General features: G+C 45.2%; 2 protein-coding genes across 5 annotated transcripts; one reads left to right on the forward strand and one right to left on the reverse strand.

Moving 5' to 3' along the window:
- Window positions 1–1,076: 1,076 nt before the first annotated feature.
- On the reverse strand, window positions 1,077–90,980 carry Ascc1 (activating signal cointegrator 1 complex subunit 1). 4 transcript variants are annotated; one of them, XM_045137817.1, is made up of 11 exons: window positions 90,917–90,977; window positions 86,931–87,072; window positions 85,235–85,334; window positions 81,529–81,626; window positions 79,433–79,611; window positions 63,994–64,130; window positions 54,478–54,597; window positions 42,592–42,716; window positions 40,821–40,906; window positions 7,386–7,503; window positions 1,077–1,305 (listed from the first exon to the last, which is right to left on the reverse strand). In XM_045137817.1, exons 2-10 carry the CDS (start codon window positions 87,037–87,039, stop codon window positions 7,387–7,389), a joined length of 1,071 nt encoding a protein of 356 aa, XP_044993752.1. In that variant the 5' UTR covers window positions 87,040–87,072; window positions 90,917–90,977; the 3' UTR covers window positions 1,077–1,305; window position 7,386. The 4 variants fall into 4 exon arrangements, with proteins under 4 accessions (XP_044993752.1, XP_044993750.1, XP_004657955.1 ...); XM_045137815.1 differs by lacking the exon at window positions 1,077–1,305 and adding an exon at window positions 6,290–6,586 and having other exon boundaries at window positions 90,877–90,980; XM_004657898.2 differs by lacking the exon at window positions 1,077–1,305 and adding an exon at window positions 6,290–6,586.
- Window positions 90,690–114,372, forward strand: Anapc16 (anaphase promoting complex subunit 16). Its single transcript, XM_004657899.2, has 4 exons — window positions 90,690–90,800; window positions 97,821–97,987; window positions 103,591–103,665; window positions 113,655–114,372. The coding sequence occupies exons 2-4, from the start codon at window positions 97,846–97,848 to the stop codon at window positions 113,768–113,770; spliced, it is 333 nt and encodes a 110-aa protein (XP_004657956.1). The 5' UTR covers window positions 90,690–90,800; window positions 97,821–97,845; the 3' UTR covers window positions 113,771–114,372.
- Window positions 114,373–144,179: the final 29,807 nt, after the last annotated feature.

The following is a 144,179-nucleotide window of genomic DNA, read 5'->3' on the forward strand; positions in this document are numbered from 1 at the left end:
CAGGGCTTTATGCATGCTAAGTAAGCATGCTACCAACTGAGCTACACCTCCAATTCAAATAGTTGTTTTTTAAAAAAAAATTATTTGAGACACAGAGAAAAAGGCAGACAGAGAGAGAATGAGCACAACAGGTCCTCCTGCCAGATGTGAGCGCCACTTCATGCATCTGGCTTCACGTTGGTACTGGGGAATCAAACCCAGGTGGTCTGGTTTTACAAGCAAGTTTAAGAGCCATCTCTCCAATCCCAAAAGTTAAGTTTTTTGTTGTTTGTTTGATTTGTTTTATTTGAGAGAAAGAGAGACAGAGAGAAAAGAGTTGGTGCACCAGGGCTTCAGCCACTGAAATTGAACTCCAGACGCTTGTGCCACCTAGTGGGCATGTGTGGCCTTGTGCTTGCCTCACCTTTGTGTATCTGGCTAACGTGGGATCCAGAGAGTAGAACTTGGGTGCTTAGGCTTTGCAGGCAAGCTCCTTAGCCACTAAGCATTTCTCCAGCCCGGTTTGTTTGATTTTGACATAGGGTCTCTCGCTCTAGCCCAGGCTGACTTGAAATTCACTATGTAATCTCAGGGTGGCCTCAAACTCATGGTGATCCTCCTACCTTTGCCTCCCAAGTGCTGGGATTAAAGACATGTGCCATCACACCTGGCTTGTTTTAGCCTTTTGAGTCAGTGTCTCATGTAGCCGAGGCTAGCCTCAAACTTAATATGTATGAAACTGAACTCCTGATCCTCCTGCCTCCACCTCGCAAGTACTGACATAACATGTATGTGCCACCACATCCAGCTCAACCTTAGTCTTTTTTTAAAAAAATGTTTATTTTTATTTATTTATTTGAGAGTGACAGAGAAAGAGGCAGATAGAGAATGGGTGCGCCAGGGTTTCCAGCCACTGCAAACAAACTCCAGATGTACAAAGGTGCACCTGGCTTATGTGGGTCCTGGAGGATAGAGCCTCACACCCGGGTCCTTAGGCTTCACAGGCAAGCACCTAACTGCTAAACCATCTCTCCAGCTTAGTCTTGTAGTAAAGCTGGCTACATAGCTCCAAAGCCATGGGGTGACAGATAGTAGAGACAGTTCTCTGGTTCGTAGAGACCCATCTCTCTGGTTTGGGTTTCATCTTAAGATGCCCTTGGTCTTCTAGTTGCCAGAGCTACCCTGTAAAGTATGGGAAGGAACTGATGCAGCGTCCCAGGACCGTTGTCTTCAGCCCTCCGGTGGTGAGGATGTTTTCCACACGTGGGCAGCTCTTCCAAGGGGACCTGGCTTCTGCAGTACCTTCAAGCTCGGTCAGTGTCAGCCCTGTGGAGAAAGCAAGACTGCAGCCCAAGACTTAGATACTAGCCCAAAGTGAAGAGATTTAGGATGCCAAGTCCAAATTTCCAGATGATGGGTATGAGAATGATAGAAAATAACCAATAGTTGGTTTTTGGTTTTTCGATAATTTTAATTTAACCTATAAAGAAGAAGAAAAAGGGCTGGAGAGATGGCTTAGCGGTTAAGCGCTTGCCTGTGAAGCCTAAGGACCCCGGTTCGAGGCTCGGTTCCCCAGGTCCCACGTTAGCCAGATGCACAAGGGGGCGCACGCGTCTGGAGTTCGTTTGCAGAGGCTGGAAGCCCTGGCGCGCCCATTCTCTCTCTCTCCCTCTATCTGTCTTTCTCTCTGTGTCTGTCGCTCTCAAATAAATAAATAAACAACAAAAAAAAAAAGAAGAAGAAGAAGAAAAAGTTCTGATTTTTTTTTTGTTTTTTTGAGAGAATTACTGGCCCATCAGGCTGTTCAAACCACTGGCCCCTAACATGAGAAGCTTCTGGCTTCTGGGTGCATTTGTTCAATGGTACATGCACTTTATGATATTTTTTTCTGTTTACTTTTTTTTTTTTTTTTTTTTTTTTTGAGGTAGGGTCTTGCTCTAGCCCAGGCTGACCTGGAATTCACTGTGTAGTCTCAGGGTGACCTTGCACTCACAGTGATCCTTCTACCTCTGCCTCCCATGTGTTCTTTCTTCAAACACAGTGGCATGGGGGTTCTGGGGCTGGGGCTTTGATGTGAAGTTTGGAGGGACACAATTCACCCATAAGAGCAAGGAGAAATGGATATGGCGAGCAAGAGCACGGCAGAAGTACTGAGGGCAAAATGGAGTCTCAAGGTATTTGTACACCAAAGATACCAACTTAGAAAATTCTAAAGCCGGGCGTGGTGGCGCACGCCTTTAATCCCAGCACTTGGGAGGCAGAGGTAAGAGGATCACTGAGAGTTCGAGGCCACCCTGAGACTACATAGTGAATTCCAGGTCAGCCTAAGCCAGAGTGAGACCCTACCTCAAAAAACCAAAAAAAAAAAAAAAAAAAAAAAAAGAAAAGAAAATTCTAGAAAGCACAAAACCACACAAGTACACGTTGCACTATCAGAGTGACATCACCTTCACGTCACAAAGGCTCTGGATAGTACAAAGGGCCACATGTTAGTATTTTGATGGCTCTTCTGGACCTCACAGATGTCCTCCCTAAAGGTTCTCATGGATTCACAGGAGTCCAAAACACTCATTTTGAGACCAAAGATACAAGCTGTATGACCTCAGGCAAATTTCCTAAACTTATTAAGCTTCAATTTGTAAAATGAAAATGATAATAATACTGAGTTAAGTGGACTAAAGACTGAGTTAATGTACAAATACATGCCAAGTGGGTGCTTTCTACTCATATTGGCTATTACTATGTGAAAAGTTAACTGTCATATTTGATCTGGGCTTACATGAAAAAAAGTAGTTGCCTTTAGATGATGAAATTTCTATTTTTAAAATTTTTTTAAAAATATGTTTATTTACTGATTTACAGAGAGAGAATGAGTACATCAGAGATTTTTGCCACTCTGCAAACGAACTCCAGACACATGTGACACTTCATGCATCTAGCTGACTGGGGAAATGAACTTGGGCCAGTAGACTTTGCAAACAAGTGCCTTTAATTGCTGAACCATCTCCCCTGGCCAACTTTTTTGTTGATGTTGTTTTTCGAGACAGAGGTAGGAGCACTGCTGTGAACTCAAAGCCAGTCTGAGACTACCTTGAAGAACCAAAAATAAAAAATGAAGCATAAAAAAATAAACAAATCAAAATTATTCTCTTGTCTATTAACATGGTCCCTTGTATTGTTTTGTGAAATAACTATAGAGAGTGATTTGAATTTTTCCACTGCTTTCCCCAGAGAGACTGAAGACGAAGTCAGTGCTACAAACACTGGCTGACGCCTCTAAGCACAGAAGCAAACCCTCCCATTTCTTCCACTGCGGCTTGGTGAGAGGCGACCCTGAATTCTGTGTGGGTGTGTGCTGAAGATCAAACCCACAACCCTTCGTGTGCTATACATACAATCTACCACTGAGCTATACATTAAGCCCCAGCCAGTACCCTTGATTTTGAAAAAAAAAAAAAAAAGGTATTTCATGGTCATCAGAAAGTGCTTGCTTGGGCTCGGGGTGTATCTCCGTGGTAGAGCCCTTGCCTAGCTTGAGTGAGATACTGGGATCCCCAGCATAACTAAAAACAGAAAGATACTTTCTCCTGTTGCTGTGTTTTCATTAAAGTTCTGCATCAAAAGTACTCCGTTTTCTCTCCCTCTACAACAGTGGTTAAAACTGTGTTTCCCTCAGCACTACACTATTCTCAAAATTTATCTACAGGCTTCAAAAACAAAGTTTTAAAGATGAATTTAGGGATGGTAGAGTGCCTGCCTAGCATGTGCAAAACCCTAGGTTTGATCCCCAGAACCACATAAAACTGGTCATGGTGACACATGACTATAATCCCAGCATGCAGGAGGTGAAGGCAGGAGGATGAGGAGTTCAAGATCATCTTCTACTGTGGACCAAGTTGGGGGCCAACCTAGACTACATGAGACATTTGGGGGGGGGTGAATTATTTTTAGTTCCCAATTTTTCTACCTATATATAAAATGCTAAATACTCTCTCTCTCTCTCTCTCTCTCTCTCTCTCTCTCTCTCTCTCTTCACTAGCTACCATGTAGCCTCTGGAAACCTCCACTGTATGATCATGACAGTGACAGTGAAAAAGGCAAATAACTTAAAAAAAAAACCTACCTAGTTATACATTATATGCCTACAGGCATAGGAAATAGTAACTTGTAGATTTTAAATAATTCCAAGTTCTATTAAAAATTTAGTATTTGAGCTGGGTGTGGTGGCACACCTTTAATCCCAGCACTCAGGAGGCAGAGGTAGGACCACTGTGAGTTTGAGGCCACCCTGAGACTACGTAGTGAATTTCAGGTCAGCCTGGGCTACAGTGAAACCCTACCTGAAAAATCAAAACCAAAACCAAAAATAAAAAATAAAAAATTAGTATCTGAGGGCTGGAGAAATGCCTCAGTGGTTAAGGCGCTTGCCCAGTACCCAAGTAAAGCCAAATCCACAAAGTGGCACATGCATCTGCAGTTTGTTTGCAGTGGCTGGAGGCCCTGCCATGCCCATTCATTATCTTTCTATGTCTCTTCTTGTAAATAAATAAAAATATTTTTAGAGCTGGAGAGATGGCTCAGCAGTTAAGCGCTTGCCTGTGAAGCCTAAGGACCTTGGTTCGAGGCTCAATTCCCTAGGACCCACACTAGCCAGATGCACAAGGGGGCGCACATGTCTGGAGTTCATTTGCAGTGGCTGGAGGTCCTGGCACACTCACTCTTTCTCTCTCTATCTATCTGCCTCTTTTACTCTCTGTCACTCTCAAGTAAATAAATAAAAATAAAACCAAAAAAGTTTTTGAAAATTTAGTATTTGCTGGCTGTGGTGGTGCATGCCTTTAATCCTAGCATGGTGGTGCACGCTTTTAATCCCAGCACTTGGGAGGCAGAGGTAGGAGGATTGCCATGAGTTCAAGGCCACCCTGAGACTCCACAGTGAATTCCAGGTCAGCCTGGGCTAGAGTGAGACCCTACCTTGAAAAAAAAAAAAATTCCTAGGAAGGGATTCAATGGAGTAGGGATTCAGGAGGGAAATGGGAGAAAGTAGTAGGAGGGAATTATGATCATGGTATATCATTTGCATATACAGAGGTTGTCAATAAGGAAGTTTAAAATAAAAAATAAAGGGCTGGAGATATGTTTAACAGTTAAGGTATTTGCCTGTGAAGCCAAAGAACCCAGGTTCGATTCCCCAGGACCTACATAAGTCAGATGCACAAGGTAGCACATGCATCTGGAGTTCATTTGCAATGGCTAAAGGCCCCGGCATACCCATATTATTCTCTCTCTCTCTTTCTTTTCCTCTTTGTATCTCTCTCTCAAATAAATTAAAAAAAAATTAATACAGTTTGCCAGGTGTGGTAGCACACACCTTTAATCTCAGCATTAGGGAGATAGGAGGACCACTGTGAGTTAAAGACCAGCCTGAAACTACATAGTGAATTTCAGGTCAGCCTGGACTAGAGTGAGACCCTACCTCAACCCCCTCCCCCACTAATAAAACCCCAGTGTATTAACTTTAAAGACTCCTGAAAATATAAGTCATAAATTCCTGAACAGATAAGATGTATTAATGCAAGCTGGGCGTGGTGGCGCGTACCTTTAATCCCAGCACTCAGGAGGCAGAGGTAGGAGGATCACTGTGAGTTCGAGGCCAACCTGAGACTACATAGTGAATTCCAGGTCAGCCTGGGTTAGAATGAGACCCTACCTCGAAAACCCCTCCCCCCTCTAAAATATGAATCACACCAGGAGCCGTAGTCCACCTGTTTAGTCCTGCTCTTGAGGGGCTGAGGTAGAATGACTGACATGAGTTGGAGGCCAGCCTGGGACTATAGAGTGAGTTCCAGGTTAGCCTGGGCTACAATGAGAGCCTGCCTTGAAAGAAAGAAAGAAACAAAAAACAAAAAACCACAAAACAAAATGAAACAGTGAATATTACCACTAGAAAGCGGAACCTTCTGGGGAAAACAGATCCTGAGACAGCAACAGGAACATCCTGGGTGAATGACACAGCTGTGCCAGTGAATAGGTGTGTCAGCACTGCACCCCTCACACAAGAGTTTAAACTAGAACCGTGTGACAATACTAATAGAAAACACAATGACTGGGGCTAAGGAGATGGCTCAGCAGGTAAAGTGGCTTGCTTGCAAAGCCTGACAGTTCAGGTTCCAATTCCAAGCACCATGTAAAGCCAAGACAGACATTTGTTTGCAGCAGGGAAGACCTTGGTGCATGTGCACATGCATGCACGCACGCACGCACGCACGCGCGCACAGGTGCGCACAAATAAAAACTTAACAAAAAGCAGTGGCTTGGAGATTCATTTATTTGTGAACGATGAGGCCTGTTCCACTGATAAACAAGTCCCTGAGTATTAGACACCTCCTCACAACGAGGCAGCCTTTACCCACAGGAGCAGACTTAACACAGTAAGAGTCAAGGTCAGGAAAAGGGAGAGAGCAGAGGGTGGAGAAACACCAGGAGAGAAAGAGAGAGAGAGAGAGAGGGAGATGACTGGTGTGCCTCCTCTGTTGGGGGTCCCGCCTTCTGCTGCGGCCAGGGAACAACACCGTCTCCTGAAGCCGTCCTGCTGTCTGCAGTGGTCCTGAGGACAAACAGGAGAACTTCCACAGCTCGACCAAGGCTGGGGAGGAGCGGGGGACAGGTTGGGAAGTGGAACACAAATATTTTTCAGGACCAACTACAGAAGGAAAGTGGACACAGCCAGCACGTAACCCGCAGTCATTTTGCTAAAGATAAACTTCTGGTAGTGAGGAACTGAAAACAAATGTGAAAGAGGCACCAATGTGCACAGCCATGTTTGTGCCAGCTCTAGTCACTACGGCCAGGCCTGGAAGCAACCCAAGTGGGTGCTGTGGATGGACAGGTAGAGACAATGTAGTATATACGTACAATGAAAGGTTATTTATGCTGAAAGAAAGGAAATCCCATCCCATGATATGGCAGGGTGCCCTTTGAGGACATTATGAGAAAAAGTTTCTGCCGCAAAAGACCAACACTATGTGCGTCCATTTGTATGAGATAATTACAGCCATCAAAATTGTAGCCAGACAAGGAGAAGGGTGGTGCAGGGGCTGAAGGCAGCAGTGGAAGGGGAGTTTACTGCTTAAGGGCAGTTTCAGGTTTTACCAAATGAAAAGCTAGATATGGAGATGATGGTAATGGCTGCACAAATGGTTAAGATGATAAGTTTTACGTTATGTGTATCTTAACACACACACAAAGCCAAGGGTGACAGGAATAACTTCTCTCCATGTGCCTTCCATCCCACCTCCAGGAAAATCCACATGGAGATCCCCACAGCTCTCCTTGTTGAACAAAATGAAGCCTCTCTTCCACAGCACCTGTGAGGAGGTTCAACTCCAGAGCTTTCCAAGACCCACCTCAGGAGAAGTCAATATGGCCACAGGAGGCATAGTTTCCAAAGCTATCCACCGTGAACCTCTGCGAGATGTGAATGGAATTGAGCTTCAAGGACCCAAAATAGAAGTTCTCAAACAACTGAAAAGGAAAGATTAAAAACCCAGTTAATTACAGATGAAAATGTTCAGCATTAAAATTTCTTTTCCAAACACCAGTCCAAGGGCCGGGGAGATGGCTGAAGACTTGAGTTGGGACTCCCACCACCCACAGGACCAGTGTGGCAGCCGGCCTGTGCTCCTGGGGAGGGGAGCTGGCTAGCTAGACTGGCTGAGTTGGTAGCTCTGACTCAGAGGGAAACTGCCTCCATAAGCAGGTGGAGGTCGAGGGAGACACCCCACATCAATTTCGGGCTTAAACACACACATAAATACTACATCACCCACACACAATAAAAGATGAAAATTTAAAAATAAAAACATGAGGGACTGGACAGATGACTCAGCAGTTAAAGGAGCTTGCTTATAAAGCCTGCTGGCCTGTGTTCAATTCCCTAGTACCCACGTAAAGCCAGATGCACAAAGTGGCACATGCATTTGGAGTTCACTTGTAGTGGCTACAGTCCCTGGTGTGTCTATTCTCTCTCTCTCTCAAATAAATAAATAAATGGCTTAAAAAAAACTCCATTTGCATTTCTGGATAAATTAAACTAGATCATGAATATTTAAGATGGCTCGGTGGTTAAAGGCACTTGTTTGTAAAGCCTGATGGCCTAGATTCAATTCCCCAGTACCCACGTAAAAACAGATGCTCAAAGTGGTGCACACAACTGGAGTTCATTTGCAGTCACAAGAGGCCCATTTCTCACTCTGCTTGCAAATAATAAATAAAAATGTTTCTCAAAAAAACATAAAACCACAACACTCCCAACAGACCTCCCATGTTCTTTTCAGTGTTTATTCTGAAGAGTGATCAGGGAGGAGGGTTGGGGGTGGAGTGAGAAAAGAACAGCCAGCTCTTCCTTCTATTACTCCCTGACTCCCCTGAGGAAAGATGTCCAGAAAGGGAAAGTACTGAGGAGATACGACCACCGTCAGCCTCACAGGGCATGACAAAGCTGCTTCTGACGTAGCAGTGACACCACCAGGAGCCGACTCTGTTCCGACCACTGAGAAACGCCACGTAACCCCTTCCTCCACCTTCCCAGCGGCGCACACAAGTGACGGTGAGGGGCACAACCCAAACGTGCACAGCCACCAGAGGAACGCTTCTACCGGCCGACAGGTGCGCGGGACGATGCTTACGCAAACCTTTAATTAGGCTGGCTGTGGTGGTAGTGCATGCCTTTAGTTCCAGCACCCGGGAGGCTGAGATAGGAGGATGACTGTGAGTTCAAGGCTAACCTGGGCTACAGAGTGAGTTCCAGGTCAGCTTGGGCTGCAGTGTGACCCTGCTTCCAAAAACAAAACATACGTACAACCAAGACTTTCAAATGGACGGAACTGGCACTGACCTCTTCCACCTTAGGAAAGCTTTCAGGAGGGAGGGACCTCCCCTGTCATGAGCCCATTTAAAAGACAAAATGTGAGGTGACAGGGACTTATCCTAGAAAACTGAAGGAGCACTATTTGGATCAGGAGTGTCAAAGAGGAGAGGACTGTCCTTCTGTGAGGACACCAAGAATGCTGATTATAAAAAAAAAAAAAATGTGGGCTGGAGAGCTGGCTCAGGATTTAAAGCACTTGCCAGTGAAGCCTAAGGACTCAGGTTCAATTCTCCAGATCCCACTTAAGCCAGATGTACATGGTGTCACATACATCTGGAGTTCATATGCAGTGGCTAGAGACCCTGGCATGCCCATTCTCTCTATATATTCTTCCCTTTTTCTCTACTTAAAAAAAAAAAAAAAAAAAAAAAGACACTAAGTGGCAGGCAAATGCCTGCAAAGTCTAAGGCCCCAGGTTCAGTTCCCCAGTACCCACATAAGCCAGACGCACAAGGTGGTTCAGTCTGGAGTTCACTGCAGTGGCTAGAGGCCCTGGCATGCCCATTCTCTCTCTCCCTCTCTTTGCCTTTCTCTCAAATAAATATTTAATAAATAAATAAGTCAGTAGGACCTAAGAAAACCTTCCTTCCTTTTTCTCTTTTTCTCTTTTTGGTGCCAGGTTAGAGCCCAGGGCCTCTCCTGTGTTCCACCTCCAAGCCTCACCCCAGCCCCAAGCAGCCTTTCCATATGAGTGCCCAGCGACGCTTGAGTGCGATTCAACAGTGCAAGAAGGAAGCTTCACACACTGGCAACTAACCGATTGACTGTCTTTTTTTCTTTTTCTTTTTTTTTTAAATTAATTAATTTATTTATTTGAGAGCGACAGACACAGAGAGAAAGACAGATAGAGGGAGAGAGAGAGAATGGGCGCGCCAGGGCCTCCAGCCTCTGCAAACGAACTCCAGACGCGTGCGCCCCCTTGTGCATCTGGCTAACGTGGGACCTGGGGAACCGAGCCTCGAACCAGGGTCCTTAAGCTTCACAGGCAAGCGCTTAACCGCTAAGCCATCTCTCCAGCCCTGACTGTCTTTTTACTTACCTTTTAGAACAATTATTTATTTTATTTGAAAGAGAGAGAAAGAGAATGGGCATGCCAAGGCCTTCAGCCACTGCAAAGGAGTTCCAGATGCATGCACCATTTTGGGCATCTGGCTTATGTAGGTCCTGGAGAATCAAACCTGGGTCCTTTGGCTTTGCAGGCAAGCACCTTACCCGCTAAGCCAGCTTGCCAGCCCTTTTCACTTACTTTTCTGCCAGCTCCCACACCATGAACTTCAGGCACGGCCACCTTCCCTCTTCCTGCATTTAACGGCCCCGAAAAATGCCAGAGGTTCATTAAAAGCTAACTTTATAAAGTCCGGTGAATATTGATTCTCCCACATGACATCAACTTGACCCAAAGATCTACTTGGAGCCGGTGTGCCCTGCCACCCTGTCTTGTCGTCTGCAAGGCGAGCACTTACACAATCCCCTTTGCCTCCTGGCTCAGGCAGCCGGTGCAAACCACACTCCCCTGTCTTGTAAAGAAAGCCAGCTGAAATGGTCATTTGCTGAACATTTACCTGAAGTGACAGACTTAGAGATCTGCAAACCAAGGCCTTCTGAGTGCAGAAAAGACAGAGCCAGGAGGTTGTACAAGGTGGGATAAAGTAAAGCAACAAGGCAGCTCCAGTCGTTTTCTGAGGGGACTTTGTTAGGAGTGCAGCTTGCAGGCTGGAGATGGCTCGGCGTTAAAGGACTGCAGCCATGGGGTGCCCTACTTTCTCTGTGTCCATGATTCTAGGGAACGGAGGCCCCATGGCAAGGAGCCCAAGGTGACCCACCTAAGAAACCACTCTGCCTGCTACAGATCCCCCCACAGCATGTCCTGCCATCGAGTCCCTTGTTACATTTGTGCTGCAAGGAGACAATAAGCATGACGACAATGAAGCTGGCTAGAGGTGAGTTCAAGGCAGCGTTCACAAGTACTGAGAAGCTGGAAGACGGAACATAGACTCTCACACTTCACGAAGGCCAGGGCAGGCTGTGGAAGCACTGCTGAAACTGGATTTACATGGGAGCTGCGTGACAATGGGCAGATGCCACGACTCAATGCACCAACCCCATAAGGGGTGAAAGATCAGGATGGGTGGACATCCAATATGACAAACGAGTAAAAGACCTTTTGAACTGCGAAATGCTACTGAGAATTAGGAATGTGTGGTGTTTTCAAAATCTCTCTGCTCTCCTTAAGCCTGCATTTATTTTACCTTCACAAGTTTCTGTCTTCTTTCATACCTTTTGATAACATCACATTAAAGACATTTCTTACCCTCAAGTCCCAGCACACTGCTAATCTTCATTTCAGCCTCTATCTCTATGTTCCTGTTCTCTCTGAATGCTTCTAATGACTTTGTGACAGATGATTTAGAAACAATTTCTCAGTTATTCAATTGTTTAGTCATTGTTTTATTTTTAGTGCTTAGCCTCGTAGTTAGTTCTGTCAATTATGTTAGTGACTCATCAGAATATAACCCTCATGGAGGGAAGGGCTGGAGCTCACTCTAGCAGTATTTATTTGCTAATCCACGTATGACTAATACGTATTGGTTTGGCAAAGTGACAACTAGAACTAATGCCACAGATGTGTGCATATGTCTACAAGTCCGAAAAGAGGAAACAATGAGGGCTGAGGGCGTAAGTTAATACAGTGCCCGTCTAGCCTGCATGAGGTCTTTGGTTCAATCCTCAGCTCTGTATAAACTGGGTGCGGCGGTGCACACCAGTGATCCTGGCATCAGGAGGTAAAGGCAAGAGGATGAGGAGTTCAAGGTTATCCTTGGCTAATACCGACTTCAAGGCCAGCTTGGGCTACATGAAACCCTGTTCCCTCCTAAAAACAAATAAAAATAAAATAAATAAGGGAGAAGGAATGAGGATATGTACTTGTTTGGACAGGATTTGAAGGTCCAATTTGTAAACTACCATCATGGAATCCCTGAATAGGACTTACCAAAATTATATTTCCTCTAACTAGGCTGGGGGGAGCATAGCTCAATTCTAAGTGATTATCAAGAAAGCATTTAGTCAGTAATGGAAACTTACCTAGCCTATCAAATTTCTAGCTGTTCCTTATCTCTCAGATCCTGGCTACCTTTCTGGGCTCTCTCCTGCTGTGGAGTTATCTGCACACCAGGGATAGGAATTCTCCTGCAGGTATACATGGCATGGCTCTGTCTTATGTCTTTTTTTAATCTTTTTAAAAATCTTTTATTTATTTGAAAGAGAGAGAGAATGGCATGTCTAGCCTCTGCAAATGAATTCCAGACACATGTGCCACCTTGTGTACCTGCCTGCCGGGCTCCTTCCGGGTCAGGGAGTGCCGAGGGAAGGACCAGGCCTGCTGCTTCCTCCCTGGGGGTTGAGAAGGATGATGAATGTCGGATGACTCAGAAACCTCTCCTGGCCACCGGAGAAAAACCACTGAGTTGGGAGTCTTTTCAATGCAGGAACTTGCAGAAACAACTCGCTTTATTACTCTGAGCAGTTGCCTATATCATGTTGGGGACAAAGGCGGGGATTTTAGGATGGGGGAAGAGGTAAGGGCCAATAGTGAACTGTAACTATTGAAATGGTAATTACAATTGCCACGGGAAGGTAGCAGGCCATTAGGCGTCTTGCTGAGTCCTAGCTGGCCAGAGACAGGTCGCCAAACTTTAGCTAGGCTCAGGAAGTTCCACTAGACCTCACGACCGGGCCTTTCAGGGCCCAACACCTGCCAAGTGTTTTTTATTTTATTTTATTTTTTTATTTTTTATTTATTTGTGAGAGAAAAAGAGAGAATGGGCATGCCAGGGTATCCAGCCACTGCAAATGAACTCAAGATGCATGTGCCACCTTGTGCATCTGGCTTACAAGGGTCCTGGGGAATTGAACTTGATTCCTTTGGCTTTATAGGCAAGTGCCTTAAATGCTAAGCCTTCTCTCCAGCCCTGTTTGTTTTTTGAGGCAGGGTCTCACTTTAGTCCAGACTGGCCTGGAATTTACTCTGTAGCCTCAGGCTGCCCTCAAACTCAGAGATCCTCCTATCTCATCTTCCTAAGTGCTGGGGACAGGGCTTTGAAGGTTTCAGCCTACCTCCTGGTTCTGGTTTCTTGGTCTGTGGTACAAGGAATCTCTCCTCAAGCTCCTGCCACCAGGTGACCTTCCCCACTAGAGTGAATGCAGGCCTTTGAAACCGTGAACCAAAAATAAACCTAACGTGTTTCCTGTTTCTGTCAGGAATAAACAAACAAACAAGAAAGGCAAGGAGACCATGGTCATGTCCCTTACATATCAGCTAAAATGGTAGCGGTATAAAGGCAGAAGTGGACACAAAGTGCTGGGAATGAGACACAGAGAAGACCTGGAGATTTCTGGGTAGAAAGAAATGTGGAACTGTGGGGTAAGGGAGTATAACAGAGGCTCACAGAGCATTTCTAAGTGGGAGCTATTTTCTGGGTAAGTAAAATGCAGGCCTGTTTCTACACTGTGGCCATATATGCAGCTGTGTATGCCCCAAGCTCTTCTACGATCTACGGTTTTCCTGATGTGCTAACGATATGCATTAGACATGAAACTGCAGCGCTATTGAACAGGTGGAGATGCACCTTGAAGAGCTTTACAGCTGCTCTTTTTTTATTGCGTTGTTGTTCTTTACATATTAGGGAAATGAACCCTTTGTCTGGGTTACACATTGCAAATATCCCTGTCCCCACCCCCATATGTCATTGACTTGTTTATGACAGTGTTCACCATGCTAATTTAAATTTTTATGAACTCACATTTATTGCTAACAGGGGATTTTCAGAACCCAGTGCCCCAACATCAATACTGTTACATATTAAAAGATCAAGGTGAACTATAAAATATATTAGTACTGACAATAGCACTAACAAAGCTTGCAAGAACCACATTTACTGGGCATGCCTGTACGCCAGACTCCACGCCGAGGCTCTCCATGCTGGCAGCCTGCATCTTCATTGCCCAACAAACACGAATCCCCACTGAATAGCTGAAAACCTCTCATACTGAAGGAAAAGAATATCCCTAGCCAGGTGTGGTGTTTCAGGCCAGACTAGACTACAGAATGAGTCTGAGTCAACCTGGGCTAGAGTGAGACCCTGACTCAAAATCAATCCATCAAACAAAGAAAACTCAACAATACCATTCTTAATTTGTAAAGACACTTGTGAGCTCCCAGCAGGGTGCTGTGGAAGACCGAGCACTCTGAGCTGAAGAAAACTGAGTTCTTAGAAGTTGTTATATAGCCAAAAGGCCTCCAAAGCCATGCTGTATTTCTCCTCACTGGGGCAGGGATGGGTTTGCTGGAAGGTTTGTCCAAAAGAAATGTAACCATCTTAAACCTCTTCCCTAGGAATCTCATTGTCAGAGAAAAGACTAAAAGTCTTCACTGTGCCAAGACATAAGTTGTTTTTTTACGAGGTAGGGTCTCACTCTGTCTCAGGCTGACCTGGATTTAACTGCATAGTCTCAGGGCAGCCTCAAACTCACAGCGATCCTCCTACCTCTGCCTCCCGAGTGCTGGGATTAAAGGCATGCGCCACCACGCCCGGCTTCAAGACATAAGTTTTGTGGGGGTTTTTGTTTGGTTGGTTTTGTTTTTTTTTTTGAGGCAGGATCTCACTCTAGTCCAGGCTGACCTGAAATTCACTGTGTAGTTCCAGGCTGGCCTTGAACTCAGCAATGTTCCTACCTCTGCCTCTCAAGTGCTGGGATTAAAGGTGTGAGCTACCATGCCCAGCAGCCAAAACAGACTTTTAATCTGCCTTTCTGAGGAACTAGAGGATCACCTGAGAGACTTCATCTGCACGTAATATGTTCTCACCAGATCCCTGAGGACTTTGTCCCAGCCACTGCCATTATTCAGCCCTCTGGATACTTAACCTTCAACCATCTGGCCCTTGTTTGAGTTTCATATTATCCATGGCTCTCATGAGAGTAAATTTATGTATTTTTCTCCTATAAATCCATCTATTATTGCAGGAATCTAAACTTCAAAGGGAGAGAGGAGCCCCCAGTTTATTGTCATTAGAGCATATCAAATTTTATTTTTCCACAACTATTCACTCTTCATCAAATTTAAGAATAAAATCATATAACTTTACTTGTCTCTTTGAGTCCTTCCTCTCTCCCTCCCTCCCTCCCTCTCTCCCTTCCTTCCTTTCTTTGTTTTTCAAAGTGGGGCCTCACACTAGCCCAGGCTGACCTGGAATTCACTATGTAGTCTCAACTCATAGTGATCCTCCTACCTCTGCCTCCCAAGTGTTGGGATTAAAGGTGTGAGCCACCACGCCCGGCTTTGGGTCTTCTTTTTTGAAGGCTCCTGTGTTACCTTAAATAAGTACATATGTTTGTCCTCATATTAGTTTGTCTTTTCTTGGAGGGACCCCAACCTTGAACTACCACTCCACTTATTTGACTATTTGACGTTGCTGACTGTTCTGCCTTCATTTTTTCCCCCCAAGGTAGGGTATCAGTCTAGCCCAGTTTGACCTGGAATTCACTACATAGTTTCAGGATGGCCTCGAACTCACAGCGACCCCCCCACCTCTGCCTCCCAAGTGCTGAGATTAAAGGCATGCACCACCACACCCAGCCTGCCATTATTTTATTTATTTGAGAGAGGGGTAGAGAGAGAGGATGGGAATGCCAGTGTAACAGGGAAATTGGGGTTCTGGGGTATTTCCTGGAACCCCAAGCCCTGAGTTCATATGTGCAAACTAACCAAAGAATTGGCAGTTCCAGGTTCAAGGGAATGATTTTTAAAATACAACATTTTATTCAGATTTTACCACGGCATGTGGAAAGGCGAAGGCTGAGGGGTAAGGGGAAACAAAGTGGGGAGAGGAGACGCACACCATGTGGAGCCCAAAAGCCCATGTGGGCCCGTGTAGCTCAGGAGTCCATGTGACCAGATAGGGATCTGGGGAAAAAGTGTAGAAAGCAAAGAGAAAAGAAAGTTCAAGGAGCTCCTGCCATGTGGGGAGCTGGAGGGGATAAAGAGCCCACATGGAGAGTAAGGGCTGGGGGTCTCTCCCAGCTGGGCCTAAACTGTCACCCACAGCTGGAAGGTCCCAAGTGATCAGAGAGTGACAGCCTGCCCTCCCTTGCAAAGGTATTCATAACCTTAGGGTGGTGGGCTGTCTTTGGGCCCAGGTGAACCAGAGGGCCAGCTGGTTGGTTAGGGCTAGGAGCTGTCTCAGGAAGAGATCAGCTTAACTTGACCAACCACAATGTTTAAATCCTATGAAAGACTTCCCTCCCAGGAAGAGTCCTGAATGGAGAAACAGTTCTTTGGAACTAGGCAAGACATAAGAAAAACTTTCCTGACCTATTTACCTTCAGGGGTCCAGTAGCCCTAACTCTACCCTCTTTACCAGGACATCCAACCACACTGCAAGTGAACTCTAGATGCATGATCCCCCTTGTGCATCTGGCTTACATGGGTCATGGGGAATTGAACCTGGGTCCTTTGGCTTTGCAGGCAAGCACCTTAACCACTAAGCCATCCCTCCGGCCCTGCCTTCATCTTGCTGACCTCTGAGAACAAGATGCCTCGTTCAGGTAGGTTGGCCAACAGAACAACTTTTAACTTCATCATAACCCCACCTGCACACTAAATGCCTTTCCATAGCGCACTGATGACTGCAGGTCAAAGCAGCAGCAGGAAAGAGTGAAAAGAAGTGAAGCTCCAGTTCCTGCCAGTGCTGACCCATTCCAGAAGAGACCTGAGTACCTCTCCCCTTCAGTGGCATATCCCCCCTGCGTTTCTCTTACCCATATTCCTAAACTCCTGATAACCCATGCCTGGAGAGGCTCATTGATGAGGCTGTTTCTCAATCTTCCTATTCCTGGCCAAGAAGAAATGTCCTGCATTATTCAACAGGATGTGGTCCTGAGGGGAAGAGCCTGGTAACAGAACCTAGCGACTGGAAAGAGCGCTTTCTTCTCTTACAGAGCAAGGTAGGAAGTTGAGACTCACTTCTGGGAGTCTGACTGTGGAGTTTGGGACCTTTAAGCCCACCTTTGGCTGCTCAGTAGCACCCCTTAAGAAAGCCCCCATGAAGCACTTCGGACAGCTTTCAAAGACAGACAGACACATACACACATGAGCTTCCATGTTCACAGTCATCTCTTTCCCTAGACGTGGTTTACGAGTCAGATGGCTCTAGCTCAGCAGAAAGAATTTCAATTGAGTTCAGGAAAAAGATGAGCACAAATCAGCAAAACTGCTCCATTCAATTAGGTACCTAACTGGCAGATGAGAAAAAGCTTAAACTTCAAGTTTAAAAAAAGAAACAAGAAACTCAGTTGCTCTTTTGAACCTAAGGTAGTTCATGAAGAGTAAAGTGTTCTATTGTTTAGAAAATAATAGATCTAAGGGAAATGTTAAATGATAAAAGAATCCAGTCAAGGTATTTCAGTCATGTTGAGTTCCCTGTCTCTCTCTCTCTCTCTCTCTCTCTCTCTCTCTCTCTCTCTCTCTCTCTCTCTCTCTCTCTCTCGGCTGTTGTTTTGTAAAAATCCCCTTGGGGATTTTGAAACCTAAACCATTTTCTTCCTGAAAACATTTTTCTGACATATGTGCAGAGCTCTGCAGTTAGAGAAGCCAGCATTTTAAAAAAATCTACTGTAAAAGAGCATACTAATGAATCGACACACAAACCTACTGATACTCGTAAGGAAGAAAAACAGAGTAAGACTGCCAGGACTCGCTTCATCTCTGGCCAGTGATAAGCACTGGCTCGGACAATTTAGAAGAAAATTGAATATGTGAGTCGGTGTGACACCTGAAAACTGCAATGCACATGCTGCTATCCTACGCTGGGTATTCATATTGTCATTAGAAAATTACACTTTTTCTATCACCAAGTCAAGACAGAATTGTCCTGATGAAAGGTTTCAGGTCAAACCCAAGGCTTCCCTGACAAAGAATTCTAGATTAGAATTCAATAGCACTGGGGAGGTGGAGGTAGAAGGTAGGGGGAGAGCAAGTTTGAGGGCAGCTTGGGCTACACAGCATCACTCTGTCAATAAATAAAACAGGGCTGAAGAGATGCTTAGCAGTTAAGATGCTTGCCTGTAAAGCTTAAGGGCCCATGTTCGACTCTCCAGCGCCCACATAAGCCAGATGCACAAGGTAAAACAAGATGCAAGGTTGCACGTGCAGGCAAGGAGGTGCACACATCTGTAGTTTGATTGCAGTAGCTGGAGGCCCTGGTGTGCCAATTCTCTGTGTCTCTCTCACTCTCTCTCATTTCAAAAAAAGAGTGCTAGAGAGATGGCTTAGCAGTTAAGCGCTTGCCTGTGAAGCCTGAGGACCCCAGTTCAAAGCTCAATTCCGCAGGATCCACGTAAGCCAGATGCACAAGGGGGCTCACGCATCTGGAGTTCGTTTGCAGTGGCTGGAGGCCCTGGCATGCCCATTCTCTTTCTCTCTCTATCTGCCTCTTTTTCTCTCTGTTGCTCTCAAATAAATAAATAAAAATTTTTAATAAATTACAATATATAAAAAAATAAAATACCTGGAGCCTTGTGTGGTGGCACATGCCTTTAATCCCAGCACTTGGGAGGCAGAGGTATGAGGATCGCTGAGAGTTCAAGGCCACCCTGAACTACAGAGTGAATTCCAGGTCAGCCTTAGCTAGAGTGAGACCCTACCTCAAACAAACAAACAAACAAACACCTGGGCTGGAGGGATGGCTTAGTGGTTAAGGCATCTTCCTGCAAAGCCAAAGGACCCAGGTTCAATTCCCCAGTATCCACATAAGCCAGATGCACAAGAGGGCACATGCATCTGAGTTCATTTGCAGTGGCTGGAGACCCTAGTGCACCCATATTCTCTCTCTCTCTCAAATAAATAAATAATAAAAATGTTTTTTTAAAAAAATACCCAAACAAAGCTGGGCATGGTGGCGCACGCCTTTAATCCCAGCACTCAGAAGGCAGAAGTAGGAGGATTGTCATGAGTTTGAGGCCACCCTGAGACTCCATAGTGAATTCCAGGTCAGCCTGGGCTAGAGTGAGACCCTACCTTGAAAAAAAAAAAAAAAATCTTTGGGCTGGAGAGATGGCTTAGCCATTAAGTGCTTGCCTGTGAAGCCTAAGGACCCTGATTCCAGGCTCAATTCCGCAGGACCCACGTTAGCCAGATGCACAAGGAGACGCATTCATCTGAAGTTCGTTTGCAGTGACTAGAGGCCCTGGTGCGCCCATTTTCTTTCTCTCTCTCTCTCTCTGTCTCTTTCTCTCTGTTGCTCTCAAATACATAAATAAAATAAACAAAAAAACTACCTAAACAAAACCATCCTGGTAACCCACATTCTCATGGCGCATGCAGCTATATCATTTTTAATATGTCCATGCTTGTTTCCCAGGGAGAATGGAGGAAATCATTGATTTCTGGTAATGTCATAGTATACACTGAAAGAAAACAGATGGTGAGATTTAAGGGCTAGCTGTGGTAATTTTTCTTTGCATTCATTTCAGACCTTCAACTCCTTTTTTCCACACCTGGTGACACAACCATCAAACACCAGAAAGAACTCCAAACACAAAGAGCCTGCACAATGAGGCTGGAAATCTGAGAGATGGGGAGGAAGGGGAGGGAAGCCTTCTCATATCTGCAACCTCCAGCAGTAAAATCACGTGGAAGGCCAATCCCAACAACTTAATGGCCAACTTGTTGGGGGACCCTGACCACCTGACTCCCAAATGAGGCTCACACTCCTTCCTGTCAACTGTTGACAAAGCAGTGGCCGCACTCCTCACAGACAGATCCCTCTTTTAAGGAATCTACTTCTCCTGCTGGGTAGACCAAGTGGAGTTGACTTCAGTACGAGAAAATGCAGTTTAAGAGTTCAAAATGATGGGAATATATGATGGGTTAGGGCTGTAGCTCAATGGCAGAATGCTGACTGGCATGTGTAAGGCCCTGGGCTCGATCCCGGGTACAGAGGGAGGTGGGGGCTGGGGAGATGGCCCAGTGCATGAAGCACTGAGCTGTGCACGGGTGAGAACTGGACTCTGGATCCCAGCACCCATGTAAGTGCCAGGTGGACATGTGGCCCACCTGCAGCCCCAGCACTCAATAGGCAGAGACAGGGAAACCACAGGGAAAGCTGGCTAGCTAGACTAGCCAAATGGGTGAGCTCTGGGCCCAAGGGAGAGACCACTCCTCAGTAAACAGAGAGCAACTTAAGATAGCTGGTCCAGCCTTTTAAACACACACACACACACACACACACACACACACACACACACGTACACATATACCTGCACACACGTGCAACCACATGAACACATATACATACTCATACATTCTACACACAAGCAATACAATTATAGATAATATACAAGCAATAAAATTAAAGATAAATAAAAATATAGTCTTATGCCCTTATTAATCATTATTTTTAAATTTTTTAAATTTACTTGGGGGAGTGCAGATAGAGAAAGAGAGAATGGGCACACCAGTGCCTCTAGCCACTGCAAATGAACTCCAGATGCATGTGCCACCTTGTGCATCTAGCTTATGTGGATACTGGGGGAATCAAACCTGGGTCCTTATGCTTTGCAGGCAAGTGCCTTAACCACTAAGCCATCTCTCCAGCCCACTTTATTAGTCATTCTTGGTATCCATGAACTAAACTAACCTTTATAAATTATTTGGCACAACTAAAAGCAATGTAAGTTGTTAGAAAGATGGAGTAGACCCCATTCCCTAAGGAAGGAAACTTCCTGCCATATTCATGGATGCAATTAGACATTTGAATCCCAAAGGCAGGTGACAAAGAACAGTGAATGTATGCCAATTTAAAGTTTCCCCAGCGTTTGGCGTTCATAATCTATTTTACCAACTTCTACTTCACACAGTTACACTGTTTACAGATAAAAGTAACGGTAATAACACTATGTTATACTTAATCACAATGCTTAACTACCTACCTCCCCACCAGGGAAGTAACCGGATGAATGAAGACAGCCTGACAAGCATGTTGAGCTCTTTGGGAAGGCGCTCCCAGTACAAAGCCTGCTGCAGTTAAATAACACCTTTCATCTACGGATCTTAAGTATCTTACAAAGCCCAGCTCATTAACCCTTCAGAACTGTGCTGAAGGGAACCAGAGCTGAGCATTATTATTCCCTCTTAAAAGATAAGAAACAGAGACAGGCTAAGACCACTGCAAGATCAACTGGAGAGCTCCTCGGGCCAGGCCTAGCTCGTAGCCCTTGGATGGCATGACCACGATGAGGTGAGCACGCATGCGCCTCTTGGCTGCAATAACAAACCCGAAGCCAAGAATGCCAAGTGGGGAAGGACTGTGCATATGTAGTCAGAGCAGAGTGTCCACTTGGTTGGGAGGCTGTTAAGAATACGGTAATACGGAATGTCCCTAGAGCCTCGTGGGCTAAATGCTTCATCCGGAGATAATGGTGCCATTTTGGGAGGTTCTGGAAACATTAGGAGGCAGGACCCAAGTGGAAGAAGTTGCATCACCAGTCCCAAGCTCTACTCTGCTTCCTGTCATGAGGGGAACAGCCTCTGCCACACACTTCTGCTGCTGTGATGTTCTGCCTTACAATGGATCCACAATCAACAAAGGGCGTGGGGACTGAAATCTTGGAAACTGTAAGATAAAGTAATAATTCCTTAAGTTGTTTCTGTCAGATATTTAGTCACAGTGATTTAAAAATTGAAATAAAATTGGATTCAGAGAAGTGGTTATTAAATAACAATGTAGCTCAGAAGCCTTGAGAACGGGATTGTGAGGGAATTTGGAAGAACTGGAGCAACAAGCTAGAAAAGGCTTCGCATGCTGTAAGCTCAGCTTGGTGGGTGATTCTGGGGGAAGCTTGGAAGACCAGTGACGGTAGGGAAGCAGGTGGTGAAGGCCAGCTTCCTGAGGCTTCAGCCCGGAACAAGAACCCTAGCAGGGGTCGGACTAGAGGCCATCATGTTACACTCTGGCACGGAACTTGCTGACTAACCTAGCAGAGATTTCAAAGCCGTTCAGCATTCGGTTATGTCAGGGAACAAAACACAGAACAGAAAGACTGAAAACTTCCAGTTTGGTCACAAAATACAGTGTAAAGCTGGAGCTAAGAATCTGGGCATATGGAATAATCCTATAATCCTAACACTTGGGAGACTGAGGCAGGAGGATTGCCATGAGTTCAAGGCCAGCTTGAGCTATACAGTGAGACTATCTCAATCTAACCCACGGGGGTGGGGGGGGAAGTTGGAAGTAGTTTCTAGAAATTTGTGCCATTAAAAAGAAACCAAACTGGGCGTGGTGGCACACACCTTTAATCCCAGTTCTTGGGAGGCAGAGGTAGGAAGAGTTCAAGGCCACCCTGAGACTACGTAGTGAATTCTAGGTCAGCCTGGGCTATAGTGAGACCCTACCTCGATAAAACTGAAAAAAGAAAAAAAAAAGAAAAGAAACCAAGTACTTTGCTTTGGGACAATGGGAAAGATACCTTAAGGACATCAAGAGTATAGATATGTAAGCTCATTTAAAATACTCTCCCTTGAAAAGGAGCAGCAGTTGGATCATGGCTGCAGTGACCCAGCATGCCTGGGTATCTAAACATTGTCAATGCTCAAACTGGAATCAGCCCCTGGAGCCATTCATATGACAGCAGTGTAGGGGAATGAAAAGGCAAGGTTTGGCCTGGAGAGATGGCTTAGTGGTTAGGGCACTTGTCTATGAAGCCAAAGGACCCAAGTTTGACTTCTCCAGGGCCCACGCAAGCCAGATGCACTAGGTAGCACATGCATCTGGAGTTTATTTGCAGTGGCTGAAGGCCCTGGAATGCCCATTCTCTCTCTTGCCCCCCACCCCTTTTTTTTTTTTTTTTTTTTTTTTTTTGAGGCAGGGTCTCACTCTAGCTCAGGCTGACCTGGAATTCACTATGTAGTTTCAGAGTAGCCTCAAACTCATGGCAACCCTCCTACCTCTGCCTCCCAAGTGCTGGGATTAAAGATATGTGCCACCATGCCCAGCTCTATCCACCTCTTTATTACCCTCTCTCAAATACATAAATTTATTTTTTAAGAAGAAAGAAAAGGCAAGGTGGCTGCAATCAAGCACATTTAGGAGCATACACGTAGGCTGTACCCATAAGATTCTTTCTAAATATCATTGTCAAAAAACATAAGTAGGCCTATTTAACTCTCACCTGGAACAAGAAAAAACTAGAAATGTCTTAGGGCTTTAATGTAGCTCCATGATACATCATCCATATAACATATAGGTAGCCCTGAGTCAGATTCCCAGAACCAAAAAAAAAAAAACAAAACAAAACAAAAAAAATTCTGGAAAGAGGACCAGAAAGGTTGTTAGAGCAAAACAGACTTTAATGCTTTTTCAACTGTCAACCTGATTGGACCTAGAGTCACCTAGGAGACAAACCTCTGGGCATGTCTGTGAGGGAGTTTCTAAATTCAGTCAACTGAAGTGGGAAGACACACCTTAACTGTGGGTGGTACCATCACATGGACTTGAGTCCTGGATTGAATAAAAAGGAGAAAGTGGGGGCTGGGGAGATGGCTCAACTGTCAGGGTACATGCCTGCAAAGCCTAACGACAGGGTTCGATTCCCCAGTACCCATATAATGTTGGATGCACAAAGTGGCGCATGCATCTGGAGTTTGTATGCCCTGACACATCCATTCAGTGTGTATGTGTGTGTGTCTGCTTGCAAATAAATAAATAAGTACATTTTTAATAATAAAAAATAAAGGAGGCAGGTATGGTAGTACACACCTTTAATCCCAGCACTCGGGAGGCAGAAGTAAGAGGATCACCACAAGTTCTGGGCCACCCTGAGACTATACAGTGAATTCTAGGTCAGCCTGGGCTAGAGTGAGACCCTGCCTTGAAAAACTGAAAAGAAGTGGGGGGGAGTGAGCTGAGCACCAGCTCTCATCACACTCTGTTTCCTGACTGCACATGCAGGGTGACCAGCTGCCTCACGCTGCTACTGCCAATGGCGTCCTCACCATGATGGACTGTGACCTCTAACTATAAGCCAAAATAAATCCTTCCCCCACTTGAGCTGCCTCTTGTCAGGTATTTAGTAACAGCAAGGAGAAAAGTAACTAATATGTCCATCAATGGCTAGAGCCACTGTCTTGCTCATCTTTTCATTTTCAAACAGGGATGAAACTATATAGGTAACCTGCACTTACAGCTCTCTGCTACTCCGTTTTCAACTGCTTTGATAAAACACCTGTGCTGGGAGCTGAGGAGACGGCTCAGTGGATAAGCGCTTGCCATGCAAACGTGAGTACTCGAGTTCAGATCCTCAGCACCCACGTAAGTGCCAAGTGAGTGTGCGGCCTGCCTATAATCTCAGAGCTCAGGAGACACAGGGACAGGGGCTCCCCAGGGCAAGTTGGCTAGCTAGGCTAGTGAAGCAGTAAGCTCTGGGTTCAAGTAACAGAGCCTCCTCTCTGTAAATCAGGTGGAGAGCATGCATGAGCACATACATGCACCCCACACATGCAGACACACACACATGCAAAACAATACAAGTCGACTTGAAAGGGTTAAAGGCGTATTTTGGCTCATGGCTTCAGAGGTGCCCATTGTGGTCATTCTGGACCCTTGCTTTGGGGCTGTGGAAGCATAAAGCACCACAGCAGGAGTGTGCAGCTAAGGAAGCTATTTTGTGTGAAGAGAGAGAAGAGGGGGTTGGGATCCCAGCCTCTAAGGCACATCCCCAATGACCCCACTTCCTCTAATCGGGCTTCACCTCCTAAATCTTCCACTACATCCCAACAGCTCCCACAGGCTAGGAACCAGGCCTTCAACACACCTTTAAGGGGCACTCTAGACTCAAACTAGAGCAAGCTCTGATTATTACTGTTACTCTTGGATCACAATCCCCAGTGAGCCATTTCAGAAACAAACAAACAAAAAGTTTCATCAAAAGGGGAGAAAAAAGTTAGCTGGGTGTAGTGGTACACATATTTAATCTCAGCACTCGGGAGGCAGAGGTGGGAGGATTGCCAAGAGTTTGAGGCAGGCCACCCTGAGACTACATAGTGATTCCAGGTCAGCCTGGGCTAGAGTGAGATCTTACCTCAAAAACATACACACATACACACACACACACACACACACACACACACACAAAGTTTACTAGGAACCCTAATAATCTTGATAGTCATAATTGAGCCACATTGAGCAATAATGTTTTAAAGACTAAAATGGCAGCATCTACTTCAGAATAAAAGACAATGTGGTTGGCATATACTTATTACGCTTGAGTCATCTCCAAATACAACCCTAAGTCCATCCAGCATGGCCACTTTTAATCTGAAACCTCAGCCTACAGTGATCAGTGGTGTGAAAGTCAATAATAATGCTAATAATAGCCAATAAAAAGAGGACATAATGTACTCATAGAAAGCCTGTGGCACCTCAGATCCAAGGAGCAAGGCCAGAGCCAGTATGTGGGCGGAGTGGCTCTTATCACGGGCCGCCTCTACAAGGAGATGTGGTCACCAGTGGAACAGCTGTGAGGTTCACCCTGTCACATGCCACTCCTCTTCTGTGCCTATCCACGGAAACGATACCGAAGCTCTTGCACATAACGAGAATCTGAGTCTCCACCTCCACTGACAGTGATGACATTTCTTGCACAGAAGAGGGAAACATCCCCCAGTCACCTGTCTGTCTCAGCTGCTGTGTGTTTGAGGGGTGACTGTGGTCTGACCTAGGCAGTGACAGACAGTGAGGGCATGGACACTTTGAAACTCCCTTCAGATAATCACTTAGGGTGAAGTTTTAGGTGTCTGGCCTGCACCTCACTGCTGACATAAGGATTATCAAGTTTAAGGCTCTGTTGGTAAAAGCAAATGACCTATTAGAGAGTGTTTGCTACATGCAAACAGGATGCCAGTCAGTTCTGCTGGGCACCTCAGTATCCAAAGTGCCAAGGGGCTTTCCCTCCTGAAGCACGTTTCCACTGTGAAAAGCAGGAGGAAAACATGGAGGGGGGAGGAGCAGAGGAAGCAGGAGGCCGTGCTGACAGAGCTGGAAAGCCCGAGCCTGACCTCGGCACAGGCCGCCCGCCTGCACATGGCACCATGAGAGCTGGCATCTGAGGTAGGCCACCAGCTGCTCAATCTGTTGCAGTTTCTTCCCCAGACAGAGCTGCTTGCGGCATGGATGTCACTGTCTTACCAGAATAAAGCCCAGTGGCTGCAGGCTAACAGAGAGGCACCTCCACGCCTGTGCCAGCCAACCCTGAGGGCAGCTGCGCTTTGCAGAGCTGACCTAAGCCATGGTTCTGCAGATAGCTTTCCTGAGAAGAGTCCTAATGCTCACTCCAGTTGGTTAGCACGCTCATTTTCTATTTCCTGTCTGGCCACCCCCCGGCTCAGGTATTACTCATCATGGTCCCTCAAACAAATGTACAGAGGGGAAAAAGTGCTTCATCTCTGCCATTCACAGGAAGGAAGTGCAAGTCAGCAGAAGTGAAGCCAAGACCGGCCACTAGAGACAACAGCCGAAGTGACTTCTTGGCCTGGGGCCTTCCTCAGGGAGGATGGGCATCCAAGCTCTGACTGTGAGAAAAAGAAGGTGAGAGAAGACACTGAGGTCCAGTCCATCTCCACTTCAACTTTTCCAATGTGGGACGGCATCCAGAAAAGCAGATAGGTGTCCCTAGGCAGCAGAAAGTGGCTGCACACATATGAACAGTAGCTGTCTTAAGTCATAGCTGGGCCAGGAACAGCTCCCTGTTAGAGGGAGACAGGCTGCTGCATGCTATCAACTAAGTCATTTTCACCTCATTAGACAAGACACGGTAACTCCGTCCTCTGTCAGGAGCTGGGAAACAAGAGCCTTTGGCGACATCACCATAGCTTCATCCATTGTGACACACACTTATGCTTGACAATCCAGCTCAGACAGCCTCTTTCCCCTTTGTGAAGGTGTGGCTAGATGTCAGACAAACAAGCAAGCAAACACAAAAAGGATTTGGAAGAAAGAGGGAAGGCTGTCATGTCCAAGCATGCCTTGGGGAGTTTAAGGCCATTACAGTCTAAGAAACCCAAGGTAACCTCAGAATCAGAGCTCTGCTGAGCACGGCAGGGCATGCCTTGAATCACAGTATCCAGGAGGCTGAGGCAGAGGGTTTGCTGGGAGTTCCAGGTCAGCCAGGCCTAGAATGAGACCCTGCCTCAAAAAAAAAATCCAAAAAAATTTTTAAGATTTTTTATTGATTATGGGAAAAAATTTTAATCATAATATTACTTGATTTATACCAACTGTTTTCTTACTAGCTTTTAATCATGGATAATAATGCTTACACGTCAGCAGTAATTCTGAAACTGTTTCAAGGCTGGGATTTTTTGCACGTATGCATGTGGTATGCATGTATACATGTTCATATGTATGTGGGCAAATGTGTGTGCAGATACACATGTGGAGACCAGAAGTGAACACTGGACATTTACTTCAATCTCTCCCTCTTACTTTGTGTGTGTGTGGGGGGGGGGGGTCTATCTACAGGTACGTGTGTGTGAGGGCGCACACACAGGATGTGGTCTATCTACAGGTATGTGTGAGGGAGGGTGCACACACAGGATGTGGTACATCTACAGGTACGTGTGTGTGAGGGTGCACACACAGGATGTGGTCTATCTACAGGTACGTGTGAGGGAGGGTGCACACACAGGATGTGGTACATCTACAGGAACGTGTGTGTGAGGGCGCATACACAGGATGTGGTCTATCTACAGGTACGTGTAAGTGAGGGTGCACACACAGGATGTGGTACATCTACAGGTACGTGTGTGTGAGGGTGCACACACAGGATGTGGTATATCTATAGGTACATGTAAGTGAGGGTGCACACACAGGATGTGGTATATCTATAGGGTACATATGAGTGAGGGTGCACACACAGGATGTGGTATATCTATAGGTACATATAAGTGAGGGAGCACACACAGGATGTGGTATATCTATAGGTACATATGAGTGAGGGTGCACACACAGGATGTGGTATATCTATAGGTACATATGAGTGAGGGTGCACACACAGGATGTGGTATATCTATAGGTACGTGTAAGTGAGGGTGCACACACAGGATGTGGTATATCTATAGGTACATATGAGTGAGGGTGCACACATAGGAGGCCACCAGAAAAAGACCCTGATGCCTCTTCTACTGCTCTTCTGCCTTATTTTCCCAAGACAGGCTCTCTCACTGCCAATGGAGCTCTGTGTTTTTTGGACCAGGGAGCCCCAGATCTTGTTCCACCCTCCTTAGCACAGGGGTTACAGGCAGGCGCAACCACACCTCAATTTTTAGGTGGGTGCTGGGGTTTAACTCAGATCCTCCTGGGGGTTTCTTAAGTATTTTATTTATTTGCAAGCAGAGAGAGATAGGAGAGAGACAGAGAGAATGGGCACACCAGGGCCTCCAACTGCTGCAAACAAATTCCAGGTGCATGCGCCACTTTGTGTTTCTGGCATTACATGGGAACTGGAGAGTGGAACCCAGGTACTTAGGCTTTGCAGGCAAGCACCTTAATTGCTGAGCCATCTCTCCAACCCATAATCCTCATGTTTTCACGAGTGCTTATACCAGCTATACCATCTCCCTAGGCTCCAACCTCAGTCTTTGAGACAAGATCTCCCTCACTGAACCCAGAGCTCACCAGTTATGCTAGACAAGCTGGCCAGCAAGTCACAGTGATTCCCTCCTGTCTTAGTCTCCCCAGTGTTGGGATTACAAGCCCACACTATAACTGCCACCACTTTATGTATGTTCTGAGGATCCAAACTCAGGTTTTTATGCTTGTGTGACAAGCTCTTACCCACTGAGCCATCTTCTCAGCCCCAGATTTAGACATTTCTTAAGAAGGTATCATAGCTTTGTGGTCCTATGAACTTTACTTGTTTTATTTACCTTTTTAAAAAATATTTTATTTATTTGACAGAGAGAGAGGGAGAGAGAGAGAGAGAATGGGTGCACCAGAGCCTCCAGCCACTGCAAAGGAACTCCAGACGCGTGCTCCCCCTTGAGCATCTGGCTAACATGGGTCCTGGGGAATTGAACCTGGGTCCTTTGGCTTTGCAGGCAAATGCCTTAATTGCTAAACCATCCTCCAGCCCTATTTACCTTTTTCTACCAATACTCTTGAACTTCTGGAATAGCACTTAGCCACTGTTGGCACAAAGGCATCCTATCTAATGCTTTCGTTCAGTCTGGTGTTTAAATAGCAGGATGCTCCCGAGAGGATGCTCCCTGTCACCATCCATGTTTACGTTCTGCTACTGCTTTGTTCACGCTGCAGTCAAAACCATGTCACTGGAGTCTAAATGTACAATAAATATTATCCAGTCCAGCTGACCTGGACCTCGCTCTAGTCTTAGGCTGGCCTCAAATTCAGGGAGATCATCCTACCTCTGCCTCCTGAATGCTGGGGTTAAAGGCATGTACCACCATGCCCAGCTATTTAGTCGTGTGTGTGTGTGTGTGTGTGTGTGTGTGTGTGTATATGTGCAAATTTATTTATTTAGTGGTTGTGTGTGTATACTCATGCCACAGCACATATGTAGAGGTCAGAGGAATTGTCTGTACTCCACCTTTTTTTTTGAGCAAGGGTCTCCTGCCTGTGACTGGCTTTACATGGGTGCTGGAGAATGGAAATTTGCCAGTAGTATTGCAAGAAAGCACCTGTAATTGCTGAGCCAGCTCCTCAGCCCCTACTCAGTCTAAGAAATGAAATTCTGGCACATCCACAGCATGGATGAACTCTGCAAAAAGGACAAATGTATAGTCCTACTCATGAGGTCCCTATGTAGTCAAAACAGTGGCTGAGAGAAGGGAGGATGCAGAGGAGAGGATAGGAGAGGACGATGTTTGAGGAGACAGAGTTTTTTTTTTTTAATTTTATTTATTTATTTGAGAGCGACAGACACAGAGAGAAAGACAGATAGAGGGAGAGAGAGAGAATGGGCACGCCAGGGCTTCCAGCTTCTACAAACGAACTCCAGACGTGTGCGCCCCCTTGTGCATCTGGCTAACGTGGGACCTGGGGAACCGAGCCTCGAACCGGGGTCCTTAAGCTTCACAGGCAAGTGCCTAACCGCCAAGCCATCTCTCCAGCCCGAGACAAAGTTTTAATGTGATAAATGCAACAGAGATTTCCAGAAATGGATGGTGGTGACTGCTACACAACAGTGTGAATGAACTCAGGGCCAGTAAGTCATATTTTAAAATGGCTACAGTGGTTAAGTCTTATGCATGATGTCTATAGTTCACAATTTTAAAAACTTCAGTGGGGCTGGAGAGATGACTTAGCAGTTAAGGCACTTGCCTGCAAAGTTGAAGGACCCAGGCTCAATTCTCCAGTGCCCATGTAAAGCCAGATGTGTAATGTGGCACATGCATCTGGAGTTCTTCTACAGTGGCTAGAGGCCCTAGTGTGCCCATTCTCTGTCTCTTTCTCCCCTTGAAATAAATAAATAAGAAAAGTGTTTAAATAAAGACCTACAATGGGACTGGAAAGATGGCTCGGTGGTTTCAGGCACTTGCCAGCAAAGTCAAAGGACCCAGTTTCTATTCCCTAGGACCTGCATAAAGCCAGAGGCACAGGGTGATGCATGCCTCTGGAGTTTATTTGTGGTGGCTGGAAACCCTGGTGCGCCCATCTTTCTTTCTTTCTTTCTCTCTCTCTCTCTCCCCTTTCAAATAAATAAATATAATAAGATATTTTTTTAAATAAACTAAAATGAGCCGGGCATGGTGGCACATGCTTTTAATCTCAGCACTTGGGAGGCAGAGGTAGGAGGATCACCATGAGTTCAAGGCCACCCTGAGACTACATAGTGAATTCCAGGTCAGCTTGAACTAGAGTGAGACCCTACCTCAACCCCCTCCCCCCCACAATTTATTTTTGTTTATTTATTTGAGAGAATCAGACAGGGATTGAGAAGGAAAGAAAGAGAGAGAATGGGTGTGCCAGGGCCTCCAGCCATTGCAAATGGACTCATGCACCATCTTATGCATCTGGCTTACATAGGTCCTGGGGAATGGAACCTGGGTCCTTTGGCTTTGCAGGCAAGTGCCTTAACCGCTAAGCCATCTCTCCAGCTCCAGTGAGTGTGAATTTAAGAGAGCCAGAGAAGAGGCAGCACGTGAGAACAGCCGCCACAGAGCAGGGGGGCTGCATATTCTCCAGAGTGGATGCTGGCTTCTGTCAAAACTCAGCCAGTTGCTCGTTTTGAGTTTCATTTTAATGATGGTTCACCTCACTGACAGCTGTGCCTTCATTAGTGTCTTAAGACTTCACTTTCCAGACAATGCAACACATGAAATAAATGCAGAGGCAAAGTTCTGCTGAAGCACTACTTGCATTTGAACTGCCCTCCCCTTGGAGCATCAGATAAGAAAGTAAGAAACCGGCTGGAGTGCCCTAATTGCTGTAAGGAGCAGCCCAGCCCAGCAAGAAGTCCTTCATACCCTTGAAACACAGGATATACCTACTACTAGAAAAATATGAGCGGCCCTAGTAAATTTCTGCTATTTCCTGTTTTTAAGAGTATTTTGTTTTTGTTTTTGTTTTTGTTTTGTTCAAGGTAGGGTCTCAGTCTACTCCAGGCTGACCTGAAACTTCCTCTATAGTCCCAGGCTGGCCTCAAACTCACAATGATCCTTCTACCTCTGCCTCCCAAGTGCTGAGGTTAAAGGCATGTGCCACCATACCCTGGAAGAGTTTTGTTTTAGGGCTGGTCAGAAGGCTTAGTGGTTAAGAGGCTTGCCTGAAAAACCTAAAGACCCAGGTTCCATTCCCCCAGAACCTACATAAGCCAGATTCACATGGTGGCGCATGTGTCTGGAATTCATTTGCAGTGGCTACAAGCCCTGGTACACCCTCTGATACATTCTCTCTCACTCTCCTTCCTTCCCTCTGAAATAAATAAAATTAAAATAATTTTTTAGGGGCTGGAGAGATGGCTTAGTGGTTAAAGCATTTGTCAGCAAAGCGTAAGGACCCCAGTACCCAAGTAAAGGTAGATGTACAACGTGGCACATGTGTCTGGAGTTTGTTTGGCTAGGAGGCCCTGGTATGCCCATTTTCTCTCCCTCTCTCTCTCTCTCTCTCTCTCTCTCTCTTTCTCCCTCTCTCAAATAAATAAAATATTTTAAAAAAATTACAAAAGAGTTTTGTTTTAAATCAGGGAAATTGGAGGTGGAGCCATGTTTTATCATTAACACAGCAAAGAAAAAACATTCAAGAGGGCTGAAGAGATGGTTCAGCAGCTAAGGCACTTGCCTGCAAAGCCTAATGATCTGGGTTCAATTCCCCAGTGCCCATGTAAAGCCAGATGCACAAAGTGGTGCATACATCTGGAGTTCATTTGCAGTGGCTCAAGGCCCTGGTGCACCTACTCTCATTTTCTCTCTCTCTCCTTGCAAATAAATAAATATTTTTTAAAAAGAAAAAACACATATTTGAGAAGCATTTTCTTATCATGCTCTCCTTCCTAAACTTCACATCTTACTGATAGTTATGCTAATTATAAATCCACTCAGGAGGTTGATGCAGAAGATGGACAAGGGTGGGAGGAAGGGAGAGAGCAAAGGAGGGAGGGAGGAAGAAAAGGGAATTTGATCCCCAATCCTTCTAGCACCTCCAAAAAGAGCAACACAAAAAACTGCTAGAAAAGAATCAAATAAACATAATTTCAATAGTATTGATTCAATAACTATTATCAACTATTGATAAACTATTAGTATTTCTTAAGGGTCTGTTAATATGTGTACCAACAGTGGTCATGAGGCAAAGGCAGGAGGATCACAAGTTTAAGGTCAGCATGGGCTACACAGCAAAACCCTGTCACAGACAGAAGTGCATCATGCCTGATCATAAAGCAGAATTGTGTTGGGGGAGATAAAAGATAATTAAGCTGGGTGTGGTGGCGCACACCTTTAGTCCCAGCACTTGGGAGGCAGAGGCAGTAGGATCGCCATAAATTCGAGGCCACCCTGAGACTCCATAGTAAATTCCAGGTCAGCCTGAGCTAAAGCGAGACTCTACCTTGGAAAACCAAACAAAAAAAAAGATAATTAAACTCCAAGCTCTAAAACAGGGTCCATATACTTCTGTAAAGGGCCAGATGGCTATATTCTCTACCACAACTGTACCAAATGGACCATAAACAAGTGAGGATGGCTTTGTTCCAATACAATACAATGAAATTCAAAATGAGGTTGGTTCTTGCAATGCTGGAGATTGAAACCAGGGCCTCGTGCTCTACACCAGCAAGTGCTCTGCCACTGGGTTAAATCTTTGCCTTCAAATAACAGTTATTTGAAATGTATATAATTATCTTATGCCCTACGGTTTTTATTCTTCTCATTGGAACAGGACCTTATGTAGTTCAGGCTAGCCTCAAACTCATTATGTAGCTAAGAATGACCTTGAATTCCTGACCCTCCTGTACCTAGGCCCTCAGTGCTGGGCTTACATGCATGAACCCCCACACCTGCCTTATGATGTGCTGGGTACTGAACCCAGGGTTTCATGCATGCTGGGCAAGCACTCTGCCCACTGAGCTCTGGCAAGTCTTCATTTGTTTGCTTGCACCTTTTTTTTTTTTTTTTTTTTTTTGAGGCAGTCTCACTATAGCCCAAGCTGACCTAGAACTCATGGTGGTTCTCCTACCTCGTCCTGCTGAGTGCTGGGATTAAAGGCCTTGCTTGTAGGTCTTCGTCAGATGTGACCTCAACCGCTGAACTGTCTAAAGAGAGTTTCTGGTCTGAGTGTACAACAACATGCGGTACACTATATTAGGATGTGATCTCAACCACTGAACCATCTCTGGTTAAGACTGGGCCTTAATTATGTAGCCCAGGTTACCCTTAAACTCTTGATCCTCCTGCCTCAGCCTCCCAAGTGTTGAGATTACATGTGTGTATCACCACATTCCCAAACTGGAGAGATACAGAGGAACATAGAATCATACTTTACCACAGTAGAAAGGAGAGAAACAAACAGGAGGAAACACTGAGGTATAAGTGACAAATGCTGGCAACTATGTGGACAGGTTACAGAACAGCTGCCTAAAAGCTGCTGGAGATGGCAACCGGGAGACTCACAACTCATCCAAGTGCTGAGACAAAGTGACTGTGGATGGCTCAGAGCTAAAGAAGGCTCTCTCCCTCTCTCTCTCTCTCTCTCTCTCTCAGATGACTGTAGAGGGCTCAGAGCTAAAGGAGGCTCTCTCTCATGACTGTGGAGGGCTTGGAGCTAAAGGAGGTTCTCTCTCTCTCATGACTGTGGAGGGCTCAGAGCTAAAGGAGGTTCTCTCTCTCTCTCTCTCTCTCTCTCTCTCTCATGACTGCGGAGGGCTCGGAGCTAAAGGAGGCTCTATCTCTCATGACTGTGGAGGGCCCAGAGCTAAAGAAGGCTCTATCTCTCTCTCATGACTGTAGAGGGCTCAGAGCTAAAGGAGGCTCTCTCTCTCTCATGACTGTGGAGGGCTCGGAGCTAAAGGAGGCTCTCATGCTCCTCAAGTCTCAGAGAACGCTGTAGAAGAGGGGGCATAAAGAATGCAAGAGGCGGGCTGGAGAGATGGCTTAGCGGTTAAGCGCTTGCCTGTGAAACCTAAGGACCCCGGTTCGAGGCTCGGTTCCCCAGGTCCCACGTTAGCCAGATGCACAAGGGGGCACACGCGTCTGGAGTTCATTTGCAGAGGCTGCAAGCCCTGGCGCGCCCATTCTCTCTCTTCCCCCTCTATCTGTCTTTCTCTCTGTGTCTGTCGCTCTCAAATTATTAATTAAAAAAAAATTAAAAAAAAAAGAATGTAAGAGGCACAGGATCAAGAGCAGTGCTCTAGAATACTGTCTTCTATATACAACGCAGTGGCTAGAGGCACTGGCATGCCTATTCTCTCTATCTGCCTCTTTCTCTTTCAAATAAATAAATAATTTTTAAAATTAAAAACACATTATTCAGGGCTGAAGAGATGGCTTAGCAGTTAATCGCTTGCTTGTAAAGTCTCAGGACTCCGGTTCAAGGCTCGATTCCCCAGTACCCATGTAAACCATATGCACAAGGTGGGGCACGCATCTGGAGTTCATTTGCAGTGGCCAGGGGCCCTGGTGCATCTCTTTCTCTCTCTCTCTCTCTCTCCCTCCCTCTTTCTCTCTCTGTTGCTCTCAAATAAATAAATATATATTAAATTTTTAAAAATGCTTTAAAAAACATCATTCATATTGATACCCCCAAGGCATACATCTAACAAGATATATGTAAGACCTGTGAAAACTCTACTGAAACATATCAAAGAACTAAATAAGTGGAGAATAATGTCATATTTGTGGACAGAAAGATGCATTATTGTCAAGATATCTGTTCTTCTAAATTTGATCTATAGATTCAAAACAATCTCAATCAAAATCCCAGAAAAGCTATCTTATGGATATAAATAAACTGATTCTAAAGTTTCTGTGGAGAAGCAGAAGACCAAAATAGACAAATCAATATTGAAAGAGAACAGTCGGAGGACTGACGCTGGCCCACTTCAAGACCTACTGCGAAGGTTTAGAATTACAACTGTGTGGTCTTGACAACAGAATAGACAGGTAAGTGGGACACAAACAGAGAGCTCAGAAATAAGCCCCATAAACACAGCTAAGCAATATTTTAATTTTATTAGTTAGTTTTTTCGAGGTAGGGTCTCACTCTAGCCCAGGCTGACCTGGAATTCACTATGTAGTTTTAGACCGTCCTTGAACTCATGTCAACACTCTTACCCTCTGCCTCTCACTAAAGGTACACACCACCACACTCAGCTCTTCTGCATTTTATTTGGAAGCCAACTGCCACTGTGCCTGGCTCTGCAGGAGCTGCAGTCAATGACCAATCTACTTCCAGCAAGAGGGTGAGCAGTTCCTTCCCTGAGCGCCCCTTCTCCCCCACCCCGCCCCCGCGCTACATCCTCGGGGCAGCTTGATTTCTCCAAGCACACGCTGACCACCGCCTGAGGTAGCACAAACAGCATTTTTTTCTGGCTATCTCTTAGAAATGGAAACTCTTGGAGGAGGTGGAGGAGCGTCATCCTATCCAATTGGCCTCGGTCATCTTCACTTATACATCCCCTTTTGGAGCTGTCAGTCTGCCACAGAAAACACCATAATTGAGTGTGTTTGCTCCTTTATCTGCTTTGAAAAAGCACATGAGAATGAGTCTTCTTTCAAACATCTTTTCTAAGGAAATTCATATTTGAACTAAGAATAACCAGACACTGGTCTATTACAGCTGCAACTCTCAAAAGAGCCGTACAAAAGAAAAATGGGGCTTCTACCTCAAAAATCATTAGAGATTTTTATTTCTTATTAAGGCACCTAGAACACATCATATTCCACTGGGCCAAAAGGACCAATTTTCTTCACAGATTAGAATAGCAATTGGTGGCTGCTCATTAAATTCTTACAGCAATGAGCAATGACTTTCTCTTTGAATAGTTGATTAAGCTGACTTTTTCCCAAGGCTCCCTCCCATCACTGGCACTCCTGCTCCACGGCCTTGGTACTGTGAGTACGCAGCACACATGCTTGGCTCCTCAACAACCAGTACAGTTAACCTTTCTGGTTACTCCAAGTCAGGTCCTATCTTGCTAGTGAAATTGATTTTTCTTTATTTTTAAATTTCTTTTTTCATTTTCTTTCTTTCTTTCTTTCTTTCTTTCTTTCTTTCTTTCTTTCTTTCTTTCTTTCTTTTCAGAGACAGACAAAGAGAAAGAGAGAGAGAGAGAGAGACAAAGAACACACCAGGGCCTCGGCCACCACAATTCAACTCCAGATGCTTCCACCACCTAGTGAGCATGTGCAACATTACATGGGTACTGGGGAACTGAACCTGGGCTGGCAGTCTTTGCAAGTGCCTTTAACCTCTGAGCAATCAGCCCAGCTCAACCCCCCCCCAACACACACACACACTCTTTTTAAGGGTTTCAGAAGCCAGCAATCTTCGTATTCTAGTTGACTGAGACATGATCATTTTTGGAAACTCCAAAAGGTGACCTATCACAGTTACCTAGCCAAGCATGGTGGTTCACACCTTTAATCTCAGCACTTGGGAGGCCAGAAGGAGGATCACCATGAGTTCAAGGCCACCCTGAGACTACATAGTGAATTTCAGGTCAGTCTGGGCTAGAGTGAGACCCTACCTCAAAAAACCAAAAAAAAAAAATTCATACATATATATATATAATATACACATTGCTATTACCTTATATGTTAGGGTGGAGGTAATTATTGCAGCCCTACAGCCCACAACTACCTTCCTTTTCTTTTATTTTTGGGGGCAAGCCCAATAGACTGCCTTTTTTTTGGGGGGGTTTTTTTTTTTTTTTTGAGGTAGGGTCTCACTCTGGTCCAGGCTGACCTGGAATTAACTCTGTAGTCTCAGGGTGGCCTTGAACTCACGGTGATCCTCCTACCTCTGCCTCCCGAGTGCTGAGATTAAAGGCGTGCGCCACCACGCCCGGTTTAGACTGCCTTTTTAATGTAATAGTGAGAGAGAGAGAAGGAGGGAGAGAGGAAGAACTGGCATATCAGGGCCTCTAGCCATCAAACTCCAGACGAGTGCACCCCCTTGTGCGCATGTGTGACCTTGAGTGCTTGCATCACCCTGCATCTGGTTTATGTGGGACCTGGAGAGCTGAACATAAGTGTTTAAAGGTGCTTCTTTTCCATACGTCTCGCCACCATTTTATATTGTAATTGCCCATTAACCATCCGTACCCCTCAAAGACAGAGTTCAACATTATCAACTATATCATTATTGTTCATCTTCAAAATCAGTAAGTATTTAGTTTAGTGTCAGTCTTATATCCAATACAAAAGTCTGCTTGTTATTTTGGTGCTGGGGGTTAAACCCAGGGCTTAGCTCATGTGACATATGTCCTCTACAACTGAGCTACACTCTCAACCACAAATTCCTAATTAGTTACCATTTCAAACTAGCTGATGCATCCACTGCACTGTTTACAAAACACGTTTTAATGGCTGTTACCCCAGTTGAGATAGCTATTCCTCAAATGCTGCAGTGTCTCAACCTAAACACTGCGCATCCTTACGAGAGGCGAGAAGCGGAACACGGTAAATGTGCATGGTTCCGGCCTTCCTGTTCTGCTTCCAGACTCTGTCACTCACTACAAGAGCCTCTGGCAAGTCACTTTAACCACAGGAGAAGGTCTCCGATCCCTCCCTGGGCCAGCTCTAGGACTGATGAGGTGTGAAGAGTACCTCTGGCACAGCTGAGCTTGCCGACACTAGAGGGAGCTACATTCATGTCATCACTGGGTAGTTCAGGATCTTTCAAGGAAAAGCATCCCCTTCCCTTTGGTGGTTTTAGGAATGGAACCTGGAGCCTGAAGTATGACAGACATCATTTCTGTCACTGAGCTACAACCCCAGGCCAACAGAAAGCGTATTTGAATGAAAAGCTTGTCTGAATGGGAGAAACTCGGTTGCAAGTGAGAATCCCCAGGTTCTCGAGCACAGCCCCTCACGCCCAACTCACATGACAGGCTGACTGGGCTTTCACTTTAATTCCATGAGAACCCGGTTGGCTGTAAGGCATTCCTAAAACTTTCTCTCTTTTTCCCTTCCCTTCCCCTTCATCCCTTCCCTCTCTTCCCTTCCTTCCCCTCTCTCCCTCCTTCCTTTCTCAAATTAACAACAACAAAACGAGAAAAAGCCTTTTGTTCTTGTTTTTGGGTTTTTTTTTTGTTTGTTTATTTTGTTTAGAGGCAGGTCTTACTCTACCCAGGTGGGCCTCAAACTAACGATTCTACCTCAGCCCCCTGAAACTAAAGGCATGTGCCATCACACCAGCTTTACCTTTAGAACAAAACAAAACAAAACAGGGCTGGAGAGATGGCTTCATGGTTAAGGCGCCTGCCTGAGAAGCCTAAGGACCCATGTTCAACTCTCCAGGTCCCATGTAAGCCAGACACACAAAAGGTCACACAAACACACAAGGTCGCATATGCACACAAGGTAGCACATGTGTCTGGAGTTGATAACAGTGACTGAGGCCCTGAAGTGCCAATTCTCTCTTCTCTTGCTCTCTCAGTTGCTCTCACTCTCTCACATAAAACAAAAAGGCCAGTCTGTTAGGCTTGCCTCAAAAATAAGTAAATAAACAAACAAACAAACAAAGGCACATGCCTTTAATCCCAGCCCTTGGAGGCAGAGGTAGGAGGATCATTGTGAGTTCAAGGCCACCGTGAGACTACATAGTGAATTCCAGGTCAGCCTGAGCTAGAGTGAGACCCTATCTTGAAAAACAAAAACAAAACAAACAAACAACAAAAAACAAACTCTCAAGCCTATGATTCTAGCCCTAAGAAGGTGAAACAGCAGGATTCAAGGTTATCCTTAGCTACAAAAGACCTCTAGTCAACACACACATACACACACAATTAATGCAAATTTCCCAAACAAGGGAGATAGAGAAAGAGAAATATTTGTATCACATAGACGTTGTGGCCTAGGAGAAATAATGAAATCAGTCCAACTGAATTCATCAGCAAGCTGCCACTCACACCAACCCTACTTCACAAACAAGAAAACTCCTAGTCAGATTGTGGTGGTGCACACCTGTAATCCCTGCTACTAGGGAGGCTGAGACAGGAGGATTCAAGGCCCAAGTTCAAAGCCAGCTTGAGCAACTCAGTGAGAACCAGTCTCAAAATAGTAGATACCACGCTGGGAAGATGGCTTAGTGGTTAAGGCGTTTGCCTGTAAAGCCAAAGGATCCCAGTTCGACTCTCCAGGACCCACGTAAGCCAGTGCACAAGGGGACGCATGCGTCTGGAGTTCAGTTACAGTGGCTAGAGGCCCTCGCAGGCCCATTCTCTCAAATAAATAAATAAAATATATTTTAAAAAATAATAGATACCAATTTTAAAAGTTAAACTCACACATACAAATCCCCTAAAATAATAATAATTGACAGACAAACAAGAAAACCACTCAAAAGGAGAGAGACAGGAAGAGCCACATAGCTCTGCAGGGTGGAGCCACAGGGCTGGCCACAGTGAATGGCCCACTGGGCTGTGGAGAAGCTCTCAGCTGTTCCAGAGTAACATCATCATTGGAGGCAATGAGGCTCTAATCCCAGGTGCTGGGGTTAAAGGCACATGCCACCACTCATGGCAAGTCCTTGCTCTTAAGTGTCATAGATTTTTAATGTAACTCAGAAAAGCAAGGCCTCAACAGTCAGACATGCATTACCCACTTTTTAGGACACAGACTGCTCTGAGTAAAATTAGTGACCCTGAAGAAGAGTTCTGTAAGTGAAGAGAATAAGCTACTAGATCCACATCTTTTTTTTTTCATTAAAAAATATAAACTCAAACCTGTAGAAATGAATACAGAGTAACATTCAGCAGGTTCAAATCAACTTGTTCCAAGGATTCAAATAGCTGGGAAATGTTACTCTTTGTTGAAGCACCAATTTCAAGTACTCTGCAAGTATCAAAGCCTAGAGAGTCCTCTCTCTTTTTCTCTTTCATTGCCCCTCCATCTCTCGCTCCCTCCCTCCCTCTCTCACTTTTTCTCTCTCTGGCATTAAAAACATTTTACCTGGACATGGTGGTACACACCTTTAATCCCAGCACTGGGGAGGCAGAGGTAGGAATATCACTCTGAGTTCAAGGTCAGCCAGGGTTAGAGTGAGACCCTACCTCGAAAAGCCAAAAACAAACAAACAAACATTTTATTAGTCCTTCATGAAAAGCATGAGGTGCTAAGAGGTGAGTCACCTGATTTATTTCCTCCCTTATTTAGGACTTCCACTTCACTCTGCTTCATACTGACCTTTAAAATGTTTCGGCCATCAAATGATTCTCTTTCCTTGAAAATATATTTGCCGTCTGCTGTGTAGAGGTTGTATCTGCCTTCAGCTATAAATATTCCAAAGACAACGTTAGAAAGGCTTGGGTAATTATGTTTGCATTCTTGTGAATTTCTATAGGCAAGCTAGCAAACTTTTCGTTTTGTAAAGTGGCTCACTGGGGGAAGGGCCGCGGGGCCAGGCCTCCAGGGCCTGCAGTCACCATCCCATCCGTGCATGCTCACTCACTCAACGGTCGCAAAGTGCTAACTGTATATACACCTTAGTAACCACTCCACTAGCTACATCTTAGGCAAATAATGTCTCCTCCATGGACCTCAGTTCTCCATTTATGAAGTTGGAAGTTGGACTAAGTGACTCCCAGGCTCCTTGCCATCTGCAATCCTAAAATAAGCTGCATGCGATGTCAAATTCGTAAAGACACACAAGTTCACATATTAGCTGGTCAAAATTGTTGGTGCCCAGGTTTTGGGTTGACTTCAGAACTCCCCACAAATGAAATGGAGCTCTTTATTGCCACCCAATTACCCTCACAGACATTCTACACAGGGATGCTGCAAATCCATGACCTTGGCCTAAACAAAGCGGGGCTCTAGCTGACGGAGTTAATTTAGGTTGCATGTCCCAAAGATGTCCTTCAGGGACAGCAAGAGGAGGAATATCAAAGGAAGGAATAAAAAGTCTACACAGAGAAGCGTACAGGGAATAGAAAGTGCAATGCACCGTCAAGAATTATTTAATTTCCAGAATATTTTCTGATATATCAACTCTTTCCTGCCCAACGATTGAACTTCAAAAGTATTCATATTCCTCCCTTTGAGTATGTTCTTTTATCACACAACACAGGTCTGCAGAGTGTCAGTCAGAAATTATGTTTTATCCAGAGTTCTGGGGACGCCAGGAACATAATACATTTCCAGCTGTGCATACGGCTTACCCCAGACCTGTCTCCTAATGAGGGTGTTCTCCTAATCAGGGCAGCTAAAAGCTGTGTGCAGTGGCACATGACTGCAATCCCAACACTGGAGAGGGGAAGGCAGGAAGATCAGGAGTTCAAGGTCATGCTCAGGTACATACTAAGTTCAAGGCCGGCCTGGGCTATACAAGATCCTGTCTTTAAAAAAAAAAAACAAACCTGCTTCCTTATTAAGAAAAAAGAAAACATTGTTTTGAAAAAAGTAAATTACAGCAAATAATATCAATTAAAATGTAGAAATTGGATTCAGAGCCAGGCGTGGTGGTGCACACCTTTAGTCCCAGCACTCGGGAAGCAGAGGTAGGAGGATCACCATGAGTTCCAGGCCACCCTGAGACTACATAGTAAATTCCAAGTCAGCCTGAGCTAGAGTGAGACCCTACCTCGAAAAAACAAAACAAAGAAATTCGATGTAGCTCAGTTGATAGAGTGCTTGCCTAGCAAACATGAAGCAAACCCTGGACTCCATGCCCAGCACTGCATAAAAATGGAGTATGGTGGTGCATGCCCGTAATGCCATCACCCAAAAGGCTGAGCAGGATTAGAATTTCAAGGTCATCCTTGGCTACAATTCAAGTTTAACGACAGCCTGGGCTTACATGAGACCCTGTCTCAAAAACATAAGGAGAAAACATTAGCAGATCCAAACAGCAAAAGATGAACCAGTTTCTCAGACAGCCATTCACTGAAACCTCTACCTAATCTCCCACGGCCTCGCTGAGCACAACCATGCGGCCTGCCGCTCCACACGGACTTACCATCGGGGTCTTTCCTGAGCAGTGTGTTCATGACTGTAGCATGCAGCTTCACACTGTTCCACTCTTTCACTATCAGTCCCAGTGCCTGAAAGCGTTCCAAAACTCGATCCACTAGTTCCTGTAGCCTGAAGAAGATGAGTAAATGCAGACATGTTAGTAAACTCTGAACCCCGGCTGCTAATCCAGCGTGTGTGTGGAGTGTGAGTCACTGTGCAAAGCCGGGCAACAGCAGAGGAAGAGACGCCACCACCGTGGGGCACAATGTCTTGTCAAGAAGACAGAAACAAATCATCCCCGGGTGTGGTGGCTCACCTGTAACCCTAGCACCCAGGGAGCGAGGCAGGGAGATCCTAAACTTGAGGCCAGCCTCGCTTACAAACAAGACTATTTCCAGAGAGGAGAGGAGGACAATCGTCGCACTACAATCTGGTGTTGAAAGACTGATCCACTCTGCATGGAGAGGGTCACATTGTCCCTGGGGACTTAAGAATGGTCTTGAAGGATTACTACAAGATTCGCAGACAAAAACCAGAGAAAGATGAGCACTTCAACAGGGCGTGGTGGCACACACCTGTAATCCCACACTCAGCAGGCAGAGGTAGGAGGATCACTGTGAGTTTGAGGCCAGCCTGAGACTACATAGTGAATTCCAGGCCAGCCTGGGCTAGAGTGAGACCCTACCTCGAAAAGCCAAAACCAAACAAAAAGGGTACTTCAAGCAAAAAAAAAAAAAAAAAGCCTGTACAAGATGACAGCACCAATGGACGTCTGCGGCGGTCATAAAACAGCCAAAAAGCCTGCGGGCGGGCAAGACGTGACCCACGGCCGCAGGTGAACGCTGACCGGCAGGGTGCAGCGCTTCCTTCCAGGTGAGGGCAGACTGGAAGAGCGGCAGCAGCGCATCAGTGACTGGCTGCCACTTATAACTGGGAGGAAAACCAGCCTTCACGCACTGCCCGGTACTAAGCAACCCTTCCTATCTGCTGAACCACTGCACCCGCACAACAAATTATTTACCTCTAGTTCACCAGGGCGGAATCTAAGTCGCTGAGGAGCCATGACACTTGGACAAGGTCACATGATTACTAAGCAGCAGATCCAAAAATTAACTGGGACTGAGGATGGAGCTCAGTGGCACACCACATGAGCGAGTCCCTAGGTTCAATTCCAAGCAACCCAACCCAACATACATAGAGAGAGAGAGAGGGAGGGAGGGAGGGAGGGAGACAGAAATTACCTTAGGGACTAGAGGTACAATTCAGTGCTAAAAAATATGTGCTTAGCATGCACAAGGCCCTGAGTTCAATGCCAGCACTGAAACCATTCTTTTTTATTAATTTTTTTAGTTGGCATACAAAATAATGGGTTTCTTTAAGACATGTGTTTTCACATGTGTATGTCATTATCTTTCTTCCTATTACTACTACTACCCTGCCTTCCTACTACTTTCCTTTGACTCTGTTCCCTCATCCTTTGTTAATTAATTAAAAAAATAAGGGGCTGGAGATATGGTTCGACAGTTAAAGGCACTTGCCTTCACAGCCTGACAGTCCCAGGTTCGATTCCCCAGTACCCACATAAAGCCAGATGCACAAAGGGGTACATGCGTCTAGTTTGTCTGCAATGGCAAGAGCCCTGGTGAGTCCATTCATTCTCATTCACTTATCTCTCTCTTCGTACTAATAAATAAGTAAAAATATTAACGAACTTTTAAAAATAAAGATCAATTTTTAAAATTAGAATGCACGCAGTCTGGCTCGGAGTCCATGTTCTTAAGGATGACACTGTAAATGAGGAAATGACCAAGACCTAAACTGTGGCGGGGCAGGGCAAAGCGGTGAGCACTGACTGAGACGAGGGGACTCACTGGGCGCTGCCCCACCCCACACTCAGGGCAGCCTCAAGGACAGGATGAAGGTGAGTGGCTCCCAAGCCATGCATCCCGGCCACCTGGCTCACTACCCGAGATGGGGAGAAACAACGGCTGGTGTTTGAGCGTCTAACAGGGGTTCATCTGCCCACGTGGCACGGTGTATCCAGTCAGACATTTGTCCGCAGAGGGAGACAGAAATGCAAGCACAGAGCTCTTGAGAAAAACCTGGGCAAATGAGAGAGCTCTGGGAGTGCTCAGTGTAAAAGAGCCGTTACAAGCCTGGCAGCCTGGAGGTGTGGCTCACTGGGTAGACGGCTTACTTGCCCGCACAAGACCTGGATTCCCTTGAGCAGTCAAAGCACCCCTTCCTGAGCAACACAAATGACACATGGGCGTCACCACACCTAATTTTAGAAAGGCTGAAAGGAGGATGCCACAGGGAATGCTCAGGACAGGGCAACGCTAGGGGAAAGCTCAGGAAAAAAAAAAAAAAAAAAAAAACACCTCTCCTCACTGGAGATCTTGTCAGTAGTTTCGCTGGCACACTGGAGAGTGAAGCCTGTGAGCCTGTGAAAGAGGGTCAGGGGAGAAAGCAGATAGGGGAGTCAACAAGTGCACATTGCACATTACTCTTAAGAAATTTGAGGGGCTGGAGAGATACCTTAGTGTTAAGGTGTCTGCCTGTGAAACCAAAGGGGCCCAGGTTTGATTCCCCACGACCCACAGGGGCACATGTATCTGGAGTTTGTGTGCAGTGGTTAGAGGCCCTAACATGCCCATTCTCTCTCTCTCTCTCTTCTATCTCTCTTCTGTCTCTCTTCTGTCTCTCTTCTCTCTCTCTCTCTCTCTCTCTCTCTCTCTCTCTCTCTGCTTGCAAATAAATAAATATATTTTTTTTAAAGGAGAAAAAAAAAGAAACTTGAAATGATAAGGTGCAGAATCAACAAGGAGCTGTGATGGCTGCCAGTGAGGAAAGTTGAAAGCGCTGGCAAGAACGTGCCGGCAGAGACAAAGGCTTCAGGCTATAGAAGCTACAGCGAGAATGGGCAGCGCAAGCTCTAAAAGGCGCTCGGAGGCGCTGGGAGCACACGGGAGAATAAACAAGTGCCCGCTCTTAGGCAACTTACATCCTAGTGGAAGGAGGCAGCAACCACCACCACCAAGACACATGCGCACACGCGTGCACGCACACGCAGGAGGAAAGTGGCAAAGGAGGAGTAGAACATGACTGGGGAGAGCGCGCCTGACCCCGCGTGCTTGTGTCACCGTGTGCTCACGTGGGACCTGCAGAGTTGTCCTGTGGTGAGAAGGGAAGTGAAGACAGGAGGATTTCCCAGAAGTTTGCAAACAGAGCAGCGAAGAAGTGACTGTGCCTCAAAATAAAGCGGAAGACTCAACCTGAGAGTTGTCCTTGGCCTCCCAGCAGACGCCATGCACACGTGCACACCCACACCCACATACACACACACACCCGCCCCCATACACACACGCCAAATAAATACTGTTTAAAGCTTCTGACCAACTAACACTATCGTGAAAACCATCAAATTGGACTGCAGACGTAGCTCAGTTGGTAGAGTGCTTGCCTAGCAAGCACAATGCCTGGTTCTACCCTAAACACTATGTAAAGCCAGCTGTGGTGGTGCACGCCTGTAATCCCAGCAGTTGGGAGGTGCAAACAGGAGGGTACAAGGTTCAAGGTCTGGATGGGGAATGGCTGAGTGGTTAAAGGTGCCTGCTCGCAAAGCCTGTACACCTGGGTTCCATTCCCCAGTGCCCAAGTAAAGCCAGATGCACCAAGTGGCCACATGTGTCTGAAGTTCACTTGCAAATAGCAAGAGGCCCTGGAGCACCCATTCTCTCTTCTCAAATAAATAAAAAGTTAATAATATTTATACCCTTATATTAATGCTACTCTCACTTTGGGTAGAGAATCTTCTCTATTCAGATGGCAGTGACCTTGGGATGACTCAGAAGGTATCATAGTGCTGGAAAGAAGTGACTGGAGTACTGAGTAACATCTCAATCACACCTTCCAAGGCTCAGGGTCTAATGTGGAAGAGGTGGCAGAAAGAATTAAGAGCCAAAGGAAGGGTAGGACTCCTTACAACATGCTCCTGTAGACACAAAATAGCCTGCATATCCATGACCTCACCGTGCCTGACACTACCTACACAAGACCATCGTAAGAGGAGGAAAAGATCATGACATCAAAATAAAAGAGAGACTGATTGAGATGGGGAGGAGATATGATGGAGAATGGAATTTCAAAGGGGAAAGGGGGGGGAGGGAGGATATTACCATGGGATATTTTTTATAATCATGGAAAATGTTAATAAAAATTGAGAAAAAAAAAGTTAAAAAGTCATCCTTGGCTACATAGGGGTTCCGCTACACAAGATCCTATATCAGGGAGAGAAAGAAAACATAAACTTTTCAAATATTTGCAAAACAATGAAACGTAAGTTAAGTCTGAACAGAGAGAGTCACCTGTTGCAAGTGCACACACAAGAGAGTGACACCTCGCTCTCTCCCCTTGCAGAGAACAAGCGGGTTGGGCTTTGTAGAAGCAGCAAGCAGGAAACATGGAACGAGGGAGGGAAACAGACTAACTGAGAGGCACCAGTTTCCAGCCTTGTCTTTGAGAGAACTAGGATTTCTGCCAATTTATTGACTCAGATTTTTGAAGGGACAGAAGTCCTTCATAAAGGCCTAGTCTAGCTTGCTATTTTTACACAGGAGGAAATGGGGCACAGACGTCTGCACTGCCCAAAGTCAGGGCAGAGGAAGCAGAATTCAGGGCCTGTGGGTGCGGCTCCCCTGTCCTGCCCACAGAAACGTCTGACTGGCACGTCATCAGTGCACACATGCACATGTGAATTCTCAGATGACGGTATTTGGAATGCTACTGAGAGAACTTGAGCGTACTTGGGCATAGTCACTGAATCTTAGGCCTATTGTCAGGATGCATTTGGCACTATGTCATTACATTTCTTATTTCTTTTTCTTAAAACTTTTTATTGACAGCTTCCATAAACTATAGACAATAAGCCCAGCATGGTGCATATGCCTTTAATCCCAGCACTTGGGAGGCAGAGGCAGGAGGATCACCATGAGTTCAAGGCCACCCTGAGACTACATAGTGAATTCCAGGTCAGCCTGAGCCAGAATGAGACCCTACCTCGAAAAAAAAAAAAAAATTTAGACAATAAACCATGACAATCCCTACCCCCACTCCCATTCTCTCTCTTAAGCACCCTCCACTGAATCCTTCTTTCCAATTAGTCTCCCTTCTAGCTTACATTTATTTCTAACAGCATGTTCTTTCAGTCCTGGCTTCATGTATCCTTCCCTGTTTGGCTACGGCTTCCTATGCCTTTTTCTTTTCATAAGCAAGTTAAGAACAATACAGAAGCTGGGCATGGTGGTGCACGCTTTTTTTTTTTTTATTTATAATTTTTTTTAATTTTATTTATTTATTTGAGAGTGACAGACACAGAGAGAAAGACAGATCGAGGGAGAGAGAGAGAATGGGCGCGCCAGGGCTTCCAGCCTCTGCAAACGAACTCCAGATGCGTGCGCCCCCTTGTGCATCTGGCTAACGTGGGACCTGGGGAACCGAGCCTCGAACTGGGGTCCTTAGGCTTCACAGGCAAGCGCTTAACCGCTAAGCCATCTCTCCAGCCCGGTGCACGCTTTTAATCCCAGCACTCGGGAGGCAGAGGTAGGAGGATCACTGTGAGTTCAAGGCCACCCTAAGACTCCATAGTGAATTCCAGGTCAGCCTGAGCTAGAGTGAGACCCTACCTCAAAAAAAAAAAAGTCAATAAACAAAGAACAATACAGAGAGCTGGAGCGATGGCTCACAGGTTAAGGACCCAGGCTTGATTCCCCAGTACCCACATAAGCCAGATGCATGAGATAGTGCATGTCTGGAGTTTGCCTGCACTGGCTGGAGGCCCTGCCATGTCCATTCTCTATCTGCCTCTTCCTCCTCTCTTTCAAATAAGTAAATAAATTAAATATTAAAAAAAGAACAATACAGAGTTGCTCTGAAATAAACCATTCTTAAGCAAATTACCCTTTATCATGTGCTTTGGGTTTGAAACCCGAAAGCAGAAATGACTGCATTAAATCTGGGCTTTGTTAAACTGAAGTCCTGTAGGAGATAAACATCCACCACTGTCTTCACAGACAGGGGTTCCTGCTACACAATTGTCACCGACTCTCTGAGCCTCGCCTTAAATTCCTGATCCTCCTGCCTCCACTTTATAGGCATGTACCACCACGCCTGGACTAAACTATAAATTGAATTTTATCAAAAGCCCTTTGTGCATGTATTTCAATCCTGTTTTTAAATTTGACCTGCTAAGTAAGATTATTATTAGCTGTCTGAGTCCAATGTCACCCTTGCGAACCAGCCCAGGCATCGTGGGTTACTCCATTACCCTGCACTTCAGAAATTGGCCAAATCGAGCAGATTTTGCTCTCTTTTTTTTTTATCCTATTATTGATTCTCACTAATACTACTCTAATTTGAGCCTTTCTGTTTCTCCCTAGACTACTGTAATGGCTTTTAAATACCCTCCTCTGACTCCTGACTACCTCCTTCAGTTATGTGTAGCATAGCCTGGTTTTATTTTGTTTTTGTTTTTCAAGGTAGGGTCTCACTCTAGCTACGGCTGACCAGGAATTCACTATGTAGTTTCAGGGTGGCCTTGAATATGGTGAGACCCTATTTCAGGAGGAAAAAAAATGAAAAAGTTGGGGCTGGAGAGACGGCTCAACTGTTATGGGCACTTGCCTGCAAGCCTTCCAGTCCATGTTCCCTAGTATCTAGTAAAACCATCATTCTGGCCCTTAAATTTTTTTTTAAATTTATTTTAAAGAGAAAATATGAATGAACACACCAGGGCCTCTAGCCACTGCAAACAAATTCCAGATGCATGTGCCACTTTGTGCATCTGGCTTTACATGGGTCCTGGAGAATCAGACCCAGGTCATTAGGCTTCACAAGCAATCACTTTAACCACTGAACAGTCTTGCCAACTCAAAAACTATTGTTAAAATGTTAGCTAGAGCTGAGTGTAGTGGCTCATACCTTTAATCTTAGCTCTAAAAAGGTTGAGGTAGGAGGATTGCCATGAGTTCAAGACCAGCCTTCTACAGAGTAAGCTCCAAGTCAGCTAGGGCCAAAATGAGACCTTACCTCAAAAAAAAAAAAAGGGAGGGCCTGGAGAGGTGGCTTAGTGGTTAAAGCATTTGCCTGCAAAGCCTGAGGACCCATGTTTGACTCCCCAGGTCCCACATAAGCCAGATGCACAAGGTGTCACAAACGTGCAAGGCTGTACATTGCGTACATACACATATGGAGTTTGACTGCAGTGGCTGGAGGCCCTGGAGTGCCAATTGTTTCTCTCTCTCTCTCTGCCTCATTAAAAAAAACCCACTAGCTGGGATGTAGCTGATGGTAGATGCTTAAATGTAGCCCAGCACATTATTTGACTATTTGCCTTTTTCACTGGGGTGACATTTACAAAAGCAATGGTATAGCCCAGCACGGTGACATGTACCTAAAATTCCAGCTTGCCAGGAAAATGGCAAGCTTAAGGCCAGTCGTGGCTACACTGTGACACCTTGTCTCAAACCAGCCAATCAAAGAGCAGCGGTGTGTAAAACTCCTGGTACCTCACCACGAAGTACCACAGTGCAGCAAATTATTTTATTAGCAATATATTTTTCATGAAACACTAACAGCTTGAAAAGACTCAGTTTCATTTATTCTTGATAAAGCAGCAAAAATGAGAAGCCTTTGTTAAATTTCATCCCAAGGCCACATCTTGCTGACACTCGCAGTGAGGCGGACATTCAGCACGGGCACTGGGCGCGCACGCCGAGGAGAGGCTGACTTTAAGAACGGCTGCGGGACTAGCCTGGGTCTGAGGAGCAGCGTCTTCACTTGGAAGAACAACAACGGGCGAGTTACGATTGTGCAGACTTGGCTACTTGGCAGACATCTTCTCAAAAAGAAGGACTGCAAGGAAAACAACTATGAATACTTTCTGCCAATTATGAAATTTGAGCTTTCAAATGAAAACTAGAAATTTAGAAAATATGTACCAGCCATCATAGCTTCACGGCTATCCAGCCCTTGAAGACTCCGATGACCTGTGGTAGAGATGTCAGCACTTATTTTAAGACTGCACAGCGAAACGTGGCAACGTTTAGAAGCAACATTTAGAAGATTTGTGTAACTCAGCAAGCCAGTCTTGTTTCTTCAATCTCCTCCTTTTTTGAGACAGGGTCTCATGTAGCCCAGGCTTGCCTCAAATTCACCATGTAGCTAAGGATGATCTTGAACTCCAGATCCTCCTGCCTGAATCTCCAAGTGTTGGTATTACAGATGTACTCCACTATGCCAGGTCAAACCACTACTTTTTTCTTTTTCTTTTTATTGTTTTGAAGTACTGAGAATCAAACCCAAGACCTTGTGCTAAGCAAGCATAACACTGAACTATACTTCCATCCCCAAACTACGAGTTTCTGAAAGACCAGCGTTATAAAGATGTACTTGAGTTAAAAACCCAGTAAAGGTGGGGCATGGTGGTGCGCGCCTTTAATCCCAACACTAGGGAGGCAGAGGTAGGGAGATCACTGAGAGTTCAAGGCCATCCCGAGCTAGCATGAGACCCTACCTCAGAAAACCAAAAAAAAAAAAAAAAAAAAAAGAGTCAAAATACAAAACAAATGGATTTTAATGTAAGAGTATGAAATGATTTTGTTGTTGTTGTTTTTTGTTTTTTGAGGTAGGGTTTTACTCTAGCTAAGGCTCATCTGGAATTCACTATGCAGTCTCAGGATAGCCTTGAACTCAAGTGATACTCCTACCACTGCTTCCCAAGTGCTGGGATTAAAGGCATGTGCCACCACGCCCGGGTGAAATGATTTTTGATAAGTTGTCAGATCCTACATTGCCTCTTTGCTTTTTCTTTCTTTCTTTTTTTTTTTTTTTTTTTTTTTTTTGGAGGTGTTAGGGATTAAAACTAGAGCCTTTCACATGCTAGGCAAATACTTTAAAACTGAGCTAAATCCATCTCTCTCTTTTTAAAAATAATTTATTTATAAATATTTTTAATTTTTTTATTTTCAAGTGAAGAGAAATAGAAGAGAGACAGAAAGCGAGAATGGGTGCACCAGAGCCTCTAGCCACTGCAAACAAATTCCAGACACATGTACCACTTTGTGCATCTCATTTTATATGGGTACTGGGGAATCAAACTCAGGTTGTTAGGTTTTTTAGAGAAGCATGTTAACCACCAAGCCATTTCTCCAGCCCCATAGCTCTCTCTGTTTTTGTTTTTGTTTTTTTCTTTTTTTCGTTTTTCGAGGTAGGGTCTCACACTAGCCCAAGCTGACCTGGAACTTGCTATGGAGTCTCAGGGTGGCCTCGAACTCACGGCGATCCTCCTACCTCTGCCTCCTAAGTGCTGGGATTAAAGGCGTGCACCAACACGACCGGCTCATAGCTCTCTTTTTTGAGATAAGGTCTCACCCTATAAATTGTTACCTTACCTTGTAAATTGTCACCTTATAAAAGGTTGGCTTTGAACTCACTCTGTAGCCCAAGGAGTTTGAACTTATCCTCCTGCCTCTGCCTCCACAAGTAGTTGGGATTAGGCCTGTACCATTGGACCCAGATGTAACTAATTTTTGTTTGCTTGCTTGAATATCTTTTACATCTTCTTGTAAGTGTTTCATGTACTTTGCTCATGTTCACCCCCATAACTCTCGTGTCCTCCCACTCCCACTGAGCCCTTCTTCTTTCTCCACTCTTCTACTTCCAAGTCTTCTTTGTGTGTGATCACATGGGTCTTGCTTACATAAGCATAGGTGGGGGGGCCTCCAGCCACTGCAGATGAACTCCAGATGCATGCACCACTGTGCACCTGGCTTTACGTGGGTACTGGGGAATAGAACTCGGGTTGTTAGGCTTTGCAGACAAGGGCCTTAACTGCTGAGCCACCTCTCTAGTCCTGTGCCTAATTTTTGTTTTCAAGGTAGGGTCTCACTCTAGCCCAGGGTTTTGGTTGTTGTGGTTGCTGTTTTTGTTTGTCTGTTTTGAGACAGAGTCTCATGCTGCCCACAATGGCCTTAAACTACATGTGTAGGTCAAAATATGCTTCCAGCTGAATTTAGATCATTGAGATTATCAATTCAAATGCAGATTAGAAAGTTCTCAGGAAGCCCCATAGGAAGGCTAAGTGCAGTGGCCCCTGTCTGTGATACTGGAACACAGGAGATGGAGGCAGGAGGGTCACCTTAAGTCTCAGGCCAGCCTGGTCTACACAGTAAGTCCAGCCCTGCCAGGGCTACATAGTCATAGTGAGAGCTTGTCTCAAAAAACAAAGGAGCTGGAGAGATGGCACAGCAGTTAAGGGGCTTGCCTGCTAAACCTAACGACCTGGGTTCAATTCCCCAGTTACTCACGTAAAGCAAGTTACACAAAGTGGTGCATGCCTGGAGTTCATCTGCAGTGGCAGGCGGTCCTAACATGACCATACAGACATTCATTCTCATTCTCATTCTCTCTCTCTTTCTTTCTCTCTCCATGCGCCAAAGGTCTTGAACCAGCTAATAAGCACTGTCAACAGCAGAAGCAGCTCTGGATGCACAGGCTCAGAAACAGCTTGAATAGTAGACTGAGAATTTCTAAGAGGAATAGAGATGTGCTAATAATGCAAATTATAAGTAGTAATCTTTTTTTTTTTTTTTTTTGAGATAGGGTCTCACGCTAGCCCAGGCTGACCTAGAATTCACTATGTAGTCTCAGGGTGGCCTGGAACTCATGGTGATCCTCCTACCTCTGCCTCCCGAGTGCTGGGATAAAGGCATGTGCCACCATGCCTGGTTTAAAAGAAGTAATCTTGTTGAGATGTCCTGATGATGTTAGTGTATGCCACAGACTGTTCCAAACATTTTACATAGACTAATTTGATATTAATAATTCTATGATAGTATAATTTCTATCCTTAATTTTGCCCTGGTAGTCCCCATATCTCTATAACATCCTATTTGAAGCCTCATCCTACAAGGCCATCTTTCCTGCATGAGGAAGCACTAAGTCCCACAAAAAATTGATTATTGCTATTAATACTCATTCTCCCAAGTAACCTAACAGCTGTCAGGCTAAATTTTTCTTATTTTTAATTTTTTATCTATTTATGTGAGTGAGAGAGAAAGGCAGAGAGAGAGAGAGAGAGAGAGAGAGGAAGAGAATGGGCATGCCAGGGCCTCCAGCCACTACAAATGAACTCCAGATGTGTGTGCCACCTTATGTAGCTTATGTGGGTCTTAGGGAATCAAATCTGGGTCCTCAGGCTTCACAGGCAAGCACTTTAACTGCTAAGCTATCTTCACAACCCCAGGCTAAAATTTTGATACATTTTTCCTACAACAAATTCTTCTTTGAGTATGTTAGCATATTTTTTTTCTTTTTCTGGTTATCTTTCTCTTTGTGTGTGTGTGTGTGTTCATGCATGGGAATATAAGTACAAGCATGTCACTGTGCATGAACGAAGGTCAAAGGACAATCCCGAGTGCTGGTCCTTGCCTTCCACCTTGTGTGAGGCAGGGTCTCACCCACTGCTACAAACACCGGGCTGACTAGTCTGTGGGCTTCCAGGATTCTCCTGTCTCCCCCTCCGTCTTGCCATAGGAGGGCTGAGTTACAGGCGCTAGCTGCAACGTCCTGCTTTCTGTGGTGCTAGCCATCCACACTCTGGTCGTCAAGCTTGCACAGTAAGTGCTTTCTTTACCCATGAAGCCATCTACCTAGCCCCACACTCTTTTGAAAAACAAAACAAAGGCCAGGTATGTTTCTGAAAACCTGTAATCACAGTGCTTGGGAGGCTAAAGCAGGAAGACTGAGTTCTAGGCCAGCCAGTCAAGACCCTGAAATTCAATGGATGCCTTGTATGTCTCAACCAAAAGAAGTAAATATTCCAGAAGCATACCTGTTGGAGCCATCCTTCATATGGACTTTGGCATACAGAACATCCACCATGCCGGGATCATCATTCATGTATTCTATCCCTGCCATCTCTACTTCCAGGGGTCTGCCTCCAGAAATGTCACTGCATAAGAGAAAAAAAGTTAGATTTTACATTAAACCATATATGCAAAGAAGGCTGTAATATTATGAAACATGGTTAGTATACATGGCCAAACTGTATAAGGACAAAGCTGTGGTTTTTCTGACAATGTAATTACTTGTCCTTTTATTTCCAATTAACAGGTGTCCAGTGCATACAGTAGCAAAATTCAGGAAAGTACCCCAGCATCACACTATGTCCCCAGACTCACTTATGAGCTCTCTCCGGGAGGAAAGGCCAGGGAAATAGTCCCAACCAGCAATGACCTTCTTTCTGTATGTGGCCTTTCTCTCAAAGACCTTTTTCTCTTTGTTAGTTTTACAAGTTACATGCAGCATTTCACTTCCATAGTACTGTGCATAGGGGTTTTACTGTGGCTCAGAATTTTGCTCAGAAGAGAAAAAAATTAGTAGCATCATCATGTGCAATTTCAATAACAAGGGAGCATCTGGATAAACTAAAATAATGTGAGTAATAAGTAATGTGCCTGGAGAAGCTTTTAAGGTGCTGATATGGGATGATTATACCTTGAAGCTTACAAAAGGTATACAGCAATATGCATGTTATGCTGTTTGTGCAAAGACAGGGTTAGGAAAAACGCGTTCACATGCACAGTGCATGCGTGTGAGGGCTATCCCGACACGGTGACATGCCTGCCTCCACTGAGGGACAGTGGATGGTCAGTAGGACAGAAGTGGTGAAAATAATTACTACACATCCTTTATACTTAAAAAATATCATTTATGTTTCTTTATTTTATCTTATATATATATATATATATATATATTTTTTTTTTTTTTTTTGAGGTAGGGTCTCGCTCAAGCCCAGGCTGACCTGGAATTCACTATGTAGTCTCAGGGTGACCTTGAACTCATGGCAATCCTCCTACCTCTGCTTGGGATTAAGGCATGCACTACCACACCTGGTTTTTTGTTTGTTTATTTGTTTTTTGAGGTAATATCTCACTCTAGTGCAGGATGACCTGGAGTTCACTCTGTAGTCCAAGCTGGCCTCGAACTCATAGTGACCCATCTACCTCAGCCTCTTGAGTACTGGGATTCACAGCATGTGCCACCACACTCGGCTCTAAATAAATCTATGCAAAAGTTAAAATAAAAAATATACAAAAGATTGGGCATGGTGGTGCCCGACTTTAAACCCAGCACTTGGGAGGCAGAGGTAAGAGGATCACCATGAGTTTGAGGCCAGCCTAGACTACATAGTGAATTTTAGGCTACATAGTGAATTTTAGGTTAGCCTGGACTAGAGTGAAACCTTACCACTAAAAAATACACACACACACACACACACACACACACACACACACACACGCAAAAGAGGTAAATACGGAAGTGTATGTAGCGAATGGCTCTATGCATAGGGCAGGAAAGAAAAGTAAAGCTAATCTGTGTAAGTGCTTTTGGAAAGAGGCATGAAGGAGTTTTACCAGATGGTGACAATGTTCCAGTGTGGATATAGGGGAAATGACATGTTACACATATTTGTCAAAACTTTTCAAGATACACTTAATAGCTATACATGTGTGTGTGTCTCTCTCTCTGTCTTCTCTCTCTCTCTTTCTCTCTGCTTGAAAATAAATAAAAGTACTTAAAATTATTTACAATACATATATATATATATACATATATATATATATACACACACACATACATACACATACACATACACACACATACATATACGCACATTAAAAATGCAGGAGGGGCTGGAGAGATGGCTTAGCAGTTAAGGTACTTGCCTTCTAAGCCTCAGAATGCATGTTTGAACCTCCAGGTCCCAGGCAGCCAGACGTACAATGACACAAGTGTGCAATGTCACACATGCACACAAGGGGGCACATGCGTGTAAAGTTCATTCACAGCAACTGAAAGACCCTGGTGCACTCATTCTCTTTCTCTCTCCCCACCTTTCTCAAAAATGCAATAATAAAAAACTGCATTAGTCAGGATGGAGAGATGGCTTAAATGATTAAGGCACTTGCCTGCGAAGCCTGAGAACTCATGTTCAAATCTCAGGTCCCATGTAAGCCAGATGCAAGTGATGCAAGGTCACACATGCACACAAGGGGGCGCGCATGTCTGGAGTTCGTCTGTAGTGGCTAAAGGCCCTGGTGCGCCTATTTCTCTCTCTCTCTCTCAAATAAACAAAAGAAAAAATTTAAACACAGGACTATATGCTCCAAAATGTTAATGAGAATTAACTTTAAGTGATAAGATTAAAAGTGATTCTTTATTGTTGTTTATAACTCTGAACTTTCTAAAATTAACATGTGGGTCTGGCAAGATGGCTCAGTTGATAAAGTATTACCACTCAAGCCTGAGTAACCAAGTTCAATTCTCAGCCCCCACATAAAAAAGCTAGAAGCCAAACTGGGCATGGTGGCACTTGCCTTTTTTAAAAGATATATTTTTATTTATTTGAGAGACAGAAAGAATGGGTATGCAAGGCCTCTAGTCAATGCAAACATACTCCAAACATGTGTACCACCATGTGCATCTGGCTTATGTGGGTTCTGGGGAATCAAACCTGGGTCCTTAGGCTTCACAAACACCTTAACCACTAAGCCATCTCTCCAGAAACCCCAAACACACAACTTTTTTCAGGTTTTAGTTTTTTGGGTTTTTTGTTTTTGTTTTTGTTGTTGTTGTTTTGAGGTAGGATCATAGCCTAGCCCAGGCTGACCTGGATCTCAGTCTGTAGTCCTTGGTTGGCCTCAAACTCGCAGGAATCCTCCTGCCTCTCCTGAGTACTGAGATTAAAGGCATATGCCACCACACTCAGCTTGGCAACTGACTTTTTAAGAAAATATATATATATATATATTTAAGTTATTTGAGGTACAGAGAGGGAGAGAAAGGGAGAGAGAGTAAAAATGGGTATGCCAGGGCCCCCAGCCACTGCAAACAAACTCCAGATGCATGCGCCACCATATGCACCTGGCTTATTTGGGACCTGGAGCTTTGCAGGCATATGCCTTAACTGCTAAGCCATCTCTCCAGCCTGGCAACTGCCTTTTTTTGTTGTTGTTTTTCTTCCAGGTAGGGTCTCACTCTGGCACAGGCTGACCTGAAATTCACTATGTAGTCTCAGGGTGACTCGAACTCACATTGTTCCTCCCACCTCTGCCTTCCATGTCTGGGATTAAAGGCATGTGCCACCACTCCTGGAGGGAACTGCCTTTTTAAAGCCTAGCACTACCTCAGGAGGTTGAGGTAGGAGGTTTGCCACTAATTCAAAGCCAGCCCAAGCTATAGAATAAACTCCAAATCAGCCTGGGGTAGAAACCCTAGCTTAAAACAAAATGCCCAAAATCTAGAAACCATGGTGGGTTCTGTAATCCCAGCACACTAACTGTGACATGGGAGGCAGAGACAGGAGAATTTCCTGGACCTTGAGGCAAGCATAGCCAAGAATAGCAGACTGAGGAGAGAAACCCTGCCTCAAAGTGAAATGGTGAGAGCCAACTGAAAGCTGTCCTCTGACCTCTCCATGTGAAGTAGCTGACACACTGCCAGAAGGTGCTATGCAGGCTGCAAAGGGAGAAAAGTCAGCAACGGTCTTACTCAGAGGTGGACCTTGTGTGCTACACAGCCAACCAGCCAGGAAAGATACGCCCAGTGGTGCAATCGTGGCATGAATGTTATGGGCATAATCAACAGCTTTCTGACTTAAGTTTGACAACTGCTCCACAGTAAGGAATTCATGCCTAGTACTGAAAACTTAGTCAAAAGCCCATGGATAGGGTGATCACTGGCCCTAGGAGGGAAGCTACTAATGCTGTTTTGGCTAATAGATATGTTATACTCATCAAACTGCCTTCTAAATATCTATGCTTATGCCCACAGATTAATGCTGTTCTCAGCTTTTGCCAACAAAGCTTCTTTTGACAGTGGGCAGCAGTTACTAGAGAAACTCAAAACTGTTCAAAGGGTTGAGAATGACTGTCGAGTTATACCTAAATAGGACACTCATCACCCGTCCTAAGGCTCAGGGAACAGTGTAGAAGAAATGGCAGAAAGAATGTAAGAGCTCAGAACAGGGAGCAGCGCTGCGGAAGTGTGCCTTCGTACGTGGATGTTGCATTCATGGATTCAAAGTGGCTGTAGCTGCCTGCACAAGATTAGGCATATCAACATTCTGCCGTGAGGGTAGGGGGTCATGAAGTCCCACCTCCCTGAGGAGTTATTGGCAGCCAGTGGCTCTTAGGGGAAGAGGTGGTGAAGCCACCGGGAAGAAAACCACACTCCAATAAGTAACCTCCCCAGTGCTCCTGAAAGAAACCCTAGCTAGGACGGCGGCACTCAGGAGGCAGAGTAGGAGGATTGCCATGAGTCCCAGGCCACCCTGAGACTACAGAGTGAATTCCAGGTCAGCCTGGTCTAGAACAAGACCCTACCTCATAAAACCAAAAACAGAGTGAGAGAGAGAGAGGACCTCACCATGTGGTCCGGGTTAGCCCAAATTCTTGGACTAAAGCAATCCTCCTACCTCAGTCCCCCAGCTGGGAAAATCTGTCATGGCATGCCCTGTGCTTTTATTTAATTTTAATTCTTCTGAGGCAGGGTCTCAAATCTACCCCAGGCTGACCTGGAACTTAACTAAGTGGTCCAGGCTATTCTGGAACCTAAACTGATCTCCTGCCTCCACCTCCCCAAGGTTGAAGTCACAGGCATAAGCCACCACACCCAGCTTGTCATTCTGCTTTTTATCAGGTATAATAAATAAACCAGTGTGTTTCTTTTTAGAATTTAGTTCGAGTGTACAGGTGTCAACCAACAGGATCAAACTGTAATACTCAGGCTCAGCTATTATCTTGCCTTGATTTCCAGGTAGAATTTCGTCCCACTCCCTCTCTTTTCCTCGGGGTTTAGGACTACAGAGCACCCTTCCAGGTTTCTGACTTTAATGTTTCATATCTATATATGCTCATTATAAATACACCAAATCCTTGGAATTAGGTAAGATGCCTACAAAAAAATAAATAACTGAAACAGAATCCAAAGCCTGATTTGTGATTCGAAACAGAAACCTGCAAACTAACACAAGATTTATCGAGGAGGATGGCAAGCCGGAGAGAAGCCCACCGGTTTGCCTGGTAAGCGTTGGCCAAACTCTTCCACTCTCCAACTGAGTGACAACTGAGACAGTCGTGAGCAAGGCATGTTTGTTTGTGGCTCTTTTCTTTGCTCTTTCTTGTCCTTTTTAAACTTACTTTCCAGACACCTGGCCTATGGGGAACACTGGGGCTCCAGCAGGGAGACGGTGGAGCTGAGGCAGGTTCTGTATCTGTCAGCGACACTCAGAGCCATTGTAGTTTCTGTCCTACATCTCAGAAAGAAGTCACGAGGGACACATTCAGAGCTTCAGCATTTACTCAACACTGAATAATTCATTCAAAACCTACAGAGCTGCATGAGCTTAAAGCTTAAGGATTGAAATGAAAATCCGGTTTCTGATTAGATAAGCATCCTTTAAACTCAAAACCTAGCTCCAAATCTAAAATATACTTGACCACCCATTTCTTTAAATCTCTACATGGCACTACAGCTTTAATCAAATCCTCAAAATAAGCCACATATGTTGTAATATTCCAATTTAAAATGCCATCAAGTTAATCTTATGGAACATATATACTGGTCTATATTTAGTTACAATGTTTTCTTTTGCATTAAAAAATTTTTTTTAATTTATTTGACACAGAAAGAGAGAAAGAATGGGAGTGCCAGGGCCTTCAGCCACTGCAAAAGAACTCCAGACATGTACGACCCCTTGTGCATCTATCTAGCTAACATGGGTCCTGGGAATCGAACCTGGGTCCTTTGGCTTTGCAGGCAAGCACCTTAACTTCTTTTGTATTATTTCATTATTTTATTTTTTGGTTTTTTGAGGTAGGGTTTCACTCTAGCTCAGGCTGACCTGGAATTCACTAGTAGTCTCAGAGTGGCCTCAAACTCATGGCAATCCTCCTACCTCTGCCTCCTGAGGGCTGGGATTAAAAGTGTGTACCACCACACGCAGCTCTCTTTTGCACTTTTAAAAAAATTATTTATTTATTTTAGAGTGAGAACAAGAGAGAAGAGAGAATGGACACACCAGGGTCTCTTGCCATTGCAAACAAACTCCAGATGCATGTGGCACTTTGTGCATCTGGCTTTTTATGGGTACTAGGGAACTGAACCCAAACTGTCAGGCTCTGCAAGCAAGTGTCTTTAAATGGGCCCTCTCTCCAGGCCCCTTTTATTTTTATTTTTTTTCCACTGAGGCATTTTATTCATATGTATGCTTCCCGGGATTTTCCCTCCTGTGTGATGCCTGCTGAGGTTGTCAGTGCAATGAAACCAAACAGATGGGATCTAGCAGACTCTTCTGCCACTTTTCTAAGTCTCTGAGCTGTGCACCGAATCTGGAGCTGACCACTCCACACTTGCTTGTTTGTCTGTGAGACAGAGAGGCAGACAGAGAAGGGGCTCGCCAGGGCCTCCAGCCACTGCAAACGGCCTTCAGATGCACGGCATCTGGGAAGTAAGATGGTTCTGCACGGTAACTTTTTGGAGGAGGCACAGGCTGGGGAGGCAGGCGGGGTGCTGGCTGAATTTCACTTGCTGGCTCCCAGCCGCCCACACTCGGGCTCAGGGACAGGAGCATCTTCTAACAAGTCCTGCCTGCCCGGCAGGTTTGTGGCGGGGAAACTTTGCCTACTTCAAAAGTTTTGCTTAATTTGAACAACGACAATGACTGTCTCCATCCTGTTGTGTCAAGGATTCTTACACAGTATTAGGATGGCTCTTTATTCCCTAGGCACCAACAGACGTGCTCACAGGCCCAGACTGGCATTTAGTCATGAGAGGCACCCAGATACACAACAGGGAGGGCTCAGCTAAGCCTCACAGCTGAGAGTAAAGTTTCAGTGATTAAAAACCTGTGCCTGGGCTGGAGAGATGGCTTAGTGGTTAAGCGCTTGCCTGTGAAGCCTAAGGACCCCTGTTTCAGGCTCAATTCCCCAGGACCCACGTTAGCCAGATGCACAAGGAGGCGCACGCGTCTGGAGTTCGTCTGCAGTGGCTGGAGGCCCTGGCGCTCCCAATCTCTCTCTCTCTGTCTCTCTCTCTCTCTATCTATCTATCTCTATCTGCCTCTTTCTCTCTCTGTCACTCTCAAATAAATAAATAAAAATAATTGGGCTGGAGAGATGGCTTAGCAGTTAAGCGCTTGCCTGTGAAGCCTAAGGACCCCGGTTCAAGGCTCGGTTCCCCAGGTCCCACGTTAGCCAGATGCACAAGGGGGCGCACGCGTCTGGAGTTCATTTGCAGAGGCTGGAAGCCCTGGCGCGCCCATTCCCTCTCTCTCCCTCTATCTGTCTTTCTCTCTGTGTCTGTCGCTCTCAAATAAATAAATAAATAAATAAAATTTAAAAATAATAATAATAAACAAAAAAAAACTGTGCCTGATTGTCATAAGGTAAGAAGAACAAGCACTTCTCTAAACAAGCATTTTATCTGTCTCTATAGGCTTGGTTTTGCTTTATTTTTTAAGGTAGGGTCTTGCTTTAGCCCAGGCTGACCTAGAATTCACTCTGTACTCTCAGGCTGGCCTTGAACTCATGGTGATCTTCCGACCTCTGCCTCCCAAGTGCTGATATTAAAGGCATGTGCCAGCACACCCAGCACAGCTTTGTGTGTTTTTCTTAGCAGGTTCATCCCAATGGCAGCTGGAAAATGTAACTACCTTCAGTTTAGTTTAGCAAAAAGCAAACCAGGAATTTGTCAAAGCACAAGGATTTTAACCAGAAAAAATTACCTGCTTTGGGGCTGCAGACATGGCTTAGCAGTTAAGGCACTTTGTCTGCAATGCCAAAGAACCCAGGTTCAATACCCTAGAACCCATGTAAGCCAGATGCACAATGTGGCACGTGTGTCGAGTTCACTTGCAGTGGCTGAAGGCCCTGGCATGTCCATTCTCTCTCTCTCTCCCCCTCTTTCTGCCTCTCTCTCTCAAATAAATAAATGAATGAATAAAATACTTTTAAAAAAATTGCCAGGCATGGTGGCTCACGCCTTTAATCCCAGCGCTCGGGAGGCAGAGGTAGGAGGATCGCCATGAGTTCGAAGCCACCCTGAGAATACAGAGTGAATTCCAGGTCAAGCCTGAGCTACAGTGAAACCCTTCCTCGAAAAACCAACCAACCAACCAACCAAACAAACAAACAAAAATTACTTGCTTTGTAAAATAAAGCAAAAAGCTTTATTTAACACAAGGACAATTATATATATAATGAACACAAAATTATTTGAATCTTAGGCATGATAAGAAAGAAGACAGATCTGTCACTGAGGAGAGAACAAGAACTAGTATTCTTAGTCAGGTGTGGTTGGCCTCAACCTGGATTGTTGACCTTGAGCTCCTGATCACAAGCATGGGGGGCAGGCAGTGAGACATGGAGGGGGAATGGATGAAGGAGGAAAGCCAGTGTATCTGAAATACAGTGAAGACCTTCCTAGGGAATGATGCTGTTTTCCTCAGTTACTGTTGGAGGCCCTCCAAAGACAACCACACCCCACTATTTTGCCTATCTTGGTTAAGGAGCTTGATATAGGTAGATCAACATGATTATATAGATGGTCTCAATCAAATCGATCAAATCAGACTCTTGAAAGCTTGTTCCTAAGCTGGACATGGTGGCATATGCCTTTAATCCCAGCACTCAGAAGGCAGAGGTAGGAGGATCGCTGTGAGTTTGAGGCCACCTTGAGACTACAGAGTGAATTCCAGGTCAGCCTGGGCTAGAGTGAGACCCTACCTCAAAAAAAACAATAACATAAAAGCTTGTTCCTGCTATGGCCTCAGAGACAGAGGGGACAACAAAAGAGACAGAGAGATTCATGTTGTTGGAATAGAAGGTGGAGGAAAGGGGCCATTAGTAAAACAATGTAGACAACCTCTTAAAAGCTGTGCTTTAAAGGCAATGAGACATATTTTCTCCTTGGAGCCCCAGGAGGGACCACAGCCCTGTCAGCCCTTGACTGCAGTCCAGTGAAACCCACAGATGATAATGCATGTTGTTTAAGCCACTAAGCTTACAGAAGCATTTTACTCTGGATCGAACAGAGGGACATTCTGCTAGAGAACAAAATTTGCCCCTTTACAAGCACAGTTTAAAGCAAAAGCCATAAAAGTTGTAAATATATGCTTTCAATCCATTTTCAACCATTCAGATGATGGTCCAATGTTAAGAACTACATGAGTGAGTCAATAAACCTCGTTCCCATATCGTCTAGCTCTCTAGTCCAAAAACAAGTCTCTGACACTAAAGACTCCAGCCTGGAGGGGCACCCCGCCCCACTCCTGGGGGTCACTTACTCAATGAACTCTTCCTTACAGCGCTGCAGTATCTCACATGTCTGCTGGATCTCTTGTTCACTTAGCAGCACCAACATCCCAATGGTTAGGTGAAGCTTTTTGGGATTCTGAAAAATGGAGCTGTCAACCCCACGATCCTGTTATATATTAAAAAAAAGAGAAACAAGAAACTCAGTTGTACAAATAAAAATGCCAAGAATAGGGCTGTAGAGATGGATTAGGGTAAAGGCGCTTGCCTGGAAAGCCTAAGGACCATGTTCAACTCCCCAGATCCCATGTAAGCAAGGGGCACAAAGGTGAGGCAAGAGCAAGGTGGCACATGCCCACTAGGTGTAGCGCAAGCATCTAGAGTTCGACTGCAACGGCTGAGGCCCTGGCGCACCAATTCTCTCTCTTTCTCTAAAAAATAAAAATAAATAAATTAAATGCCAAGAACAAACTGGGGGAAGTGGTACACATCTGTAATCCCAAGTTGAGAGAGGCTAAGGGAGGAGAATTGTTACAAGTTCTAGGACAACCTGGGCTATATAATGAAACCTCTATCTCAAAAGCAAGTAAGGGGCTGGAGAGATGGCTTGCCTGCAAAACCAAAGAGCCTAGCTTTGATTCCCCAGGACCCACATAAGCCAGATGCACAAGGTGGCGCATGCATCTGGAGTTTGCAGCAGTCAAAGGCTCTGGCGCTCCTATTCTCTCTCTCTCTCAAATAAATAAATAATAATAAATTTAAAAATAAAACAACTAAGGAGCTGGAAAGAAGCCTCAGTGGTTAAAAGTGCTTCCTTACAAAACCTACCAACCTGGGTTCAATTCTCTAGGAGATGTAAGCTGGAAGCAAAAAGGGGCACAAGCACCTGGCATTCATCTGCACAGGCAAGAAGCCCTGGCATGCCCATAGACACACACACACCCATTTGCAAACAAATAAATGTTTTTAAAAAGTAAATGGAGGGCTGGAGAGATGGCTTAGTGGTTAAGTGCTTATCTGTGAAGCCTAAGGACCCCGGTTCAAGGCTCGATTCCCCAGGACCCACGTTAGCCAAATGCACAAGGGGCGCATATGTCTGGAGTTTGTTTGCAGTGGCTGGAGGCCCTGGCACACCATACCTATTCTCCCTCTCTCTCTTTATCTATCTATCTATCTATCTATCTATCTATCTACCTACCTACCTACCTACCTACTTACCTACCTACCTCTTTCTCTGTCACTTTCAAATAAATAAATAAAAACAAACAAAAATATTTTTTAAAAAAAGTAAATGGAGCTGGGTGTGGTGGCACATTCCTTTAATCCCAGCACTGGGCAGGCAGAGGTAGGAGGATCACCATGAATTTGATGCCACCCTGAGAATACAGAGTGAATTCCAGGTCAGCCTGGATTACAATAAGACCCCTACCTCGAAAAACAAGAAAAAAAAAAAAGTAAATGGAAAGAATACAAGCCTTCTGAATAAAACATTTCACTATCAAAACAAAGGGCTGGAAAGATGACTCAACTGTTACATGCACTTTCGGGGTAAGCATGAGGGCTAAAGACGGCTGAGATACCTGAGTTCAAATCTCAAGATCCCACATAAAACGCCTGGGGATAGCCATGTTCACCTGTAACCACAGTCCCGCAGCAGAGCAGAGACCCACGAATCAACATAAGAGAGGAAAAAATACTGCCAAGGATGTCAGAAAGCATGCCTCTGGCATGTAAAGCCAGGAGGGTAAAATAATTCAGTTCAGCTACTAGAAATGTATGCTGGCAGTCCTACACAATAAAACAACATGAAATAAGCTCTGCCACACACATAAATGTGTGAGTAATGAACTTGGAGAGACACTGAGGCAATGGGTGGCCATCCCCAATACAGTCATCCTTTTCTATCACCATTCCTCACTTCCCTATCTTTCCTTAGGGGACACACAAAGGTAAATATACCTCGGGAATTCTGTTCTTTTTTTTTTTTTTTTTTTTTGCTTTTTTTTTCAAGGTAGGGTCTCACTCTAGCTCAAGTTGACCTGGAACTCACTCTGTGGAATTATCTACATTTAAAATGTAGGACCCAGTGATCTCTGAGGCAATGGAATAAATCTCTAGAGCCATTGTTTTTCCTCTGTTTGGAATCTATCATTTCTACCAGGAGCTTGTTCACTGAAACAAAGACCAACATCAAATTCTTTACTCAGGGGGTTTAATTACACTGGGCCCTGCTCCAAGTTTGCCATTACTTGGAGAGGGAACTATTTTGCTCCATTAGGCTGGCCACCCAGGCTGGCGCCTGAAATTTCTAATGGTATTGACCTTCCACCCAGCAGAGAGAAGCAAAGGGTGAAGTAACAGGAATTTCCTGGGGCAGATTTGTGTAGATGAAAATAAGCACGCTTCTTTATGACTAAGTCACAACATTTCTGATCTTAAGTTTCTTTTTTTTCTCTTTTTCTTTTTTACAATATTTCTTATTTATTTTTAGGGGGGAAGGGGCCCGAGGTAGGGTCTCACTCTAGCCCAGGCTGACCTGGAATTCACACTGTATGCTCAGGGTGGCCTCCAACTCACGGTGATCCTCCTACCTCTGCCTCCCGTGCACCACCACCACCACCACCCATATTTATTTATTTATTTGTTTGAGATACACAGAGAGAGAGACAGGCAGAATGAGCCTGCCAGGGCCTCCAGCCACTACAAATAAACTCCAGATGCATGCACCACCACCTTGTACATCTGGTTTACGTGGTTCCTGGGGAATCAAACCTGGGTAATTGGCTTAACCACTAAGCTGTCCCTCCAGCCCGGTTTCATTTTTTTTTAATTTTTTATTTTTATTTATTTGAGGGAGAGAAAGAGGCAGATAGTGAGAAAATGGGAGCACCAGGGCCTCTAGCCACTGCAAATGAACTTCAGACACATGTGCCACCTTGTGCATCTGGCTTACATGGGTACTGGGGAATCAAGCCTGGGTTCTTAGGCTTTGTAGACAAGCTCCTTAACTGTTAAGCCATCTCTCCAGCCCTGATCTTAGTTTCTTTATGTGTAAAATAAGAACTCCTTAATCCCAGCACTCGGGAGGCAGAGGTAGGAGGATTGCCATGAGTTCAAGGCCACCCTGAGATGACAGAGTTAATTCCAGGTCAGCCTGGACCAGAGTGAGACCCTACCTCGAAAAACCAAAAAAAAAAAAAATAATAAATAAAATAAAATAAAATAAGAACTCCTACAGGGGGTGGATATCCAAAAGCTGCCTCCACCAAAACCTTGTATATACGCCTGAATCAGAGTTCACAGTTCAAGATCACATCCTGACTCAGCAGTCCCAAGTGTGCAACCCAAACTCTCTCCTTTCAACTGCAGTTTAGAGTTGACCACTAGCCGATCTCAGATTCAACCTAGGGGTTGAATCTAGGACCTCTCACATGCTGAACTACATCTCTAGCCCTTTTTACTTTTTATTTGTAATGGAGAAAAGGTCTTGCTAAGTTACTGAGACTAGCCTTGAACTTGCTATATAGCCTGGGTAGGCCTAGAACTTGCCATCCTCCTTCCTCAAACTCTCAAGTACCTGGGATCACAGATGGACACCACCCCACCCATGAGCACTAATTTCACTTTCAGTCCAGCATTCCAGGAGCTGCTGGCAATGTAGTGTAAAAAATGTCAAGCATAGGGAAAAGGCCCTAAACAGCAGAATGGATTATCCCACCACAGAGCATTCTCCCTGCTTCCTGAAAGCTCAACGGCTCTTGCCATGTGGCTGGGACATGACACAGTGCATATGCCAGAGCACCCACAAGCACGAAGGAAGCCTCTCTTCAGGCCTGGACCTAGTGGTCAGTGTGGTGGTTTGAATGTATGGTCCCCATAGTCTCAGGAGTTTTATTAAAGCTTATAACTTGGGTCTCCAGTACACCTGGCTAAAGGAGGTGTCACTGGGGGCAGATCCTGGGGTCCAGTCTGAATTCCAGCCCAAAGGTGAGCAGAGCAGTCAGCTCTGGCAGATTTTTGGTACTTGGTACTTTTCGGTGTTTTCTGGCTGCTGGTGATCTCTCTCTCTGCTTGGATTTATGAATGGGAGCCAGCGTCTTCTACCACTGAGGGAACTTCCCTCTGGGTCTGTGAGCTTGAAAGAAATCCCTTCCTCCCATAAACTGTGTCTGGTTTGGATGTTCATCCCAGCAATGTGAAGCTATCTACTAAAGTCATATTCCATTACATGATGGTTAAGAAACTCCAGGGCTAGAGGGATGGCTTAGCAGTTAAGGCATTTGTCTGTAAAGCCAAAGGACCCAGGTTCAATTTCCCAAAACCCACATAAGCCAGATGCACAAGGGGGTGCATGCATCTGGAGTTCATTTGCAGTGGCTGAAGCCCTAGCATACCCATTCTCTCTCTTTCCCTCTCTCCCCCTCTCCTTCTCCTTCTTTTTCTCTGTCAAATAAATAAATAAAAATAAAATATTTTTTTTGAAAATGAACTCCAGGGCCTACAGAGATGACTCAGTGGTTAAGAAACTTGCCTGCAAAGTCTAAGGACCTAGGTTCAATTCCTCAGTACCCTCGTAAAGCCAAATGCACAAGGTAGTGTATACATCTGGAGTTTGTTTGCAATGGCTAGAGGCCCTGGCACACCCATATTCATTCATTCTCTCTCTCTCTCTCTCTCCTCTCCTCTCCTCTCCTTCTCAGATACATAATTTTTTTTTAAAAAAAGAAATGAACTCCAAATAATCTGATCAAAATGTTAGTGCCCAGGATATAAACAATCTATAGCCTTCTGCCTTGACAATACATGCTGACTGCCAAGAACAAAAATAACTGTCAAAGTGTAGACACATATATAATCTTTTAAGAACTACTGGAGTAACGAGGGCTTGTGTTGTAACCTGTTCTACAAGCCAACTATTACTAAGCAAGTCATTTCACTTTTCAAGGCTTCATTCAGTTCCCTCCTCTGTGAAATAGAGGAGATGCCCTACTTTACCTCTAAGTCTAAATTCCTAAAAATTATTTCACACAATCCCATGAAACCTACAAACCAGTACCTACTAGCAAGACAGGTGTTGGCGAGAGCGCCACCACTCCCTGACCTTCTAGCAAACAAAAAGGAGTAAGCATGAAGGCCTTGCCTTTCCCTCATTTCATTTTCTGCATCATTTTACAACAAACTTCCACAAAATCTCTCCTGGGAAAATGATAGAAACTTCATGAGCACATGGAAGTTATTCAAGTAAGACCAGGTGGTGACAAGAATGTCTGGCGTGGTAACGAGAAAAGCCTGGGTTCAAGTTCCAGTCTGCCACCTACCAGCAACGGGACCTGGGGCAAAGTGACTGAACTGCTCTGAAATTCAACTTTATCATCTGTGAAACAGATAGTACCTCTGTCTTGTGTTCACTCTGAAGATCAAATGGCATCCAGGTGAGTCCCTGGCACACGGCAGCATGGCAAATGCAGGCTTTCCACCTGACCACGCAGCACGCACGCCTCTGCCAGCTGCGCTCTTCCTGCTCACGCAGCAGCGCGAGCGGAGTCATTTCCATCAGTCCTCACACATCCTCAGCAAGCTGACGTTTTTTTGAGTCTCTACATGTTTTTAATGAAGTGCCTTGTTAAGTTGTATAAGCTTCACAATGATATAGGCGCAAAGAGGCTGGTCCCTGGCTTTAGAATTCTATCCATCCAGATAAAATGAGGAAAAAAGTGGAGAGGGTCTTGATGAGAAAGGACAAATAGTCAAGCATCAGCTTGACAATGACCAGAGAAAAGAACTTTCTCATGCATTGTTTAAAGCTTTACCAAGGGCTGGAGAGATGGCTTAGTGGTTAAGGCGCTTGCCTGTGAACCCATGTTTGATTACCCAGGACCCATGTAAGGCAGCTTCACAAGGGGGCACACACATCTGGAGTTCATCTGCAGTGGCTGAAGGCTCTGGCATGCCCATTCTATCTGCCCCTCCCTCTCCCCCCTCTCTCTCTAATAAATAAATAAATAAAGTATTTTTTAAAAAATCTTTACCCAAAGAGCTGAGTGTGGCTCACACCTTTAATCTGAGCACTCAGGAGGCAGAGGTAGTAGGATTGCTGTGAGTGTGAGGCCACCCTGAAATTACATAGTGAATTCCAGGTCAGCCTGGACTAGAGAGAGACCCTACCTCAAAATAAGTATATCTTTACTGGAAGGAGAGAAGAGCATCTCCCTTCACTAACGGATGCACCCACTTACCTTCTGTGAGTACCATAAGGACATGAGCCTTTTCTCAAAGCTCAACTATTCTTCCCCAGATTGCTTAAAAGTAATAGCAAACAGTGCACTGAGCCATTTCTCCAGTCTGGTTTATAACTTTTTAATTTTATTTATTTATTTATTTGAGAGAGGAAGAATGAGAAAAAGAGGCAGGTAGAGAGAATGGGCACCCCAGGGCCTCCAGCCACTGCAAATGAACTCTCAGACACATGCGCCACCTTGTGCATCTGGCCTATGCGGGTACCAGGGAATCAAACCTGGGTCTTAGGCTTCACAGACAAGTGCTTTAACCACTAAGCCATCTCTCCAGCTTCTAGTTTACAGTTTTTATTATTACCAAAGACCATAAAGCTTTTACATATAATTTTCTTCTTTAGTGAATAATAATCTAGAAAGAAACTCTCACTGGACAAGTTTTGGGAGGACTGAGACTCATAGCTATTTTGGCCCAGCACCATCCTTCACACAACAATTTGAGCAGAATTATGTAGTATCTGCAGCTATAACCTGTTCAGGTTCTCTAGGAGGCCTAAGGAATCCCGCTGCTTCACAGAGATCTATAAGCCTTCAGAATGCTGCACCACACAGTTCTGAATTACTGTGTTTCACTGCTGATGTGCTTTCTACTGGGCCCTGCTGTGAGATAAAGTGGAGTTACGGCGGCATTACTGGCTACAGATGATTGAGAGATATACAGGGCTGTAATATACTTCTTGAACCTGCAGACAGTGAGACATTTTTGAATCTTAATGTGAGAGAAGAAGGAATGAAAACATAAGGTGGTGTTTATCTGCAGATCACACGATGAAAAATGCTATGATGTCTGTGAGCAGCTAAATCCCACATTAAATACCCAGGCTGATGGCGATCATGTCTACAGTCAAATGACATCTCTTATAACTGAGGGCACGAAGGAAGGTAATTTCAGGAACCACTTTTCTAAAAGGTAAATGCGGTTTTGTTAGAGTGCCAAGGATAAGGTCAAGGACAAAGCATGCTACCAAACAAAGAAGCAAGGCTAGTTTGAAGAAGAAGGGAAGTTCAAGGAAGGGGATCAAAGAACAGGTGTAGAAAAGTTGTTTATTGTACCAAAAACATAGCCTTTATAACCATGATTCACAATGGACATTGACAGCTGTGTTAGATGGATTCCCAGGATGATGACCCCAACGGCCCCATCTCAACTGTGGGGTGAACCTGTGAGTGTGACATCACTCCTGTGATTATGTTATATGGTGCAGCTGACCTTAAGAGAGGAAGATTACCCTAATGACCTATATGCATGAGCTCTTTAAAAAGCTGTGTCTTGGGCTGGAGAGAAGGCTTAGCAGCTAAGACACATGCCTGCAAAGCCTAAGGACCCAAGTTTGATTCTCTAATACCCACGTAAGCCAGGTGCACAAGGTAGCACATGGGTCTGGAGTTCGCTTGCAATGGCTAGAGACCCTGGTATTATCTGTTCTCTCTTTCTCTTCCTCCTCTTTTCCTCCTTCCCTATTTCTCTCTCTCAAATAATTTTTTTAAAAAATTTAAGCTATGTCTTTAGCTAGGGCACATGTCAAGGAACTTCAGACCTATGGCCACAAACACCGGAATTCTGCATGAATGAACCTAAAAGTGATTTTTTCCCCCAAAACCTCCAGATAATACAGCAGGCTGCCCAACACCTTGAATTCAGCTTAGTAAGACTGTGAGCAGAGAACCCAGTCCAGCTCACTATGTCTGCTGACCTACAGAATTACAGAACTAGTACAGAAATGTGAGATGATAAATGGGTGTTGTTTAAGCTGTAAGAAACATGATAATTTATTACATGGCAAGAGAAAACTTGCACAGTAAGGTGCAAACATAAATATAAACTCAACAGGACCTTCTGCCTCCAAGAGCCCCCAAGGCATTTGGCATTAGATTTTTTGTTTGTTTGTTTCTTTGTTTTTTGAGGTATGGTCTCACTCTCACCCAGGCTAACCTGGAATTTTTACCATCTAGTCTCAGGCCAACCTTGAACTCACAGTGATCCTCCTACCTCTGCCTCCTAAGTGCTGGGACTAAAGGTGTGCGCCACCACACCCAGCTCACTTGACATATTTGATATGAGCTATAAAACAAAGATGAATGCTATCAGGCTGGGGAGATGGCTCAGTGGATTCAGGGATTGTTGTGAAAACATGAGGGCCTGAGTTTAGATCCCCAGCAGCCATGTAAAATGCTAGGTGTAATGCCAGTGGTGGCGCATGCCTTTAATCCCAGCACTTGGGAGGCAGAGGTAGGAGGATTACCGTGAGTTCGAGGCCAGCCTGAGACTACAGAGTGAATTCCAGGTCAGCCTGAGCTGGAGGGAGAGACTGTATCAAAAAAAAAAAAAAAAAAAAAAGACGGCTAGGTGTGTAATAAACCCAATACTAGGGAAGACAGGCAGGGGATTCCAGGGACTCAGTGAAAGACCCTGTCAAAAATAAATAATGTGTCTACCTCTGGCCTCCACATGCATGTATACCCACATGCTCATGCAGCCACATGCACAGACACATACACATGCAGAAAGCACTACCAATGGAAAGTGCTTTTTAAAGATGAAGAATCTCGCCTTCATTAGTTCTGAGCCTGGAAGAAGGCGGATGGACATGGGTCCTTCTTAGGAGCCGGACGTGGTATGCATGCCTTAAATCCCAGCACTTTTTTTTTCTTGAGAATTTAAGAGCCGGGTGTGGTGGTGCACGCCTTCAATTCCAGCCCTCATAAGGCTGAGGTGGGAGGATTACCATGAGTTCAAGGCCAGCCTGGGCTAGAGTAAGACTGACTCAACAGCCACCCACCCCCATAAAACAAAACACAACAAAGAACAGTCCTTCTTAGATGATATCTGACCCACATGCTTCCTTTCAACCATCGCGGGACGAGCAGGTCTGGGAGTTTACTTACCCAAGGAAAAGTGGATTCTCTCAGGCTCCTTTCTTAAATTTTTTTTTTTTTTTTTTGAGGTAGGGTCTCACTCTAGCCCAGGCTGACCTGGAATTCACTATGTAGTCTCAGGGTGGTCTTGAACTCATGGAATCCTCCTACCTCTGCCTCCTGAGGGCTGGCATTGACGGTGTGCACCACCACAACTGGCTCTTAAATTCTCAAATACTGTGTCAATCATTACCCAGGTACTCAGGCAGGTCTACAGCAAAATATCTCCTGAAGCGTGAGTGTTGGTTAGCAGATGAACAACCATCAAAACGGCATCCATTAAGGGCTGGAGAGATGGCTCAGAAGGTAAAGGCACTGCTTGCAAAGCCTGCCGGCCTATGTTCAATTCCTCAGTACCCACGTAAGCCAGATGCACAAAGTGGTGTGTCTGTCTGTGTGCCTGGAGTTCGTTTAGAGCGGCAAGAGGCCCTGACATGCCCATACTCTTTCTCTCTCTCCCTCTCTCTCCTTACAAATAATAAAAACATTTTTAAGATTATGTTTTTATTTATTTTATTTTATTTTTATTTGAGAGAGAGAGAAAGAGGGGGAGGGAGAGGGAGAGAGAATGGGTGTGCCAGAGCCTCCAGCCACTGCAAACGAACTCTAGACACATGCATCTGGCTTACATGGGTCCTGGAGAATTGAACCGGGATCTTTTGGCTTTGCAGGCAAATGCCTTAGCCACTGAGCCATCTCTCCAGCCCAATTTAAATAGGATTTTTTTTTGAGGTAGGGTCTTGATGTAGCCCAAGTTGACCTGGAATTTACTATGTAGTCTCAAACTGGCCTCAAACTCACAATGATCCTTCTATCCTGGCCTCCTGAGTGCTGGGATTAAAGGCATGTGTCGCCACAGCAGGCTCCATCTAGGATTTTTTTACATTCAAACAAATTCCCCTCAGTGTGTGGCAGGCCAGCAGTCCTCTATGTGCTCTATGGGGGGCGCAACCCCCAGCAGACTCCGTCCTCCCCAGCGTGGCTCACCTGCGCTTTCACACTGGAGCTCACGGCAGCGTGGCGGCGCCTCTGCTCGGCCTCTCTAACCTGCCTTTCATCACCACTAGAACATGCAAATACCTATGTGGTCGCTACTTTTCCACAGCTGTGCCTAAAACAACTTAAAGGGAGAAATTATTTTAGCCACACTTTCGGGATTTCAGCTCCTGGACACTTGTTTCTCAGCCTTGGCAAAGCAGGCAGCATGGCAATGGGAGCGTGTGGAGGGACAGACTGACAGACTGTTGCTTCTCAGTGGACAGGAAGCAGAGAGCAAGATGGGGTGGGGGGAAGCAGGCATAACCCTCACAGGCACACCCTCAGTAAGGCCTTACCTCCTGGTTCGTACAACCTCCCAAAACAGTGTCACCAGGTAGGGAACAGGATTCAACACATAAGCCTGCCTGCAGGGGTTGTTTCATAGCAAGCCCTGACATCTAACATCCTCACAGGGACGGACCTAAGACTAAACAAGACGAACAGAGGCGGCGTTTAGAACACAGTCTAGCACAATACAAGACCTCAGCAATTCTTTACTACCCAGTGAATAAAAGGGATAAATTCAACCTCATTTATAATTTTATAAGTTAATGGCAGAAAGCATGAATAACAGCATTCCTCTTAACACCACCAAAGCACACAAACCAAATGTTCATCAAGTTATAAACACTGCATAAGCAGTGTGCATCCTATATACTACAATGGAGTATTTTCCAGCCAAAAGAGGAATGAGGTGGTACTGCACCATACAAAGGATAAACCCTGAAAATTATCTCAAGTAAAAGATACCAAACCCAAAAGGCTACATATTGCATGATTCCATTTATATAAAATACTGAAAACAAGCAAATCCATAGAGACAGAAAGTAGATTAGCAGTTGTCATGGGCTGTGGGAAGGCAGCAATGGGGACTGACAGCTTAACGGGTATGAGGTTTCTTTCCTGAAGTGATGGAAACCTTCTGGAATTAGATAGTGGTAAGAACTGTACAACATAGTGAAAACACCAAAAACCAATGACCTGTGCTGTTGAAAAATAAGAGCTTTAGGCCAGGCATGATGGCACATGCCTTTAAGCCCAGCACTTGGTAGGAGGATCCTTGTGAGTTCAAAGCCAGCTTGGGCTACAGAGTAACAGGTCAGCCTCGGCTAGAGTGAGACCCTGCCTTGAAAACAAAAACTAAATAAATAAATAAAAGACTTTAGTTTGGTAAGAATGTATACATCTACAAGACAGATTTAAAACAACTACCTAAAGGCTGTGAGGCAAGCATTTCCCCAAACTTAAGCCTCAAGCTCTTGCCTAGCACAAGCAAGGCCTGGGTTTGCTCCTGAGCGCCATGAAAACAACAGAGCTTAAGCCTGAGGAAAACACCTAAGTTCCTACGCGCCACTTTCATTAAAATAAACACAGACTCCCAAGGGGTCATACCGGAATAGGGATGGCTGAATTAGTCCAGGAGTAAAATGCTCTTGGTCAGACCTTCAAAAGGCTTTAGAGGGCTGGAGAGATAGCTTAGCGGTTAAGCTCTTGCCTGTGAAGCCTAAGGACCCCAGTTTGAGGCTCAATTCCCCAGGACCCACATTAGCCAGATGCACAAGGCGGTGCAGGCATCTGGAGTTCGTTTGCAGTGGCTGGAAGCCCTGGCACGCCCGTTCTCTCTCTCTCTCACTCACTCTTTCTCTGTCGCTTTCAAATAAATAAACAACAAAAAAAATTTTTTAAAAAAGGCTTTAGAGAAGTCTGTAAAGCACCTACACTGATCAACAAGCGACTATGTCTACATTTTGACCGCACGTGTGTGTGTGTGTGTGTGTGTGTGTGTGTGTGTGTGTGTGTGTGTAGTTTTTCGAGGCAGGGTCTCACACTAGCTCAGGGTGACTTGGAATTCACTATGTAGTCTCAGGGTGGCCTCGAATTCACAGCCATCCTCCTACCTCTGCCTCGCGAGATTAAAGGCGTGTGCCACCACGCCTGGCCATTTTGACTTTTTAAAGGAAAGCTAAAAAAAAAAAGTTGTACATGATGCTCATCTCTGTTATCCCAGCTATTTGGAAGGCTGAGGCAGAAAGGTCACTAAAGTCAAGAGTGCAAGGCATGGGATTGGAGAGATGGCTTAGCTGTTAAGGCACTTGCCTGTCAAGCCTAAGGACCCAGGTTCAACTCCCTAGTTCCCACAGACAGCCAGTAGCAGGAAGTGACTCATGCATCTGGAGTTCATTTACAGCAGCTAGAGGACCTGGCACAGCATTAGAAACTATGGTAATCAGGACTGCATAAGACTGGTGTAAGGACAAAATAGAGGAGGAAGTCTAGAAATAGACTTATACATGGAAGGTCATCTAATCTGACAAAGACACCACGGTCACTCAATGGAGAAAGGACAGTCTTTTCAAGAAATGATGCTGGGCTGGAGAGAGATGGCTCAGTGGTTAAGGTGCTTGCCTACAAAGCCTAGTGATCTGGGTTCAATTCCCCAGGACCCACCTTAGCCAGATGCACAAGGAGGCACATGCATCTGGAGTTCATTTGTAGTGGCAGAAGACCCTGGCACATCTATCCCCTGTGTGTGTGTGCACGCCTCTTTCTTTCTCTCTCTCTCTGTCTCACTCTCAAATAAATAAATTTTTACAAAAAAAAAAAAATCTTTAAAAAAATGAAATGAAAAATCCAGGCGTGGTGGCACATGCCTTTAATCCCAGCACTCGAGAGGCAAAGGTAGGAGGATTGCTGTGAGTTCGAATTCCAGGTCAGTCAGGGCTAGAGTGAGATCCTACCTCGAAAGACCAAAAGGAAAGAGAGAGAGGCAGGGAGGGAAAGGGAGAGAAGAAATGATGCTGGGCCAGCATTGGGAGGCTGAATTAGGAAGATCATGAGTTTGAGGCCATGATGAGTTTCAGACCATAGGAGTCTGTGTTACACAGAGGACCCTGTCTCAAAAGACAAGAGCTGGGGAAATAGCTCGGTGCCACACAAGCATAAGCACCTGAGTTTGAATACCCAAAGCCATTGTAAATGCTGAATGAATGTAATGGCCCATCTATAATCCCAGTGCTTGGGAGGCGGCAACAGAGATGCAGGAGCAAACCGGCAATTTCTGGGTTCCGGTAAGAGACCCTGCCCCAGTAAATGAGGTGGAGAACAGCTGAGGAAGACAGTGACTCCTGACCTCCATGCGGGCGCGCGCGCGCGCACTCACACCCACACACCCACACACACACTCTCTCTCTCTCTCTCAAGCTCTCAAGCATGCATGTACACAACACACAAAACAAGGCTGAGCCAGGTGGGGTGGTGCATGTCTTTAATCCCAGCACTGGGGAGGGAGGCAGAGATAGGAGGATTCATGTGAGGCCAGCCTGAGAATACACAGTGAATTCCAAGTCAGCCTGGGCTAAAGCAAGACCCTACCTCAAAAAAGCAAAAAGAAATAAAAATAAAATGAGGCTAAGCCAGGCATGGTGCTGCACTAGGGAGGCAGAGGCAGGAGAATCACCAATGAGTCTGAGGCCAGCCTGAGACTACATAGTGCATTCCAGATAAGCCTGGGCTAAAGTGAGACCCTACCTCGAAAAACCAAAAGGAAAAAAAAAAAAAAAAAAAAAAGAGGCTGAAACTAGACACCTATATGGGTAAAACAAAATAACCTCAATCCTTATTTCTTAGTATCCAAAGAAATTAACTCAAGGCAGGCCCAAATTTTTTGGGACCTCTCTCCATCACAGAGAACTTTGACAGTCCATGAAATATTGCCGGGGGGGGGGGGGGCTGGGGAGGTAACTCAGTGATTAAAGGGATTTGCTTGCAAAGTCAGCTGGCCCAGAGTTCAATTCCCCAGCCACCCACATAAACCGAGGTTACCATTTTCCAATATCAGAAATATCAAATGAGTTTCAGAGAATCAATATAAGACAGGATGCCACAGAGCTATGAGAAAATGCCCCTACATCAAGGAACAGGTATGTTTCCCAAGTTTCAGAAGAGAATTCACCTGAACTGTAATCACATATGCAGAATACAGCCATCTGCTGTCATCTAACAGCAGAATGAAACTCACTAAAAACCTGTCCCATACAATGTAGATGATGATGCTTTCTTACTTATTTCCTTCATTATATCTGCTTGTTTCCTGCTATTATCAGGACCTATTTAAAAGCAGGAAAAAGTCTATGTCAGTAGGCAGTCTCCCTGAAATCAGGACGGAAATACTTCACACTGATTAAGGCCAGTATGATATTCATAGCAGATAATCTCATTCTGGATTAATTAAAATAATTTTTCTGCCAGGCATGGTGGTGTACGCCTTTAATCCCAGTACTTGGGTTGCTGAGGTAGAAGTGTCACTGTGAGTTCAAGGCCAACCTAGTCTGTAGAGTGAGTCCCAGGTCAACCTGGACTAGATTGAGACTTCTTCAACAAATCAAAAGAAAAAAAAATTCTTCCAATATTTGCTTTCTGTCAGCTCATGCCAATAGAAAAGAAAAAAAAAAAAAAAAGCTGGGCATAGTGGCGCACGCCTTTAATCCCAGCACTTAGGAGGCAGAGGTAGAACCATCACCATGAATTCATGGCCACCCTGAGACTACATAGTGAATTTCAGGTCAGTCTGGGCTAGGATGAAACCCTACATGGAAAAATAAAAATAGATAAACAAGAAAAAGTGTGCACACAAATGCACAGGAAAAATGATTAATTTATCCCAATTCACTTTTTTTAAATTAAAGTTGTCACTATGTAGCCCAGGCTGCCTTCAAACTTGAAACCCTCCTGCTCTCAACCTCCCAAGTTTTGGGACTGTAGGAAAACACAAGAGAGACCCTGCCTCAAACAGCACGGAAGGAGAGGACCAATACCTCTGGCCACGCACACGAGGCATGTGCATAGCCATACATGCACACATACTCATACAAATAATTATTGTTTAAAGAGAATGGCCTGGGCTGAAGAGATGGCTCCAAGGTTAAGGTGCTTGCCTACAAAGCCTAATGACCTGGGTTTGATTTCCCAGTACCCACATAAAGCCACATGCACAAGGTGTGAGCATGCGTCTGGAGTTCATTTGAAGCACTAGAGGGCCCGGCATGCCCATACACACACACAAGACTCTCTCTCTCTCTCTCCTTGCAAATAAATAAATAAATAACTTTAAAAACAGAATTGCCTTTTGTATCTTATATAGAAACTTGTGAGCAGATATGTTTGTATTCCTCTGTTTGAATTATGAAACATAATTTTCTTTAAATTTTTATTTCTTGCTGCTTACCATGGAACACTTCTCCAATACTTCATTCTGGAACTTCATAAATCTTTCCTGAACTTCAACCTCATTGAGGAAAAAGGAAAGAAAGTGAGTGAAGGGCTGCTTTCTTCTAAAAGTGTGCAAGAGAACATCAATCCGAGTTCGGGCTGAAATGACACCATTTCGATGCTGGCCAGTGATCACTGCAAGCGGAAGCAGAAAAAAAAAAAAAAACTTTAAAAAAGACTAACACATTCAAGCACTCTCATATACTTGTGAAATAGGTGCCCTCTTTTAAAAATTTACTTATTTAAGCCAGGCGTGGTGGTGCACACCTTTAATTCCAGCACTTGGGAAACAGAGGGAGGAGGATCACTATGAGTCTGATACCAGCCTAGCTTCCAGAATGAGCATCAAGACAGCCTGAGCTAGAGTGAGACCCTACCATAGAAAAATAAATAATAATAATAATTTACTTACTTATTTGTGTGTGTGTGTGTGTGTGTGTGTGTGTGTGTGTGTGTGTGTGTGGTGTAGACATGCCAGGGTCCCTTAACACTACAAGCAAATGCCAGACACACAAGCCACTTTCTGCATCTGGTTTTACTTGAGTGATGGGGAATTGAACCTGAGCCAGCAGATTTTGCAAGCAAGTGCCTTGAACCACTCAGCAATCTCCCAGCCCTTACAAATGCCCTCTTGATACGATCCTCTCTAGGGCTGTCTATGAATCTGGACAGTACCAAGATGAAGTAAATGGCTAATTAATTCAATTTAAACAGAATAAATTTAAAAATAGAGAGTTACAGCTAGGGATGGTGGCGCACGCCTTTAATTCCAGGACTCAGGAGGCAGAGGTAGGAGGATCACTGTGAGTTCAAGGCCACCCTGAAACTACAGAGTGAATTCCAGGTCAGCCTGGGCTACACTGAACTCTACCTCAAAAAAACAAGTAAATGAGCTGGAGAGATGGCTTAGTGGTGAAGTGCTTGCCTGTGAAGCCTAAGGACCCTGGTTCGAGGCTCGATTCCCCAGGACCCGCATAAGCCAGATGCACAAGGGGGAACATGCATCTGGAGTTTGTTTGCAATGGCTAGAGGCCCTGGCATGCCCATTCTCTCTCTCTATATATATATCTATCTGCCTCTTTCTCTTTCTGTTGGTCTTTCACTCTCAAGTAAATAAATAAAAATAAACAAACAAAAAAAGTAAGTAATTAAATAAAATAGAGAATCACTGGGAGACTGGGAGACTGGGAGTGGTGGCACATGCCTTTAATCCTAGCACTTGGGAGGCAGAGGTAAGAGGATCACTGTAAATTCAAGGTCACCTGGGAATACAAAGTGGGTTCCAGTTAAGCCTGTGTTGGAGTGAGGCTCTGCCTCAAATAAAAAACAAAAATAAAAATAAAAAATAAATAAAAATAAACCAAGTATGGCACAGGCCTTTAATCCCAAGTACTTGGGAGGCAGAGGTAGGAGAATCACCATTAGTTTGAGCCCATCCTGAGACTACATAGTGAATTCCAAGTCAGCCTGAGCTAAAATGAAACCCTACATCAAAAATAAATAAATAAAAATAAAAATAGAGGGCTGGAGAGATGGCTTGACAGTTAAAGCATTTGCCTGTGAAGTCAAAGGACCTAGGATCGATTCCCCAGGACCCACATAAGCCATATGCACAAGGTGGTGCATGCATCTAAAGTTCATTTACAGTGGCTGATAGCCCTGGCATGCCCATTCATTGTCATTCTTACTCTCTCTCTCATAAATAAAATAAACCAAAAAATAAAAATAAAAATAGAGAATCTTAGCCATGTGATAGCACAAACCTATAATCTTGGCACTCAGGAGGCAGAGGTGAATCAGCAGTCCCAGACCAGCCTTTGCCACACAGTGAGTCTGATGCCAGTCTGGGTTACAGGAAAAGCTCTCTATAAAAAAATGGGCAGCCAGGCATAATGGCACCTTTAATCCCAGCACTCAGGAGGCAGAAGTAGGAGGATCACATGGGTTCAAGGACAACCTAGGACTAGAGTGATTTCCAGGTCAACCTGGGCTACAGTAAAAACCCACCTTGAAAAAAAAATGCAAACATAAATTATGTATGCTGAGTCTCACCAATTTCTCCATCTTGTCCAGGTTTAGGAATGCTAATAGAAGTTCTTGTCTCCGTTTCTATTTTCTTCTTGGTATCCCCTCTCTTTCCAACTATATGCCTATAAAAGAAAAAAAAATACATTCAAGTAGATTAAGTCACAAGGTTCTAAACTAAGTAGTCTTATCATATTTAAATACCCCATGGCCAGAGATATTCCCTTACAGAAAAACATTTAGGGCTCTGGAAAGATGGCTTATTGGTTAAGGCATATGCCTGCAAAGCCAAAGGATCCCAGTTCAATTCTCCAGAACCAACATAAGCCATATGCATAAGCAAATGCATATGGAGTTCATTTGCAGTGGCTGGAGGTCCTGGCGTGCCCATTCTCTCTCCTCTCTTTTCCCCTCTCCCTCTCATTTCTGCCTCTCAAATAGATAAATAAAACATATTTAAAAATATTTAGTACATGCTCAGTAGCTGTAGGGAAAATTACAAGTCATTTCACTTTAGAGAACGTGCTCTTGGGATGGAGAGATGGCTCTGTCAATGAAGTGTTTGCAGCTACAGCATGAGAACTCACATCCATGCAGAAGCCAGCTGCAGCGGTGCATGTTTGTAATGTGTGCATGTCTACAGCAATAAGGGAGGAGAAGGCAGAACTGGAAGCTCAAGAGCCAACCTGATGATGGCTACAATTAACAGAAGCCACGCAGCTGGCTCAGTTGATGGAGCATGGGATTCTCAGAATTAACAGAGACAGTGCCTCAAACAAAGGGAAAGGCGAGGATCAACTTCACACACATTTTACACACACACACACACACAATTTTTTTATTATTATGTATTTGTGTGTGAGAGAGAGTGTGTATGACCATGGATACACTAGGCTTCTTGTCACTGCAAATGAAATCCAGGCACATGTGGCACTTTGTGCATCTGGCTTTATGTGGCTACTGGGAAGCTGAACCCTTGCCCTCAGGCTTTGCAAGCAAGGGCTTCAATCTGCTAAACCATCTCTCTAGCCCAGATTTTAAAAATTAAAAAAAGAAAAAAAGAGGCAGGGCATGGAAGTGCACATTCCCAGCTCTCAGGAGGCTAAGGCACAAGGATCACTAGTTCAAGACCAGTCTGGGCTACATACTGAGACCATGTCTCAAATAAAAAATGGGGAAAAGGACGTAGGAAGTAAACTGTGCCCTTCAAATTAAATGTTGCACATAGATGAAATTTGGGGGGGGGATTTTTTTTTAATTTATTTAACAGAGAAAGAGAGAGAGAAAATGGGCACACCAGGGCCTCCAGCCACTGCAAACGAACTCCAGATGCATGCACCCCTTGTGCATCTGGCCAACGTGGATCATGGGGAATTGAACCTGGGTCCTTTGGCTTTGCAGACAAACGCCTTAACCGCTAAGCCATCCCTCTGGCCCAGTAGTAGTATTTTTTTCTTTCAAGGTAGAGTCTCACTCTAGCTCAGGCTGGCCTGGAATTCACTATGTAGTCTCAGGCTGGCCTTAAAGTCATGGGCAATCCTCCTACCTCTGCCTCCCAAGTGCTGGGACTAAAGGCGTGCACCACCACACCTGGTGGGATTTTTTTTCCCAATTTTAGCATAGGTGCTACTGAAGTGAGCACAGGTTTTTAAAAATGTTTTTATTTATTTATTTGCAAGGGAAGAGAGATAAAGAAAAGAAAGGAGTGAAGGAACTGAGGGAGGGAGAGGGAATAGGTATGCTAGGGCCTCCTGCCTCTGCAAATGAACTCCAGACACAGGCACCACCCTGTGCATATGGCTTTGTGTAAGTACTTGAGGATCAAACTACTGAGTCGTCTCTCCGGCCCCTGTTTTTGCTTTTTTACAAGGATGGGTCTTCCTATAGCTCAGGCTGACCTGGAACTCACTCTAGCCCTAGGTTGGCTCCAAATTCGTCATGATCCTCTTACCTTAACTGGGACCAAAGGCATGTGTCACCACACCTGGCACATGGATGTGTTTTGCTGGAAAGATTTTGGGTTATTTGCAGATTCTCTTAAATTACTAAAGATCTAATGACTGGTGGCAACCACAGTCTGGAGCCAACTCTCTACCCCTGAAGATAGGGCAAATTCATCAAAATCCCTACCACTTCCTAATATCATTCACTTACCCTACTTCAATCATTTATTGACTCATTTCTATGATTTGCCTCGGCCTCCTAGTATACTGAATACTGGCAACCCAAGGTTAGTTTCTGGAACCCACAGTGAGTAGATATGTTAAAGTGAATGAGACTACTGAATGTCAGGAGAGAGGTTTCGGGGACTATAAAACACTAAAAGACCCCCACAGGACTATAAAGTCAGGGAAAGAACCCTGTGATCAACATTATTCCAACTTCTGTGATTTCAATCACACACCCACTATCACAGGTCACTATGTTGGAATTGAACTTGGGCCTCATAAGTGCTAAGCATACACTTGACCACAGAGCTACAACTCTGTCTTTATTCAATCGTTTTTTTTTTTTTGTTTTTTTGTTTGTTTTTTTTTTAAATGACAAAGCCTATTTTTTTTAATTTTTTTTTTGTTCATTTTTATTTATTTGAGAGCGACAGACAGAGAGAGAAAGACAGATAGAGGGAGAGGGAGAGAATGGGCGCGCCAGGGCTTCCAGCCTCTGCAAACGAACTCCAGACACGTGCACCCCCTTGTGCATCTGGCTAACGTGGGACCTGGGGAACTGAGCCTCGAACCGGGGTCCTTAGGCTTCACAGGCAAGCGCTTAACCGCTAAGCCATCTCTCCAGCCCTTCAATCTTTTTATGTGGAATAACCAGGCTTAATTATTTCCTTTAACATCTACTATAGTATGCCAGTTTACAAAAAAAATATATGAGGGTTGGAGAGATGACTTGACAGTTAAGGCACTTGCATGAAAGCCTAGCAGCCTGGGTTTGATTCCCAGTACACAGGTAACACACAGTGGCACATGCGTCTGGAGTTCATTTGCAGCAGCTGGAGGCCCTAGAGTGCCCATTCAGTCATCAGAATTAGCTGGACATGGTAGTGAAGGCCTTTAATCCCAGCACTTGGGAGACAGAGGTAGGAGGATTGCCTTGAGTTTGAGGCCACTCTGAGACTATAGCCTGAGCTAGAGTGAAACCCCTACCTCAAAAAAAAAAAAAAAAAAAAAAAGAGAGAGAGAGAGAGAGAGAAAGAAAGAAAAAGAAAAGAAAGGGGTAGCACGGAAAATAAAGGTAAATGGTGCATTCAAAGGAGGCTTGAAAGCCAAATCAAGAGTCTGGAGAGATGGCTTAGATATTAAGTGCTTGCCTGTGAAACCTAAGGATCCTGGTTCGAGGTTTGATTCCCCAGGACCCACGTTAGCCAGATGCACAAGGGGGCGCACGTCTGGAGTTCGTTTGCAGTGGCTGGAGGCCCTGATGCACCCATTCTCTCTCTCTCTCTCTCTCTCTCTCTCTGCCTCTTTCTCTGTATGTCTCTCTCAAATAAATAAATAAACAACAACAAAAAAGACACCTGGACTGCTTATTTTTAAAAAAAGGCAAATCAACAGAACATGGCTATACACAAGGAATGACTACACTCATCTGTAAGTAGTCCTCTGACATTTTAGGACAGAGAACACTAAACTATCTTCTCATTAGCAATCAAGCATTGTAATAACTGTGGAAGAATGTTTCCTGGAAGCCCCCCACGAAGCTGCTGGGGCCCTGACTCACTCACTTGTAGAGCAGGCTGGGGGCACTGATAGAGGCCCGGAACCCTTGCGGCGTCTGCTCCACCTCATAGGCATCGCAGGGCTCGTCAGAGTACTCCATGGAATCTACAAGAAAATGGGAAAATCTCAGAAGGCCGATGCTCTATAGAAAACAGCTTACTCTGGCTGCAGAGATGGTTCAGCGGTTAAAGGGGAAAAGCCACATGCAAAAAGTACTTCAGGGGTCTGGAGTTCATTTACATTGGCAAGAGGCACTGGAGTGCCCATTCTCTCTTCATATATATATATATATATATATATATATATATATATATATATATATATATACACACACACACACACACACACACACACATACATACACACACATATATATATATTCATATATACATTTTTTTTTTTGAGGTAGGGTCTTGCTCTAGCCCAGGCTGATCTGGAATTCACGATGTAATCTCAGGGTAGCCTCAAACTCACAGTGAGTGCTGGGACTAAAGGTGTGCACTACACCCAGCTAATTTTTTTAAATGTCTTTATTTATTTGAGAGAGAGAAAGAGGGTTAAGTATGGGTATGCCAGGGCCTCCTACCACTGCAAACTCCAGCACACACCATTTTGTGCATCTGACTGTAAATGGGTACTGGGGATAAAACCCAAGTCAAGGCTTTCAAGCTTGGCAAGCAAGCATGCACCTTTAACCACTGAGCCATCTCTCCAGCCCCTAAATATTATTTTTTAAAAAACATAATAGCAGCTAATGTGACTGAGCACTGGATTAATTTCTTTACATATGCTTAATTATACATATATATACACACACACACACACACACACATATATATATATAAAATTTGGGGGGGGGTTGAGGTAGGGTTTCACTGTAGTCTGGGCTGACCTAGAACTCACTACGTAGTCTCAGGATGGCCTTGAGCTCACAGAGATCCTCCTACCCCTGACTCTGGAGAGCTGGGATTAAAGGCATGTACCACCACATCCAACTCAATAATTTATATTCCTTTATAAATTCACAGACAATGGGGTTTACTTTTGCCACAGAATATTGATAGTCAACTAAAATTACTCCATGCAATATTTAAGCCTCTCTATAAGAAGAAATAGAACCTGACTTATGAATTGCAACCAAGAATGACTCATTTGAACTCAATCTCATCACTACCCTGAACATCAACACAAATGGAGTTGAAAAGCCAAACATCTCCAAATTCAGGGTTAACACAGAAACAGTGTAACTAAATAATCCTATATTTTACTTCTATTTATTTATTTATTTATTTATTTGAAAGACAGAAAGAAGCAGGTAAGAGAAAGAAAATGGTTGCACCAAGACCTCCAGCAACTACAAACAAGTTTTAGACACACGTGCCACCTTGTGCATCGGCTTATGTGGATACTGGGGAATCAAACCAAGGTCCTTAGGCTTCACAGGCAAGTGCCTTAACCACTAAGCCATCACTCCAGCAACATTTTACTTTTGTTTTTGTTTTTTTGTTTTTTGAGGTAGGGTCTCACTCTAGCCCAGGCTGACCTAGAATTCACTATGCAGTCTCAGGGGGTAGCCTCGAACTCATGGCCATCCTCCTACCTCTGCCTCCCGAGTGCTGGGATTAAATGTGTGCGCCACAACCACACCCGGTTTATTTCCACGTTTGACTTCAAATCTGACCTACAAGCAAGGAGGACTACCTTGATAGAAGGCCTCATCTTCCTCGTGTTGGTGAGTCCTTTCTTGGACAGGGTTCTTCCGGTAATTCCGTCCATCAATTGTGATGATTTGTGGACGTAGAACTTCCATGACACCTTCTCCAAGAAATATTTTAGTGAAGTCCTGAAACATAAATCCTCCATTATCTTTTATATTATAAATAAGACAGATCATTTTATAAGCCTAAAAGGACATAACAGGACATCACAATACATCCTAAATAAACATAATACCACTTTCCATTGGACATCCCCTGTTTATAAGCTGGTTTAAACCAATAGCTTTATTTCTTTAAAAAAAAAATTTTTTTTTTTGGTTTTTCGAGGTAGGGTCTCACTCTAGCCCTGGCTCACCTGGAATTTACTATGTAGACTCATGGTGGCCTTGAATTTACAACAATCCTCCTACCTCTGTCTCCTGAGTGCTGGGATTAAAGGCATATGCCACCACACCCAGCTAAATATTTTTTAAATTTTTATTTATTTGAGACTGAGAGAGGCAGATAGAGAATGGGCACACCAGGGCCTCTAGCCACTGCAAATGAACTCCCAATGCATGCACCACCTTATACATCTGGTTTATATGGGTACTGGGGAATTGAACCTGGGTCCTTAGGCTTTGCAGGCAAATGCCTCAACCACTAAGCCATCTCTCCATCCCTTTTTTGTTGTTGTTGTTGTTTTAATTATTTATCTATTTATTTGAGAGGGTGAGAGAAGGAAAGAGGCAGAGAGAGAGAATGGGTGCACCAGGGCTTCCAGTTACTGCAAACAAACTCCAGATGCAAGTGCCACCTTGTCTCCACCCCCCCTTTTTGTTTTGGTTTTTCGAAGTAGGGTTTCGCTGTAACCCAGGCTAACCTGGAACTCAATATGTCATCTCAGGATGGCTTTGAACTCATGGTGATCCTCCTACTTCTGCCTCCCAAGTGCTGGGATTAAAGGCGTGTACCACCACGCCCAGCTTTCCATCCCCCCTCTTTTTTTTTTTTTTTTTTTTTGTTTTTCCAGGTAGCATCTCCTCCAGCCCTTTTTTAAATTTTTTTTTATTTATTTGAGCAACTGCTTCATTTTCCATCATACTATGACATTCCTGACTTACTCTAAACATCAAAATAATTTGTATATTATCTATTCCCCACAAAAAGTGATCAAGGGTTATTAATATGCAGCCTCTCTATGACTCTGAGAGAATGGAAATATCTTATTAATGCCACTTTTTATTTTTTTATTTTTAACAACTTTTTTTTTGAGGTAGGGTCTTGCTCTAGCCCAGGCTGACCTGAAATTCACTATGTAGACCTCAGGGTGGCCTCGAACTCATGGTGATCCACTTATCTCTGCCTCCCAGTACTGGGATTAAAGGGATGCACCATCACACCCAGCCTTTTATTAATTTTTTTATGATTTGTGCAATTTTAAAGTTTAGTTAACATTGACAAAGTACCTCACTCTAGTCAATATAATTAATACAATTAGGAATACGCTATCAGAAGATTATGTAGTTTTTATTTATTTATTTATTTATTTTTATTTTAGAGTGAGAGAAACACAACGAGGGGAGGGAGAGATAGATAATTGGCACGCCAGGGCTTCAGCCACTGCAACTGAATTCCAGACACTTGTGCCACCTAGTGAGCATGTGCAACCTTGTGCTTGCGTCACCTTTGTGTGTCTCGCTAACATGGGATCTGGAGAGCAGAACATGGGTCTTCAGGCTTCACAGGCAAGTGTCTTAACCTCCAAGCCATCTCTCCATCCCAGAGTATGTAGTCTTAGATGTCATAGGAATATATAGTTATCAGATCCACTTGCCAACCAAAGTGTTTAAAATGTGACACCAACACAGTTTACAGAACAATATGTTGCTGAGAAGGAATCCAATTTCTATAGACCACTACCCAACAAACTGTATGTACGTCTCTTACTGAGATACCAACTTTCTAGTCACCACTGAATGCATCAATAATTTAGGCAATAAAGGCTCCTTATGAGCTTGCTGTGGTTAGGTTCAACCCATGTTCCTACCACAGATAGCCTGGATGATCTTCAAGCTCCAAATATACAAGTTCCAAAGAAAACACATCATTCCTTACTAAATACACTAATGAATGGTCCAACTCTCAGCAAGACTCTTTAATAAGAACCAAGGGGAGGTTTGGTTTTGTTTGGTTTTGGTTTTGGTTTTTCCAATGTAGGGTCTCCCTCTAGCCCAGGCTGACCTGGAAATCACTCTATAGCCTCAGGGTAGCCTCAATCTCAAGGGGATCCTCTTACCTCTGCTTCCCCAGTGCTGGGATTAAAGGCATGTGCCACCATGCTCAGCAGGTTTTGTGAGGTTTTGTTTTGTTTTGTTTGGTTTGGTTTTTCAAGATAGGGTCTAGAATTCACTATGTAGTTTCAGGTGGCCTCAAACTCATGGCAGTCCTCCTACCTCGGCCTCTGGAGTGCTGGGATTAAAGCTGTGCACCATCACACCCAGCAAGGTTTTAGGTAGGAGGACATAGTGAATTCCAGGTCAGCCTGGGCTAGAGAGAGCCCCTACCTCGAAACCCTCAGCCCCGCCCCCACCGCCCCAAAAAAAAGAACACACAAGGTAAACATTGAGGTTGGGTACCTAACTGACAATAGTTGATGACATCACTACCCTGGTGTGCTGTTCCTTCAGTATCTTCCCCATCCTTCAAAAGCTCTCTGTAAAAGACTTTACTGTTAAGGCTGAGCCTTCAGACCATGAGCTATGAAGGAAGAGGTAACTGTATGATCACAATTTCTTTGCTTTCTTTTCCTGTACAGCCCCCAAGATATGAGAGTACTCAGAAGGAAAAGGGAAATAAGTTGGGTTTAGAGGGATGGTTCAGCAGTTTAAGATTATTTGTAAACGCCTGGCAGCCCAGGTTCAACTGCCCAGTACTCAGGTGAGGGCACATGCACAAAGTGGCACATGTGTCTGCAGTTCACTTGTCTTGGCTGAAGGCCCTGGCTCAGCAACACTTTCTTCCTCCCTCTGTCTCTCACATAAAAATATTTTTATTTATTAAGAGAGAGAAAGAGAATGGGCCAGAGCCTCCATCCCCTGCAAACGAACACAAGATGAATGTGCCACCTTGTGCATCTGGCTTACATGGGTCCTGGGAAATTGAATGTAGGTCCTGACTTCACAGGCAAGTGCCTTTAGAGCTAAGACATCTCTCCAGCCCAACTTTTTTTTTTTTTTTTTTCAGAGAGAGAATTAGCACGCCAGGGCCTCCCGCCACTGCAAACGAACTCCAGACCCATGTGCAACCCTGTGCACATGGCTTTCGTGGGTCCTGGGGAATCGAACCAAGGTCCTTTGGCTTTGCAGGCAAGCGCCCTAGCCGATAAGCCATCTCTCCAACCCCCTAAAAAAAAAATACTTTTAAACAGGAAATTTCACTTTGCTTCACAGAGAAGAAAGTTACTGTCTTTCTGCAAATACCCTGGGAGAAACCAAAGTCCTGAACCATAAAAACAAGGGTGGCTAGGGGCCCTGGAGCACCCATTCTCTGCCCCTCTCACAAACGAATGAATAAATTAATAAATAAACATTAAACAAATAACCAAATACACAAAGGCAGGGAACAGAACAAGCTACTGGCTGCGGGAAAACCAAAATAGAGCGAGGTTGGGAGCCCGGAAGCGTTTCCGGAAAGCTGGGCGCTCCGCCCCGCGCGCAGGCCACGCCCACCACCTCGCGGACGCGCGGACGCCGCCGCCCGGGACTCCCTCCGCGCGGGGGCGCGCACGCCGCCGTCCTCCTCGCCGGCAACGCGGCCCGCTGTGGTTGTTCCGGGGGGCGGGGCTGCTAGGGAACGTGCCGAGGCTGCTGAGGTAAGTAGCCGGCGGCGGAGAGAGAGGTTCCAGGAGCTTCGGCAGTTTGGCGAGGAGCTGACCCCTGGGAGCCTACCTGCCGGGACTAGGAAAATGGAGGAGGTGGGAGGACTCACGGGAGGCTGCCACAACGGGCGTGTGAACAGGCCGTTTCCTCGGAGTGCGCATGCGCGCCGAGGCGTGGCGCCTGCGCAGTGGGGCGCCTGCGCGGCGTCGTCGCTTCTTTGGGTGGGAAGCGGAGCTCGGAGTTTAGTTTGGCCACATCGGGTGTCCTGACCCGTCTGGGCTCCGCTCCACTCCTCCCGTTTGGAGCCGCCGCATCTGTTTGGCTTGGACTGTAATGCAGTCATTTACATGGAACACACTGGGGCGATTTGTTGATGGAATTCGATTGTCAGTAATTTGCTTTTGTACTGGATAGGGACTAAGGTGTCGAAGTTTGTTAGGACACTTTAAAGGAGAAAAAATATATATATGTGTGTGTGTATATATATATAAATATATATAGAAAGAAAAGAGTCAAGGCTGGAGAGATGGCCTAGCCTTTATGGCGCTTACCCGCGAAGTTTAATGACCCAGGCTCGATTCCTTAGAACCCACATAAGCCAGCTGCACATAGTGGTGCGTGCATCTGGAGTTCGTTTCAAGTGAAAGTAGAGGGCTGCAGAGATGGCTCAGTGGTCAAAGGTGCTGCCTTTGCAAAAGCCTGACAGCCGGAGTTCGAGTCCCCAGTACCATGTAAAGAAAGCCAGATGCACAAAGTGGTGCATGCATCTGGAGTTCATTTGCAGTAATAAGAGGCTCTGGCATGCTATCCTCCCCCCCACTATCCTGTGTTTGTTTATCTGCTTGCTTGCAAATAAATAATAAATAAGATATTTTTTTAGTAGATTTAGCCTGCCTGTGGTGGCATATGCCTTTAATTCCAGCACTCAGGAGGCAGAGAGGTAGGAGGATCGCCATGAGCTCAAGGTCACCCTGAGACTACATAGTGAAGTCTGGGTCAGCCTGGGCTAGAGTGAAGCTCTACATCAAATAAACAAACAAAGTGGATTTAAAACATGAGATCATTTCTATAGTACATAAAGCGCACAAAGTAGTGCTTCAAAATATCATTGCTTTCCTGTAATCAGGGATCTACTGTCAATAGCCCTATCCCCCTTGATAGGACCAAATTCCAGAATACATCCTCACCCATATTCAACAAGTGCCTAGTGCCTAGCAACCTATTGGGAGGCAAAATTGTGTAAATAGACCCACATAATGAGAGTGGGGGAGAGGAAACATTATGGGCCAGCCTTCATGATACTAAGGCTCTCTTTGCTGAGCCACTAGCCCATGTTTTGTTGTGTTGTGTTGTGTTGTGTTGTTGTGTTGTGTTGTGTTGTGTTGGAGAGAGAGACAGAATTGGCACACCAGGACCTCAACCACTGCAATTAAACTCCAGACGCTTGCGCCACCTAGTGAGCATGTGCGACCTTGTGCTTGCCTCACCTTTGTGTGCCTGGCTTACATGGAATCAGGAGAGAAATCAAACATGGGTCCTTAGGCTTCGCAGGCAAGCGCCTTAACCACTAAGCAATCTCTCCAGGCCCCTTGTTCTATTATTTCTAAATCACTCATATTCATCTAAGAAATACTAGGATGTAGGTTGTAAGCTAGTCCTGGACAGTAGAAAGACAATTTCCCTTCCCAAAATCATGGGATTCTGTTTGTTTGGTGCTGGGGATTGAATCCAATTTTCACACATGCTAAGCAAATACTCTACCACTGAGCTACATCCTCAGACCTGAGGTCACAGGATTTTTGCTAACATCATGAACTTTAAAGTGAGTATACTGACTAGGGACGTAGCTCAGTGGTGGAATGTGCAAATGGCATAATAGATAGTGTTGTCTGCCTTCCTGAGCTGACCCTTTCCCTCCATGAATCTGATATATCTATGTCAGAGAGAATTAGAACTTTTCCAATGAATACATGGGCTGGGAGGTTGTAAGTATAAAAAACCGATCTGGGGCTGGAGAGATGGCTCAGCAGTTAGGTGCTTGCCTGCAAAGCCCAGGTGGCACATGCATCCGGAATTCGTTTGCAATGGCTGGAGGCCCTGGTGCACCCATTCTCTCTCTCTCTCTCTCTGCCTCTTTCTCCCTCAAATAAATAAATATTATATTTTTAAAAGACTAATCTGGCTGAACGTGGTGGTGCACACCTTTACTCCCAGCACTTGGGAGGCTAAGGTAGGAGGATCATTGTGAGTTCGAGGCCAACCTATGAGTTCCAACCTAACCCACCTCAAGGGAAAAAAAAAATCTGATTTCTATAGGAAAAAAAAAGATTAAGTAGCCAAGTGTAGTGGAACAACCTGCAATCCCAGTGCTCAGTAGAGTGATGCAGAAGGATCATAAGGTTGAGACCAACCTGGGCCATATGACAAGATCCTGTCTCAAGAAGAAAAAAAAAATATCATCAGTAATAAATATCTTTTAATGGCTTTTTGGTTCTGCTTTGTTTTGTCTAGCTAAGATTTAGTAATTCCCAAGACTGAATCTGTTCTACTTGTTCTACATATATTGATTTTCATAACACTCCATAAGATAGCTACCATTATTGATTCCATTTTGCAAGTGAGACATCTAAAATACAGAAAGGTTAAGTGATTTGGCCAGTCATGGGGGGGGGGGGGGAAGCAGTCATGGTGGCGCTAGCCTTTACTCCCAGGAGGCAGAGGTAGGAGGATCATCACCGTGAGTTCAAGGCCACCCTGAGACTACATAGTTAATTTCAGGTCAGCCTGGGCCAGAGAGAGATCCTACCTCAAAAAAAAAAAAAAAAAAGCTGGAGAGATGGCTTAGCCGTTAAGTGCTTGCATATGAAGCCTAAGGACCACAGTTCAAGGCTCCATTCCCCAGGCTCCATGTTAGAAAGATGTACAATGGAGCACACAAGTCTGGAGTTCTTATGGCACCAGTGGCTGGAGGCCCTGGTGCGCCCATTCTGTCTGTCTCTATCTGCCTTTTTCTCTCTCTGTTGCTCCCAAATAAATAAATAAAATAAACAAAAAAAAAAATTTAAGGGCTGGAGAGATGGCTTAGCGGTTTAGCACTTGCCTGTGAAGCCTAAGGACCCTGGTTCAAGGCTCCATTCGCCAGGACCCACATTAGTCAGATGCATACGGGGGCGCACGCATCTGAAGTTTGGGCGCACCCATTCTCTTTCTCCCTCTCTGCCTCTTTCACTGTCTGTCTCATATAAATAAATAAACAAAAAAAAAAAATTTAAAAAAGCAAAGCAAAGCCAGAACACAGTCTTAGTCTGGCAGACTATAAAGTCAGTTCCTTTTTTCTTTTCCCCCTTTTCTTCTGGTTTTTCGAGGTAGGGTCTCACTCTAGCCCAGGCTGACCTGGGATTCACTATGTACTGTCAGGGTGGCCTCGAACTCACGGCAATCCTCCTACCTCTGCCTCCCGGGTACTGGGATTGAAGATGTGCGCCACCACACCCAGCATAGCAGTCAGTTCTTAACCACTATGTTGACCTACCCACCACTCGGCACATGATCCATCAAAAAGTTATTGCTTCAAAAATGGCCCAGTGCCAGGCGTGGTGGCACACACCTTTAGTCTCAACATTCAGGAGGCAGAGGTAGGAGGATTGCCCTGAGACTACATAGTGAGTTCCAGGTCAGCCTTGCTAGAGTGAAATCCTCCTTCGAGAAAAAAAAAAAAAAAAAAAAAAAAAAACAAGAAAAGACCCAGTAAATAAACTGAAATTACCTCTGTGCCTCGATTTATCCTCTATAAAATGAGGAAATTGGATTAGATGGGAAGGAGTGGTTCCTCGAGTATGTAATTATACTGTAAACATTGACTTAAACAAGCAGCTGCTTACCTGGGATAGGCCAGGTGTTACCTTGCTTGGTTTGGATGGTTAATGACTATGCCCAGAGAGCAGTTACAGTCTAGGGTTTATTGCTAGCTCAGCTCCCACTTACCTGTTACTAATAGCATTCAAAACTAGGGACTGCAGGGAGCTCAGTAGTAGAGCATGTGCTTAGGATTCATTGGGCCTTGAGTTCAGTCTCCAGGAGTTCCTCCCCTCCCCCAGAAGAAAACATGACCTACATCTTCACAGCTAGAAAATTCTTAGGTGTATCTTCTAACCTCAGCAGAAAACTGCTTATTTAAAGTTTGTCTTGTGCCAGGCGTGGTGGTGCATGCCTTTAATCCCAGCATTTGGGAGGCAGAGGTAGGAGGATCACCTTGAATTTGAAGCCACCCTGAGACTATATAGTGAATTCCCAGGTCAGCCTGAGCTAGAGAGAGACCCTACCTTGAAAAACAAAAAGGAAAAAACAGTTTGTCTTGTGCTTACTCTGTGCTCCATTTTTTTAAGCCTATTTTATGTGTGGAGCGCTAGTAGTTCTGAGAATTGGAGGGGAAAAAGGATGAAAGGAAGTTCTTTGATTATCTTCAGTTGAGAAGTCACACTGTGGCTAGCTTTTGAAGTTATCCTAATTGTGCTCCACTGAGCAGCTGAGCTCAAAATATCAAGTACAAAGCAGTTGCAACTGAATAAAGCATATATCAGGGTGGAGGAAAAAGATTAATGTTTTTAGTCTTTAGTGAGATGCATTAAACAGCTCACAGTGGGTTCTACCCTAAACTGGTTTTGCCTAAATTATTCTCCAGAAGGGCTAAGTTGTCCCTGCTTCATGAGAATCACACCAGGAATCCATTTAAATGTTTGGCTCTGGTCCATTAAAACTTCAGTTCCTCTTAGAGAGCTTTTAGAAACTTAAGCCATCTTATTCTGAGCCAGTATGTCCAAAGGATTGGCTATGACTCTTAACTGAAAGTTGTTACCTTTGTCATTATAAAAACATTTTGGAAAGTTACCAGAGCTCAGACAAATAGGAAATGTAATCTAAGAGCAGAATTTAAAATGTCATTAGGGCTGGAGAGATAGCCAAGTGGTTAAGGTGCTTGCCTGTGAAGCCTAAGGACCCAGGTTTGATTCCCCAGTGCACAAGGTAGTGCATGCCTCTGAGGTTTGTTTGTAGTGACTAGAGGCCCTGGTGTGTACATTATCTCCCCCCCCACCCTGTCTCAAACTGTAAAAGTGTCATTAATTTTTTGGTTGGGGGGGTTTCGAGGTAGGGTCTCACTCTAGCTCTGGCTGACCTGGAATTCACTATGTAGTCTCAGGGTGCCCTTGAACTCACTGCGATCCTCCTATCTCTGCCTCCCAAGTGCTGGGGTCAAAGGCGTGCGCCACCATGCCCTGCATTTTTTTTGTTTTTTGTTTCTGTTTTTTTTGAGGTAGGGGTCTCACTCTAGCTCAAGCTGACCTAGAATTCACTCTGTCATCTCAGGGTGGCCTTGAATTCTTGTCGATCCTCCTACTTCTGCCTCCCAAGTGCTGAGATTAAAGGTATGCGCCACCATGCCCAGCTTCAATTTTCATTTTTTAAAAATATTTTTGTTATTTATTTATTTATTTGAGAGCAACAGATATAGAGAGAAAGAGCAGAGAGAGAGAAAATGGCATGCCAGAGCCCCTAGCCACTGCAAACGAACTCTAGACACATGTGCCCTCTTGTGCATCCGGCTAACATGGGTCCTGGGGATGGAGTCTCAGACCGGGGTTCTTAGGCTTCACAGGCGAGCACTTAATTGCTAAGCCGTCTCTCCAGCCCTTCAATTTTCATTTTTAATATGCTAAGTCTAATTATAGAAATAGGCTTACCATTCCTACATCTCAATTTAGTATTAGTCAGTGTGACTTACATGTGATAAAATCAGAACCCAAGCTCTACTTCTGACAGCCTTACAGCATTATAAAATCATGCAACCAGATCAGCCTCCACTTCATGTGTGTCGTGGTGTGGTATGTGTGCAGATGCTTGTGTATATGTTGGGAGGCCCAAGTGAAACATTGGTTGTCATCTTCTCTCATCCGCTGTTTCCTTCAGACAAAGTCGGTGTCAGCCAGGCATGGTGGCACACGCCTTTAGTCCCATCACTGAAGAGACAGAGAGAGGTAAGAGGGGTGCTGTGAGGCCGAGGTCAGACTGAGACTATATAGGGAATTCCAGTCAGCCTGGACTAGAACAAGACCCTACCTCAAAAAAAATTAAAAATAAAATTCTTCAGTCAGTCACATCATAGCCACAACATAAGGCTAGTCCCTTAGTACACTCCCATCATGAATGGAAAGTTCTACCAGACAGCATGGCAGTAAACCTATTTTAAAGAAAGTAAACACTTTAGAATCTTCAGTAAAATCCTGTAAGCTTCAGGAGGCAGTGTTTTGAAGTTTTCTAAGAGCGTATGTCTTCCATTGCAAGATTTCCTCACTTGCATTTGAATTTTTTGCTGTGACAGGATTAAACACACAACTGCTGTATGCCTAAAGGTCATGATTTCCAAGATGGATTCCTGAACTATCTTGTTCCAGTTTTGGGGCGCCACCAAGTGATTCATTGTGGTATTACATTTGGATGGAAATTTATTGAAAGTGCCAATGTGTATTTCCTAACTGATTTCCCTTCCTTGGGAACTGAACACAGTGTTATTCTGGAATCCCATTTGGAAAATTTTATAAGTGAACTTCGTGGTGTGGTTTAGTCAGGATGTATCCAAGACAAACTGTCCTATGGAGCACGATTGTTTTATCCTCGTAACTTACTTCCTCAGTCACATTTCTGCCTTGGCAATGCCATCTTGCCCCTTCATAACTCATAAATCAGCCACAGTCAATCCCAAATGACATAAACAGCTTGCTAATGATAGGAAGTAGTATTGTAAGCAGGCCAACTATTTGTCAACCTGTTTTTGCTTCGAAACCTGAGTGGCAGCTTGGCCTGGCGCATCAGTAAGACTGTGTGAGAAAGGGTGGGGAAAAGGAAGCTAGCTCTTCACCACACTATGTGCTGGCCCTCTGTGGCAGCTCAAATGAAATGTTGCCAGTCCCAGTCTTACGTCCATGAACTTGCTCAACTGCTGTTTTTCTTTTCTGTAGTGAAGAGAGAATTCTGCTAGAGGACATGGCTGCTTCCTCCTCTTCCTCCTCAGCTGGTGGGGTCAGTGGAAGCTCCATCACGGGATCTGGTTTCAGCGTCTCAGACCTTGCCCCACCACGGAAAGCCCTTTTCACCTACCCCAAAGGAGCTGGAGAGATGCTAGAAGGTGATCTCATGCTGCTTTTTGCTGAATAATTGGATCCTGGCCCACAACGACTATTAATTGTAAAGGAACTATTAAGTGGAGTAGAGGTGACTTTGCCCTGGTTTCAGCTCCATGTTTTCTCTCCTGTCCTCATCTCAGTGTAGCGTCTGAAAACAAATCTTGCTCCAGGATCAGAATTTGGGTAGTTTATATATGTATAATATTTTTATTTATTTCAGAGAGAGAAAGAGGGAGAAGGAGAGTGAATGGGTGCACCACCACAGCATCCAGCCACTGCAAAAGCACTCCAGACACGTACCACCTTGTGCTTCTGGTTTACGTGGGTCCTGGGGAATTGAACTGAGGTCCTTTGGCTTTGCAGGCAAGCACCTTAACTGCTAAGCCATCCCTTCAGCCCTTGTAGAGAGTTCTTTAGAGCCAGAAACCCTGAGTGCTGAGATCAGGTTAAAGGCAGATGCTCCAGATCTCCTGTCTGCCTCATCTGTCGTGGCACCCACCCAGCTCCCTATGGTTAGCAGGTTTGGTGTATTTTCTAGTGTAATCAGCCTTCAGCTAGAATCACCCCACCAGAGAGGCTTTAGGAGGAAAACCAAGCCCCTGGGAAGATGACTGTGGCCTGCTGCAGAACGATGCTTGTGGCTTGTCAAGCACTGGAGGAGGTTGGCACCCACTCACCCACCATCTTGTTCACACACCTGCAGACTGGCGGGCCAGAATGAGGACACAGTGCAGTGAGCACGAAACAGTAGTGGCGACTGGAACCCATCACATCTGTGCCACTTATGGAGCTAGAATAGTAATTCCGAACAGGGAGCATAAAAATCACTTGAGGAACTTTTATTTTGTAATTTTTTTTGGGGGGGAGGGGGGTCAGGTAGGATCTCCTAGCCCAGGCTAACCTGGACCTTACTCTGTAGTCCCAGCTTGGCCTTGAACTCATGGCTATCCTCCCACCTCTAACTCACAAGTTCTGGGATTAAAGGCATGTACCACCACACCCAGCTCTTTTAGTCACTTTTGTTATTTATTTTATTTTGTTGTATTTTGTTTGTTTTTAGTTTTTCTAGGTAGGGTCTCGATCTTGCCCAGGCTGACCTGGAATTCACTGTGTAGTCTCAGGGTGACTCCAAACTCACTGCGATCCTACCTCTGTCTCCCAAGTGCTGGGATCAAAGGTGTGCACCACCACACCCAGCTCTTAATATTTATTTTTAAGCATAGAGAGAAAGAGAATGGATGCACGAGGGCCTCTTGCCACTGCAAATGAACTCCAGATGCATGCGCCACTTTGTGCATCTGGCTTTATGTGGGTTATGGGGAATTAACCCTGGGCTGTCAGGCTTTGTAAGCAAGTGCTTTTAACAACTGAGCCATCTCTCTAGCCCTGAGGAACTCTTATTTAACTGCCTATTTCTGGGGCCACCTTAGGTTAGAGATTCTGGATTAATCTGATATGAGTCTTTATTTTATTTATTTATTTTGTTTTTCCAGGTAGGATTTCACTCTAGCCCAGGCTGACCTGGGATTCACTATGTGGTCTCAGGGTGGCCTCAAACTCATGATGATCCTCCCACCTCTGCCCCCTAAGTGCTGAGATCAAAGAAAGGCATGTGCCACCATGCTCAGCTTCTGAATCTTCATTTTTGATCAACATCCAGGGCCTCTCATGTATTTTGAAAAACATTACAAAGAATCTGTTAAAGTACTTAAAATCTACTTGAGTCAGGCATGTTTGTGCTTAATTACAGGGCTTTTTTTTTTTTTTTTTTTTTAATTTGTTTGCTTTGTTAGGCAGGATCTCACTCTAGCCCATACTGACCTGAAATTCAGTATGTAGTCTCAGGCTGGCCTCAAACTCACAGTGATTCTCTTACCTCAGTCTCCCAAGTTCTGGAATTAAAGGCTGGCCTATAAATCTTTTTTGATATAAATCTTACATATTTACCTGAACATGTTTGAAAGCTTGACGCTTGGGTTAGAATCCCCAGTACCCATATAAAGCCAGATGTACAAAGTGGCACATACATTAGGAGTTCATTTGCAGTGGCAAGAGGCCCTGACATGCCTACTCATTCTCTTTTTCAGCTTACAAATAAATAAATTAATAATAAGAAAGAAACCTCTAGTAGTGATCTATTTGAAATAAAAGAACACTGAAAAAGGAGCTAGGGATGTGGCTCAGCTGGTAGAGTGTTTTTCTATCCACAAAGCCCTTACCTAGCACAACCTAAGCTGGGCATGGTGGCACACACCTGTAATCACACAGGAAGGTGAGGGCAGAAGGGTCAGAAATTCAAGGTCGTCCTTGGTTACATAGTGAGTTGAAGGCTAACCTAGAGTATATAAGACCCTGTCTCACAAGAGAGAGAAGATGGGGAGAGAAGGGGGGATATTGAAAAGATTCATCCCCGGGTATTTGCAGGGGTTTGGTTCTCCTCCATCTCCCACTGTTGCACCATATCACCTCCCCACCTCACACCCACACCTGCGCCTCACCCCCATGGATACAAAAACCAACAAGTGCTTGCTTAGGTCTCAACATGAAACAGCATGGTATTTACCTCAGTCCTACAAACATCCTGTCACACAGCACTCCTAAATGTGAATAAGGGTGTTAGATTCAGAAGCATTTCCCACCATGTTTCTAGGTGATACTGTTGTGCAACTCATGTAATGTGTAGGTGTCAACCCATTTATATTAGTGTGACAGAAAAGGAAAACAAACCAGACATGACGACCCATGCCAGTAGTCCCAGCCCTCAGAAGGTTAAGGCAGGAGTATTGCAAGTTCAAGGCCAGCCTAGGCTATAGAGTAAGAACCTATCAAAATAAGGGGGGAGGGCTGAAGTAGAGTAGGAAGGGTTGCCTACTGAGACTAAGTCCAAAAGCAATTAGGAGTCAAGTTGGGTGCTGTTCATAATCTTAACAGGTTCAACTTGATGTTGCCTCCTCAGTACAGGACAGTAAGTCAGGTAACCCATGGTTAACCTTGTGAATTAGCTTTCTGGTGTATCTGCTCTCTGGTCGCAGCACCATGCAGTAGGCTTTAGCATTCTCCTGCCCTTGGCTAAGATTGTCCTCACCCAGTCATTAGTGAGCAAATTAGAGGCTGCCTTCAGCCCAGAGGGGGCTGTGTTTTCGTGACATTGTAGGCCACTGAACTATAAATTATGTGGCATTGTTTAATTTCCTGCTGTGAGGAAATAATCTTTTAAATGAATTTGTTAGCATCCTATTTATTGGAGTTGATGATGGTGTTAGGTTTGGGCAATTTACTGAACTTTTTACTATTTATAACCTTTGCTTGTCTCTTAAGAGGAAGTATTGCTAGTCACTATGTTACAAAGCGTTTGATAACAATTTCTAAGTGGAAGGCATCGCCTGAGGCTGACTCCTTTCTGGAGAGATTCCGGGCTTTAGATTGGGACAGATACCACATCTGATAGGATGTGGCTGAGAAGCAAAGGACTTTGTGGTTAATATGGAGCTGCAGATGAGCAGAAGTGTGTTCTTGGGTCTGGAAAGTGGTAAAGTGACACCTGGGTCGTTCTGACAGATGAACCTACATCTTTTTGCTTAGCAATTCATTAGCAAGGAAAACACACAAACGCCCCAACTGAAGCGTTTCACCCTAGTGGTTAAGTCTACGTGGAAGGCAGCAAGCCAGACCTTCCCCACACACCTGGCTCGATCCTGCTTGTGTGAGATCCTACACTTCAGGATCAAACCACCTGGGAGGTCAGCTCTACTTCTCTGTGCTTTGCTCTTTTTAAAATAAAACTCAACTTATAATTGAACTCTTTAAGCAGAGCTATGACTAGGATAAGGAATGCCGGTGTGTCATTTTCGTGGAAGAGCTGTAATCAGCTGCAGCAGTGGTGTCCAGTGCTCCCAGCCCCCCCCTTCCCTAAGACAGGGCATGGTTAGGTGCTGCTAACTCATTTCTGAAACAACCTAGTGATGTCACCGGTCTAGATCTTTAAACTGGATAGTCAGGGGCTGAGGGGGAAGCTCAGGGGTGGATATGTGCTGGGCGTGTGCACAGCCACACAGCAGAGGGAATTTAGACTACATCCTAAGGGTATATGTTGTAAGAATCCCACTTTCCAGCCTTTAATCCCAGCACTTGGGAGGCAGAGGTGGGAGGATCGCTGTGAGTTTGAGGCCACCCTGAGACTACATAGTGAATTCCAGGTCAGCCTGAGCTAGAGTGAGACCCTACCTCAAAAAAAAAAAAAAAAAAAAAAGATAAAAGAGTCACACTTTCCTCTGTTTTGTTGGAAGGAACCTTTCAGTTGCATATTCAAGCCATTTGGGTACAGTGTCTGTAGTTTTACTCTTCCCATTCATGACTATGACTTGTGAAGAAAGACTTACCTTGTGTAGAACTTAGCATGAGGGTATGTCATACCTGTGGCACATCAACCTGTGATTGACAGGTGAGTGCCTGGCATCTAGTAGTACTGGCGTGATCTATGGCCTTGAGAAAGAAACAGCTGTGTCCTCTCTTGCCGTTTGTTTTCAAACTTTTGCAATAAAACACATGCCCTGAATGGTTTCTGCTGCCGGCTGAAAAAATGAAATTTTCCTACGTGAATGTTAGATCTCTGGGAATATGTTTTGCTGTCTCAGCCTTTGCTAGAGAAGGAATAACATGAACCACCTTTGGTTTCACAATCATCCTCCCAGTGTTGTGACCAAATTAGCCACCTTCTTGTTGGCAGGTCTTGGCACCAGGTCAGAACTAGGTTTGGAACGTGCACCACACTCTTCTTGGCATCCAAACTGCAGTGTTATAGTTCATTTGGATATCAAGGTGACAATTGGCATTTACCAAATGAAATTTCCCAGCAGTGCTTTGTGGTGGTCAGTATGATGTCATTTGATATATGAAAAAGCAACAACTGTTTTTCAGCATGAATATGATTGGAGTTTTGTCACCTCTTTGTATTTTGATAGCTCAAGTGCCACCTAGCTGAATGTGTCAGCTGCCACTGTTTGCCTGACATGGAACATGAAGAAACGGTCAGGATGGGAGGGGCAAGTGTTAAGTGGACTTCAGGTTTCTTGTTTTTGTTTATATAACCCTATTTTTAAACTCTTAAACAAGTAAGACTGTTTTCATATTCTAGGTATGGCAGAAGTAAGCTTTTACAGAGCAATGTCAGTTCTAAAGGAAACAAAACCTTCTTGTTAACCCTGGAAACGTCTCAAATGTAAAAGTCAGGAAAGAATGGACAGGTTTGCTCGCTGTATCAGAAGTTGAAGTCAGTAAAAGCCTTACACCAAGCTGGGCATGGTGGCTCACACCTTTAATCCCAGCACTCGGGAGGGTGACATAGGAGGCTCACTGAGGCCATCCTGGGCCAGAGTGAGTTCCTGGGCCAGAGTGAGTTCCAGGTCAGCACGGCCTAGACTAAGACCCTGCCTCAAAAAGCAGAAACAGCCAGGTGTAGTGACATACACCTTTCATCCCAGCACTTGGGAGACCAAGGTAGAAAGATCATTGTGAGTTTAAGGCCAGCCTGAGTGAGATCCTACCTCAAAAAAGCAAAAACAAAATCCTTTGACCAGGCTAAAACTTTTGTTTCTTTTGTTTGTAGATGGCTCTGAGCGATTCCTCTGTGAATCCGTCTTCAGTTACCAAGTGGCATCCACGCTTAAACAGGTGAAGCACGGTAAGTGTCTGAGGGTTCTGTTCACAATTATGGGAGAATTCTGAAGGGTCAATGTACTGTGACCAAAAAAAAAAAAAAAAAAAAAAACTAAGTCAGCAAGACTATTAAAGTGTACTTCCTAAATTAAAGGACATTCTAAGTCTTAATCCCGATAGAAAATCCCCTTTGAAGTTGAAGTCAAAGGGCTTGATTCTCCAGAGAGTCTGTCTTCCTGCTCCCCAGCGTCCTTTTTCCTCTCCTTTCTGAACCCTCCCTTTACTGTTGTCCTTCACGGGTTAGCACCACTGCCTTCAACATCCAGCTGGCGTGGCACCTCCTGTGCTGTGTGCATGCCCAGGCCCTGCCGCGCACTTTCTGCTCCTCCTCTGCCCCGTCTGCACCGCACCGAAAGCGTCAGGAGTGCAGAACGCTACAGGTACCTCTGAGCAGAGTCACTGCGGCAGGCGAGGCAGTGGCTGCTTTGTGTTTGTGTGTTTGTTTTGGTACAAGGGTTCACAGTATGGCCCAGGCTGGCCCCAAACTCTAGATCCTCCTGCCTCGGCTTCCTGAGTGCTGGGACTGTAGGCATCAGTCACCATGCCTATGCATTGAAAATGTGATCAGTGTAATTTTTTTTTTTTTTTTTACAGAGCTAAGGCTCAAACCCAGGGTGTGACTCATTCTAGGCAAGTGCTGTGTACCACAGAGGTACATCCCAGCCTGTAGTAATTGTGGGTTTCTTCCCTTCCCTCCCCCGACTCATTTTGTAGCCCCAACTGGTCTGGAACTCAGTATGTAGGCCAGGCTGTCCTGGAGCTCTCAGCAAGCCTCCTGCCTCAGCATACCAACTTTCCAGACATGAGACACTGTAACCAGCTTTTGTTATTTCTTTTTTCATTTCCTTTCTTTATGAGGCATAGTGGAGCTTATTAGGAAGAATTAAGCATGGTGGTTAATAGACACCTGGAAAAGGAGACCACCCATTCAGATATGGGTGTGGGCTTCTTGGAAGATATCTGCTCTTTCTTTCCTTTTATTTGGTTGATTGGTTGGTTTTTCGATGCTGGGTCTCACTCTAGCGCAGGCTGACATGGAATTCACTCTGTAGTCCCAGGCTGGCCTTGAACTCATAGTAATACTCCTACCTCAGCCTCACAAATTCTGGGATTGAATGGTGCACCATCATATGCCCAGCTGCCTGTTATTTCTTTTCTTTTTTTTTTTGAGGTAGGGTCTCACTCTGGCCCAGACTGACCTGGAATTCACTGTGGAGTCTCAGCGTGGCCTCAAATTCATGGTGATCCTCCTATCTCTGCCTCCTGAGTACTGGGACTACAGGTGTGCACCACCACCCCTCCCGACTTCTGTTATTTCTTTTCTTTTTCTTTTTTTTTCTTTTTTTTTTAATTTTTATTAACATTTTCCATGATTATAAAATATATCCCATGGTAATTCCCTCCCTCCCCACCCCCACACTTTCCCGTTTGAAATTCCATTCTCCATCATATTACCTCCCCATTACAATCATTGTAATTACATATATACAATATCAACCTATTAAGTATCCTCCTCCCTTCCTTTCTCCACCCTTTATGTCTCCTTTTCAACTTACTGGCCTCTGCTACTAAGTATTTTCATTCTCACGCAGAAGCCCAGTCATCTGTAGCTAGGATCCACATATGAGAGAGAACATGTGGCGCTTGGCTTTCTGGGCCTGGGTTACCTGACTTAGTATAATCCTTTCCAGGTCCATCCATTTTTCTGCAAATTTCATAACTTCATTTTTCTTTACCGCTGAGTAGAACTCCATTGTATAAATGTACCACATCTTCATTATCCACTCATCTGTTGAGGGACATCTAGGCTGGTTCCATTTCCCAGCTATTATAAATTGAGCAGCAATAAACATGGTTGAGCATGTACTTCTAAGGAAATGAGATGAGTCCTTTGGATATATGCCTAGGAGCGCTATAGCTGGGTCATATGGTAGATCAATCTCTAGCTGCTTTAGGAACCTCCACACTGTTTTCCACAATGGCTGGACCAGATTGCATTCCCACCAGCAGTGCAGAAGGGTTCCTTTTTTTCCACATCCCCGCCAACATTTATGATCATTTGTTTTCATGATGGTGGCCAATCTGACAGGTGTGAGATGGAATCTCAATGTAGTTTTAATCTGCATTTCCCTGATGACTAGTGACGTAGAACATTTTTTTAGATGCTTATATGCCATTCGTATTTCTTCCTTTGAGAACTCTCTATTTAGCTCCATAGCCCATTTTTTGATTGGCTTGTTTGATTCCTTATTATTTAACTTTTTGAGTTCTTTGTATATCCTAGATATTAATCCTCTATCAGATATATAGCTGGCGAAGATTTTTTCCCATTCTGTAGGTTGCCTCTTTGCTTTTTTCACTGTGTCCTTTGCAGTGCAAAATCTTTGTAATTTCATTAGGTCCCAGTGGTTAATCTGTGGTTTTATTGCCTGAGCAATTGGGGTTGTATTCAGAAAGTCTTTGCCAAGACCAATATGTTGAAGGGTTTCCCCTACTTTTTCCTCTAGCAGTTTCAAAGTTTCCGGTCTGATGTTAAGGTCTTTAATCCATTTGGACTTAATTCTTGTGCATGGCGAGAGAGAAGAATCTATTTTCATCCTTCTGCAGATATTTATCCAGTTTTCAAAACACCATTTGCTGAAGAGGCTGTCTCTTCTCCAATGAGTATTTTTGGCATTTTTATCGAATATCAGGTGGCTATAGCTACTTGGGCTTACATCTGGGTCCTCTATTCTGTTCCACTGATCTACATGTCTGTTTTTGTGCCAGTACCATGCTGTTTTTGTTACTATGGCTCTGTAGTATAGGTTAAAATCAGGTATGGTGATACCACCAGCCTCTTTTTTGTTGCTCAGTATTATTTTAGATATTCGAGGTTTTTTGTGATTCCAAATGAATTTTTGGATTGTTTTTTCTATTTCCATGAAGAAAGCCTTTGGAATTTGGATAGGGATTGCATTAAATGTGTAGATTGCTTTAGGTAAGATTGCCATTTTCACGATATTGATTCTTCCAATCCAGGAACAAGGGATGTTTCTCCACTTTCTAGTGTCTTCTGCAATTTCTCGCTTGAGTGTTTTAAAGTTCTCATTGTATAGATTCTTTACTTCCTTGGTTAGGTTTATTCCAAGGTATTTTATTTTTTTTGATGCAATTGTGAATGGGAGTGATTCTCTGATTTCATCCTCTGTGTGTTTGTTGTTAGCATATATGAAGGCTACTGATTTCTGTGTATTTATTTTGTATCTTGCTACATTGCTGTAGGTTTTGATCAGCTCTAACAGCTTGCTAGTAGAGTCTCTAGGGTTCTTTATGTATAGAATCATGTCATCTGCAAATAATGATAACTTGATTTCTTCCTTTCCAATTTGTATCCCTTTTATGTGTGTCTCTTGCCTTATTGCTATGGCTAAGACTTCCAAAACTATATTAAATAAAAGTGGGGACAGTGGACACCCTTGTCTTGTTCCTGATTTTAGTGGAAAAGCTTCCAGTTTTTCCCCATTTAGTAATATGTTGGCTGTAGGCTTGTCATAAATAGCCTTTATTATATTGAGATATGTTCCTTCTATTCCCAGTTTCTGTAGGACTTTTATCATGAAGGGATGTTGGATTTTGTCAAATGCTTTCTCTGCATCTAATGAGATGATCATGTGATTTTTGTCCTTCAACCCGTTTATGTAATGTATTACATTTATAGATTTGCGTATGTTGAACCATCCCTGCATCTCTGGGATAAAGCCTACTTTTTTTGAATGATCTTTTTGATATACTCTTGTATTCTGTTTGCCAATATTTTGTTGAGAATTTTTGCATCTATGTTCATGAGGGAGATTGGTCTGTAATTTTCTTTTTTTGTTCTATCTTTGCCTGGTTTTGGTATCAGGGTGATGCTGGCCTCATAGAAGGAGTTTGGTAGAATTCCTTCTTTTTCTATTTCCTGGAAAAGCTTAAGAAGCAATGGTGTTAGCTCTTCCTTAAAAGTCTGGTAAAATTCAGCAGTGAATCCATCCGGGCCTGGGCTTTTTTTAGTTGGGAGATTATTGATAACTGTTCGGATCTCCATGTTTGTTATAGGTCTATTTAAGTGATTAATCTCATTTTGATTTAATTTAGGTAGGTCATGTAGATCAAGGAAATCATCCATTTCTTTCAGATTTTCATACTTTGTGGAGTATATGCTTTTGTAGTATGTCCCTATGATTTTTTGAATTTCTCTGGAATCTTGTGATGTTGCCTTGTTCATCTCTGATTTTATTAATTTGTGTCTCTTCTCTCTTTCTTTTGGTCAGATTTGCTAAGGGTTTATCAATCTTGTTTATCCTTTCAAAGAACCAACTCTTTGTTTCATTAATTCTTTGGATTGTTCTTTTTGTTTCTATTTCATTAATTTCTGCCCTAATCTTTATTATTTCTTCCCATCTACTGATTTTTGGTTTGCCTTGTTCTTCTTTTTCCAAGGCTTTAAGGCGAAGCATTAGGTCGTTTACTTGCGACCTTTCTAATTTCTTAATATAGGCACTTAAGGCTATAAATTTACCTCTTAGAACTGCCTTCATTGTGTCCCAGAGATTTTGGTATGTTGTGTTCTCATTATCATTTGACTCTATAAATTTTTTGATTTCCTTTTTGATTTCTTCATTGACCCACTCATCATTTAGTAGTGTATTGTTTAGTTTCCATGATTTTGTGTATGCTCTATAGCCTTTCTTGCTACTGATTTGTAGTTTAATTCCATTGTGGTCAGATAGAATGCAAGGAATTATTTCAATTTTCCTGAATTTGTTAAGATTTGCTTTGTGTCCTAATATATGGTCTATTTTAGAGAATGTTCCATGTGCTGCTGAAAAGAATGTATATTCTGCAGCCTTTGGATGAAATGTCCTGTATATATCTGTTAGGTCCATTCCTTCTATGACCTCATTTAGTCCAGATGCCTCTCTGTTTATTCTTTCCCTGGATGACCTGTCAATTGATGAGAGTGGGGTGTTAAAGTCACCCACCACCACTGTGTTTGGTGTTATCTGTGACCTTAGTTCTAATAGTGTTTGTTTGATGAATTTGGGAGCCCCCATGTTAGGTGCATATATGTTTAGGATTGTAATGTCCTCCTGTTGGAGTGTGCCCTTAATCAATATAAAGTGACCTTCCTTATCTTTCTTGACTAACGTCGGACTAAAGTCTACCCTGTCTGATATTAGGATAGCAACCCCTGCTTGTTTTCTAGGCCCATTTGCTTGAAACACCGTCTTCCAACCTTTCACCCTGAGATAATGTCTATCCTTTGTAGAAAGGTGAGTTTCTTGTAGACAACAAATTGTAGGATCCTACTTTTTAACCCAGTCTGCAAATCTATGTCTTTTCGTTGGGGCATTGAGACCGTTGATATTAAGAGATATTATTGAAAGGTGTGTATTTATGTTTGCCTTTTTTTTGTGTGTGTGTGTTTCTGGTTCTACCTGTGCTCTCTTCTGTTAACTGGTATTTGAGTATAGCTTGTTTTTTCTAGGTTCCTTATATGTGTGCTTTTCCTTTTGTTCAGCGTGGAGGATTCTATCAAGTATTTTCTGTAGAGCTGGTTTTGTCTTCAAATACTCCTTTAACCTGCTTTTGTCATGGAATGTCTTTATTTCTCCATCTATTTGAATGGATAACTTTGCAGGATAAAGTAACCTTGGTTGACAGTTGTTATCTTTCAGAACTTGGAATATATCACTCCAAGCCCTTCTGGCTTTAAAAGTTTGTGTTGAATAATCTGCTGTAATCCTGATGGGCTTGCTTTTGTAGGTAACTTGATTTTTCTCTCTAACTGCTTTCAATATTTTTTCTTTGGTGTGTGTGTTTGGAAGTTTGATTATAATATGGCGAGGAGAGGTTCTTTCTGGGTTTTGTCTGGCTGGGGTTCTAAAGGCTTCCTGTATCTGTATTGGCACCTCTTTCCCAATTTGGGGGAAATTTTCCTCTATGATTTTGTTGAAGATGCCTACTATGCCTCTGGAGTGGAGTTCTCCTTCTACTATGCCCTGAATTCTTTATATTGGATCTTTTCATAGTGTCCCAAATATCTTGAAATTCCCACTCATACTTTTCTATAAGTTTGTCTTTCTCTTTGTTGGACTGCATTAGGTCTGCCACCTGGTCTTCTAGCTTAGATATTCTGTCCTCTCCCTCATCCATCCTACTGGTGAGATTTTCTACAGAGTTTTTTATTTCATTAACTGTGTTCTTCATTGCTAGTAATTCTGACTGGTTTTTCTTTATTGTTTCTATTTCCCTATTTATGTCTTGTATTGCCTTCTTTATTTCATTAAATTGGTGTCCTGCCTCTTCTTTGATTCCTTTGATTTCCTCTTTGATTTCCTCTTTGATTTCCTCTTTGATTTCTTCTTTGATTGTTTTCATGTGTTCTTTGACCTCTTTGAACATATTTATAATTATTCTTTTGAACTCTTTCTCAGGCATTTCCTCTAACTCTTTCTCACTGGAGGACATTTCTGATGCATTAATACTTTTAGGTGGATTTATATCGTCTTGCTTTTTAGTGTTTCTTGTGTTATAATGTATATATTTTTGCATCTTGGATTAAGTTAATGCTTGGATTTTCTAGCTAGCTGTGTATTCTTAGCTGTATCAATTGATTTGATGTAATATATTTTCAGGGTAGGACCTTAAGGTATTAGGTGTGACTCTTAAGACTCTCAGAGTATCTACAAAGATGTTCTTAGGGGTTGAGTTTCCCTGCTATAGGAGTATTCAAGCAGGCTGAGTGGAATAAAATACAGGTAGATTCTAAAATTTAACTAAACACTGTACACATTCAATAAAAAACAGCCCGAGTATGTATGCAAGAGTAGTTATTATAATGACCAGATCCTCTATCAACAAAGAGGTTTAGATTTCTGGTCTGTTGAGGGATCCAAGTCAGCTTGTGACCAAGTGAGACCCTTCCCTGGTGCAATCCCAGTTACCTTGGGTGATTTTGGTCTCAGTCAAGTTGCTGCCTGGGTCGTCGGGCTGCTGTTCTGATTTCTGGAGCTGGGCACTTGCTTTTCCTACGGGGCAAACTGAGCCACTGCTGCTGCCTCTGCTGCTGCTGTAGCTGCCACTGCCGCTGCTCCCCCTGAAGCTGCTGCTGCGGGATCTGCCGCTGCTACCGCTCCTGGGTCTGCTGCTGCTGGGGCCGCTGGTACCGGTGCTGGAGCCGCTGATGTTGCTCCCGAACTCTGCTCCTGCTTGGGTCCTGTTGTCAGCCCAAGTTGGCGTGGCCGGGTCCCGGGCCGCTGCTCTGTTCGCTGGAGCTGGGTTCAGGCGGTGGGGGAGGGGAGGGAGCCGCGGCTGCTCTGGTTGTCTCGCTGTTCCACGTGTGCTTCTACCTCGCGGTCTGCTCCTCTGCTGCTCACCCGCTCTCCCCTCACGTTTCCGAGTTGGGGAGAGCGCGGTGTGAGGGGAAAATCCCGCACCTGGCTTTTCCTGCGGCTCGAGCCGAGTCTGGCGGTTTTCTGCTGTGCCGTGGCCGCGGCGGTTGGCCCAGCTGCCGGAGCCGCTTTGCCCGCCTGTGCAGGCTCTAGATGCTCTATAACTCTTCTACTTCTCCACTGCCGCTTCAATTTCCTATACACCTCACTTTTTAGTAAAAGTGTGTATTTTGCTGAGTTTTTTTGGTCTTTTTCCCCCTAGGCTGCTTTGGCGTGGTACCTACGCCGCCATCTTAACCGGAAGTCTCTCCTGTTATTTCTTAATAATTGTATTCAAGAGGCTGGAGTGATGGCTCAGCAGTTAAGAATGCATACCTGCCAGCATCAAGCATGGGAGCCTGAGAGGGCCCAATTTGCCTTGATTTTGGTTCTCTGGTTCCCACATAAATATGTGCCTATTACCCCAATCCTGTAGGGGATGGAGACCAGAAAATCATGAGGCTCACTGGTCAACCAGTGTGGCCAATGAAACGTCAGCTCCCAATTCAGTGAGAGACTTTGTCTCAAGGAAATTCAAGGGTGAGCAGTAAAGAAAAACACCTGATGTTCTTCTCTGGTCCCTGACATATAACACACGCACATAAAATTATATTTAAAATGATCTTAACTCTTGAGAACCTTTCCAGACTCAAAAGAACTGAGTGCAGATGTTCCCCTCTACAAGAGATTTGGCCACAGAGGGCGCTTTGATGGAACTGGAAGGGAAGGGAAATGAAGTGATGATCCTAAATGGCTTCAGGCCTACAAGATCAAAAGTACATACTATACTTGGAAAATAGTAACCATGTATTTTGATGTGGACCATTTCAGCTTGCTTTTCTTTTTTTCATTTTTTATTAAGTAGAAATGTTTATCATAGCATATGTTGGTACCATCATTTCCCTCCTCCATCCCCACTCCACTGAGGGCCGTCCTTCGTGGGATTGCTGACATTCATCATGTAGTTGTGGGTTATGAGCTGTGAGAACAGCAGTTTGTCACTGTGGGCAAGTCTGTGTCTCTGGATATTCCCTACCAACCTGTGGCTCTTACATTCTTTCTACCCCGTCTTCTGCAAATTTCCCTGAGCCTTGCTGGGTGTGCTTTAATTCTGCATTAATGTTGAGCTCTCAGCAGCTTCTGGATTTCTGTTTTGGGTTTTCTCAAGATAGAGTCTCATTCTAGCCTATGCTGACCTGGAATTCACTCTGTAGTCCCAGGCTGGCCTCAAACTCACAGTGATCCTCCTACCCCTGTGTCCCAAGTGCTGGAATTAAAGGCATATGCCTCCATGCCCAGTTTGTTGTTGTTGTTGTTGTTGTTTTGTTTGGTTTTTTTTTTTTTGGTTTTTCAAGGTAGGGTTTCACTCTAGCCCAGGCTGGCCTGGAATTCACTACAGAGTCTCGGTGGCCTCGAATTCACTGTGATCCTCCTACCTCTACCTCCCGAGTGCTGGGATTAAAGGTGTGTGCCATCATGCCTGGCTACCATGCCCAGTTTAATACCCAGATTTTTTATCCTACTCACTCTCTCTTTCTTTCTTTCTTTCTTTCTTTCTTTCTTTCTTTCTTTCTTTCTTACTTACTTACTTACTTACTTAAAATTTCAGCTTTCAAGAATATTGTCCAAAGCAGGTAGGAGCAAATATAGCTCCCTGGTGGAACGCTTAAGGATGTGTACAGCCCTAGACTCCACCTTCAGGGTTGCACTGCAAACAAAGAAAAGAAAATCAGTCAGGTGTGGTGGTGCAAGTCTTTAATCCCAGCACTCAGGACTGAGGTAGGAGGATCAATGCGAGTTTGAGGCCAGCCTGAGACCACATAGTGAATTCCAGGTCTAATCTGATCTAGAGTAAGACCCTATCTCTAAAAAATAATAATAATATATGATGGAGAATGGAATTTCAAATGGGAAAGTGTGGGGGTGGGGAGGGAGGGAATTACCATGGGATATATTTTATAATCATGGAAAATGTTAATAAAAAATAAAAATAAAATAAAGGTGAGGAAAATAATAATAATAATAATAAATGAAGAGTAGTTGAGCCTAGCTGGGCATGGTGGCACACACCTTTAATCCCAGCACTCTGGAGGCAAAGGTAGGAGGATCACCATGAGTTCAAGTACTCCCCGAGACTGCTGGACTAGAGTGAAAAAGAAAGAAAAAGATTAAAGTCAGCTGGGCATGGTGGCACACACCTTTAATCCCAGCACTTGGGAGGCAGAGGTAGGAGGATTGTCCAGAGTTCAAAGCCAGCCTGAGAGTACAGAGTGAATTCTAGGTCAGTGTAGACTAGAGTGAGACCCTATCTCGAAAAACAAAAAAAACACTAGTAATAATAAATAATAAAAAGGTCTTCTGACATACATAGAATAGGGTCCCATTTCTAGAATAATGAGGAGGAAAGTCCACCTCAATTTTTTTTAAGCCAGTTAGTGACTGGTGACCATCTCATGGGAAATGTATTGTCGAGTTCTATGACTTCCTTGACTCTTTCCAGATCAGCAAGTTGCTCGGATGGAAAAACTGGCTGGTTTGGTGGAAGAGCTGGAGGCTGATGAGTGGCGCTTTAAACCCATCGAGCAGCTGCTGGGGTTCACACCCTCTTCAGGTTGACGTTGCCTGCATGGTCCCCTCTGGGGCACAGCCACCCCGAGAGTCACAGATGCACTGTGGATTGCGTTGTATGAATTCACATCCATACTTGGTTTCTCTGCGTCCTTCCATACTTAACAAATATTTAAATTGTGTGATGTTGCTGGAGAAGATTATTTGTTTTAAAAAGTATTGGGAGTCAGATTAAGACAAACAGGTTCAGAGAACCAGGAGGTTTGGGATTTAAGAAATATTTATAAAATTTTCACGAGCCAAGTAGGACACATGCCAGAATTGACCAACTGAATGGCATATATCCTGTCATTCATTGGCTATCTGGAAATTTTCACCAGCCAAGTCCAAGGTCATATCAGTCATATAGTTATGACCTAAATGTTTCTTTTCACAGATGAATGTGATTTTGACTCAGGACCTTCTAAGTGAGGAATTTTAGAACAGTCTCTTTCCTTTTCTGCCCTAGTTTTAAACTCTGTAGATTCCTTGGCTAACCTCTCCTAGATATGATAAATGGTTCCTCTTCTACCCCCAGAAAAAGAAGAAAAAAGAAAAGCCTTATGAGTGCTGCATGACTTGTAAAAATAAAGTGACCAAAATCCTTTTAAGCCTAGAAATCCTCTGTCTAGGTCATTGGTGGACTCAAAACAATTCTGTAACAAATAAATCCTTTGAAAAACCTTCAACTTGGCCGGGCGTGATGGCGCGCGCCTTTAATCCCAGCACTCGGGAGGCAGAGGTAGGAGGATCGCCATGAGTTCGAGGCCACCCTGAGACTCCATAGTGAATTCCAGGTCAGCCTGGGCTAGAGTGAGACCCTACCTCGAAAAACCAAAAAAAAAAAAAGAAAAGAAAAACCTTCAACTTAGTTTATCCTTTCAAAGTCTGAAGGATTTGGGACACGGGAGAGGTCAAATTACTTTTTTGCAAGAATCTATAAACTGTTCCTAAGTAAATAGTAAATTTGCTTTACTTCAGAGGTATTTGTCCTTACAGAAGTTTCTGAGCTTATCTTATTGATACCCGACTAGAGTTGTTTTGGTTTTTGCTTTTGCTTTTTTTTTTGGTTTTGTTTTGTTTTGTTTCTCGAGGTAGGTCTCCCTCTAGCCCAGGCTAACCTGGAATTCACTATATAGTCTCAGGCTGGCCTCGAACTCACAGCCATCCTCCTACTTCTGCCTCCCAAGTGTTGGGATCAAAAGTGTGCACCACCATGCCCAGCCCTTATCGTCTCCCCAACCCCTACCCCCCCCATCCCCGTAGTAAGGATCCCTAACTTCTTCTGTGTGTGTGTGCATTTGTTTGTTTTTGTTTCGACACAGGGTCTCATGTATCTCAGCCTGGCCTCAGAATTGCCGTGTACCTCAAACTTCTAATCCTTGCCTCTACTTCCCAAGTGCTGGGATTATAGACATGTGCCCCTAAACCCAATGGATGCAGATCGAAGCCAGTACCTTGGGCTTGCTGTGCCAGCATTGTACCAACTGAGCCACATCCCCAGCCCTGTTTTTTGTTCTTTTCTGAAACTGGTTTTTGGACTTCCATTAACCCTCCTGCCTCAGCCTAATGAGTGCTGAGATTACAGGCAAGAACCACCAAACCCAGCTCTCCCCAGCAGACTTTTCTCCTGATAGGGAAGAACCTGGAATGCCTAGGAGTGTTGCTCAGGAGATCCCAGTGTCCACACTGCACAATTGGGAGAGAATCACGTGTTACATGCAAATTTTGCCTTAGCCAGCATTTACGTTTCTCCTCACTAATACACCTAATCTTCTTAGAGTTGCTTAATTATAAATAATATAATCCTAGTAGCAATTGGCCTTAATCTCAAGAGTTCCAAATATTTAACATCTACTACCTGACAGGGAGGCAGTGACCTCATTCAGTTGGTAAAGTATGAACCCAGTGAAGATAAGGACCTGCTCGCGGTCACATAGCTGAGAAAGTCTTAGGACTTGGGGTAGGTCACAGTTGCTTAATAATTCAGCCCACTGTCCTGTCCCCAGCAAACTGCAGCACCAGAATCGCCAGCTGACAAACTCCCCTTTTCCATGTTAATATCACTTAACCAAAATGAGCAGGTTCACAAGCAAAAGCAGCTGCTTTCCTGCAGCCCCAGTTAACTTTGGTCATCTGTATGATCACCAGGGGAAGCTCAGGAAACTGGACAGCCAGAGACCTTTATCAGATCTTCAGTGGCCGCTCTCCCTCCTCACTTGGAAAAGCTGCAGCTCTGACCGTCACCTCACTATGTAGTCTCAGGCTGGTCTCTAACAGCAGTTCTGCCTCTGCCTCCCAGGTGCTGGGTCTAAAGGCATGCACCACCACGCCCTGGCTTCAGAGTGCTGCTTTTCTTTGTGGTTTTTCAAGGTAGGGTCTCACTCTAGCCCAGGATGGCTGGAATTCACTCTGTAGTCTCAGGGTGGCCTTGAACTCATGGTGATCCTCCTACCTCTGCCTCCGGAGTGCTGGGATTAAAGGCATGCGCCACCACACCCCGGCTTCAGAGTGTTTCTTTTCCTTTTGTTTTTTCCAGGTAGGGTCTGTAGCCCAGGCTGACCTGGAATTCCCTATGTAGTCTCAAGGTGGCCTCAAACTCACAGCAATCCTCCCACCTCTGCCTCCTGGGATTAAAGGCATGCGCCTGGCTTCAGAGTGTTTCTTACTGTAACCTTAGAAATTAAAGCAAAGCTGGGCATGGTGGTACGTACCTGTAATTCCAGCACTCGGGAGGTGGGATCATGATTTCAAGGTCAGTCAGTCCCAGCTACATGAGACCCTGTCAGAGAGAAAAGGAGAGAAGGCAGAAGGGAAGGAAAGAAAAGGAGGATGGAAAGAAAAAAAAAGGAGAGGGGAAAGGGAGAGAGAGAATTAAGGAGATCTTGAGTAGAAGTGCTTTCATCATGAACCTTTCAGCTGTGCTGAATCATGTTGTGCCAGCAAGACCCTGGCACCTCAAGCTTTGGGCTCGAAGATGTCTCACCGCTCATCTGGGCACTTACTATGTGCTAATCACTCACAGGCATCAGTCCACCCTTTCAATAACGTTGGGAGACATGTGATACCCCAAACATGAAAGAGGTGCTTGGTCTTAGAACAAGGCTGCCCAGCTAGGACTAGGGCCGCCTCTGGACTGGGACTCAAGTCTGTCAGACGGCAAAGCTGAGCTCCCAGTGAACACAGCCCAGAACCGTGTAGAGAGGAAAATCGAAGGCTTTCGTTTGTTGGTACAATTGAGCTTTGCCCCTGTGCTCCCTTCTACCTCCCAGGGTGGCACAGGAAGGGCTCGAGCACAGTGCAGGAGGCCTCGTCCTGCAGGAGCCCGCAGCCATCGGCGGCACGTTTCTACATAACCTAGTAACGTAGCGAGACATAAACGATAAACCAAATACCTTGTCTTACTTTATATTAATCAGAAGGGTCCCTTTTTGAGGGAGGGGTTGGAGTTTTCTTTGAGACAGGGTCACAGATGGCCTCAAACTCACCAGGTAGCCAACCTTGAAGCTGACTTTGAACTCCTGAACCTCCCCAACCCATCCCATCTCCTGAGTGCTGGGACTGTGGTCCAAGGCCTGCGGTAGAGTGCTTGTTACCGGTGCTGCCCCACACCTGACGCGCCTCTGGAACGGCAGCGCTTCCTGACCCCGGGACCTCTCTGCCTGTTTTAGTTGCAGCCCCTGGCTGCCCTTTCCTCTCACACTTGGGAACCCCTGAATCCTCTGTTCCCAGTCAGGATACCAGGATGGAATTTTGACCCTTAAATCTGAGGACTTTTACCTCTGTAAAGTAAAAGAGCCAGCCGTGGTGGCGCACGCCTTTAATCCCAGCACTCAGGAGGCAGAGGTAGGAGGATCACTGTGAGTTTGAGGCCACCCTGAGACGACATAGTGAATTTCAGGTCAGCCTGGGCTAGAGTGAGACCCTACCTCGAAAAACCAAGGAAAGAAAAGAAAAGAAAAAAGGGACAGGCCCTGGAGATCAGATCACTATTATCCCAAAGGAAGGCAGGAACCCTGCCCAAAAACCTGCCCTTTCAGGCAAATCCAGGAGATACCATGCTCAGAAGAAGGCATTCTGCTACTCCCTGTCCTTTTGTTAAAGCACAGAACTTGAGCTTTTTCTTTTTTTTCTTTTTTTTTTTTTTTTTTTTTGAGGTAGGGTCTCACTCTAGCCCAAGCTGACCTAGAATTCACTCTGTGGTCTCATGGTGGCCTTGAACTCCCGGTGATCCTCCTATATCTGTGTGGTGGTTTGAGTCAGGTGTCCTCCATAAACTTGGGTGTTCTGGATGCTAGGTTCCCCAGCTGATGGCAACTGGAAATTAATACTTCTTGGAGGCAGTGTATTGTTGGGGGCAGGCTTTGGGTGTTATAGCCAGTTTCCCCAAACCAGTGTTTGTCACACTCTCCTGTTGCTATGGTCCACCTTATGTGGACCAGGAGGTGATGTCTACCCTCTGCTCATGCCATCGTTTTCCCTGCCATCGTGGAGCTTCCCCTTGAGCCTATAAGCCAAAATAAACCTCTTTTTCCCACAAGCTGCTCTTGGTTGGGTGATTTCTGCCAGCAATGCGAACCTGACTGCGACAGTCTACCTCAAAAGTGCTGGGATTCAAGGCGTGCACCACCACGCCAGGCTCTTGGCCTTTTAATAATTGCCTGGAGTTCCACAAAAGAGTTAAGTGTGAAATGACAAATACTTGGGAGAGTTAAATCCTGAGTTGCAGGCAGGACATAAATGACACCAGATCCTTCCTGTTTTCCCAAGCTGGGAGGGAGATGGCTCCAGGAGAGAAGGGGAGGGAGCTGCACCATGATGCTTTGGGCCAGGAGCTTTCTATGAATTGATTAATTTGCATCTGGTCCAGAGGGGTCTTAAGCTTAGATCTGAGAGAGTGCCTGCCCCTTGTTTACACCTGATGCAGCCTTGGAACACCACCTGGCACATGGGAAGTGTGTAACAGGTCTTTTCAAGTGCAGGGGATTTCTTTCTTTCTTTCTTTCTTTTTTTTTTTTTTTTTTGTCTTTTGGTTTTTCGAGGTAGCATGTTGCTCTAGCCCAAGCTGGCCTGGAATTTACTATGCAGTGTCAGGCTGGCCTCAAATTCACAGCAATCCACCTACCTCTGCCTCCCGACGGCTGGGATTAAAAGCGTGTGCCACCACACCTGGCCTGGGGACCTTTGTATTCATTACTTTTCTTGCCCCTCTGACCAAATACCTGACAGAAACGACATAAGGGTCTATTTTAGTAAGGGTTAAGGGGACACAGTCCATCATGTTGGAGAAGGCTTGGTGTTCATGGCTGCGGGAATAGGCGGGCAGCAACTGCTTGTTAACGTGGCACTGACCAGGAAGCAGAGAGCCAGCCTAGAAGCCGGGCCAGCCTACACACCTTGGTGCCTGCCCCTACAGCCATATGTTTGCCAGGTAGGCTCCATGTGTCCCCAAACAGCATCACCAGTCTGAGAGCAAGTGTTCAAACACATGAGCCTATGGGGGGCATTTCAAACCATAGCAAGATGGAACCTTGGGCCTCACCATTTGCTAGGTGAGTGTAGTATGTACCACTGGGCTGCATCTCCAGCCCCATCGCGGGCCTTCGTTAAGGCATTTGCCACGAGTTGGTAACTGCGAACAATTTCTGGTGCAAAATCCATAGAGGAGTAATCCAGGTAAGTGAGCAGACCCAGACATCAGCCCCGAGAGCCTTTGTTCGCTGACAGGTTGGAAACTGGAGCAAATGGAGACGGGCGTTCCAAAGCAGCCACGCGGCACGTGATTCCCTCCGTGCAGTGAGCCAAGGCAAACAATGCTGGTGGCTCCTTGCCCGACTGCACATGGCGTGGCGGCAGTGCCATGTGTCAGCCTCCAAGCTAGTCTCCGCCTCACAGATACTTTAATTTCTCCAGTCTGTCCAGTTTCCCTGGGAGCTGCTTTCCCACACCAGCCTGTGTCATTGTTACAACAAGCTGTGCAGAGCAGACAAAGAAACAGCATACAAGCGATGGCCTCCACACGCGGGGACCGGCCTTACCGGACAATGAGCACTGACTGTGTCTAGCATCTGCTAGCTGATGAGGCTGTGCAGGAAAACAATAAAATAAAATAAAATAAATGTCAACCCCAAAAATATATAAATAAATGTTAAAAATGAAAAAGGGGGTGGGAGAGATGTTTTAGCAGTTAAAGGCACTTGCTTGCAAAGCCTCCTAGTGTAGGTTCAATTCCTCAGTATCCACATAAAGCCAGATGCACAAAGTGATACGTGCGTCTGGAGTTCGCTTGCAGTGGCACAAGGTCCTGGCACATCTATACTCTGTCTCTTTCTCTCAAATGGATAAATAAGTGTTTTTTTTTTTTAATTTTCTTTGGTCGTTTTTATTTATTTATTTATTTGAAAGCAACAGAGAGAGAAAGAGGCAAAGAGAGACAGAGAGAGAGAGAGAGAACGGGTGTGCCAAGGCTTCCAGCCACTGCAAATGAACTCCAGATGCGTGCGCCCCTTGTGCATCTGGCAAACGTGGGTCCTGGGGAATCAAGCCTCGAACCGAGGTCCTTGGGCTTCACAGGCAAGCGCCTTAACCGCTAAGCCATCTATTCAGCCCAATAAATGTTTTTAAATAACTAGGGTTTTTTTGTTGTTGTTGTTTGTGTTTTGTTTTTTTGAGGTAGGGTGTCACTCTAGTCCAGGCTGACCTGGACTAGCATCAGGGTGACCTCAAACTCATGGCGATCCTCTGCACCCTGAGTGCTGGGATTAAAGGCGTGCGCCAGCACGCCTAGCTAGTTTTATTCAAGAGAGACAAAGAGGCAGATAGAAAGAGAGAGAATGGGTATACCAAGGGCCTCTAGCCACTACAAGTGATCTCCAGATGCATGTGCCACCTTGTACATCTGGAGTTATGTGGGTACTGGGGAATGGAACTTGGTTTGTTAGGATTGGCAAGAAAGTGCCTTAACCCCTGAGCCATCTCTCCAGCCCTAAATAGTTTGTTGCTTTTTTTTTTCACAAAAAGAACAAGGGGTGGAGTGATGGCTATTGGTTACAGGAGCTTACTTGCAAAGCCTGATGGTCCAGGTTTGATTCCCCAATCCCCACATAAAGCCACCTACATAAAAGCCAGATGCACAAAGTGGTACGTGCACTAGAGTTCCTTTGCTGTGGCAAGAGGCTGTGGTGTGCCCATTCCCTCCCTCATCTCTCTACTTGCAAATAAATAATTTTTAAAAAGCTTTAAGAACAAAAAGGGAACTTTAGGTGTAAAAGTTGTTTGCACCAGGGAAAGTTGGAGGTGTTGGCTGTATAGTACCACAGCAGAGACCACTAACCCAACTGGGCAAGAGTTCAGAGGAGGCTTTCTAGAAAGAATGTGGTTAGCCTGGGACCCACAGGGGCTCTGAAGAGAATTTACTAGGTGGAAGAACTGAACTGTGCACAGGTCCACAGGTAAGCAAGCGCCTCATGCTTCTTGTTATAGCTGAGTCATAGTCTAAAGTCAAGGGCTGGGCGGGGTGGCACACGTCTTTTATCCTAGCACTCTGGAAGCACAGGTAGGAGGATCAATGGGAGTTGGAGACCACCCTGAGACTACATAGTGGATTCCAGGTCAGCCTGGGCTAGAGCAAGACGAGAGATGGCTTAGCGGTTAAGCGCTTGCCTGTGAAGCCCAAGGACCCCGGTTCGAGGCTCGATTCTCCAGGAACCCCCTTCCCCCCTGTTAGCCAGATGCACAAGGGGGCGCACTCGTCTGGAGTTCGTTTTCAGTGGCTGGAAGCCCTGGTGCGCCCATTCTCTCTCTTTCTCTCTCTCTCTGCCTCTTTCTCTCTCTGTCGCTCTCAAATAAATAAATAAATAAATATAGTACGACAACAACAACAAAAAAAAAAAGCAGTTTAAGGACAACAATGAGACCAAGACCAGGCCCAGCTGGTCATGGCTCAGGATGTGAGCTTCAGCTGAATGGTTTGAGGAAGGGGAACGCCAGACAACGGAGCTGGAGGGAATGGCAGGAAGGCTCCGTCTCCGAGATGTTCTGGAAATCCAGGGCAGAGATGGCGGCAGCTGCCAGAGTTACAGATGCACAGACAAGAGGACAGACTGGATCTGAGAATTGTTCAAGAAGTGTCCTATACAGGACTTGTTGACTGGTACAGTGTGGCAAAGCTAAGGAAGACACCCAGATTTCTGATGTTTGTTCAAGGTAGGGATTCACTCTAGCCCAGGTTGACCTGAAACTCACTCTGTAGTCCCGGTCTGGCCTCGAATTCACAGCAATCCTCCTACCTCTGCCTCCTGGGTGCTGGGATTAAACACATGCACCTCCAAGCCTGGCTGACACCCAGATATCTTATGTCAGGGCTGAGAGAGAGAGAGGAGCAGGCTCAAAGAAACCTCTATTGACAGGTGGCTGTCTAGTTCAGGACTCAGCGCCTAGAGACGGTTAGTAAGCCAAGGGCTAGGGGAGTGTGCCCAGCCCCAACACTGCAGAGTGGGCAAGGGGGGTGGGCAGAGGTAAGGCAGGAGTGGAAGTGGAATTGCCCGTGAGAAGAGAACTGTTCCCGGAAGGACTCCCCAGGACCTGCCATTATGACGGCAGAGGAGGTTGCCAGGAAAGCAGCTGGCAGGAAGTCACCAGAGACAACAGGAGCAGCAGGGACATGACCTCCTGGGAAGAAAGGGGACAGTGGAGCAGCAAGTGAGCTCAGAGACGGACAAGGCTTGGGACCAGCTCACCAAGGGGACGGTCAGCGATGACCTTGTCTTCAGCTCGGCCACCTCAGTGGCTGGGGAGACAGTCCCACCGTGCTGAGGGTGGGGGGAGAGCGAGTAGAAGATGAAAAGGTGGGAGCAAAGCTAGGGTACCTCCAAGACCCTAAACGGGAAGCAGAGGCAACGAGGAGGCCCAGAAGAAGACCCTGAGCAAAGAGGTTTGGTCTCCATTGAAGATAGGAGAGGTCAAAGAGAAGGGGACAGCAGAGGATAAGGTGGCTGAGAAAGTGGGGCGGGGGGGAGATGGGGTGCAGATACTGGCTGGAGAGAGGGAGGGGACCGGCTAGTGCTGGTGTGGGGAAATACATAGGTGAGGCAGTGGAAAACTGAGGGAGTTCCCATCTGTTGGCTCCAGTTTTCTCTGTGGTAAGAGGCAGGAAGGGGCTGGAAAGATAGCTCAGTGGTTAAGGCGCTTGCCTGCAAAGCCAAAGGACCCATGTTCGATTACCCAATACCCATGTAAGCACAAGGTAGTGCATGTGTCTGGAGTTCATTTGCAGTGGCTATAGGCCCTGGCACACCCATCCTCTCTCTATATATATGTCTGCCTCTTCCTCCCTGCCCCCCAATATTTTTTTTTAAAGAGGCAGAAGGAAGTGGAAACAGCAGGGTCAGGAATTGTCCTCCAGTCAGAAGCACATTTAGGGGCCCGTGGCAGTTCAGAGCCCACGAAGCGCACCAGCGCAGTCTTTGGGGAAGTACACGCGCAGCTCTCACAGCCTGACAGTGAGAAAGGAAAAAAAAATAATAATAATAAATAGCTGGTGGTTAAGGTTTTGCTTGGTAAGGGCAAGGGCATAAGCAAATTGCTGGTCTAGGCTAGAGAGGGAGGGAAGTGAAAAGAGAAATGTACTCAAAGGCCTATGGCACTAGCAACCTGTAGGAAAGCAGAAATAAGGGTGCGGCCGAGCCGGGCCATGGGTCTGAGTCCCAAGCCCAGTGTCACCAACACTACACACATAGGGTGGTGGTTCCTAGACCTAGCTGTACCACAGAAGCTGAATAAAAATAACCCCTAGGGCAGGAGAGGTGGCTTAGCGGTTATGCACTTGCCTGTGAAGCCTAAGGACCCAGGTTCGAGGCTCGATTGCCCAGGACCCACGTTAGCCAGATGCACAAGGGGGCGCACGCGTCTGGAGTTCGTTTGCAGTGGCTGGAGGCCCTGGTGCATCCATTCTCTCTCTCTCTCTAACTGCCTCTTCTCTCTCTGTCTGTCTCTCTCAAGCAAATAAATAAAAATAAACAAAAAAATTTTAAAAATACTCCCTATTACTGACCTAGAGTGAGAGGCTACAAAAGAAAACCACCTGTTATACTGGAGAGATGGCTGAGTGGTTAAGGTGTTTGCCTGCAAAGCATAAGGACCAGGGTTCAGCTCCCCAGTAACCACGTACAGCCAGATAAACAAAGTGGCGTTATGTGTCTGGAATTCATTTGCTCATTCTCTATCAGTCCTTTCTCTCTCTCAAGGTAGGGGTTTCAAGGCAGGGTTTGCTGTAGTCCAGGCTGACGTGGAACTCACTATGTAGTCTCAGAGTGGCCTCAAACTCACTGCTGGGGTTAAAGGTGTGTGCCACCACACTCAGCCTAAATAAAATACTTTTCAATAATACTCTGTCCTGGGCTGGAGAGATGGCTTAGTGGTTAAGGCCTTTGCCTGAAAAGCCAAAGGACCTCCATTTGATTCCCCAGAACCCATGAAGCCAGATGCACAAGGGGCGCACGCATCTGGAGTTCATTTGCAGTGGCTGGAGGCCCTGGCGTGCCCATTCCCTCTCTCTACCTCTTTCTCCAAATAAATAAATAAATAAATAAATAAATAAAGTTTAAAAAAATACTCTGGGATGGAGAGAGATGGCTTAGCGATTGAGCATTTGCCTGTGATGCCTAAGGACCCTGGTTCGAGGCTCAATTCCCCATCAAGCTTTGCAAGCAAGCGCCTTTAACTGCCAAGCCATCTCTCCAGCCGCTCAATGCAACTCTTATGCAGTTAGATCTGGGCCAAAGGAAGAACCAGGTAAGTAAACAAGCACAGGGAATGATCGACGACGACGATGTGATTAAGTCCACGAGCCTGCCCTGTTGCAGGTGGCTGCAGAAGCCATGGGGGGCAGGGAGGTGTAAGTGGGGAGGGAAAACTTCCCTGGGAAGGGGAGCCCTGGCTGCGGTGTGTTGGACACATCTGTCAGCGCAAGCGAAGGGGAAGGTGCCAACCGGTGTTCCAAGAGCAGGGAACAGTGTGTGCAAAGCCAGGGCTGCACATGGGGAGCTCCCAGTCAGGGCGGCTGGAACGCACACTGGCGTAAACAGGGGAGTGGTGAGACGTCTCAGGAGAGGGGGGCAAGAAACACATTGTTCTGAGCCTCCTTCACTATGCTCCACAACACAACAGCACAACAGCCAGGGCACACCTACAAAAGCAGCAAAGAGCCCTGACAGTAAATACTTGGAAAGCTGGCTCCCCAGGCTGGCAGGGGCGGGGGGGGGGGGAGACTGGGAATGTGGGGGGTAATGCATAGGCTGGTATAATGCATCAGATGTCATCTGCACAGACCACTAGGTGGGGAGCAGTATTTTCACTCTGATAAAGCGCCCACGGCTTTGCAATTATTTATTTACCTTTAAGGAAAGGCATATGTCCTGGGCTCAGAGAAAATTCCTGAAGGATCCGCCCTTCTGGGCTCCCAGCCAAAAGCCAGGGCAAGAGGCAGCCTGGAGAGTTCACACTCACTGTACAGACAGGGTAGGGAGTTGTTTTTTCCCTAAAACGGTGGTTTCTCCTCCTTCCTTCCCTGGGCCCTGAAAACCTCAATTTTGGATCACAGACCCTTTTCTCCCTCTTTATTCTCAGAAATCTCCAGGCATGTGTTGGAAGGTAACCCATACCAAAATGGGCATTTCACAGCAGATTCAAAGGTCATGCTTGGGGGGTGGGGGGACTTGATCAAGTCTCACAAAACTCACTTAACTCTCTGCAGTCTTCAAGAGTCCATGTGGACCACTCTACAAAGTCAAGGGCGGCTTAGCTCCTGAATTCACACCCACTTGGACTTGACTATCCTCACCTTGTGTCATTGCTCAGGAAGGGCTCATGGCTCACACTGTGGCCCCACTTCAGAGAAACATTCTGACAGCATTCCTCGTGATGAAAAGAAACATCAGGGCTAGAGAGATGGCCTAGTGGTTTATGCAGCTTGCCTGCAAAGCCTAAGGACTCAGGTTTGATTCCCTAGTACCAGATGCACAAGGTGATGTATATGTCTGGAGTTCGTTTGCAGTGGCTGGAGGCCCTGGTGTGCCCATTCTCTCTGTCTTCCTCTTTCTCTCTGTCAAATAAATAAATAAAAATATTAGGGAAAAAAAAGAAAAAAACAGGACTGGGCTGGAGAGATGGCTGAGCAGTTAAGGCACTTGCCTGCAAAGCCTAAGGACCCAGGTTCGATTCTCCAGATCCCACGTAAGCCAGATGCACATGGTGGCACATGCGTTTAGAGTTCATTTTCAGTGACAAGAGAGAGGCCCTGGCATGCCCATTCTCACTCTCTCTCTCCCACCCTTCTCTCTGTCTCTAATAAATAAATAAATAAAAATAAATCTTAAAAAAAAGGTATCTTAAAAAAGAGGACTGGGGAGATGGCTTAGTGACTAAGGCTCCTGCCTGCAAAACCTAAGAACCCATGTTTGGCTCTCCAGGTCCCATGTAAGCCAGACACACAAGGTGATGCAAGCACACCAGGTCACACATGCACACAAGGTGGCGCACATGTCTGGAGTTCAATTGCAGTGGCTGTAGGTCCTGGGGCACCAATTATCTCTCCAAAATTTTTATACACACACACACACACACACACACACACAAAAATCCTCAAGGGCTAGGGATGTAGCTCAATGGGTAGAGTGCCTAGCATGCTTGAAGGCCTGGGTTTGATCCCCAGCCCCACATACATAGGGTTGTGGTGCATACCTACAATCTCATCAACACTCAGAAGCCAGAGGTAGGAAGATCAAGGTGGGGGCTGGGAAGATGGCCCAGTGGTTGAAGGTACTTTATAAGCAAGCTGTTAGGTTCAATTCACCAAAAGTGGCACATGTGGCATTAGTTTGCAGCAGCAAGAGGTCCAGATACACCATACATGCATGTGCACATACGTACGTGCAAATAAATAATAAACTTTAAGGTCATCCTTGGCTACCTAGTGAATTTGAGACTAGTCTGTGTTACATGAGACCTCCTCCCCTCCGTTCCCCCCCCCACCCCGGCTCCAAAAGAAAAGGAGGAGCCATGCATGGTGGCGTACGCCTTTAATCCCAGCCCTCGAGAGGCAGAGGTAGGAGGATCAATGTGAGTTCGAGGCCAGCCTGAGACGACATAGTAAATTCCAGGTCAGCCTGGACTAGAGTGAAACCCTACCTTGAAAACAAAAAAGAAAAGAAAAGTATAAAACCAAAACAGGGAGCTGGAGAGATGGCTCAGCTGTTAAAGCATTTGACTGCAGAGCCTAGGGACCCAGATTCAACTCCCCAGTACCCACGTAAAACCAGATGCACAAGGTGGCACATGCATCTGGAGTTGATTTGCACTGGCTCAGGGCCCTGGCACACCCGTTCTCTCTCTCTCTTTCTCTCTCTCTCTCTCTCTTTCTCCTCCCTCCCTCTCTCATCTGCCTTATTGTCTCTTAAACAAATAAAATATTTTTAAAAGGGAAGCCAGACCCGCTGAGACAACTCAGGACCGCAGCAGGAATACAAAGTACGTGGCCTCTAGAGATCATGGGCTTGTTGGGGGTGGGGTGGAGGACCTATTCTTGGGATCTAGAACAGAAACTGGAAAGGTAATGAGGAATCTGAATCATTTCCTCACACCCCCAGGAGTCTGGATTGATCTAGACCTCTGCCAACCAACATGTGCCAGGCTAATGGGACACCTGGCTTAGCCCCCGAGGTCTGCAGCCCTGCGCACCCTCACCCTGGAGGGTCAACTCTGCCAAGGACAAAGAGACAGTCTCCCATTGTGAGGTTTTGCAATCTCTTTTTCTAAACCTGCTGGCTCTGTGGCCAAAATGCACTTCCATTAAGAGTTAGACTTCGGGATGTGCCAACTGGGAGCTTTTTAGATTTAAAAGCTGCCAGGGGCAGTGGGAGAGGAGTCTTCAATAACAAAAGCAAGAGAGAAAGTGATCAGGAGGGCCTGAGTTTGGAACCCACAGCTCTCATTTTGACACCCAGGGTGTTGGGGTAGAAGCAGGCAATGCCCAAACTCCAGGAACCCTAAGGGCTCACTCCACAATCAGCATACAGAGGAGTGACCCAATGTGGGGCACTCTGCCAGGCACTTCCAGCACATGATGCTATTTAGTCCCTGGGAAAAGGGAAAAGAAAGGGCATGTGGGGTGGGAGGAAGCCACCAGGCCAGGACAGAGATGGCTGGGAAGAACCCTACAGCCTGAGGGCTTGAAGGGACCTCAGAGACAATTCTAAGTGGCCAGGGCTGTCATCGCAGCACTGCAGACTGACTTGGTTTACACCACAGAAGCATCCTTCATCTGTCTGGAGGCCCAATCAGTGCGTCACCACCAACCCCCCTTCTGAGGTACAAGAGGAAAGCCTCTGTTCTAGACCTTTCTCAGTGGCCAGTCTTCCAATGGATGTCTCCTCAGTCATTCTTTTCTGTCTCCCTCATGCGTGTTCTCCTTTTTGGGTAGAACACCAGTCCTCATGCATAAGAAATCTTTTTTTTTTTTTCTTTTTTTTTTTGAGGTGGGATCTCACTCTAGCCCAAGCTGATCTGGAATTCACTGTGTATTCTCATGGTGGCCTTGAACTCACGGTGATCCTCCTACCTCTGCCTCCTGAGTGCTGGGATTAAAGGCGTGCGCCACCATGCCCAGCCCAAGATTTTTAAAAATATTTTATTTTTATTTATTTGAGAGAGAGAAAGAGGCAGATAGAGAGGGATTCTAGCTACTGCAAACGAACGCCAGACACATGCCACTTTGTGCATCTGGCTTCACATTTGTACTGGGGAATCGAACCTGGGTCCCTAGGCTTTGCAGGTAAGTGCTTTAACTGCTAAATCATCACTCCAGCCCATTTTTAGGTTTTTTTTTTTTTTTTTTTTGAGGTAGGGTCTCACTCTAACCCAGGCTAATCTGGACTTCACCATGTAGACTTAGGCTGACCTCGAACTCACAGTGATACTCCTATGTCAGCCTCCGGAGTGCTGGGATTAAAGGCATGTGTCACCACGCCTGATTTTGGAGCTATTTTACAGACCTAATTGTATTTTATTTTATTTTATTTTATTTATTTATTTTTGGTTTTGTGAGGTAGGGTCTCACTCTAGCTTAGCCTGGCCTGCAACTCACTCTTTACCCCAGGCTGGCCTGGAACTCATGGCAATCCTCCTACCTCTGCCTCCTGAATTCTGGGATTAAAGGCGTGCATCACCATGCCCCATTTATCACAGACCTAACTTTAACATCAAGACCTAGGCCACATAAGCTCACATTCTGAGTACTGGCATGCTGACTTCCACACATCAACTTTGGAAGGACACACTTCAGCTCTCCTTCAATGAAGGATTGAGTGGGAAAGTGATTTGCACAGATCCCTCAACAAGGTGGCAAAACTAAGAACCAAGTCTTTGCAAGCCTGAGACCTTGTGTGGACTGTCCCAAGAGTGACAGCATTGCCTGCTTCTGGAAGCCCCTCCCCCAAGAAGAGCATCCCAGAGCTTAGGCAAGTCTGAGAACCTCTTTCCACAGGTCTGGAATGAGGACACACACCGACTCTCATACCAGCCAGTAACCGGGAAGACTGCAATGCCAAAGTGGGAAAACCCTGCGAATGGGGTTAGTCATATCTTATTTTCTAAAGATATTTTATTTTATTTATTTTTTTCTTAATTTTTATTTATTTATTTGAGAGTGACAGACACAGAGAGAAGGACAGATAGAGGGAGAGAGAGAATGGGCGCGCCAGGCCTTCCAGCCTCTGCAAACGAACTCCAGACGCGTGCGCCCCCTTGTGCATCCGGCTAACGTGGGACCTGGGGAACCGAGCCTCGAACCAGGGTCCTTAGGCTTCACAGGCAAGCGCTTAACCGCTAAGCCATCTCTCCAGCCCAAGATATTTTATTTTATATCTATTTGAGAGAGAAAGAAGCTGAGAGAGGGAGGGAGAGGGAGAGAATGGGTGTGTTAGAGCCTTCAGCTGCTGCAAACCAACTCCTGGCACAAGCACCACCTTGTACATCCGGCCTACATGGGTCCTGGGAAATCGAGGCTGGGTCCTTAGGCTTTGCAGGCAAGCGCCTTAACCGCTAAGCCATCTCTCCAGCCCTCGCATCTCATTTTCAATGGCAGAGCCGCCAGTAAGTCAGGAGTACAGCCTGTCACATAGAATTTGGTGCCTTGCTCGCAGCTTGCAATAGCACTGTTAGGACTTTGCTGGCCTTCTTGTGGGCTCTCCAGTTGTTCACCCTTGGGTCCCCCACTCCCTAGGCTGTCAGAAGGTCAGCGGGTCTCCATTTTGCAATCTGCCGGGAGAAGTCACTAAGAAGACACTTGCACAAGTGACATAGGTTTAAGAAGCTTGCTTTGTGATTTAAAAAAAAACATACACTGGTTGGGTGTGGTGGCCCACACCTTGAATCCCAGCACTCAGGAGGCAGAGGTAGGAGGATAGCAGTGTGTTCAAGGCCAGCCTGAGACTACGTAGTGAATCCCAGGTCAGACTGGACTAGAGCGAGACCCAACTTTGAAAAGCCAAACATAGGGCTAGAGAGATTGCTTAGTGGTTAAGGCACTTGCCTGCATAGCCTAAGGACCTAGGTTCGATGCACAAGGTGGTACATGCATCTGGAGTTTGTTTGCAGTGGCTAGAGGCCCTGGTGTACCCATTCTCTTTCTCTCTCTCTCTCTCTCTCTCTCTCTCTCTCTCAAATAATTAAAAAAAGAAAAACCAAATATATGTATGTATGTATGTGTATATATTTATCCATATATGTATATATACCAGGACTGGAGAGATGGCTCAGTGGTGGCCAAAGGTACTTGTTTACAAAGCCTGATGGTCTGATTGTTTGATTGCCTGTACCCACATAAAGCCAGATGCACAAAGTGGTGCAATTATCTGGAATTTGTTTTCAGTGGCAAACCCTCTCAAATAAATACATAGGAATATTTTATTAATTTTTTAATAGAGAGAGAGCGAGAGAGAGAGAATTGGCTAGGGCCTCCAGCCACTGCAATCGAACTCCAGGCTTGTGTGCATCACCTCCTGCATTTAGCTTATGTTGGATCTGGGGAGTTGAACATGGCTCCTTAGGGTTAGGTTAAGGCATTTGCCTGTGAAACCTAGGTCCCAAGTTCAATTCCTCAGGACCCACATAAGCCAGATGCACAAGGGGGCGCATGCGTCTGGAGTTTGCTTGCAGTGGCTGTAGGCCCTGGTGTGCTGCCCATTCTCTCTCTCAAATAAATAAATAAAATATTAAAAAAAGGGCTGGAGAGATGGCTTAGCGGTTAAGCGCTTGCCTGTGAAGCCTAAGGACCCCGGTTCGAGGCTTGGTTCCCCAGGTCCCACGTTAGCCAGATGCACAAGGGGGCGCACGCGTCTGGAGTTCGTTTGCAGTGGCTGGAAGCCCTGGCGCGCCCATTCTCTCTCTCTCCCTCTATCTATCTTTCTCTGTGCCTGTCGCTCTCAAATAAATAAAAAATAAATTTAAAAAAAAAATATTAAAAAAAGAAAAAGAGGGCTGAAGAGATGGCTTAGTGGTTAAGCGCTTGCCTGTGAAGCCTAAGGACCCTGGTTCAAGGCTCAGTTCCCCAGGTCCCACGTTAGCCAGATGCACAAGGGGGCGCACGCGTCTGGAGTTCGTTTGCAGAGGCTGGAAGCCCTGGTGAGCCCATTCTCTCTCTCTCCCTCTATCTGTCTTTCTCTCTGTGTCTGTTGCACTCAAATAAATAAATAAAAAATGAACAAAAAATATTAAAAAAAAAAAAAAAAAAAGGAAAAGAACGAGGCCCTGACATGCTCATCTTCTCATTCTCTTTCTCTCTGTACTTGAAAACAAATATTTTTTTCTTTTCTTTTTTGTTTTGTTTTTCAAAGTAGGGTCTCATCCTAGTACAGGCTGACCTGAAATTCACTATGTAGTCTTAGGCTGGCCTTGAACTCACAGAGATCCTCCTACCTTTGCCTCCCAAGTGCTGGGATTAAAGGTGTGCGCCACCACGTCTGGCAATAAAACATTTTTTAAACACACACACACACACACACACACACACACACACACACACAGAGTGAGAGAGAGGGAAAGAGAGAGAGAGTAAAAGATTGTGACCGTGAAGCGTGAAGAACACCAGACCACCGATGGAGTTGATCTGCTGCAGGGAAGGAAGTGAGTTCACCTTGTCCTTCCCTGTACCAGGCTGGTTGATTTTGCAAACGTTTGCATTTTATTATTATTGTTGTTGTTCATTCAATAAAAATAGCTCAATGGGCCAACATGTTATAACATTCGTGGAAATATAAACTGGGAGCCGCGTTGCAGGATGTTCTGCTGCAAACTTGGCACAGGCTCCCGGGGCGGGCGGCTCCGGTTCCGTCCGAGTTGGGCTCCAGCGGTGGCCGCCCTAAGCCTCGGCGGGTCCCAGGTGGGGTCTGACCTTGGGGAGGAAGGGAGGAGGAGGTGCGCAGCCATCAGCTGTTTCCCCTCCCCAAGGCTAGAAGCCGGGCTTTGTCTGAGGCTGCCTTCTGCAAGCCGTAAAAAGTTTCCATCACAAAGGGTCGATTCAGAAAACCAAGGTTAGAGGCAAACTGGTCCTACGTGCAAACTGGTTGAGTCTTGATGGCTCTTCCGCAGGGCCCGGGGACCAGCCCAGAGGGGTGGGGTGGACACAGCTTTGCAGGTTACAGGATGTGAAAGTGGGGACTGAGGTTAGGGAAAAGAATCAAAGGCCATGAGCACTTCTCTACTTCAGGGTTTCCTGTGGGCACACCGAGAACATTGTGTTCTGCCTCTGAACTTACTCCCCCCCACCCAAGCCTGCTCCACACTCAACCCCTGGGTCCTAGAGCTGGGCCTTGCTCCCCAGCACCTTGGTAACGCTGGTTTTATTATCATTATTATAAATTATTTTATTTATTTATTTCAGTGAGAGAGGAAAGGAGGCAGATAGAGAGAAAGAGAGAGAGAGAGGATGGGTGCACCAGGGCCTCTAGCCACTGCAAATGAATTCCAGATGCATGTGCTACCTTGTGCATCTGGCTTACCTGGGTACCGGGGAATTTAACCTGGGTCCTTAGGCTACGTAGGCAAGCACCTTAACCACTAAGCCATCTCTCCAGCCCATTATTATTATTTTTTTAATTTCTTGATATTTGCACAGAGAGAGAGAGAGGCACACCAGGGCCTCCTGCCATTGCAAACAAACTCCAGAAGCATGCACCACTTTGTGCATCTGGTTATATGTGGGCACTGGGGAATCGAACCCCAGTCATTAGGCTTTTCAGGCAAGTGCCTGGACCTCTGAGCCATCTCTCCAACCCTGAAGCTGTTTTGAATTGTGTTCTTTGTGTGCAGTGAGGTCCCCAGGCACCAGGCCTTGAGCACTTAGGTTCTGACTCACCCCCACATTTCCAGAGCATCTTCCAGGTGTGTGTCCCCCTGGAACACTTGGTTTCACTCAGAACAAAACACCCTTGGGGTGATAGGACTGAGGTTCAGGAAATGAGGAGGAATTGTCAGCGCCAACACTTATTAGAGGCTTCTGATGTGCCTATCATTTTTAGGGATAACTGATTTTGAACTATTATTTCAACAAGCCTTTGACTTCAACTTTTCCCTCCAGAGAGACTTGGGTATAAAGTACTTTTTCTTTTGGTCTCTTTCATGGCAATTCAGCATATGGAATCCTTAGCTCATGCTAATCTCACCCTACCACTGAGCCACATTCCCCCAGCCTCAGTAGGTGCATTGTTTGTGTGTGTGTGTGTGTTTGAGACAGGGTCTCCCTCCCTCTGTAGACCAGACTCACCTTGAATTCATGGCATTCCTTCTATTTCAGCCTCCCAAGTGTTGAAGGAGACTCTGGTGGCTATCTTAGCCCATCTGGTGTGCTATGACCAAATACTTGAGGCTGGGAACTGTGTGATATGAAAAGGGTTATTTAGCTTAAGATTCTGATGACTGAAGAATCCAAACAGCACAGTTTTGGCACCCTGGCAAGGGCTCCCTGGCTACATTATAAGGTGGCAGGAAAGTGGAAAGGTAACCAACCAGTCATGTGCAGAAAGGAGCAAGCCTTCAGGGTAGCTTTTTTTTTTTTATGACAACACCCTTACTCTTGTGCATCTGGCGTACATGGATAGTAGGGAATTCCACCTGGGCCCTTTGCCTTTGCAGGCAAGTGCCTTAACTGCTGAGCCATCTCTCCAGTCTCTACCTTGTAATTAATTAATTAATTAATGTCTATTTTATTTATTTTGAGTCAAAAATCTCATGTAGCCCAGGCTGGCTTCAAGCTCACTCTGTCGCCCAGGTAGGCCTTAAACTTATGACCCTCTTGCTTTAACCCCCTGAGTATCTGCACTTGCAGGCACCACCATGCCTGGTTTCTGCAGTGCTGGGAATCAAACCCAAGGCCTCATGTATACTAAACAAGCCCTCTACCAACAGAGCTACATCCCTAGCCCTTTTATTTACTTATTTTTTTTTTCAGACAGGATACCATTGTAGGCAGGCTGGCTTCAAACTCACTATTTACCTGAGGATAACCTGGAACTTCTGGACCGCCCCTCCCCCCACCTCCACCCCCTGAGTGCTGGGATTACAAGGATGCACCAACATACATTGTTTATGTGGTGCTGGGAATTGAACCCAGACCCAGGGCTTCATGTATGTTAGACAAGGTACCGCCAGGGCTACATCACCAGGCCTAGGCTGTACCTCTTAAAGCCCCACCACGCCACTACACTGGCATCCAAGCTTCTAACACTGAACCTTTGGAAGCCACATTCATCCCACATCCAAACCATAGCAGTTCTATTGTTCAAAGAGGATTTAGAATTTTTTAAAAAAATATTTTGTTTATTTATTTATTTGAGAGAGAGGGAGGAAGAGAGGAAGAGAAAATGGGTGTGCCAGGTCCTCCATCCACTGCAAACGAATTCCAGACACATACACCATCTTGTGCATCTGGCTTACATGAGTCATGGGGAATCAAACCAGGGTCCTTAGGCTTCGCAGGCAAACACCTTAACCACTAAGCCATTTCCCCAGCCCAGGATTTTGAATTTTTAACCTAAGTTCTGGGTTACAAATTTCCTTATTCAATTGCATGTCTCTTTTCTCCTCATTCACAGCGTCCTGTCCAGCCACATGCTCTGTGTGTGTGTGTGTGTGTGTGTGTGTGTGAGGTCCTTGGATGTCATTCGCTGCAAGGCTGAGGATTGGCCAGCCAAGGACTGAGCATCTGCTCTGCACTGGGAGAAGGGACTTACAACTGCCAAAGTCAAGTGCACAGCAGAGGGAAGGCAACAGTGGACAGAGAGAGAGAGAGCAAGCGCATGGTCTCATGGAAAGGTAGTCAGTAAGGAAGGACAACCCGCAGGGCTCCGAGTTCTCCTAGGGGAAGCCCAAAGAGCTAGGGGTAAGCACAGGGCTAACATTGGGGACCCAAGAGAATCTCCTCCAGGAAGAGGTCTTTAAGGTGAGACCTGAAGAGGAAACAGGAACCAGCCAGGGGAGGCAGCTTGGCAGAGCATAGCTAAGGGGCATAGGGGTTCAGCTGGGTAGGAAGAATGTTCTAGAACCAGTAGAGTAACTACAGTTGACAACAATTAACTGCATCAGCCCAACATGGTGGCGCACTTAGGAAGCAGAGGTAAGAGGATTGCTGTGAGTTCAAGGCTACCCTGAGACTACATAGTGAATTCCAGGTCAGCCTGGACTAGAGTGACACCCTACCTTGAGGAAGAAAAAAAAAAAAACCTAAACTGGGCATGGTGGTGCATGCCTTTAATCCCAGCACTCTGGAGGCAGAGGTAAGAGGATTGCTGTGAGTTCGAGGCCACCCTGAGACTACAGAGTCAATGAATTCCAGTTCAGCCTGTGCTAGAGTGAAACCGTACCTCAAAAAAAAAAAAAAAAAAAACCTCAAACAAACAAACAACTAGTAGAGCTCTGGGCATGATGGCACATCTGTAATTCTCTCACTGCACTTGGGAGGTAAAGATCTGAAGCTGGAGGCTAACCTGGATCACACACAAGAGCCTGTCTCACACAAACAACAAAACCACAAGAGAGCTTGGGAATGCCCAAAGTGGTGCAAGCCCCTGGTGTTCATTTGCGGTGGCTAGAGGCCCCATGCATCCATACACGTGCACACACACACATACACAAGCAAATAAAAAAAAGATGTTTTTAAAAAGAATCACATGTAGCTGGGTATGGTGGCTCACGTCTATTCCCAGCACTGGGGGGGTGGCGGAGCAGGGTGGTGGAATGGGCAAGTGGAGGGGGAGGGGAACAGAGGTAGGAGGATTGCTACAAACTCGAGGCTAACCTAAGACTAAAGAGTGAATGCCAGGCCAGCCTGGGCTACAGTGAGACCCTATCTAGAACAAAACAAAAAAAAACCTAAAATCTAAAAAAAAAAAAAAAGGAGACTGGGAAAGGGACAGGCAGAGCTAACAGGCACTCCTGATCCTGAACACTAGCGAGAGGTGGCTCATTGAAAGAAGTGTGTAACCCCACCACCAGCAGGAAGACGAGAGCCGGGAAGCACTCAGGCATTGTTACTGCGGAGAAAGGAACCCACGGCCCTTCCCAACCCCGCTGCAGTCCTGGGAAACAGGAAAACCCTGAAGGATGGCTGGGACACTTTGAGGCCAGAAGGCCTAGGCTGACCTGAAATTCACTCTGTAGTCTCAGGCTGGCCTTGAACTCACCATGATCCTCCTACCTCTGCCTCCCAAGTACTGGGATAAAAGACACACACTACCATACCTGGCTTTGTTTTGTTTTATTTTGTTTCTTGAGGTAGAGTCTCACTCTAGCGTAGGCTGACTTAGAATTCACTCTGTAGTCTCAGGCTAGCCTTGAACTCACAATGATCCTCCTGCCTCTGTTGAGACTAAAAGTGTGTGCCACCATGCCCAGCCACATGGCCACATGTAATTTCTTTTCTTTTCTTTTCTTTTTTTTTGAGGCAAGCCCAACAGACTGGCCATTTTTTGTGTGTGTTTTTTTTCTTTTCAAAATTTTATTAACAACTTCCATGATTATAAAAAATATCCCATGGTAATACCCTCCCTCCCCCCATTTTCCCCTTTGAAATTCCATTCTCCCCATCTCAATCAGTCTCTCTTTTATTTTGATGTCATGATCTTTTCCTCCTATTATGATGGTCTTGTGTAGGTAGTGTCAGGCACTGTGAGGTCATGGATATCCAGGCCATTTTGTGTCTGGGGGGAGCACGTTGTAAGGAGTCCTACCCTTCCTTTGGCTCTTACATACTTTCCACCACCTCTTCCACAATAGTCCCTGACTGGCCATTTTTTTAAAGATATTTATTTGTTTACTTGTTCATTTATTTATTTGAGACAGAGAGAGGGGTGGGGAGATGGCGCGTGAGAGAAAGAGAGAGAAAGAATGGGTGCACCAGGACCTCTAGCCACTGCAAACAAGCTCCAGACACATGCACCACCATGTGTATCTGGCTTGTGTGGGACCTGGAGAATCATACCTAGGTCCTTAGGCTTCACAGGCATGTGCCTTAACCACCAAGCCATCTCTCCAGCCCTGGCCATTTTTTTTTTATTGCAAGAGAGCAAGAATGAAAGAGAAAGAGAATGTGAGAGAGAATTGGTGTGCCGCCTCAGCCACTACAATCAAGATTCAGATGCATGTGACCCCTGTGCACATGTGTGACCTTGCACACTTGCATCACTGGTGCATTTGGCTTACATGGGACCTGGAGAGTTGAACATGAGTCCCTAGGCATCACAGGCAAGTGCCTTAACCACTAAGCCATCTTTCCAGCCCACATGTGGTTTCTTATGTCAAATATATGACCTCAGTTTTTCGGCATTACGGATCCTAAGTATTTAGCACCACATCTCCCTTCTTGAACAAATGAATGACTCCTGTTTCCACCATAAAATGATTCCATCTGCTTTTTGGTTGTTTTTCTCCAGGCAGGCAGGGTCTCACTCTATCTAGCCCAGGCTGACTTAGAACTCACTCTGTAGTTCCAGGCTGGCCTCAAACTCACAGCGATCCTCCTACCTCATCCTCTTGAGTTCTGCAAAAGGTGTGTGCCACTATGACCTGCTTTAATTTTTTTTATTTGCTCACACATATGTGTGAACATATGCGTATATGTGGGCATGCCAGGGTCTCTTGCAACTGCAAGTGCATTCCAAACACATGTGCCACTTTACATCTACCTTCATGTTGGTTCTGAGTGCAGTAAGCTTTGGAAAGCAAGCATATCTAACTTCTGAACCCCCCTCATTCTACTTTTAAGATTCTGAGTCTGAGACCCATAACCATTCCAGCCCAGAATTCTCAACCAATGCCCTGTGAAAGGAATGAGTGCAGGGCCCAGCACATCCATGGCAAATGCTTGTTAACTGATGTGTGAATGTTCACTATGAGGTCACTTTAAAAGCTTGGCTTGGCCTAGCATTGTGGTGCACATCTTTAATCCCACCACTCAGGAGGCCAAGGTAGTAGGATCACTATGAATTCAAAGCCAATCTGAGACTACATAGTGAATTCCAGGTCAGCTGAGCTAAAGCGAGACCCTTCCTCAAAAAAGAAAATGCTTGACTAGTTTCTTGTTTCTCATAGCAGCTCATTTCTGCTAACACTATCCTCATTTCTTTTTTTTTTTTAAGATTTATTTTTATTTACTTATTTATTTGAGACAGACAGAGAGAGAGAGAATGAGAGTGCCAGGGCCTCTAGCCACTGCAAATGAACTCCAGATGCATGTGCCACCATGTGCATCTGGCTTACATGGGTCCTGGGGAATTGAACCAGGGTCCCTTGGCTTTGCAGGCAAACACTTTAACTGCTAACTCATCTCTCCAGCCCCACCTTTCTTTTTTTGCTGTTGTTGTTTTCGAGGTAGAGTCTTACTCTAGCCAGGCTGACCTGGTGGAGAACAATTTAGGAAGACACCTAATGTTGACCTCTGACCTCCACATGGATACATGCACACACATGCGCCCACATGCATATGAGCACATATACACTCATGCACACACATACAAAAGAGACCCACATACCACATACTCATGCAAAAGAAAAATAAAGACAAAAATGAAAGAAAGAAAGAGAGAGATTGGTCAGATGTGGTGGTGCGTGCCTGTAACCCCAGAATTTAGTAGGTGAAGGTAGGAGAATCAGAAGTGCAAGGTTATTTATCAAACATGCCTTGAATCCCAGCACTCGAGAGGCAGAAGTAGGAGGATCGCCATGAGTTCAAGGCCACCCTGAGACGACATAGTGAATTCCAGGTCAGCTTGAGCTAGAGTGAGACCCTACCTCGAAATAAAACAAAAGAGGCTAGAGAGATTGCCTAGTGGTTAAGGTGCTTCCCTGCAAAGTCAAAGGACCTTGGTTCAATTCCCCAGGACCCAGGACCCACGTAAGCCAAATGCACAAAGGGGCACACACGTCTGGAGTTCATTTGCAGTGGCTAGAGACCCTGGTGTCCCCATTCTCTCCCTCTCTCTCTCTCTCTCTCTCAAATAAACAAATAAATATTTTTTTAAAATTATTAATTAATTTAAAAATAAAAATTGGGAGCTGGAGAGATGGCTTAGTGGTTAAGGTGTTTGCCTGCAAAGCCAAAGGATCCTGGTTCAACTCTCCAGGACCCACATATGCCAGATACACAAGAGGGCGCACGCATCTGGAGTTTGTTTGCAGTGGCTGGAGGCCCTGGTGCATCTATTTTCTCTCTCTCTATTTTCTCTCTCTCTCTCTCTCAAATAAATAAATAAAATATTTAAAAATAAATAAAAATTGGTGGGGGAGGGAGAGACAAAGAGTCTAAGATTTCCAGAGTGTTCTCACAGGGCACTGTTTTTGAAACAGCAAACATGCCAAGCAGCCTGCCCCCCCTGACAGACCACTGGCACCCACCAGGGCTTGCTGGCTGGCAGTGTCCAAGAAATGGACAAGTGCTTCCTGTCCCCTGCTTGCCCTGAGTCAGACAGCTTTGGTAAGGGTGAGAGTTCCCAGCTGGGCACACCCTCGCATGCATTTTCCCTCTCCTGTGGGTTTCCAGCTGGCCCACAGAAGCCTGATTCATCCACAACCGCACTGAAACGTAGAATTAATTCGGCTATAGCCTGGGTGAGGCAGGCCATTGCGGTAGCCACACCACCCCTGACAGCACGGTTTCCATGGGAAAATGTGTTCTGAGCTCCAAGGAAGCAAATTATAATGGGACAAAGGCACACCCTTTTCTACCATAAAAAGTTTTCCACACTTTATAACCAGGTGGTCACGGGCAAGGCACCATCCTCCCCAGTTTCAGTATCTTGCTTTGTAAGAGGATAGCACCTTCAGGGCAGGAAGAGATGGTCCAGTGGATAAGGCCCTTGCTGTGCAAATCTGAGAATCAGAGGTCAGCCCCCCCCCCACCAAGTACCTATATCCCAGTGCTCAGGTGGAGGAAGTGGTGGGGTGGGCAAGTGAGAGACACTCAGTGAATAAAATGGAAATCGAGCTGGAGAGATGGCTCAGTGGTTAAGGCACTTGCCTGCAGTGCCTGACAACCTGGGTTTGATTCCCCAGTACCCACGTGAAGTCAGATGCACAAAGTGTTACATGCATCTGGAGTTTGCTTGCAGCGGCTAGAGGCCCTGGTGCACCCATTCTCTCTCCTTGCCAATAATAAATTACATAGTTTTTGTTGTTGTTGTTTTTTTTTTTTTTGTTTTTCGAGGTAGGGTCTCACTCTGGTACAGGCTGACCTGGAATTAACTATGTAGTCTCAGGGTGGCCTCGAACTCTCAGCAATCCTCCTACCTCTGCCTCCCAAGTGCTGGGATTAAAGATGTGCGCCACCATGCCCAGCTAAATTAGATAGTTTTAAAAAGGGGGAATGAGGTGGCAGAAAGAATGTAAGAGCCAAAGGAAGGGTAGGACTCCTTACAACATGCTCCTCCAGACACAAAATGGCTTAGCCCTCACAGTGCCCGACACTACCTACACAAGACCATCATAAGAGGAGGAAAAGATCATGACATCAAAATAAAAGAGAGACTGATTGAGATGGGGAGGGGAAATGATGGAGAATGGAATTTCAAAGGGGAAAGGAGGGGGAGGGAGGGTATTACCATGGGATATTTTTTATAATCATGGAAAATGTTAATAAAAATTGAGAAAAAAATATAACTGAGGGAAAAAATTAAAAGGGGAATGAAGTGGAGAGTCAGTGATAAAAGAAGACACCAAGGTCAACCTCCGGCCTCCACACAGATGTACGCACACACATGCACCCACATGCATATGAGCACATATACCCACATGCATACACACACACAAAAAGAGAGGAAACAGGGCTGGAGAGAAGGTTCGGTGGTTAAAGGCACTTGCTTGCAAAGCCTGAAGGCCCAGGTTCAATTCCCCACTAAACACATGTGTGGCACATGTGTGTGGGGTTCATTTGCAGTGGCAGTAGGCCCTGGAGTGCCCATTCTCTCTTTCTCTCTCAAATAAATATATGCTTTTAGGGATGGAGAGATGGCTTAGTGGTTAAGGCATTTGCCTGAGAAAACTAAGGAGCCAGGTTTGACTCCCCAGAACCCACATAAGCACATGGTGGTACATGCATCTGGAATTTGTTTGTAGTAGTAAGAGGTCCTGCTATGCCCATTCTCTCTCTCTCTCACAAATTAATCAAAAATATAAAAATAGTGCAATAGTGGCACATCTATCATGGTGGAAACCATCTGCCCTCTAATTGGACTGGAGGCCCACTCCATGGGGGGGGAATACATCCCTGATACTGAAAACTTAAAACAGGGGTAGTCATGAGCCCTACGGGTGTAACGTCTGCTGCTGTCTGGCTAAATGTGTATACTATGCCCATCAAACTGCCCAGTAAGCATTTCTCTTAATGCTTATACCCTTATATTGATGCTACTCTCACTTTTGGTAGCAAATCTTTTCACTTGGCAGTGACCTTGGGACGACTCAGAAGGTATCATGGTGATGGAAAGAAATGACCGCAGTGCTCAGTACTGCAATATCTGTATCACACCTTCCATGGCTCAGGGTCTAATGCCGAAGAGGTGGCAGAAAGAATGTAAGAGCCAAAGGAAGGGTAGGACTCCTTACAACATGATCTCTCCAGATACAAAATGGCCTGGATATCCATGACCTCACAGTGCCTGACACTACCTACACAAGACCATCATAAGAGGAGGAAAAGATCATGACATCAAAATAAAAGAGAGGCTGATTGAGATGGGGAAGGGATATGATGGAGAATGGAGTTTCAAAGGAGAAAGTGGGGAGAGGGAGGGTATTACCCTGGGATATTTTTTATAATCATGGAAGTTGTTAATAAAAATTTAAAAGAAAAATAACTATATATATATATATATATATATATATATATATATATATATATATATATATATGGGCTTTTTAAAAAAGATTTATTAGAAAGAAATTCTCCTTTAGAAGGTTCTGGTGCAAACTAGATAGCCACCTGTGCTCCTGACTGCCTCCGCTGTTTGTTGAGGTGATAAGGTCCCACACACAGTCCTTGGACAAGCCTTCTCCGGGCCTGCTCAGGGCGATGCTACTTCTGGGCTCTGAGTAAGTGTTTACAAGATAAATGGGCTGCTGCCTAGGAATCACAAAACATTCCCTATCTCTGACATTCTGCAGGCTCTCACTGGCTTATCTGAGCCAGAACCTTTGTCCACCCCCACTCAGGGCTCTCCCCCATCTCTCCAAGAACAGCATTGCTCTGGCTTCCTGGGCTGCACAGCCTGGGAAGGAGCTGAGCATCCCGAAGCCCTGGCCTTTCACCCTGGGCCTGGCTGGGCGCCTGGCCTGGCCCGGCCTGCAGCAGGCAGGAGGAGGGAGGGCCACACCACCAGGGCTAGAAGGCAGACCTCAGCACCACACAGGGGCTTGGCTTCAGCCCCTCCTACGTCTGTTTGTTTCCCTGTTATAGCCAGAACACTCTGTACCCTAGGACGTGCTGACAGCCTGGGGAGGACGCAGGGTCCTAAAGGTTGACCTGCTTCCCTTCCTTGCCCTTCTTCCCCAAATGTCAGAGTTTGCTAGCCTTGGGCCTGCTGGCTCCAGCCCAGGGTCGTTAACACAGTGGAGGTCAGACACCTTGGATGAGCCTCCTTTATATCTCACTAGATGCCACTGTCCGCACAGCCCGTCAATCTGTCAGTGACCTTCTCTATAGTACTTATCATTGGGTTTCCACTGCTCCAACTCCAAACTCACCCCCTTACAGCTTTTGCCCCCAATCCTGCAACAGCAAAAATGTTGTGTGCTGGGGCCATAGCTCAGTGCTAAGAACACTTGCCTAAGAAGCCGAAGGCCATACAGAGAAAAGGAAGAAGAGAATATTTTATGAAAGTATGTGTTTCTGGGTATGGTAGTTCATGGCTGTAATCCCAGCACTCAGGAGGCCAAGGCAAGAAGATCACAGTGAATTCGAGGCCAACCTCAGCTATTGAGTGAGACTCTGTCTTATGTTTAAAAAAATGTAACTTGAGCCGGGCGTGGTGGTGCACGCCTTTAATCCCAGCACTTGGGAGGCAGAGGTAGGAGGATCACCATGAGTTTAAGGCCACCCTGAGATGCCAGAGTTAATTCCAGGTCAGCCTGGATCAGAGTGAGACCCTACCTCGAAAAAAAAAAAAAAGATATATATAACAATAGATATATATATATCTTGCAGAGCCTCAAAAAAATCCTGGGCTGGAGAGATGGCTCAGTGGTTAAGGTGCTTGCCTGCAAAGCCTAATGATTCAGTTCAATTACCTAGTACCTAGGTAAAACCAGATGCACAAAGTGATGTATGCATCTGGAGTTCATTGGCAGTGGCTAAAAGCCCTGGTGTACCCATTCTCTCTCTCTACCTTTTTCTCTCTGTGTGTCTCATAAATAAACAAACAAAGTATTTTTAAAAACATTTTAAGGAAGCCGGGCATGGTGACGCATGCCTTTAATCCCAGCACTTAGGAGGCAGAGGTAGGAGGATCACTGTGAGTTCGAGGCATCCTGAGACTACATAGTAAATTCCAGGTTAGCCTGAGCTAGAGTGAAACTTTACCTCAAAAAAACAAAACAAACAAACATTTTAAGGGCTGGAGAGATTGCTTAGTGGTTAAGGCACTTGCCTGTGAAGCCTAAAAACCCATGATCAACTCTCCAAGTCCCATACAAGCCAGACACACAAAGTGACACACACAAGCAAGGTTGCACATGCACACACACACACACACACACACACACACACACATCTGGAGTTCAATTGCAGTGGCTGGAGGCCCTGGCATGCCAATTCATATTCTCTCCCCCTTCCCTTCTCTCTCTCTTTCTCTCTCTCTCTCTCTCATTAAAAAAGAATGGCCAG

Source organism: Jaculus jaculus, chromosome 18 (assembly GCF_020740685.1).
Source record: "Jaculus jaculus isolate mJacJac1 chromosome 18, mJacJac1.mat.Y.cur, whole genome shotgun sequence".
Lineage (NCBI taxonomy): Eukaryota > Metazoa > Chordata > Mammalia > Rodentia > Dipodidae > Jaculus > Jaculus jaculus.

What these genes read in the sequence shown, in the direction of transcription:
- Ascc1 (XM_045137817.1), bottom strand. Translation starts at nt 87,039, where the DNA reads ATGGAAGTTCTACGTCCACAAATCATCACAATTGATGGACGGAATTAC. An exon ending in GCCCCCAGCCTGCTCTACAA is followed by an intron (nt 81,627 to 85,234) that starts GTGAGTGAGTCA and finishes TTTCTTTTATAG; the next exon opens with GCATATAGTTGGAAAGAGAG. An exon ending in TGTAAGGAAGAGTTCATTGA is followed by an intron (nt 54,598 to 63,993) that starts GTAAGTGACCCC and finishes TCTCTTATGCAG; the next exon opens with TGACATTTCTGGAGGCAGAC.
- Anapc16 (XM_004657899.2), top strand. Translation starts at nt 97,846, where the DNA reads ATGGCTGCTTCCTCCTCTTCCTCCTCAGCTGGTGGGGTCAGTGGAAGC. An exon ending in AGCTGGAGAGATGCTAGAAG is followed by an intron (nt 97,988 to 103,590) that starts GTGATCTCATGC and finishes TTTTGTTTGTAG; the next exon opens with ATGGCTCTGAGCGATTCCTC. An exon ending in GCTTAAACAGGTGAAGCACG is followed by an intron (nt 103,666 to 113,654) that starts GTAAGTGTCTGA and finishes GACTCTTTCCAG; the next exon opens with ATCAGCAAGTTGCTCGGATG.